Consider the following 113,770-nt stretch of genomic DNA (forward strand, 5'->3'; position numbering starts at 1 on the left):
GCCCAGGCTAGAGTGAGTGTCGTGGCGTCAGCCTGGCTCACAGCAGCCTCAAACTCCTGGGCTCAAGCCATCCTCCTGCCTCAGCCTCTACCCGAGTAGCTGGGACTACAGGCGTGTGCCACCATGCCCGGCTAATTTTTTCTATGTATATTAGTTGGCCAATTAATTTCTTTCTATTTATAGTAGAGACAAGGTCTTGCTCTCACTGGTTTCGAACTCCTGAGCTCAAAGGATCCGCCCACCTCGGCCTCCCAGAGTGCTAGGATTACAGGCGTGAGCCACCGCGCCCGGCCTATCAAATATTATTGACTTGACTTGCTAACTGTCTCTCGTATCTCTGTCCATTCCTTGTCATCCCCACTGCCACGGCTCTGGCACAGTTCTGAGATTCCCCGGTCTTCCACGTGCAGGGCAGCCACGGCCTCCGTGTTGGGCTCCCAGGCTGGACCCCTGAACTGCACCGGTCAGGTCCTGGCAGGAAGTAAACGGCACACTCCAACTTGAGCAGCAATTTGAAGAGAGTTTAAATGATAAAGAGATTTAGCAGAAAATGTGGTTCCTTAGAAAAAAAATTAAAAAAAAAAATGATAAAGAGATGACTTATAAAGCGTTGCTTAAAGGTGCAGGAAAACCACAAGGAATAGTGTGAAATACACGGGGGCCAGTAGCGAAGCAAAGTTTCCACCCCCAGGCCTGAAAAGTCAAAGGGAGGGAGTGATTATCTGAATCCAGAGAGAGGGAGAGAGAGAGGGAGAGGGAGAGAGAGAGGCAGAGGGAGGGAGATACAGAGAGAGAGACAGAGAGACAGAGAGAGAGAGAGAGGCAGAAGGAGGGAGAGACAGAGAGAGAGAGACAGAGAGAGAGAGAGGCAGAGGGAGGGAGAGACAGAGAGAGAGAGACAGAGAGACAGAGAGAGAGAGAGGCAGAGGGAGGGAGAGACAGAGAGAGAGAGACAGAGAGACAGAGAGAGAGAGGCAGAGGGAGGGAGAGACAGAGAGAGAGAGGCAGAGGGAGGGAGAGACAGAGAGAGAGAGAGGCAGAGGGAGGGAGAGACAGAGAGAGAGAGAGGCAGAGGGAGGGAGAGACAGAGAGAGAGAGAGGCAGAGGGAGGGAGAGACAGAGAGAGAGAGACAGAGAGAGAGAGAGGCAGAGGGAGGGAGAGACAGAGAGAGAGAGAGACAGAGAGAGAGAGAGGCAGAGGGAGGGAGGGGAGAGGAAGGAAGAAAGAACCACCCGGTGGAAGCTGTGGTCTTTGGTTGAGGGTGGCAGCCAGCCCAATGACCCCAACAGAGGGATCCTGAAGAATAAATGTCCAGGTCTCCCTGATCCCCCTACCCCTAATCTCCTGTCTTCAGCTGGTCACGGCCCCCATTGGCCAGCCACTACTAGGAAGCCAGAGGGCCAAGAAGATCTGGAGGGGCAGAGGGAAGACAAGCAGGCATCTTCTACATCCTCCTCTGTAATATTCCTAAAAGCTGGTTTTTTTTTTGTTTTGAGACAGACTCTCACTTTGTTGCCCAGGCTAGAGTGAGTGCTGTGGCGGCAGCCTAGCTCACAGCAGCCTCAAACTCCTGGGCTCAAGCAATCCTCCTGCCTCAGCCTCCCAAGTAGCTGGGACTATAGGCATGTGCCACCATGCCCGGCTAATTTTTTCTATATATATTAGTTGGCCAATGAATTTCTTTCTAATTTTATAGTAGAGACGGGGGTCTCGCTCTTGCTCAGGCTGGTTTCGAACTCCTGACCTCGAGCAATCCGCCCGGCTCGGCCTCCTAGAGTGCTAGGAATACAGGCATGAGCCACCTGAAAGCTGGTTTTGGTCACCTCCCTCTCCAGCTTCATTTGTGCACACCTCGGTTCTCTGTCACCTATATAATCAAAATGTTTTGCATTCCCCGGTTTCTCTTTCCCAGATTTTTCTCCTGACCAAAATGCATCCTAAAGCCTGGGATATCTATCCTGCACCCAGCTGCCCCAGCCTGTCTCCCGTCAGTTCTCTATTTGGGACCTTTCACTCCAGCCACCAGTGGCCCCTAGACCACTGTTCTCTCAGGCCTCTGGGCTTGACCTGTTGATAGACGCAGAGTAAGTGTCATAAATAGCTGCAGGAGAGCAAGTGGTGAATGAGTGAGTGGATGAAGGGGTGTTTTTTAACCCCTGCGGCTCCTGAGGATCAGGGAAAGCACCCTATCCATCGTGGTGGGTGTGCGGAGCAGGTGCCTCCCGTGAGTTTCCAAGGTGTTTCCCTGCGTTCTCCCCTTTCATCTTCACGACAGCCCTGAGTGACAGGCAAGGCCGATGTTATGATTGGTGCGCAGAGGGGGAAGTGGACTACCCAAGGTCACGTAGCAGCGGATCAGGAAGACAATGTAGAGGAGGAAAGAGGGTGATTCCCTTCCTTCCATCATAAGGTCACAGGAGACACTGCTGTGACAAAAGATAAGTTAACAGAACAGCATAAAAGATTTATTTATTTATTTTGAGACAGAGTCTCACTCTGTTGCCCAGGCTAGAGTGAGTGCCGTGGCGTCAGCCTAGCTCACAGCAACCTCAATCTCCTGGGCTCAAGCGATCCTTCTGCCTCAGCCCCCCGAGTAGCTGGGACTACAGGCATGCGCCACCATGCCCGGCTAATTTTTTATATATATATATATATATATATTTTAGTTGGTCGATTAATTTCTTTCTATTTTTGGTAGAGACAGGGTCTCACTCAGGCTGGTTTCGAACTCCAGACCTCGAGCGATCCACCCACCTCGGCCTCCCAGAGTGCTAGGATTACAGGCGTGAGCCACCGCGCCCGGCATAACAGATTTATATAATCATAGCTCTATGCGACATAGGAGCTTTCAGAATGAAGACCCAAAGATACAAGGAAAACGATCCGTTTTTATGTGTAGGTTCGGTGAAGAATGGACAGCCACGTATGGGGGACAAAGAGCATGAGCAAATGCCAGCAGGTGGAGCTGGGAAACCCGGCAAGCCCTGTCAGTTCAGATTCTTCTTGGCTTCTCGTAGCATTTCTTCCTCCCAGGTTTGGGGCAGGCCCCTTTCTGGAATGGGAGTCTTCTGACCTAAGGTAGGTGGGAGAATTTCTTTATGGCTAGCTCTTACACAGAAGGTAGGGGAATAGTAATATTTTTAGGTTTTTATGGCTGGCTTTGACAAGAAAGGCTTCTGGTTTCTATGGCTCACCTGGGGGAATTCTAATTTCTATGGCTTGTCTAGGGAGGAGAATGAGGGGCTGGAGACAGGAAGGCAGATCATAGAGAAACTTTACTTCTGAGACCTTCACTTTGGGGTACCATTTTCTGAGCCTCGACAAGATACACAAGCCTGGGTCTTCCCTTTCATGGCCTTCTCCTATTGTCGCTCACAGGGTTGTCTGTAATTCAGGGTCCTTTGTGCTTTCCCAGATTTCTTTTTTTTTTTTTTTTATTTCGGCGTATTATGGGGGTACAGATTTTAAGGTTTCAATAAATGCCCATCCCCCCCCCCAGATTTCTTATGTAAGAACAAAACAGGGCCGGGCGCGGTGGCTCACGCATGTAATCCTAGCACTCTGGGAGGCCGAGGCAGGCGGGCGGATTGCTCAAGGTCGGGAGTTCAAAACCAGCCTGAGGGAGACCCTGTCTCTACTAAAAATAGAAAGAAATTAATTGACCAACTAAAAATATATACACAAAAAATTAGCCGGGCATGGTGGTACATGCCTGTAGTCCCAGCTACTCGGGAGGCTGAGGCAGGAGGATCGCTTGAGCCCAGGAGGAGTTTGAGGTTGCTGTGAGTTAGGCTGACGCCACGGCACTCACTCTAGCCAGGGCAACAAAAGTGAGACTCTGCCTCAAAAAAAAAAAAAAAAAAAAGAAAGTAGAACAAAACAATATCCCAAGAAATCCTTCTGAACTGTGAAATCACTTTTTATATTGTTTTCTCCCCCATGTAGGACTTCCAGTAGTTATTCAAATTCCCTTCCCAATAAATAGTTATCTTTTATGGGGCTCTAGAGCCTCTTCCCATTTTGTCCTTCTATGGCTCTAGGGTGATTTATTTTGTTTAATTTTTTTAGAGACAGGGTCTGCCTCTGTTACTCAGACTGGAGTGCAGTAGTGTCATCATAGCTCACTGCAACCTAAAACTCCCAGGCTCAAGTGTTCCTCCTGCCTCAGCCTTCTGATTAGCTGGGGCTATAGACTCAAGCACTGCCATGCCTGGCTAATTCTTTTTTTTTTTTAGATTTAGAGACGGGGTCTGACTGTGCTCAGGCTGGTGTCGAACCCCTGAAGCAGCAGCTATCCGCCCGCCTCGGCCTCCCAGAATTCTTTTTTTTTTTTTTTTTTTTTTTTTTTTTTTTAGTTTAAGCTGTGAGCCAGAACAGAATTTTGTGTGTGGAGATGAGGTATTGTTATGTTTCTCAAGCTGGTCTCAAAGTTTTGGCCTCAAACCATCCTCCCACCTTGACCTCCCAAAGTGCTACGATTATGGGCATGAGCCACTACACGGGCCTAGGATGACTTTTAACCATTGTCTCCTGGAAAATTCTACTTGGGTTGATTGAAGAGTTTCACATTAATAAGGAAAATTTAAAAGGCCCACATGTTTTTACCATTAGGTAAGGGCTTATTAAAATTCTTTTTTTTTAATTTCAAAATTTTACAGGGATACAAAGGTTTTGTTTTGTTTTTTTCTTTTTTTTAAAACTCTAGTGAACTCAACACAGCCTGGAATAGTAGCATCCTAACAAATATTTCCTTGAGGCCAAGGAAGGGGAAGTTTGGCAGCTGTTTCCATGGGAACCCTGGCTGGGAGTCAGGGGCATCTGAGGGAGGCGGCGTCTGGAGACCCCGCATACCCGACAGGGAAGCAGAGGAGGGGGGCTAAGAACCAGGTGTTGATCTTCGCAGTCAGACTGGCAAGAAAGAAAGAAGAAAGGAGGGCGGTGGGGGAGAACAAGATTCACGTTCCGAGGACAATGTACTTTGAGATCAGAGATCACAGATATTATGCAAACCAAACGCAAACGAGGAGCTGGCCAACTATTGGTTTCTTTTGGGTGGAGCCTTTAGGAAAATTCTTGTAGAGACCACTGCTCAAAGAAAGGTACTTAAGAGTCTAATTTTAAAATATAACATATTGTATGAAAGTGTTTTTTTCCCCTATCCCTGTTGGGTTGGAGGATCCTCTGCGTCCCCTTTCCGCTCGCTTGCTCAGGTTGTCGACTGCTGTTTTCTCGGGGCTGCAGGTCGGAAGATCCCCGCACCCCCCCCACCCTGAGCAAACAGAAAAACGAACGAGACCGAGTGTGCAAAGCGTGGAGACGCTTCCCTCCACCCCCATCTCCACCCTCAAGACGGGGGTTCTTTCGGGCATCGCTGTCAGAATTGCGGGGTAAGTTCCTCACACCGGTAGCTGGACCTCAAGCCTCAGTCATTCCCAGCAGAAGGATCTGGCTCTCCTCCGGCGGAGGCCAGGGTTCCGGCGCGAGAGTGGCGGGCGCTCGCAGACCCCCACCCGCGCGGGGCGCGCAGAGCCGGCTCCCGGGCGTGCCGAGCACCGCCGCACGCCAGCGCCGCGCTGCCTCCCCGCGCACGGGCGCGGCGGGCGGGAGTCGCCGGGCCGGGAGGACGCGGAGGGGAGGCGGCGGGGAGGGCAGAGGCGGAGGGCGGCCGCGTTTCCAGCCGCCGCCCCGCCCTCGGCTCGCGGCGGATTCGGAGCGGCGGCTGCAGCCCGGGCCCGCGGCCGCCCGTGCGGCGGGGTCTGGCCGAGCCCCGCGTCGCCGTGCAGTGCGCCGGGCGTCCGGGAGACGGCTTCCCCGCGCTCGCCCGCGGCTCCCGCTATTGTCTCTCCCGGGGCGGCCTGACCGCCGGCTCGCGCACGCCCTCGGCGGAGAGCACGGCCTCCCCGCCCCCCGCCGGCGCCCGCGCCTCCGCCGCCTCCCCCTGCCCGTCCCGGGGACCCCGAGGCCGGCGCGCGGCCGGAGGGAGCGGCCGGCCGCACGGCGCGCGGGTGCGAGAGGCGCCGGGGGCCGCGGAGGCGCGGAGCGAGCAGCCCAGGTCGCCGGGCGCGCGACACGTCGGGTCTTGCGGCACGGCCGGCAGCGAGCGCAGGTAGGGCACGCACCGGGCCGGGTGCAGCGGCCCCGGGCTCCGCGCGGCGCCCCCGGAGCGGAGGCGCGGGGGTCGAGGGCTCTCGCTCCAACATGGCAACGGCGGAGGGGCAACAATGGCAGCGGCCGAGGGTCCCGGCGCGGCCGGGCGGCGGGCGCCGAGCGAGCCCGAGCTGCAGCCCGCGGCGCGGAGCAGGTTGCCCCCACCGCTCCCCGCCCCGGCGGCCGCGGGGCCTTTCGGGCTGCCGGCACCCCATCCCCACCCCCTTCTCTCCGAACACACTTCCTGGCTCCCGGCTGCGGGGCGACCTGAACCAACCGGTGGCTTTGGGTTTGCTTGTTTAAGATGAGAAATAAAAAGCAAAACCTGTGCCGAGGTGGGGATAGTGCCTTCCCTCCCGGGCGGCGGGTGAAAGGTCAGCATCTGGCCTGGGTAACATGCACATTCTTTAGCCGTGCACGGGGTAGACTGGCCTCTCCCTTATAAGGGTACTGCAGCGAAAGGAGACAGAAGCCGGGAAGAGGGAGAGGGACCCTCGGGCCGAGTCCCCCAGCGCTCGGGGAAGGCGCCGCTCTCCTGGCCTGTACTTGTCTCTCGTTTTGGGCTCCCGACCGCGGCGGCTTTGATGTTGGGGAGCAATCGCGGAAGGAAACCCAAGCCAGGCGGCCAAGCTGGTGTGGGGTGGGGTAGGGTGGGGAGCCCAGGGGCTTGGCAGGCTCCTGGCTCGTGGGAAGAGGTTACCAAATGCATGAGGTTAGTTAGTGCACACACCCTATGTTGGCTAAAGCTGGAAATTTGTGTGTGTGTGTGTGTGTGTGTGTCTGTGTGTGTGTGTGTGTGTGTGTGTGTCTGTGTGTGTGTGTGTGTCTGTGTGTGTGCGCGCGCGCGCGCGCTGTCTGCCATTGCTCTTGCTCCTTCGGGCCAGCCTTCTCTCCCTCCATCTCCCACCCCCTTTTGGGGTCTTTGTGGCTTCCCTGCCCCAGTCCTACCAGTCATGCCTCGGATGGAATCCCCATTGTCTCTGGCTGTCCTGATGTTTTTTCTCTACTCTGCTGGGGAGTTTTGTACACTGGGCTGGCTGGTCCCAGCATGGCATCGGATTCTTTAGCACGCAGCTACCCAGGCTCCCAGAAGCGGGCCAAGCCCACCCCTCCTCTCTCTAAACTACCTGACTCTCTGGGATGTGGCCAGGCAGATGTAAGCAATTTGCACTGAATTCCAACCCTGAATCCGTCCTGAATGAAAACTTGCTCTGTTATTGCGTTAGGCCTTGGAAAGATCTTAGGAAGACAGTTGGACTGGGTGTGGAAGCCTGACCCCCAGATACTCCCCCCGCCCCACGTTCCAGCTGTTAGATCCCAGAGCAGAGGGGCAGTGAGCCTTTGCAATCCATCGCAGCTCCTCTGGAGCCTGGCAGTCCCATCTGGGGTTGTGTCCATGGAAAAATTAAGTCGAGGCACATTTTATAGCCCTGCCTGGCAGCCAGCATCTGAGGAGACGGTGGCTCTGAGCTGCAGCCCTGGACCCAGGCTGTGGCTGCTTTTCCTTGGCCTTTGGGTGAGCCCAAGGTTTGATTTCCATGGCTCTGAGCTTGCTGCTGAGTGTGCATGGGTGTCTATGTCTGACCAAGCTGTCAGCCCTGATCAGAAGGCAGCTTGTCCATTTTAGTCTCCACTGGAAGCATGGTGCGGGAGGGCCAAGGGGGTGTGCTGGGTTAGGGAGGGTCAGTTTATCTGGGACCCTGGGCTTTTCCCTGGGGCGCTCCTCTGGGCTTGCCTGGTGGTCTGGAATGCTTGTGATCTTTGCCACCTCCTAGTAGCACTCTGGCAGATACTCCACTCCCTTGTGGGCCTTTGGTTGCCTCTCAGTGGTGTCTCCACCCTTCCCAGGCCTGGTGCTCTGCAGGCGTCTCATGTCTGTGGTCCTTCAGCCTGGACAACCCTGCCTGAGCCAGCAGGGAGAAAAATGAGGGGGGTCTTTGTTCTCTTTGGGGGTTTGTCACTGGCCGTTAACTTCAGGCTCCCGATGCTCCCAGGATGTGAACTTGGACATAATAATGTGAAATAGTAGAGAAACAGCGTCAGGAGGCCCAGCTTTGGGTCCTCATGTGAGCTGCTCCCCAGCTGTGTGAGCATGGGAATTTGTGAACCTGTCTGAGATTCAGTTTGCATATTTGTGGGGGGGGGGGGGGAGTCTCCATGGCCCACAGGATTGCTTTAAGGATGAAATACACTGCTTACCGTGAACTGCTTGCATGCTTTTGTCACGTAAGCAAAAGCCTCTGAAAACTGCAGAGTGCTGTACCAATGTTAGTTATTCATTCTGGGTGTAGCCTCCATCCTAAGGGAGGGAGAGCTGTCAGGGGTGGGGCTGGGGTGGGGTCTGCAGGGCATGGAGTAAGGAATGTTTTGGAACTCTTCCTTTCTGGCTAAGGGAAGAGTGATGCGAGGATACCAAGGTAACTCCTGTATTCCTTGGGTATTTCTCTTTAAATAGGTTTGGCAGAATGGGAACTGGGAGAGAAGGAAAGGCTGCTGGATGATCCTCGTAGGGAATTGGGGAGGGACAAACGCCTTCCCGAGGCTGGCGACTGCCAGTAGGCAGGGTGCTGCTGAGCTGGCACATAGTATAATAGCCAGCACTTCCTGATGTCAGCTAGTAAATGACAGAGGTGGGATTTGAAGCAGGCAGTTTCACTCCATGCCCTGCGCTCATAGCCTCGATGCCACTATCAGAGAGATATCGGGTCATGGGAGAACACAAAGGCGCAGCTGAGTTGCAGAATTCATTGTAGTAGATTCCTTGAATGGCCATAAAATGTCACCAGCCTGGGGTGTATGCCTTAGATAATAAACTTCCCCAGGATAGGGGCCCAAGAGGATAAATTTCCTCCACCCAACCCCAGGCCAGTCTAGTACCTTCTTTTTTTTTTTTTTTTTTTTTGAGACAGAGTCTCACTCTGTTGCCCTGGCTAGAGTGCTGTGGTGTCAGCCTCACTCACAGCAACCTCTGACTCCTTCTGCCTCAGCCTCCCGAGTAGCTGGGACTACAGGCATGCACCATCATGCCCGTCTAGTATTTTTCTATATATTTTTAGATGGCCAGTTAATGTCTTTCTATTTTTAGTAGAGACGGGGTCTCGCTCTTGCTCAGGCTGGTTTCAAACTCCTGACCTTGAGTGATCCTCCCACTTTGGCCTCCCAAAGTGCTAGGATTACAGGTATGGGCCGCCGAGCCCGGCCTGCCTAGTACCTTCTTAATTCCCATTTGTTTGGGGGTCAGGGCACATATGTGTGAATTCCTTGGGCTCCTGTCTTGCCTGCTTTTCTATGCTTTTTCATTTCTATCCCTACCTTCCAAGGAAGGAGAAGACGGGATAATCTTATCGTGTCATTTTGCCACCTTGTGAGCAACTCTAGTACAAGGTTTGGGATTTGGGGTGCCCTCGGGAAATTAAGGCAGATTTCTTGTTTTGGTATTTCTATATCCGCTTTATTTTGCATCTGTTTTATAAAACGAAACTTGAGGGACCATCCTTGCATTTCCTGTGATCACATAAAGCCTTAGAACTGAAAAGAACCTTCTCAGGGAGATCTCTTCCCAGAGAAGTGACTCTCCCAAGGTCCCACGGTCACTAGCGATGCTGGGACTGAATGCTCACCCACCGATCACAGGATGACTCATGAAAGGATCTACTCTTCAGCACCTTGGAGTCTTGTGTCCACCCTATTAGTAGCTTTGTTGTTGGGAAATTCTCTTCCCTCAGAACACGGGGCGATGGAATCCACCCACCCCACATCGCCACGCTGGTTCATGAGACTGCGGGGGCAGAAGGCTTTGTGCTGTGGGGAGCAGAGTCCCTCAGTGTAGAGAGAAGGGGGAGCAGAGAAGTTCTTAGCAGTCTTGAGGCAGAAATGAGAACCTGTGGCTGAAGGGATCTTCAGCAGTTCACGTCCCCTTCCCGATAGCGGAGGCTCCACAGAGTTTCAGAGAAGCCTCTTTGGAAAACTGTCATCCTTCCACCTTAATTGTATCACTCCTACCACTATTCCTTCTTCACAACATTTTTTTTTTTTTTTTTTTTTGAGACAGAGTCTCACTTTGTTGCCCAGGCTAGAGTGAGTGCCATGGCATCAGCCTAGCTCACAGCAACCTCAATCTCCTGGGCTCAAGCAATCCTGCTGCCTCAGCCTCGCAAGTGGCTGGGACTACAGGCATGCACCACCATGCCCGGCTAATTTTTTCTATATGTATTAGTTGGTCAATTAATTTCTTTCTATTTATAGTAGAGACGGGGACTCGCTCTTGCTCAGGCTGGTTTTGAACTCCTGACCTTGAGCAATCAGCCCGCCTCGGCTTCCCAGAGTGCTAGGATTACAGGCGCCCGGCCTTCTTCACAACATTGCTTACCTCCCTTCTTCCCAACCTTCCTCTTTTAACCCTGGCCGACTCTAGTCACTTGGAGACTAATCACTGTCACCCCCGCAGATTTCTCTCAGGCTCTGGTTTCTTTTCTTCTGGGCAGCTCTTCCCGCCATGCTTTGTGTCTGGGACTACATCTCCACCCCTGTGGGTCCTGTCCTGGAGGTACATCATCTCCTTCTCTCTTTTTTATTTCAGGATATTATGGGGGTGCTAACATTTTGGTTACATGTAATGCCTTTGCCTCGCCCAAGCCAGGGCCAGAAGCGTGCCTTCCCCCATGCAGTGCACACTGCATCCATTAGTTGGGAGTTTACGCCCCCCCCAGCCCCCTTCTCTTCTTGTAACCTCCCTGCAGCAGAGGCGGGTGCTCAGGGTGACAGCTGCTTCTTAATTAAGAAAGAAGATAGATGCCGCATAAAGATATACAATCAATTGACTTATCAACTAAAAATAATATTAATAAATAAAATTTAAAAATTTCAAAAATAAGTTAAATTCCATTAAAAAAAAGAGAGAGGCTAATCTGATTGCAATGGTGTGTTTACAACTGATTGGTGACTCGTTACAGATTTCTTTGTTCCTTCTCTACTCCCACTGCTTCACTTGACTAGCCTTAGAAAAAAAGAGAGAGAAGATACAGTCCCTTGATAAGAGACTTTGAAATATAGAGTGGTTCCGAAGAGTTGGCAGATCCTCAGAGTGTGCTTTTGACTATGCTGCTGCAGATGATTCCAACAAGCAAGGCAAAACAGGAGGCAGGTCGGGCGCGGTGGCTCACGCCTGTAATCCTAGCACTCTGGGAGGCCGAGGCGGGCGGATTGCTCGAGGTCAGGAGTTCGAAACCAGCCTGAGCAAGAGCGAGACCCCCGTCTCTACTATAAATAGAAAGAAATGAATTGGCCAACTAATATATATATAGAAAAAAGTAGCCGGGCATGGTGGCGCATGCCTGTAGTCCCAGCTACTCGGGAGGCTGAGGCAGGAGGATCGCTTGAGCCCAGGAGTTGGAGGTTGCTGTGAGCTAGGCTGACACCACGGCACTCGCTCTAGCCTGGGCAACAAAGTGAGAGTCTGTCTAAAAAAAAAAACAAAAAAAAAAACAGGAGGCAGTTAAGCAAAAGTTCAAGTAAGAGCACATGATAAAGACAGTCACCATCATTGAGTGTCTGTTCACCTACAGTATTTTGAACATAATCTTATAGTTTCTTGGAGGAAATGGACGATGATGAAGTTGTCTCTGCTCCCTTTACAGATGAGAGAACCGAGGGATAGCAAGATTAAGGAACATGCTCAGATCATACAATTAATTAGAGAGGAGCCAGAGCTTGAGTGTAGGTCAAAATACCTCCAGAACCTGTGTTCTTTCTGTGCTATGCTGAAGGGACCTGTGAGGAAAAAAAATGCCCACAAGGTCCAGGTCCTGAGTGACATGGTCCTTCCCTGAGAGCCAGGTAATGACAGAAAGGGCCCTTAAAGTCACCTGTGGCTGGGTATGGTGGTGTGCACCTGTAGTCCCAGCTACTTGGGAGGCTGAGGTGGGAGGATCGCTTGAGCCCAAAAGTTCAAGACCAGCCTGGCGTATGTGGTGACACCCTATCTCTAAGTAAAAATTGAGAAGTCCCTATCCTAGTGGAGTTTGTGTCTGAGAAATCTTAGTTCACTAGGAATAGTTAATAAATAACTAATCGTTCTTAGTTCACTAAGAATAGTTCACTAAGGAGTTAACTAAGCTTCTTTATTTTACTGACAGGAATTCTATACTGGTAGATCAGGGAATTACTTGGAGATATGCTCTGGCTGAATTCAAGGAGAGTTTGAGAAGGACTCTTGTGATATTCTAATATATAATATAACGTGGAGATGAAAGGTGGGTTAATTAATGGTTAATTATTCATTCAATAAAAACCAGGCTGGCTGGGCGTGGTGGCTCACGCCTGTAATCCTTGCACTCTTGGAGGCCGAGGAGGGAAGATCATTTGAACTCAGGAGTCTGAGACCAGCCTGAACAAGAGTGAGACCCCATCCCTACTAAAAATAGAAAGAAATAAACTGGACAACTAAAAATACATAGAAAAAATTAGCTGGGCATGGTGGCACGCGCCTGTAGTCCCAGCTACTCGAGGGAGGCTGAGGCAAAAGGATTGCTTGAGCCCAGGAGTTTGGGGTTGCTGTGAGCTAGGCTGACACCACAGCACTTTAGCCTGGGCAACAGAGTGAGACTTTGTCTCAAAAAAAAAAAAACAACCACAAAACAAAAACCAGGCTAAGTAAGGTAGCTCACACCTGTAATCCCAGCATTTTGGTACGCTGAGATGGGAGGATCGCATTAGGCCAGGAGTTGGAGACCTGTCTGAGCAACATAGTGAGACCCCATCTCTACAAAAAATAGAAAAATGAGCTGGGTATGGTGGCACACACCTATACTCCCAGCTACTCAGGAGGTTGAGGCAGAAGGATTGCTTGAGCCCAGGAGTTTGAGGTTGCTGTGAGCTAATATGATGCCACTGCACTCTAGCCTGGGCAACAGAGTTGAGCCCTCGTCCACACACACACACACACACACACACACACAAAATCTAGAATGCCCGTGCTCATTCATTCTTACATTCATTCATTCATCAAATGAGGGCAATGTAAGGTCAAGCAGAGAGGTAAGAGCATGGCTGTGGAGCCAGCTTGCTGGGGTCCAAAGTCCGGCTCCACCACTGACAAGCTGTGCAACCTTAGGAAAATTAATTTATCTGTGCTTTAGTTTCCTCATATATGAGGTGGGGGCAATAATAGTAACAGGAAAAAAAATTGTGAAAATGAAGAGTTAATTAATGAACTACTTAGAGCAATGCCCGATGCATGTAAATGGTGGCTTGGTAGCTAGCGGTTGTTAGAATTATATCATTCGTCAGTAGCAGCTGTGCTAAACCCTAGGGATACAACCTTGCATTCAACATGGTCCGTAACCTTGAGGGAACCACATTGCCCCTCCCCAAAATGCAGGGAAATGGATGCGTTTCTTCATGGAGTGGGGTAATCCTAAAGCTCAGTATGAGTCCATTGCGATACGGCTCTCAAGAGTTAGCATAATCTTAGGCAGCATTTCATAGAGGTATAGAAACTAGGACCAGAGTGCTTACCTATTTTGGAGGTCTCTAAACTCTGAGAATCTGATACGGGCAATGGAGTGTCTGCCTGGAAAAATACATGACAATTTTGCAGTCCTCATCCTGCCTTAGATCCTCTGATCCTACGACAGGGAGCTGTTAACTCTTCTCCTCTGGGTTGGTCCGACCACCCGGAGAACACGGTATTTAACAGTCCTGTACTGAGCACGTACCCTGTGTAAAATGTTGTGCTGAGCATCGTGGGGGAGACAAAGATAAATAAAAGGTAATCCATGCGGGTTAAAGGCTTAGTGGAAAAGAGCGTTTTGCATGTAGCGCGGTGTTTGTGGATGCGTGTTGAAATGATAAAACTAAGAATGTGGCTGGTCTAAAGGCAGGGCAGTGAGTTGTCTCACCTGATTGTTCACAGGCTGTTACAGATGGAACTCCTTGTTCTACTACTTTGCCCACTTCTCACCACTGCACTTGACTAGTCTTTAAAAAAAAAAAAAAAAAAGAATGTTACTTAAAAGATGTGTTGGGGTTAGATGTGGCGAGTCATGCCTGTAATCCCAGCACTTTGGGAGGTCAAGGTGGGAGGATCCCTCCAGGCCAGGAGTTCAAGAGCAGCCCTGGCAACATAGCAAGACCCCAAGCTCTACAAAAAAATCCAAAAACTAGCCAGTCATGGTGGCATGTGCCCAGCTACTGTACTCCAGCCTGGGCGATAAAGCTATACCCTGTCTCTAAAAACAACAACAAAAGAATATGTTGGTAACTGTGTTAATAAAAAAAAATAAGAGGTAATCTTTATGCCTAAGAGTCTAAGATTAGTGGGCTTATGTCTACAAAAGTGCTTTGTAACTACAAACATCTACACAAATAACAGTTATGAATAATAATTATTAGAATAAAAATAGTATTCTAATCACCAGTAGAAATAATCCAAAGCAGAATACACATAAATGCAGCAGGACACATTAAAAATCGCAGAGATGTTCGAAAGAGAGCAAAGTCACTTGCGGTCGTGGGAGAGGAGGGAAGACTCTGATATCTGAGCGGGCATTTGTAGGGAGCAGGCCGGGGTATTCCAGTGAAGGTTCTAGCATGAGCGGAGGTCTGTAGGAAAACTTGGGGCCTTGGAGAAGGGTTAGTAACCAGTTAGGTTAGTCAGCATTTAGGGGAGCAGGCAGGGGACTGGGCTGAGCACTCAATATGTGGAGCCTTGAGTGAGTGTCTGGTAAGGAGAGGAGAAACAGACGTTTTCATTGGAAGAATGAGCTGGTCTAAGAGCGGATACTTCAGGGGGTCGGCAAGGGAGACGGACTAGTTAGGGGGTTTTCTCAATCATTCAGGTGAGAGGAAGGAATAATAATTTTTGGGAGCCCAATAAAACAATTTTTCAGTTAAGAGAATAAACATTCAGGTAAGAGAAAGGAATAATAATTTTTTGGTGCCCAATGTGTGCTCTGTATAGGTTATTTCACTTAATTAATGAAAGTAATCAAAAGCTTAGAAAGGAATGAACCAATATAAGAGAGATTAGAACAGGAAGGCTGGGGGACTCCTTCCCCGAAGTATTTTAAGAATGGTAGAGGCCTGTCACAGTGGCTCACGCTGCCTGTAATCCTAGCCCTCTGGGGTTGAGCTCAGGAGTTTGAGACCAGCTTGAGCAAGAGCGAGACTCAGTCTCTACTAAAAATAGAAAAATTAGCCGGGCATGGTGGCGCATGCCTGCTGTCCCAGCTACTCGGGAGGCTGAGGCAGGAGGATCCACTGAGCCCAGAAATTTGAGGTTGCTGTGAGCTAGGCTGATGCCACTGCACTCTACCCAGGTAACAGAGTGAGACTCTGCCTCCAAAAAAAAAAAAAAAAGAAAGAAAGAAAAAAAAGGGAGGAATGGGGGAAATAGACTGGTTATGGTATGGTTTAGCAGTTGAGTCTAGAAAGAGCACTGGAGTGAGAGTCCAAAGACGTGGACTCCCACGTCTCTGGTCCCACCTCTGCCACTGAGTAGCTGTGTGACTTCACACTAGTCATTTCCCTCTTCTGGTCATTGGTTTTCTTATCTACAAAACTGGAAGATGGGTTGTTTGTGTTGCTTATTTGTTTATTTTATTTTATTTATTTTTTGCGTGGCCTGGGAGAGTGAAGTGTCCTGGGGCTTGGGGAAGAGTACGGGGGTGTGTTTCAGAACAGTCGCCAACATCAGCTTGAACGTTTGGTCGAATGTGGCGAGCCTGGGTTTCCACGGCAGGACGGGGAAAAGGCCGTGAACTTCGGGCTCACACAAGTTGCAGTTTAACTCTGTCATTTCCTACTCTATCGTTTACTGGTTCTATCATTTACAGGTTGCGTGACCTTGAGCAAATTACTCAATCCCTTTCCTGTTTTCTAGGAAACATCCATAAAATAAGGATAATACTATGCACATGTAAGGACTGTTATGAGGAATAAATAAGACAATACCTGGCACAAAATACCAGTGTGTGTGTGGGGGTCTGTTTCCTTCCTTATGTTTCTGGGATGCTCGTATTCATTTAGCCTCCCTTCCTCCTCCCCTCCTCTCTGACTCCCTTCTCTTTCCCTTTCACCAAAACAAAGTGGAATCCCTTGACTGCTGTCATACGACAGTGGCCGCACTCCTTGGATAGACCCCGAGGTGGCATTTACATTCCCTGGAAGGTATTTCACAGGGTCCCTATGGAATGCAGCGGGCCTGTACGCACAGCCATGCCCTGGCCACAAGCAAGGTCAGCTAAGGGCTGCTGGGGGTGGCCTCTGACTGTTGCTACCCTGGGAGGCCCTGGGTGAGGGTCACGCGGATAGGGGCCCCATGAAGAAGGGGCTGGCGCGATGAAAGTGTGCTGTGCTGTGTCAGGTGGGTCACCCTCTGCTGAGTGTCCCCTTGGCTGAGTGTAGGACTGGGCTATTTTTAAGGAGACCTCTGTCTCCCTTGGGACCTTTCTATGCAAATTTGGGGACAGGAGGTCAGGGAAAGGTGACAGGGCATGTACAAAGCAACACCAAAACTGATCGATTCCTTGCTCTAGCCCCTGCACCCAGCCAAAGTCACTCTGTTCTTTGAGGATCTTCATGACCCCGCCAGGCACAGAGATGCAAAGTGGTTAAGACCATCTGAGACAAAGGTGTTTGCTCTTGTCCCCAGACTCCAGGGCTTCCATGTCCACCTGTGTGACACACAGAGCGCCAGGGTGTTAAGTAGACAGTGAGCGTGGAAGAAGAGAGAGAGGAGAGGTTGGAACCGTTAACCAGGGAGGGCTTCTGAGCCTCCTAAGTTGGGGTGGAAACAGAAGGAGAGAGAGAAAGAAAGTAGGAGGAAGGGAGAGGGGCCTGCAGTGGCCGTGACCTTGAGGCCGCAGGACTCAGGTGTCAACCGGAGATAGGGCATGGGGAGTCCATACCAGGCCGCACATGCAGGTGAGCAGGGCTGAGGGGAAACCGACATGTCTAGGGGGTGGCCAGGCTGGCACGGGGTGTCCTGGCAGGGACTCCTGTGGTTTGGCACCCTCAGGACCACCACCTGCTGCCCCTCTCTGGGTGTACCCGTCCCGTCGTTGGGGACTCTGAGAGGCTATATCCGAGAGTATCTCATTTCCCAGTTTTCTCCCAGAGCCCTGCACCCGAGTGGGGGTTCTCCTTTGACCTGGGTAAAACAGAATCCTTGGTTTCCTGCCCGGTTCGGTGTCCTTGACTGACCCTGGCACAGGATATCTTCCCAGCCCGGGGCCAGGAAGAGCAGAGGCTCCCAGCTTGGAAGCTGCGTGACTACAGGGGAAGGCCTGGTGGCCACCTGCATCAGGCTGGGCTAAGAATAGCCAAGGCCAGGGGTTGGAGGGGTCAGTGCCTTAAAGGGACGGGCTGCCTGGTGGGCAGCGCTGGTGGCGATTGTGTTCCACACAGGGGCAAGCCATTCGGGGCTCAGGAGCTGAGATGGGGTGGGGGGCATGGAGAGGCTCGCCCTACACTAGAGATCCACCCCTACACTAGAGATCCACCCCTACACTAGAGATCCACCCCGCCTATCTTTTAATGGATTATTCCATCCCAGCAAAAAATAGAAATCTTACCATTTCCCCGGGCCTCTTGGGTTGGGCACTCCTTTCCTCAGACTGCTTTTTAAATGCAAATATCCCTGGGAGGGACTAACACCTTGGTCTCTAACACCCCTGTGTAAATTAGTACCAGAGGGTTGGTGTTTCATTTTTCTTCTTTTTTCTGCACTGAAAGATGGGGCCTGCTTGAGAGCCGGTGCCCTTTCCTTTCCCACTTTCCTGGGAGCCCCGCGGCCAGGTGGCGTTTGGGAAAAGGCCCTCTTGAGCTCTTCTGCCCCGGCTTCCTTCCCTGGTATTCTCTCCAGGGTGCTCCCGCCTGCTGCCAGGCCAGGCCTGCTGGAACGCGGAGAAGGAAGAGAGCTTGGGGACCCGCCAGCGCTGTGCCCTGGCTCCCAGAGGTCCTGTTTTCCTTTTTCTTCCGGGTTCAACCTTTTCTCAGCTTTCTTTGCCAATGACACTAAGAATGTGACCTCATGGGGTGCAGGCCAGCTTCCTCTCCTCTCTGAGAGCTGATGAGAGTGAATGAGTTGGAAGGGGGCGTGTAGGGTGTGTATGGGGAGGGTGTGGGGGTGTAGAGTGTGTATGGGGAGGGTGTGGGGGTGTAGGGTGTGTATGGGGAGGGTGTGGGGGTGTAGGGTGTGTATGGGAAGGGTGTGGGGAGGGGTGTAGGGTGTGTATGGGGAGGGTGTGGGGGTGTAGGGTGTGTATGGAGGGCTGTAGGGTATGTGGGGAGGGTGTGGGGGGTAGGATGTGTATGGAAGGGTGTAGAGTGTGTATGGGGAGGGTGTGCGGGTGTAGGGTGTGTATGGAGGGCTGTAGGGTATGTGGGGAGGGTGTGGGGGGTAGGATGTGTATGGAAGGGTGTAGAGTGTGTATGGGGAGGGTGTGCGGGTGTAGGGTGTGTATGGAGCGCTGTAGGGTATGTGGGGAGGGTGTGGGGTATGGAGAATAAGCACGGAGTGGCGGAGGGGTGGGGCACGTGTGTAATGTGGGGCGCAGTCTGGATGTGTGTGGGGTTGAGGGGAAGAGGCAGGGTGTCTGGCGCATGCGCAGATCGTGCGATCACCGGGGCTTTGGGCCCCTGGCCCTCCATCTGGGATTGTCCCGATGTGGCGGCTCGCACCAGTGACGACACTCTGCTCCATCAGACCGCGTGTCTGGCTTGCTGGTTAGGAAGCCGCGGCGGCCGAGGGACAGCGGTGGGGCTGTGGACGCGGGGTGCAGAGCCTCCTGTCCGGAGGAGGCAAAGCGCTTGCAGCGCGGTGCGGGGCGGGGCGCCCGAGCCGGTTCCCGGGGACGCTGGCTCGGCCTCTTTCTGCTTGACTTCCTTTGGCCCCGCTCGGAGCCGAGCAGGTGGCTGTCAGCTGCCGGCAGCCCACTGCCCACGCAGCCTGGCCCGGGCTCCTAGGCAGTCCCCCCACGTGGGGGCTGCCGGCCCTGCCTGCGGTGCCTGCGGTCGTCCTGGGTACCAGTACCTGGGTCCCTCTGAGGACAGAGCTCTGGCACATCCGTGCTGAGTGTGTAACGGTGGAGGGAGAGCAAGGGCTGGGCCAAGACTGTTTCTAAGTGTCGCCACCATGCTGGCCTCCCCGCATGGGGTCTGTGGCCCCTTCCCGGCTGTGCAGTGGCTCCAGCGAGAGACCCAGGGCAAAGCCACTTACCCTTAGTGGGCCTCCCTCCCCTCCTCCGTGACAGGACCGAGGAGCTTGTCATCGAGAAGAGGGAGAACCTTTCGGAAGTCTGAGAAAAGTGTGGCTGGGCATGGTGGTCACGGTTCTTGCCCGTCATCCGAGCACTTTGCGAGGCCCAGGTGGGAAGATCGCTTGAGGCCAGGAATTTGAGACCAGCCTGGGCAACATAGCAAGACCCTGTCTCTACAAAAAATAAAACAATTAGCAGGCATGGTGTTGCTTGCCTGTAGTCCCAGCTGCTTGGGAGGCTGAGGTGGGGGTCAGGGTCAGGGTGGGGGATCGCTGAGCCCAGGAGTTCAAGGCTGCAGTGAGCTAGGGTGGAGTCACTGCACTCTGGCCTGGGAGACAAAGCAAGACCCTGTCTCAAAAAAAAAAAAAAGTTTGAGAAAGGTGCTACCAGAAAATACCCAAAGAATTGTGATTGAATGAATTGGAGACCCTCGGTAAAAGCATTGGCCCCCAGCAAAGATATCGTCCTTCCAGAGGATGGTCTCGCTGGCATTATTTGGTGCCCTCTGGCCAGTCTGATGCCTTTGCAGGTGCCCTGACATACATCCCTGTCCCCTTGCCATGGGTTGGGCCCTCATCTGAAGTGCCCCTCGGCACTGCCTCCTTGTTCCTTGCAGACCCTGATGGGTGGGCCTAGCCCGGCTGGAAGACTTGGGGAGTCGGGACCCACTGTCCTCTCATCTCCTCTCTTCGGGGGACCCTCTAGGCAGAGCAGAGCCTTGCGGGTCTGTTCTGTCCTCACCTGGGTGCCCTGGCCAGATGGGAACAGCTGTGACCTGCTTTATGGACTCTGCCTAATGGGCCGGCGACTCACCCACGCAGGAATCCGGGAGAACTGGATTCCCGAGGGCATGAGACAGGGAAGCTGAACAGAGGCTGGAGGTGACAGGTGACAATCTGGGCCTGCAGGAAGCAGACTGTGTGTGTTGAAGCAAAGCTGAGCAGGAGGATGATGGGTGGGGGCGGGGCAAGGACTAAAGAGAGCCGCTGTGTCCCCAGCTCCCAGCTTCCTTTCTACTTCGTGGGGTCTGCAGTATCTGCAGAGCGTCCCGGGCGTCCTAGGTGTTGTTGATTGCAAATGTTGAGGCGGTTTTTCTGATTTGGGATGGGCTGGTGTGAAGAAGTTTCCTCCTCTCCGTTGGAGGCCGCGGTTGGCAAGGAGAAGGCATCCTGGGACCTGCCCTGTCCCCCACCACCATCCTGTCCCTCTGCCTTTCTCTGGGAGGCCGAGGAGGCTGGAGGAGTCCCTGGCAACTACCATGGCCCTGAGAGGGAGCCTGGGGTGAACCGGACAGACGGCCTGGTTCCCGGGCTGCAGCGGGAGGGAGGAGCGGGAGGAGGAAGTAGGAAGTGTGAGCCAGACAGTGAGATGTGGCTGCTCTGGCTCCTGGGCTGATTCCTGGGTTAGAAATCCGCACACTGCCAAGACTTCGCTTCCCTCTTTGCCAAACGTTCCATTCAGTGCGTTGCCAGCTCCCGGTCCCTGGCCCTGAGATCCGACTTGCCGGCTCTAGAGGAAGGAAAGTTTGTAGAGGAGCCGCAAGCCGCCTCACCTCTTCCATCCCTGTCTCTCCTCGTACTCAGAGCCCAGCATCTGCAAGGATTCAGCGTGTGCCTGTGATCAGAGCCAGCTGACCAAGTACGTTTCTCAGCTGGAATCGAGGACCCCGGGGCTCTGAATTAAAGGCAGCCGTGCATGCATGTGACTCTATCTAACCATGTCCTGGCAGGCTCCTAGCACCTGTCCCTCTGCTCGTCTAGGACCCAGAAAGACTTTTTATAAAACTCTTGTATCCACTTTGGCTTTGAATTAGTAGAGAGTCCAGGGTATGCCCAGGGAATAGAGGGATGGGGGTAAATCCTGGCAGGAAATGCTGAACCAGGTGGGGCTGCTGTAGTTTGGCTAAGAAGATGCTAGAGAGGGGATGGATGCCTGAGTGGGAAGAAAACCCAAGCAGTTGTTTCTCACCTAACGTTTGGAGCTAAAGGAGAGCTGCACAGAGGGGCTGGAACATAGGCTAGGTAAACTGAAGACCTTGTTGGTGGCCGGGTGCGGTGGCTCACGCCTGTAATCCTAGCACTCTGGGAGGCCGAGGCGGGCGGATTGCTCGAGGTCAGGAGTTGGAAACCAGCCTGAGCAAGAGCGAGACCCCGTCTCTACTATAAATAGAAAGAAATTAATTGGCCAACTAATATATATATAGAAAAAATTAGCCGGGCATGGTGGTGCATGCCTGTAGTCCCAGCTACTCGGGAGGCTGAGGCAGGAGAATTGCTTGAGCCCAGGAGTTTGAGGTTGCTGTTAGCTAGGCTGATGCCAGGGCACTGTAGCCTGGGCAACAAAGTGAGACTGTGTCTCAAAAAAAAAAAAGACCTCGTTGGTGCATGGGATTCAGTGATGGACATCAAAGACCCATATAGAGCTATATAAAACCTGTGCGCTTTAAATGAGGAAGCAGGGATCAGATGCACGTCTGTTGGAGGCAGGGAGCTGTCCTACTTGACCTTCTTGATATACCTTCCTGCCGGAGGAGTCAGATTCCTGGCAGGGCATGCTGGTGTCCCCTGTTAGGCCGGGCTGTGGGGGCTGGGGGCAGGTGGAACTGGCCCACAGGTATGGAGTGAGCTGTGGGACATGGGTCCCTGGCTGCAAAGCCAGTGGAATTTGGGGTATGGGTGAGTGTAGGTGCTGGGGGATGGACAGAGGCAGGGGTCCTCTCTGAAGAGAAAACTCTGGAAGCCAAAGGGGTTAAGTCCTTACGGCCTCCAACCCCTTGACCCTGTCTGCCCTGAGGGGAGGTGCTGAGGGTCCCTTCCTAGGGCAGTCCTAGAACTGAGCTCTCTGCTCTTAGGGAAAACTGCTGAGTATCAGTCAGGACACCCAAGGCTGAGACCCTCGGTATTTTTCACCACCTTGTCTGGTAGCTCTCCATTTTCCCTGCTCGGTGAATATGCTCCAAGACATGCAGTGCCTTTCCACAATTAAATCCTCCCCAAGGGGGGATTTAATTATTTATGCATATATCTATCATCTTTGAGAGATCATAAGCTCCCTGGAATTGTGCGATGGTCATTTGAATACTAGTCTTTGTGTGTACATGTGCCTGGCGTGGCATGTGGCTGGCACTCAGCACCCATTGGGAAACAAGTCTGTGGTTCAGGGTGCAGGGAGGAGATTACCCAGACTTATTTAGATTCTCCCAGTCCCAGGCAGAGCAACTCTGATATGGAGTCCTCCAGAAAGACAGCAGGAAGCCTTTCTAGCCACTAGCTTCAGTGCTGGCCCCTGGGGCCCCTCCTTCTCTGGCCTGGGGACTGAACAGAGCCAGCTCCTCTGGAGGGAGTGCCCTCTCCTCCCTCTCCACCCTTTGACTCTGGACGATTGTGTCACTCTGCCCTGATCCCATTTCCTCCCCTGCCAGCCGCCCCAGCCAGCTGCGGGCAGCCGTGTGGACTAAGCTCGGTGCCTGGTGCTGCTTAGACCCTGGCACCAATCTGCTTGGCCACAAGCATGCCTTCTTCCTTCATCAGCTGACTGCCTGGTGCTTTTTGGGGTCCCTTTACCCAGTTCCTTGTCTTTCTAAGAGTCCTGAAACCCTAGTCTGTGGGGTCAAACCCAGCGGCATGTGTGAATCACCTGAGGGGGTTCTGAAACTTGCTGAGTCCAGGGACTCACCCCACCGAACCAGAACCGCCAGGGAAGGGGCCAGGAGTTTCTGTGTTTAAAAAACTTCCCAGATGATAATCTCGGTCATTCAGATGTGGACTGGATATTAGATAATGTTATTGTGTCAACGCTAAATTTTGTGGGTGTGCTAATGGCATTGTGTTTATGTAAGAGGATTTCCTTGTTCCTAGGAGAGTCAAGCTGAAGTTTTTAATGATTAAGCAGAGAAAGAGAGAGAGCAAATGTGGGGAAATGTTAACAATTAGTGCATGCAGGTGGTGAAAGGAAACTGGCTGTCTTGGACCTTTCAGACGGTTTCCATCTGCTCCCTAAGAGATGGGCACCAGGAGAGGACCCAGCCAGGGTGAGCAAGTTGCACAACACCAGGAGGCGCCGTTCACGTGGTTTTCCTTGTTGTTTTCAGGGGGTGTTTACGCACGTAGAATACAATGTGTGGGGTGTTCCCTGGGGTTGAGCTGCATAGTAGTGGTGGCCCTAGTCACCTCCTGGATGGGCTGCAGATCTGCCCTTCTTCTTCCCTGGATTCTACGTGGCTGTTTGCTTTTTTTTTTTTTTTTTTTTTTTTTTTTTTGTGAGACAGAGTGTTGCTTTGTTGCCCAGGCTAGAGTGAGTGCCATGGCGTCAGCCTAGCTCACAGCAACCTCAAACTCCTGGGCTCAAGCGATCCTCCTGCCTCAGCCTCCCAAGTAGCTGGGACTACCGGCATGCACCACCATGCCCGGCTAATTTTTTCTATATATTTTTAGTTGGCCAATTAATTTCTTTCTATTTATAGTAGAGACGGGGTCTCGCTCTTGCTCAGGCTGGTTTCAAACCCCTGACGTCTAGCAATCCGCCCGCCTCGGCCTCCCAGAGTGCTAGGATTACAGGCGTGAGCCACCGCACCCAGCTGGCTTTTTGCTTTTTTTTTTTTTTTTTACGGAATCCCTAGTAGCCCTTGAGGACTAAGGGAATAGAGTGATTTCAACGCAGCAGAGGCTGAAAGGGAGGAGGGAGGCAGGAAACCTGAGACCCTGATTCCTAAAATACTTTGCGTGTGTCTCCTACCTCTGGAAAATGAAATCTGGGGCCCAAGTTCTTGGAGGAAGCCAGCCTCTTCCTGCTGCTCCTGCCTTTCTCCTTTGCCTCTCTGGACTCCCTGTGCCTGGCTGCTCTCTGAACCTCCGCTTCCCCTTGGGGGTGGCTCTCCTGGTCCTGCGGGGGGTGCTGTGTGACCCGCCACCATCTCTCAGCATCAGGCTGAGCTGACTGCTGGGCTTTCTGGAAGGAACAGCTGCCAGTGTGGCCCGGCATGAGATCTCTCCGCGGGCTGGGCTTCTTTCCCTGTGTGGCTGAGACAGTCTAGTGGTGTCCTGGCCCAGAGCCAGGGGGACGGTGGTCAGAAAGGGGTGGCTCGTCTTTCCTCCATCTGAACTGCAGTCTGGAAGGAGCCTCAGGAGCCGGGCCTGCGCGGATCACCCTTGGGCCTTTCCTTCTGTTTCCTGTGACTTTGGAGTCCTCTGAGACATTTGAATTAGCGGACCAGTAGGTCTGAGTCAAAGAACCCCAGAGCTGGAAGGCACTTTGTGTGGTTTCCTTGTCCATTGGTGCACCTGCCTTGCAGATGCCAAACCTGGCCTGATACTATTTGAACCCAGTCCTGTGTTACAAGGACCTTAAGATCTTGATCGCCCGTCTCCACTTCTAGCAACTCTTTACCACCGGAAAGTTCTGTATTCACAGTCTACTGAAAGTACATTTTTCTCAGAGGAGACAAGGTGAATTTGGAACTTGAGGAGCTCAGTAGGGGTTGACAGTTCCAGGAACATGTAATTTTGAATAAAACATTTTCAGACCATGTTTGATACACCGTTTGCTATTGGAAGCATAAAGAAGGGGTCCAATCTGGGGGTTCAGAGAAGGCTTCCTGCAGAACACGCTATCCGAGCAATGTCCCAGGAGGGCGAGTTAGAGTCACATGGGCACGCCCAGGAGAAGGAAGAACTTGACCCAAATCACAGCGGTATCAGACACATGGTGACGAATGGTTGATTTTGAGAGGGAGAGGGGGGCTGCGATGAAGGTCTTATAGAGGAATCAGAGAGCCTTTGGAGGTTTTTAAGCAAGGAGTAGGGTGATCAGATTTATATTTTAGGAAGAGCTCTCAGGCTGCTGTGTAGAAAAATCTTGGCCGGGAGTGGTGGCTCACCCCTGTAATCCTGGCACTCTGGGAGGCCAAGGCGGGCGGATTGCTCGAGGTCAGGAGTTCGAGACCAGCCTGAGCAAGGGTGAGACCCCATCTCTAGTAAAAATAGAAAGAAATTAATTGGCCAACTAAAAATGTATATATAGAAAAAATGAGCCAGGCATGGTGGCACATGCCTGTAGTCCCAGCTACTCAGGAGGCTGAGGCAGGAGGATCGCTTGAGCCCAGGAGTTTAAGGCTGCTGTGAGCTAGGCTGATGCCACAGCACTCTAGCCCAGGCAACAGAGTGAGACTCTGTCTCAAAACAAAAAATAAGGCCGGGCGCGGTGGCTCACGCCTGTAATCCCAGCACTCTGGGAGGCCAAGGCGGGCGGATTGCTAGACGTCAGGAGTTCAAAACAAGCCTGAGCAAGAGCGAGACCCCGTCTCTACTATAAATAGAAAGAAATTAATTGGCCAACTAATATATATAGAAAAAATTAGCCGGGCATGCTGGCGCATGTCTATAGTCCCAGCTACTCGGGAGGCTGAGGCAGGAGGATCACTTGAGCCCAGGGGTGTGAGGTTGCTGTGAGCTAGGCTGACGCCACGGCACTCACTCTAGCCTGGGCAACAAAGCGAGACTCTGTCTCAAAAAAAAGAAAAGGAAAAGAAAAACAAGAGAAAGTCTTGAAAAGGGAAAGCTTAGGAGGAGGAGGAACTGTTAGAAGGCCATTGTAATAGCCAAGTGAGAGAAGATAAAGGCGTGAATTAGGGCAGCCACAGTTAGGGTAGGAAGAAGAACCAGCTTAGGGAAGTCTTGCAAGGAAAAGTTGGCAGGCCTGGGCAATTGGATATGGGGAGAAAGGGAAGAGGCAGGTGTGTAGGGAGGCTGTAAGGTTTCTGGCTGGGGCCGCTGGGCGGTGCCAATGACTGCCTGGGGAACCAGAAGCAAGGAGCAGGTTGTAGGGAGGAGAGAAGACGATTATTCCACTTCGGACATTTGGATTTTGAGGCATGCGTGGGTGTATGAACTTGCAGGAGAGAGCCGCATTTGGGATCATCCACGTGTGAGTAGTATGAGTAGGAAACAAGAATAGATGGGGTTTCCCAAGCAGAAAGGGCAGAGAATTCACAGTGGGCTGAGGATGGAATCCTGAGCCAAGAGCAACATGTCAGGGTGGTCAAAGGAAAAGGGAGACAAAGAAGGAGGTGGAGAAAGAACAAGGGGAAATAGCATCATGAAAGCCAGAGGGGAGAGGGCTGAAGGAGGAAGGGAACGGCTGCAGGGTCAGATGCGGTGGCAGGCAGAGAGAAATGCCTGCTGGGCCGGGCAGCCTGGGTGTCGCTGCAGGAGCCGATTTAGTGGGGTGTTGGGGATGGACGCCAGATGACAGTGAGTTAAAGAGAAAGTGGGAAGGGAGACACTTGATATATCGGCTGTCGTCTGCTGTCTCGGGAAGCTTGGCTGAGAAGGGAAGGAAGAACAGAGAGGACAAAAAGTCAAGGGCGGCCGGGCGCGGTGGCTCACGCCTGTAACCCTAGCACTCTGGGAGGCCAAGGCAGGAGGATCGCTTGAGGTCAGGAGTTCAAGACCAGCCTGAGCAAGAGCGAGACCCCCGTCTCTACTAAAAATAGAAAAAATAGCCAGGCATGGTGGTGCACATGCCTGTAGTCCCAGCTACTTCGGGAGGCTGAGGCAGGAGGATCGCTTGAGCCCAGGAGTTTGAAGTTGCTGTGAGCTAGACTGACGCCAGGCCACTCTAGCACGGGCGATACAGAGCAAGACTCTGTCTCGAAAGGAAAAAAGTCAAGGGCAGGTGTTTAGGGTTTTTTCTTTTCTTTTTAAGGGTGGAAGAGGTGTGTTTATGTGTTGGGCAGAGAAGCCACATTGAGGAGAAGAGGCTGAGGGTACAGGAGAGGGAAGGGAAATCCACGCAGCTCTGTCCCGGAGAAGATCAAGTGGATGGAGCGAGAGGGTTGTGTCTCAGCAGGGGGCGGAACCTGCCTTCCCCTGAGACCAGAATGAGGAAAGTGATGCTGATGCAGGCGTGGATAAGCTAGAGTTGGAAGGGAGGCAGGAAGTTGAGAGACAGTTTTTCCGATGGCCTCGGTTTTCCTCCTCACGATGGTGCCTGGCTAAGGCAAATCTTAATATGCTGCTTGTCCCAGCTCAGGGCTGAAAATACACACTCATTCCTTGGATGCAAGGCTTAAGCTCAGTCCCACTCTGAGCACTGATCGAGCGTCTCCTACCTGTAAGGCACTGGGACTCCTTTTCCGGGGCCGATTGCCCAGCTCCAGGAAGCCAGGCTCTGGGTATGCCCGTCTGCTCATGCTGCTCCTTTGCGTTTCAGATAGCAAGACTCCCTCATGCCTCTGCAGATAAAAAGTCATCCACAGGGAGCTGTGGAAAGGCAGAGAAAGTCAACAGGCAGAGAAATGAGCAAACAGCTGCTTCGGCTACCCCGAGGCTGGGCTTGGGCTATTCCCTCTTTGGGGACTTACTTCCTGAGAACGATGGTTGTCAGCCGTGGCCAGCCATGGCCCTTCAGCTGCACCCGGGCCTGGGAGGGCACCCCAGGCTAAGGGATATCTTTGTCCTAATTTATTTAGAATCTATAGACACTTGCCACTCAAGAATCTATCTGAACCATTTTCCTATTGATGTTTTCAACTGTTTTTATTTTTATTAATTTTTCGAGATAGAGTCTCGCTTTGTTGCCCAGGCAACAAAGTGCCATGTTGCCTTTGTTGTGCCATGGCGTCAGCCTAGCTCACAGCAACCTCAAACTCCTGGGCTCAAGCGATCCTCCTGCCTCAGCCTCCCGAGTAGCTGGGACTACAGGCATGTGCCACCATGCCCGGCTAATTTTTTTTATATATATTAGTTGGCCAATTAATTTCTTTGTATGTTTAGTAGAGACGGGGTCTCGCTCTTGCTCAGGCTGGTTTTGAACTCCTGACCTCGACCAATCTGCCGGCCTCGGCCTCCCAGAGTGTGTCCTAATTTACTTAGAATCTAAAGACACTTGCCACTCAAGAATCTATCTGAACCATTTTCCTATTGATGTTTTCAACTTTTTAATCGCAAGGAATAACGTTTCCTACGTTCGTTACCTGTTGGGTGAAGCAATACAGTGGGATAAACAATTTTTGATAATTTTATGAAATTGTGAGCGTCTTGGCTGTTGGTGCCAAACATCAGAAGTGACTACTTCACACTTAGCCTCACCCAGCCTAATCACAAACCCACATATCCGTGGTTCTCAGCTTGGGACATAGGCGACAATCTCCTGGGGCCGTTTTGAAAATCCCATTGTCCTACCGCAGACCAGTGAAATCAGAATCTCTTGAGAGCCTCTGGGCATCTGCACTTTTGAGACGTCCCCAGAGCTGAGAACCGCGGGGCCAGGCTGCCCTTGCTGTTGCAACCATTGGTTCTGTGCTTCTCACGTTTTCATGTCAGCCTTCTAGAAAAAGGGGTACCAATGCTAGGAGGGGCTGCTGGTAGCCAGAGGCAGCAGCCCTGGGGGTCCTGTCGGGCTTTCTGAGCTCTGGGGGGAAAAAACATCAGCATTTTGGCACACCTGTAATCCATCAGGCATCCGGGTCTCACCTGTGGCTAAGCTTTGTTTCATTGCACATATGGTGTATTTTGGGAGGTTCCCAGTGTAAGCTGAGTAATCATACGGCGTGTTTAACAGGGCTCCACTGTACTCTTCATTGACAGTTTTATTGGGGCATAGTTGACATACGATAAACTAATACATATTTAAAGTGTACAATTTGATAAGTTTTGACATGGGAGTGGACCAGCGAAGTCATTACCACAGTCAAGATGATGACCGTACTCATCATCCCAAAAGTTCCCTTATGCCCCTTTGTAATCCACCCCTCTTTCTACTCCTTCTCCATGTCACTGTGGATCAGTTTGCATTTTCCAGAATTTTATGTAAGTGGAATCATACAGACTCATACTCTTTTGTCTCTGGTGTCTTGTACTCAGCATAGCTGTTTTTTTTTTTTTTTTTTTTTTTTTTGAGACAGAGTCTTACTTTGTTGGCGGGGCTAGAGTACTGTGGCGTCAGCCTCGCTCACAGCAACCTCAAACTCCTGGGCTCAAGTGATCCTCCTGCCTCAGCCTCCCAAGTAGCTGGGACTACAGGCACGTGCCACCATGCCCGGCTAATTTTTCCATATATTTTTAGTTGGCCAATTAATTTCTTTCTATTTATAGTAGAGACGAGGGTCTCGCTCAGGTTGGTTTCGAACTCCTGACCTCGAGCGATCCGCCCGCCTCGGCCTCCCAGAGTGCTAGGATTACAGGTGTGAGCCACCGTGCCCGGCCAGAGGACACCTGTATTAGATGGATGGGTAAAGTGATCTTGGTGTCTCTTTTGCCTTCCATCTGTTGTAAGTGCTAATAAAGAAACAGGCACTGGCTCCGATCATGTTACCTAAATCAGAGTGTGAATCCCTCTTTGTGGCCGAACGACTGATATTTCTACCTCTCCCTCGCAGGTGCCCAGACACCATGCCACAGCCCCCCGGACCTGACGTTGGCAGGAAGTAGAAGACTTCCTCGGCTCCTCTGTCCCCCGTCTTCACCATGTCTTCGACTCAGGGCAATGGGGAGCACTGGAAGTCCCTGGAGTCGGTGGGCATCAGCCGCAAAGAGCTGGCCATGGCCGAAGCCCTGCAGATGGAGTATGACGCTCTGTCCCGGCTCCGCCACGACAAGGAGGAGAGCAGAGCCAAGCAGAGCACGGGCCCCTCTCTCATCAGCTGGGACGAGCCTGCCTTGGACTTCTACAGCAAGCCCACAGGAAGGCGGGCCGACCTCAAGCTCTTACGCGGTCTCTCTGGCTCCGATCCTACCCTCAACTACAACTCGCTCTCCCCACAGGAAGGGCCGCCTGACCACTCTACCTCCCGGGGCCCCCAGCCTGGCCCAGATCCCTGGCCCAAAGGCTCCCTGCCTGGAGATTATCTCTACATTTTCGATGGTTCAGATGGGGGACCCTCCTTGTCCCCAGGACCCGGGGACACAGGTGACTCTCGCAAGAAACTGTCCCCACCTCCTCTGCCTCCCCGCGTCTCTATCTGGGACACTCCTCCCCTGCCTCCCAGAAAGGGGTCCCCCTCATCCTCTAAGATCTCCCAGCCCGAAGACATCAACACTTTTCCTCTGGGCGGATCGCCGCCAGACAAACTGCTCGGGCACGGGATCCTGGAAGAGGAGGAGTTGCCGGGAGGTGGGGGTCAGGGGCGCCTGCTGGGGTCTGTGGACTACGAGGGCATCAATGACGCCATCACGAGGCTCAACTTGAAGTCAACCTACGACGCAGAGATGGTGCGGGACGCCACCAGGAGCTGGAAGGAGGGCCGAGGGCCCTTGGACTTCGGCAAGGACACCTCTGGAAAGCCTGTGGCCCGGAGCAAGACCATGCCCCCGCAGGTGCCCCCCCGCACTTACGCCTCCCGCTATGCCAACCGGAAGAATGCGACACCTGGCAAGAACCACCGGATTTCCGCGGCTCCGGTGAGGGCCTTGTTGTTTCCTTTCCCTCCGTCCCTCCGTCCCTCCCTCCCTCCCTCCCTCCCTTCCTTCCTTCCTTCCTTCCTTTCTTCCTTCCTTCCTTCCTTCCTTCCTTCCTTCCTTCCTTCCTCACTCACAAACAAGGACTAGTCCCTTTTCTTTTTTTTTTTTGAGACAGAGTCTCACTCTGTTGCCCAGGCTAGAGTGAGTGCCGTGGCGTCAGCCTAGCTCACAGCAGCCTCAAACTCCTGGGCTCAAGCAATCCTCCTGCCTCAGCCTCCTGAGTAGCTGTGACTACAGGCATGCACCACCCTGCCCGGCTAATTTTTTCTATATATATTAGTTGGCCAATTAATTTCTTTCTATTTTATAGTAGAGACGGGGTCTTGCTCTTGCTCAGGCTGGTTTCGAACTCCTGACATCTAGCAATCCGCCCACCTTGGCCTCCCAGAGAGCTAGGATTACAGGCGTGAGCCACCGCGCCCGGCCCTAGTCCCTTTTCTTCTTTGCTGTTCTCAATCCAAATCTGCCAAGTCCCCACCCCTTCAGTCCGCTCCTCTTCTCTACTTCTGCCATCATGACCGGGCCCTGGTTGACCCATTGGAGGCTGGGTTGGGGGGATGCCCGTAGAGGTACGGCTCCCTTTCTCTCTCTTCCATGTATTTTGGCCAAAACGGCCCCTCTGCGGGCAGGCATTTGGGGATCCTGGTTCCTAGCGTGTGCCCGCTTCCTGATGAAAGGGCTGAATCGGGAGTTAGGGGATTCATTATTGACTCTGTGGCTGAAAGGGCCTGTGGACTCGAGCAAGTTGCTTCCGCTTTCTGAGGCCCTGCTCTGCCAAGAGTGCTGCGTAGCGGTGAAGATCTTTCACGACATTAGCCACTCGCTTAGCGCTCCCTGAATACCGGAGCCTGGTCCAGATCTCCACAACAACCCTTCCTGATAGTCCAAAGCCGCACAGCAAGAAGTGGCAGAGCGAGCGTTCGACCCTGGCCGCTCTCCTTCCAAAGCCTTGTCTCTCTTTCTCTCGCCCTCTCCCTGTCTCTTTCCCTCTCCCTCTGTTTTTTTTTTTGACAGAGTCTCACTCTGTCGCATGGGCTAGAGTGCCGTGGCGTCAGCCTAGCTCACAGCAACCTCAAACTCCTGGGCTCAAGCCATTCTCCTGCCTCAGCCCCCTGAGTAGCTGGGACTACAGGCATGCGCCACCATGCCCGGCTAATTTTTTCTATATATTTTTTAGTTGACCGATTAATTTCCTTCTATTTTTAGTAGAAACGGGGGTCTCGCTCTTGCTCAGGCTGGTTTCGAACTCCTGACCTCCAGCGATCCGCCCGCCTCGGCCTCCCAGAGTGCTAGGATTACAGGCGTGAGCCACCGCGCCTGGCCACAATGAAAGTATTTAGAAAAGATGTGCGATACGGCGATAATTTTCCTTTTATCAGTGCAGCGTGTGAAATAGCACAGCATCCTCACTGGAGCCCCAGGTGGTTCCAGGGCAGCTTTGGTCTTTTTTCTGGTTCGGAGGAGCATCAGCGGCATCCCCATGGGCGGGACCTGGAGGCCACTTTGTGTTTCCCCCTTGGCCCCTGGACACCGGGCTGCAGGGAGCCAGGGCGCAGCCCACGGCCGGCGACGTCTGTAGCAGCTCAGCATCCCGCTCGGTCCATCCCTGTTTCCTCCGCACCTATTGTTTAGGGGCTCCGGGGCTTTCCCAGCCTGTGTCCAGCCTTTGGGCTCCTTCCCAACTCTGAAGAGCTGCACAGTCCTTCCTTCCTCTGCCTCTGCTAAGAGAGTGCCCCAGAAGCAGAGTCGGCTCCTGAGCAAGCCACGTCCCTAGAGCTCAGGGCTTTTTAAAGGCTCTGCTGGGAGAGGTGGGGCCGGTCCCGCTATTTATAGGGCCTGGGAGATTCCTGTTCCCGGCTCCCAGCTTGCACAGAGCTGGGCCTGCTCACTGAGTCAGGGCACCCTGGTAGGTGGTCACCTCTGCCCTCCCGCTCCCTCTCTCTCCTGCCCCTCCCCCGCCCCCATCCCCCCAGTGCCATCGGAGTTCTGAGAAGGGAGCTCAGTGCAGCGTCTCCTTGAAGAAGTGACGGGAGCGCAAAGCGAAAGGCTCTTGCCTGTTCGCCCTTAGTGGGGAAATGCGGCCTGGGTCCGCCCCTCCTCGGCTTGGTGCAGGGACACAGCCTGCCGGGAGCCGGGGCCCCTCGGGCCCTCGGCCTGTCCCCCCGCCCCGCCTTCATCGGGCTGCCGGGCGGAGGGACCCTCCTTCTCCCAGGCCTGTGGAGCTAGTTCTGGAAACGGCTGGCTCCAGATGCCAGCCCGGTCCCCCCGCTGCCAGCCTCTGCCCCACAGACTCCCCCAGCCAGCATCGGGCCATGCCACCAGGGCCTGCCAGCCGGGCAAACGTAAGTGGCTTTTGTTTTCTTGCGGTGCCAGTGAGTGGTACTAAAAGGGCACGAAAAAGGCCTTCAGTAGCCACTCTGTTCTCTCCTTCTCCCTCTCTCACTCTCTTGCCTTCTCCCCCATCTGTCTCTGTCTCACTTTCTCTCTCCCCCACCACCTCTCTCTCTCTCTCTCTCTCTCTCTCTCGTTAATCGCTGACAGTGGTACTATTGTTTTGACTGGGACACAGGCACGAACTTGGCAGAGCCAGGGCCTCACATGCCAACTGCCCCCACTGCTGCCCTCCCTCCCCTGTGCGCCCCGCCCCCCACCGCCCTGCACTCCCAGGGGAGCGAGGCTAAGGAGAGAGGGTCACCCAGAGGAGACCCTGGGGATGTTCAAGTGGAAAGCTCGGTTCCTGCTGCTGCCGGTCCGCAGGGGCAGGGACGCCACGGGAGTAGCCAGCGGGTAGGAGGAGAGACACGAGGTGTTGCAAGCGCGCGGCTCAGGCCAGAGCCCGTGTGCACAGGCCGGGGCTGCAGGCTCCCCCGGAAGCAGCTGTTGGGACTGGATGCAGGCTGGGACTCCGTCTGAGCAGAAGCTCTGGCCCCATGTGGCCTCCCCAGCTGCCTGTCAGGCAGAAACCTGTCATGCACCAGCTCACCCTCCCCCTTACTTCCTCCTCCCCAGGACCGGGCTGCAGGCCCTGTGCAGGGCTTCTTTAGACCCCTCCTGGGTGACCGGAGGCAGATCTGGGTGGGAGACAGCTTGGGACCTGGTCTGAGAATTCCATGCCACATGCATGTTCCAGGAAAGGAAGTGGGGCCGAGGCCAGCTCCCCGACATTTCAGCTATTCACAACAGGCAGACCTGGGAGCCAGGAGCAGCCAAGCCTTCTATCAGGTTCTTTCCTGCCCAGGCCACTGCTTTGACGCTTTCTTCCTCAAATAGCGAGTACCGAGAAGGCACATGTGTCTGGGTCACTCCTCCATCTAAGGGCTCTTGGTCTCTCTCTGCTTGTAAGTCCCTGGGGCTTATTGTGGATGTTGAGGCTTTTGCCCAGAGCCAGCCTTCCCTGGGGACCATCTGGGCAGCCCGCCTGCCCTAGCTGCAGCAGCGGGGCTGGGAAACACAGCTGCCTGCCCGGCCCCTCTGGGAACACCCCTCAGCAAGGCCTCGTGCGGGAGGGGCCCGGCCGGCGCCGCTCTGCACTCTCTGACCAGCGAGCTCAGCAGACCCTTGGAGGGGCTTCGGCCACACTCTTGTGCATCCTGCTCACGCTTCCGTGCTCAGGGCTCCAGCTCCTTTTCCACCTTGGCTCTTGGTCTCCTGGGATTAGCAGATAAAAGTATTCCTGGCTACCCCATGTTTTCTTGTGCCCTTTTTGCTGACTGTTGAGTGAATGGAAGGTCTTTCCACCCAGCGTTTAAGAGGCTAGCCCTGGGCCGGGTGCGGTGGCTCACGCCTGTAATCCTAGCACTCTGGGAGGCCGAGGCGGGCGGATGGCTCGAGGTCAGGAGTTCGAAACCAGCCTGAGCAAGAGCGAGACCCCGTCTCTACTGTAAATAGAAAGAAATTAATTGCCCAACGAATATATATAGAAAAAATCAGCCAGGTATGGTGGCGCATGCCTGTAGTCCCAGCTACTCGGGAGGCTGAGGCAGGAGGATTGCTTGAGCCCAGGAGTTTGAGGTTGCTGTGAGCTAGGCTGACGCCACGGCACTCACTCTAGCCTGGGCAACAAAGTGAGATTGTGTCTCAAAAAAATAAATAAATAAAAGAGGCTAGCTCTGGGAGTGCCTGTGGGGAGGGGACTCGGGGAAAGGCCCTGAGTCGGCTGCTCTTCTCTTCAAGGTGGGCTCCCGGCCCCGCGCCGTCACCAACGGCCACGAGTTGTTTGAGGTCTCAGAGGAGAGAGATGAGGAGGTTGCTGCGTTTTGCCACATGCTGGATATGTAAGAGTTAAAGAAAAGAAAGGGGCAGGGGCGCTGGGAGGGCTGTGGGGGCTGGGAGGAGGGCCACCCATTTCAGAACTTAGTAGGCAAGAAGCGCTGTGTCAAATAAGTCTCAATCCATAGCTACGGGATGCTTCCTACAAGTGTCTGCAGGTTTTTTTTTGAAACCTTAGAAGTTTCACATATTTAACAACATTCATGAGACCTTGGTTGAAGAACAGTGACATTGTCCCGACCCCTTTAGACTCTGGCCCTTAGTTGCCGTTAGGAACAAATGAACCCAAGCTGGAGATAAGAGTGTTATCTGGAACTAAAAGAGAAAGGAAACGGATTCATAAAAATTTCCCATTAAACTTAGCATGGAAAGCTGTGTCGTTTTCAAACTATCCCCGCTGTTCAACTGTGGGAAACATTCTGTAACCGTAGCAGATGTGTCAGGAGCAGGTTTCCCAGGGCTGCTTGCCCAATGCCCCCCGTCCTGCTGGCCTGCAGACCCCGAGGGCTGGGCTGGGTGGGGACAGAGGGGCCTTGAGCCGCAGGGCACGAGGGTCCCAGCAGGCCTCTGCCGGCGGCTACTGTCTTCTGAAGACACAGGGAGGGCGTTCTTCCCTCTCTTCCCGTGCAGCCTTCGGTCTGGCTCTGACATCCAAGACTACTCTGTCACCGGGTATGTCTGGAGTGCCGTCACCCCTAGCCCAGAGCACCTGGGGGATGAGGTCAACCTGAAGGTGACTGTGTTGTGTGACAGCCTTCGAGAGCCGCTCACTTTTACCTGCAACTGTAAGTTCCTCGGGGGGCGGAGAGCATCCCTTGAGGGGGCGTGGGGGTGACCGTGTTCTGGACTGTGATGTCCTTTGGTCTCTACTCCCACCTCACCTTGTGGCCCAGATGAAGGGCGGTGGGAAAGCTCTGTTGGGGGACTGGCTCTCGGGCCAGCGTTCTATGCATGGTCACCTTCCCCAACCCCAGACTACCGGCCTGCCTCATCCAGCTGGCGGTGGTGCTGGCGCCGGGGTGACGGAGTGAGGGCGCTGTGCCCTGCCTGGCCGGCGCCCACCCTCGTTGCCCCCTCACCCCCCCGCAGGCTCCTCCACCGTAGACTTGCTCATCTACCAGACCCTGTGCTACACCCACGATGACCTGAGGGCCATAGACGTGGGCGACTTTGTGCTCAAGCCCTGTGGGCTGGAGGAGTTCCTGCAGAAGTGAGTGACCTGGTGGGGACAGGGCGGTGGGAGGCAGCGCCCGCCTTCTGGGCGGTCGGATGGTGGGGTGGTGCTGGGCTCGGGGCTGCGAGCTCTGCCCCAGCCCCACGGTCAGGATCCCTGCTTTCTGGGCACACTCTCAGCCACGTTGCACTTTCCCCAGGAGCCTGTCTTCCAGCGGGGTTGGCTGGTGTCCCGAGCCAGACCGGCTGTGGAAAGAGCTTGGAGCTGGGATTAGGCAGAGGCTGGGTCATATGTGCTTTCAGACTCCAGCTTGTGGCAAGATGTGTGTATTCGGGGGCAGGGATGGGGTCGGCGTGACTGTGTAGCGTTGTATCTCCTGCTCTCGACTGCGCGTGGTGGGGGCTGGATCCTGGGGGAGAGATGACAGTTGCTGTCTCTCCCCTTCTCCTGCCAACGTGCCTGTTCCCCTGCTGGCTCTGGAAGGCCTGCCTCCAGCCCCTCTCCTTCCAGTGCCCTCTGTGCAAAGCAGCCTCCCTGGAGAGTCTGATGTGGACCAGCTGAGGCCACCCCTCTCCCCTTCCCTGGGCTCTCTGGAGGGCTGGGGTGGAGGCCAGGCAGGGGCGGGGCCACCAGCCCTCAGGTGGGACAGCTGAGTGGCAGCACAGAGATGAGGAGATCTGCTTTCCTCCCCGAGCCTCAGGCCGGCTCCTGCCCGCCGCCTCTGGCACTGGGAGGAAGCGGACGCAGGGATGACTGAGCCACGCCGGAGCACAGCGTAGGCAGTCAGGACTGACGAGTCATTTCTCGGCTGATTTCTCCAACCTTGGGGATACGGTGGGGCCCACTCTGGCCTCTGTGTCCTCCTCTGGAAGCTCAGGAAGGGGAAAGGGGCAGGGCCCAGGGGCACCTTTCATGCGTGCCCCAGGCGGTACTTGCTCGGGCGCTCCTTCCCCAGAGGACCAGGAGAGTGCCAGGCAGCCTGCCCTCTCAGAAGGGAGCAAGGGACGCAGTGGGGAAGGCGGAGCCCCCCCTCTCACAGTTACGTGGGTTTGGATCGTGGCTTGCTGCTTACTAGCTGTGAAGCCTGCCCCTCAGTGTCCTCTGCAAGATGCGGCGAGGGTTAGATGCGGGAATGACCCAGTGAGCAATGGGCGACCGCTAGCAGGGAAGGTCGCCCACTCCGACTTGAATGCACGCAGAGGAAGGCCTTCCAGGGAGGAGGTCAAGCAAGCCCCCAGGGGACCTGTGTTCAGGACTCCAGGTCCAGAAGGTTCCCTCCCGCCCAACAGAAATGCACAGTGCAGGTTCCTGGCCCCTCCTCAAGCCTCTGGCGGGTGACAACTGCCCTAGGGCTTGGATGGAAAGGACCCTGGGTGGGGGGGGTGTCCAGAAAACTGCGAGTTCCCAAGGAAGCCCTCAGATTGGCAGGAGGGGCTGATATTGCAGGGGGGGTGTTGGTCCAGGATGCTGGCTGCTCTCAGATAAGAACCTTGAGACTGTCCCTGGGGAGGGCTGGGTTTCCTGCCACCTCCCCCACGGCAGCCACACTCTTCCTTCCTTCCAGACCCTCCCACCAGGCCCAGCCCCGCAGCCCAGGCCCTCCGCTGGGTTTTGGGTGTACTTCATTCTTAGCAGGTTGGGGCCTAGATGGAAGGCCTCACCCCCTCGGGGTGTAGAGAACCCCCGTAAGTCCTCAACTCAGGCCCTGCATCTCCCCCCGGCTTCTGCGCATGCCCCTCCCCTCTGCTCCTTCCTCTCCCCTCCATTTCTGGCCTAGAGCCCCAGCTCTGCCGCGGAAGGAAGTCCCTTTCCGGCTTCTGTTTCCCAGCTGCTGGGACCCGGTCCAGGCCTGCGGGGCTGGCCTGGAGGTGCTTCTCACTCTGCCCCTTCTCGTGGGTTTCCTTTCTGGTGAAGGTGTGATTTGGAGGAGAGGAAGAGGTTGGATTGCAAAGAGACTCCCTAGGCCTCCTTCTTTGAAACTAGGGGGGCGGGGCTCACCTGTGGGCGCTCAAGCAGTGGGAATGGTATGCAGGTGGGTGTTTTTCTGGAAGTCTAGAAGTTTGTGTGCTTATTCACCATCGGGCAGGACCCACAAAAGGAAGATAGAAATGGAATTTCGATGGGGACGACAGGTCTGGGATCTCGGTGGGTTTGCTCTGGTTGATCCCAGCACCCTAGGGGGTCACGTGGGAAGAAGGTGTCACTCACTGGGCTCCCACACTGGAGCCTGAGCGCAGGCTGGCTCCTAGCATGTCTCCTTCTGGTTGTCCAAAGCCAAGAGAATGGGGCTTAAATAACTGCCCCTTGAGGTGTCCCTCTGTTCCCCCCACTCTCCCCCACAGTTCCTACTCCTGGAGTGAATGAGTGATAACAACACAGGTAATAAATACCTGGAGAGTCAATATTTGGACAGACCAAGGGTTAAGTGTATTAGGTGGCTTTTGTTTAGACAGACCTCCTGTCCCCAAGCTCTACCATGACATGTTCCAGCAGCCAAGGTGGGGGTACCACACAGGTACCACCCCACACTTCCACCTTCTTCCTGTTTCTCTCCTCCCGAGCCTCAGGGATGCATCTGCCTTCCCACCGAGGCCCTAGGGTGCTAATGGTCTTCTCCCCCCACCCCGCCAGCAAGCACGCCCTGGGCAGCCATGAGTACATTCAGTACTGCCGGAAGTTCGACGTTGACATCCGGCTACAGCTGATGGAGCAGAAGGCTGTTCGCAGCGACCTGGCCAGGACGGTTCGTGTCGGGGGTGGTTGATGGTCGCACAGAGCTGGGGAGGTGGGATGGGCAGAGGGCGACATGGGACACATTAGGTGGGAGTGTTGGGCAGGAGAGAAAAGGGTCCCGCCCGTTTCTGAATAGGGCACTCCTTACACAGGCGAATGATGACCAGAGCCCCTCCACCCTCAACTACCTCGTGCATCTCCAAGAGAGGCCAGTCAAGCAGACCATCAGCAGGTGAGAGGCGCCGGCGGACTCGCTTGCCTGCCTTTCTGCCTGGGCTCAGGGATTCTCGCAGGTGTCAGGGGGTGGGGCCACGAGGCTTGTCAGGGAAGATCAGTACCCCAGGGCATGCCTCCTGTCTTCCCTCTGGTACTTTGCCGTCACTCTCTGGGCCAGACATAGGGGAGGAGAACGACTCTCCCTCCTTCAGTCTCCATGGCAGGTGGAAAGAGTGGGAACCCCTGCCAATCAGAGTCTGATCCCTGAGCTGAGAAGAGGGAGGGAGAAAACGGGGCTTCCAGGACCCTGGGTCTTTCGTGACCTCGTCTGTGATTTTTCCCTGCCCCCGACTCCCCAGGCAGGCCCTGAGTCTTCTGTTCGACACGTACCACAACGAGGTGGACACCTTCCTGCTGGCTGATGTGAGTACAAATCCAGGGGCTCCTCCCAGTCCTCCTGGGATCAGCCCGCGCCATGCGGCATCTGGGCAGACACTGAGAATCTGTGAGCCCAGCACTTCTCTCCATCGCGCGGCTCACGGGCAAACCCAGGCTGCTGGGTATCGGGCGGTGGCAGGTGTGTGCTCCTCTGTAGAAGAAGGAACCGTGCCCTAGTCCCCGTCTCTAGGATGTCCCCAAAGCTGGGGGACCTAGAGTTGTCGCCCCAGCTACTGCCCTTGATGTGCGTTGGCGTGTGCGTCCTATGAGCCGTGCTCAGGGGCCTCTGGTTTGAGAGGTCCTGTCGTGCTGGTGTCACAGGTAGAAAACCAGGGCGAGGGGGAGGGCTCCAAATGTGGGGAGGGGCCAGAGCTCTCCCCACATGAACTCATGTAGGGTCTTGAGCCTCAAAACCATGAGAATCCATATTTGCCCCAAATGTCATGAAGCTAAAGAAAATCTGACAGCTTCAAAAACAGCTCCTGTCTCATAGATCCAGTTAATAGTAATTGTAGACTATTCCCTCTTGGGGCATTCAGCACTGTGTCTGGTTCAGTTACCGTGTTTCCCCGTAAATAAGATCTACCCATAAAATAAGCCCTAGCAGGATTTCTAAGCATTTGCGCAATAGAAGCCCCACCCCGAAAATAAGACCTAGTGACGGGCGTGGCTGCGCAGCACATCTGCACAACCCACGCATTTCATTGTGGAGCGGGAAGGAACACGAGCAGTGCTTCTCCTCTGCCCCGTGAGAGCTCTATTGCTCAACACTAGAGATTGGGGCCAGTGGTTCTAAAGGAAATAGAGTCGCAAGACATTCAGGGTAGAATTCGGGGTTTGGAGAGTGATGATGATGTTCCAGAAGAAGATGACTTAACTATGTTTGAATAAATGTAGATTGTTGTACCGTAATTAAAAAAAATACCACATCCCCTGAAAATAAGCCTTAGGGTGTCTTCTTGAGGAAAAATAAATATAAGATCCTGTCTTATTTTCGGGGAAACACGGTAGTTCCTCACTGCCAGAACCCCTTCGCTGGCAGCCTCTGCTTGAGCACTCACAGGGATGAGGGGCAGCTCTCTGAACACCTGCACCGAGCTAGTCTGGCCCTTTGCTAGTGGCTGGTGGGGGCTGAGCAGTGCAAGAATTGTCTTAGCCTTTGGTGAGTTTGTGTTCTTGTTAGAAAAATGGAATCGTAACATAAAGCTATTAGGAGACAGAACAGGACAGTAATCAATGAATGCAGGGCTTCTGGGGTGTGGTAGAGAGGGGGACTGGCCAGAGACAGCTCTGTGAAGGAGGCAGGATTTTTAGCTGGTCCATGATTTAAATTTACATAGGTAGCCAGGGCCGGACAGGCGAGGGAGCTCCAAGGGAGAAAACTGCAGGAGCCCAAGTGCGGAGAGGAGGGGATGGGCGTGGTGTGTCTGCGCAACTGAGATGAGATGTGTCTGGAAACTCCGTGGTAGAAGTTATGAGACATAGGTCTGGGTGGGCAAGTGGGGCCTCAGTATGGTCTCTTTGACCTCCTTGCTACTCCCTGTGGGTCGATTTTCTTAAAACTGCAGGTCCGTGGGGGAGATTGTATATGCATTTATATAGCATAAGTGAACCGTAGCTGACCGAGGCTGGGAACGAGAGGAGGAATGGCTGAAGTAGTCGGGGAGCGTGGGCATGGCCCATTTATTTCAGCGGGAGAGATTGTTCTCGGATGCTGGATATTCAAAAATAAATTGTGGATTCCGCTGGCTGCCCTGAGGGTTATGAGCCCTTGCTCTCCCTGACCCGTTCCTTTAAAGACAAGGGGGTTGGAGGCCCAGCGCATGAGAGCAGAGCCTGCCAGCCTCCCTGTGCCGCCTCCCACAGGGGGACTTCCCACTGAAGGCTGACAGGGTGGTCCAGTCCGTCAAGGCCATCTGCAACGCCCTGGCCGCTGTGGAAACCCCTGAGATCACCAGCGCTCTCAACCAACTGCCCCCCTGCCCATCCCGCATGCAGCCTAAAATTCAGAAGGTAAAGGGGCCCGGGGCAGTAGCGTGGGGCAGGAGGAGAGGAAAATGCTCACAGGTAATGGAATTCCCAGGTGTTGGGGTGAGTAGGTATGCCCCCTCCACCTCCATCCTTCATGTTTAAGTGGTTCAGCCACAAGAGTTCTTGGAAAACGGATGCAGAAGGTGTCCCCTCTTTCTGAGATTGAGGGTGGGGTAGAGTCTGCCCCTTGGAACTGGTTGCTGGGAGCCCAGGCCAGTATTTATTCAGCATCCCCATAGTGTCACCTGATAGTTGCCGTACACATCAGGGTGCAGAACCAAACCAGGAAGAACCTCTCCTCCACAGTGGGGGCTGTGTGATCTGCAGACGGGGCCAGCACCGCGGGCTCTGTCATCCGCAGCAGAGCGGCCGGAGGCCTGGGATGTCTCATCTGGGTGGACACCATGATTCCTACCCTCCGTCAGCTCGCTCTGCCCATCGCAGAGGCCGGGGATAAACCATGACTCTGTCCTCCCTGGGGGATCTCTGCTCCTCGCATTTCAGCCCAGTCTGGGTCACACGAGCCAGCGCAGCTGTGAAAAGCCCTTCGTCCAGCTGTGTGGAGAAAGGCCATGGCCCTGAAGCCCCCTCCCTCTGCTTCTCCCCCACAGGATCCCAGCGTCCTGGCTGTGAGGGAAAACCGAGGTAAGGGAACCACTTACTCTTCGTCTCTACCCAGTGGGCAGTTGTGGACGGCGGGCTCTGCCCAGATTCCTCTTTCTCCCTGGCCCCTGGATTACGTGTCGGAGTTCGGCGGCTGTGTGTGTGTGTGTGTGTGTGTGTGTGTGTGTGTGTGTGTGTGTGCGCGTGCGCACGTTTTCCTATATGAGGTGTGGACACAGCTGGAGAGCACATTTCTTTCCATGGAGTGTTTTCTCGGGATTTTTACTAGCCAGTCCTCGTGGTGTCCCTGGAGATGGTGACGAGGTGGTGGGCGTGTGTGTGCCGGGAAGGGCTAGCCCCGCCGACCGGAGGGAAAGCTCCCACTTGGGTGGGTGGTGTTTGTCCTCCCCGGCTCGCAGCCCCTGCGTTTCCAGAATGGGCCTTGGGAGAGGGGGAGACAGAACTTTCCGCTGGGATTTCTCTAGGATTCCCCTGTTGAGCCCTTTGAGCAGAACTTTGCCCTAAAACCTGTTATCACTGGCTTCTCACAGAGATTCCCAGTCTTTTGGATTTTCCGGACCTATAACATGTCCCCAGAAATATTTTGGGGACCAATAGAGAACCGCCGGCTCTTTACTTGGCCAATGACTTTTTTGAAGTAACTGACAATTATTATTACCGTGGTTTCCTAAAAGAGAGGGCATCTTAATACTAAATAAATAGTAACATGTAAAAATAGGGACCATGTTTAAAATGGAATAACGATCCTTTTATGAAAAGCTCGTGACACGCATCTGCATTTTTCTCATTTCACCTCAGATGGGTAAGCTTTGTCACAGCTATTTACAGACCAGCTGGCGTCTGGGGACCACTGTCCCCGGCCATCCCATTCTACCCAGTGCCCTGCATGGCAACAAGGCGGGGCTTGTGCAGGCCTCGCCAGCTTCCCCTCTGACCCCTCCGTTCACAGAGAAGGTCGTGGAAGCACTGACTGCTGCCATCCTGGACCTGGTGGAGCTGTACTGCAGCACGTTCAACGCCGACTTCCAGACGGCCGTGCCCGGGAGCCGCAAGCACGACCTGGTCCAGGAGGCCTGCCATTTCTCCGGGGCCCTGGCCTTCACGGTCTATGCCACTCACCGCATTCCCATCACCTGGGTGACCAGGTGAGCCCGGGGCTGAGCAGCCTATAGGGATCCAGCTGAGTTTGACTGGGGCCTCTTCCCATCTGCACGTGACCCCACTGTCCTACCATGTCTTGGGCTGTGTTGTGGGATTGTGGCCCAACAGGCTGGGAGCCCGGCGCCTGAGGGAGACCTGGGCTGGGGTGCCCCAGAGGAGAGAGAAGGTCCCCAGGAGATGGAGAGGATCCTGCTATTCCCTTTCGCTGCCGGCTGCCTCATCCCTGCCCCCTCCAGCTCCAAGGCCAGCTGAGGGAGGCCGGGGACAGATGGCCGGTTCCCAGATAGAGTGCATGCCCCACGGCTGACGGCAGGGGTGGGGGAGGGGAAGGGGATGACCCTTTTGTCTTGGGTTCCCTAGGCCTGCAGGGGTGGGTGGAGGAGGACGTCTATTTGGTAATCCTCTGCTCCTCTGCTAGGTCCTCACATCCAGGGCCTGGGGGAATAGGCACTGGGCCCCACCCCCCTCCCCTGCCGCCCCTCCCCCCACCCCTCCCTTCCCCTTCTCTCTTTGTTCCTCACTTAATGTATTCCTCTGGGCGATTGGCAGAGAACAAAGGAGGCAGCCTGGGAAACCGGGGCCTTCTCTGACCTCTTCTGTCAGGCACCTGTCATGAGCCACGGGGACCCCCATGTGTTGGCATTCATGTCGGCATATGTCGTCTTCCTCCCCCACCCTTGTCGCCTGCGCGTGCGCGGATAGGGACGTAAACCGCACGGGGATACACGCGCGTGGACACCTGATGGCCCGAGCTTTCCGTGAGGAGGGGGCTGGATGGCCGGTTCCCATTCAACTATGAGAACCACGAGGCTCGGCGTGGAGCCCCGATCTGAGCAGGGGGACCCCGATGAGTTGCTTGCCCCCCAGCACACTTCCTGGCATCCGTCTCAGTCCCCTGATGGGGATGGGTTGGGGAGCTGGGAGTCCTGACCTGCGCCCTGCCCTTTCTTTCTCTCGTAGCTACGAAGACTTCTACCTCTCCTGCTCCCTCAGCCACGGCGGCAAGGAGCTGTGCAGCCCCCTGCAGACCCGAAGAGCTCACTTCTCCAAATTCCTCTTCCACCTCATCATCTGGGACCAGCAGTAAGCCCTTCCCCAGACCTGCGCGTCCTGGTCAATGTCCCTGGCGCCAGATAACCTTACCCAGACTGGGGATCTAGGGATTAAACCAGGCTCCCTCGCTAACCCTAACCAGACAGGTCATCCAGCCTCTTGAGTCTCCACTTCCTGACTCTTTCTTTTTTTATTTTTTTGAGACACAGTCTCGCTTTGTTGCCCAGGCTAGAGTGAGTGCCGTGGCGTCAGCCTAGCTCACAGCAACCTCAAACTCTGGGCTCAGGCGATCCTTCTGCCTCAGCCTCCCGAGTAGCTGGGACTACAGGCGTGCGCCACCATGCCCGGCTACTTTTTTCTATATATATTAGTTGGCCAATTAATTTCTTTCAATTTATAGTAGAAACGAGTCTTGCTCTTGCTCAGGCTGGTTTCGAACTCCTGACCCTAAGCAATCCGCCCACCTCGGCCTCCCAGAGAGCTAGGATTACAGGCGTGAGCCACCATGCCCGGCCCACTTCCTGACTCTTGAATGTGGGGAAGTATACCATAATTTTTACTTCTAAAGTTGTCATGAGGATGTAGTGAGAAGTATCCATAAAGGCTCTTTGTAAACCATAAAAATCCATATAAACATTAGTTGTTAATTTTTTTTTTTTTCTTTTAGAGACAGGGTCTGAGGCTGGAGTGCACAGTGGCATCATCACAGCTCACTGCAGCCTCAAACTCCTGGGCTCAAGTGATCCTCCTGTCTCGGCCTTCCAAAGTGCTGGGATTACAGGCATGAGCCACTGTGCTTGGCCCAGTTGTTAATTTTAATAATATTTTATTGGTTTGATCCTGTATCCCATAAACAGTTTAGTCTGAGGGATTCTCATCCTCTCCTTTCTGCCCAAAGTTTCTGTAGACTAGGGAGAAGAGATTGCTTTTCTCTTATAGAGAGAGAAGGGAAGGTCGTCTAGAGGAAAAAATAATGGACTTGGAGCCACAGAAGGAAGGCTCTCTTTCTAGCTCTGTCTCTAATCCTGTGTTTTCTCTAGCCACTCTGTGCCTCAGTTTCTGGAGCTGAGAAATGAGGACATTTGTTTAACTCAGAGGCAGTTGTAGCACTGAAATGAGATAGGCGGGTTATAAATATAAATATGAAACCACAAGCACAAGATAGAGCCAATCACCATTTGTTAATAATTTGGTGCCAGGAAGGCGGGCGTCGTCCAAGCGAAGCAGGAAGGAAATGGCGCAGAGGGTGCCTGGGCCGGTGCTGGTGCAGGTGTTTGCACCGTGTCTCCTCTGGGCTGTGCTCTCTCTTCCCTCCGGTCAGAAAATCCCTTGCGTGCTGCCCCAGCTTCACTTCCTCACTCTGGCTGTGTCTGAGCCCTCCTTTGCAGAGCATGGCTGCAGCTTAGGTATTTGGGCTGCAGATTAAAGAGCCCTGGCGGGGTGCCGGGAGGCTGAGGATGCTGAGACACGTAGACAAAGAGCCTGTGGAAATCCTGGAAGGGCTGGGTCATTTTATAGACGGACACCTGGGAAGCCACCCTTTGTCCCCTGTCCTTCACAATTAGAAAATTCTTAGAGCAATAAAGGTGTCCATAAAGGTCCTTAAGCAAACAACTGCCAGGGCAGGAGAAACTCCTGCGTTTCACCCTCCCCTTGGGAGTCTGTGGCCTTACTGGGTGCTGTACAGTGTTCTGGCCCAAGAGGACCCCCAAATTGGCCTGAGATCTTTTCCCATACAGTACTGGAGGTACGGGGGCAGCCCAGCCTGCCCAGCGGGTCTCACTGTGTGTCTGAGATCTCCACTTGCAATCCCGAAGGGCTGGTCCCCCGCCTAACAGGGCATCCTGTTAGCACAGCCCACCTGGGTGGCCCTTCATGGTCAAGACTACAGCATTTGGGAGAAAGTGCCACAGTGTGGGGTTCAGAGCTCAGGCTTCTGACCAGTCATTCTCTCCTTCTTACTGTGGGTGCAGCCTTGGGCAGGTCATTCAACCTAGAGCGGAGGTGATAATGGGGCCTGAGTGTTTGAGGAGCAGTTAGGACACTGTCAATAAAGGGCTGAGCACAGTGCCTAGTACATGGCAAATGTTTCCTTCTTCATCTTCTTTGCTCGGGAACCCTCTTGGTTCCGGTTTCTCTGTTCCAGGTGTAGTTAACACAGACAAGGTAATTAACACACGGGGATACTTGTGCATGAAAGTGCTGTTTGTATAAGGCAGTTTTAGTGCAGTAAGCACAGCGCCACAGAGCAAAAGGTATACAGACAGCGTGTACACACACCACACAAGTGAAGCTGTGTCCCCCTGAGGCCCAGGCGTGTGAGTTCAGTTGCCTGAGGTTGTGAGTGGAGGAATCAGGAAGGGAACCCAGTGCAGACCAGGAATCCTTCCTGGAGGAGGCAGCCTGCGATGTGATGTGGAACGGGTTGCAGGAAGCAGAGGGGTTTCTCAGGCAGGGAGGAGGTTCAGGACTGCAGCCCACGTGGTGCTTATCCTGACTGACTGCAAGCGCGGGTCTGCAGGAGAGGCTTTGGAATACCAGATATACTCGAGGACTCGGGAGACTCAGGAGACGGGGTCCTGGCTGGTTCTAGAGGTTCTGGTTTCAGTTAGACACGAACCTGGGTGAAAAGAGAGAGCTCAGGACCGGCTCGCTCTCCCGCTAGCTATGGGTCAGCTGATTCTCTCTCCACTGTAGCAGGACAGGGATCAGCTAACTCTCAAAATAGGCCGGGCAACCGTGCTTTGTCACCTCCAGCCAAGCCCAGGCCTGGCTGTCTGCTGGCTGCTGGAGGGGCCCTAATTATAGCTGCGGCCCCCCAGGGTACAGGCAGCTGGGACAGAGCAGGACTCTGCCAGTGCTGGGCAGCGGCGTGGGAGGGGTGCCTCCCTCGGTGGAGATTCCCCTGGAGCAGAGAGGGGCCGGGAGGGAGGCTGCTTTATCTTGACACTGGGAACCCTGGGGGTGGCCACCCTGCCTCTGTGCCTTCTGGCATAGAAGCTGCTGGGCTCTGGGCTGGCCCGGAGGGTGTGGCAGTGTGGACTTTGGCCCAGGGGCAGCTTCCCACAAGGTAATGTGTGTCCTCCCTCTCTTTCCACAGCTCCCCTCCCCTCCCGACCTCTCCCCCTCTCCCCACCCTGAACTCTCCTTGCCCTGAACTCGGAGGGTGTGGCTGGGTGTGGCTCAGCAGAGGAGCCTGGAGGGAGCATCTGGGCCCTTGCCTGCCTGCCGTGGGCTTCTGAGTCTCCATTCTCCTGGCCTGGCCAGTGGGCTTTCTCACCACTGGAGACTTTGAGAAGCCCCTTCTCTTTATCCCTTTGGCTTTGAGCGTGGTTGGATGAGGGTGTGAACAGCTCCCTGTGTGCCCCTGGGGTTAGGAGACTTGAGGAGGACTGGCAGGAGGGCTGTGGGGGAGGGTGAGCGGGGGACAGGGCACACGGTGCTTCTTCCTGGAGACTCTGGCAGCAGGAAGTGGGGGAGGGATGGGGACTGTGGACTGGAAGAGGAGGATAAAAGGAGCAGCCTTGGTGACCCCATATGGCTCCCAGGATGGGAGTGTCACGCCTCACCTGCACTCCGAGGTGGCTCTGGCTAAGCGAGTTCTGACCAGGCACCATGGGGTAGCCTCAGAACCCGGATGTTTGCCTCACTCCACTGCAGGGCTCCGGGGACACCCTACTGTGCCTCTGGGAGCAGCCAGGGGAGGCGTTGCCTAGTTCGGGGCCTGTCCTGGTTCTGCGGGAAGGCTTCTCCAGGGAGCATGTCTGACACCCCAAGAGGAAGGCGGAATCCTCAGCCTCATCTGGACTTCCTGGGCCACCTGTCCACGAAGCCGCAGGGCAGCCTCTCCTGATCTGGTTCCCTGTCCCCCGTAGGATCTGCTTCCCGGCGCAGGTGAACCGGCTTCCTCGGGAGACCCTGCTGTGTGCCACGCTCTATGCTCTGCCCGTCCCCCCGCCCGGGAGCTCCTCGGAGGCCAATAAGCAGCGGCGGGTACCTGAGGCCCTGGGCTGGGTCACTACCCCGCTCTTCAACTTCAGGCAGTATGTGAGCCCCAGGGGAGCAGCTCCTTGGCCTTGGGAGGGAGGGAGGGGGACAGAGAAATGGGCCTGGCTGCCGCACTGGCCAGTGTCCCTTGGGAGGGTTGGCCATGTGGGGCTCACCGGTGAAGTCCAGAGGCTCCCCAAGCCCAGAACTAGTGACCAGGACTGTTGATGTCACCAGGAGCCACTGGGCAGGACCGGAGGTATGAGACTGTCGTAGGGGCATGGGATAGCAATGCGTGGGTAGCACACGATCCGGTCTTGTTGTTGGAAGGACCTCAGAGGTCGTGTAGCCTGGCCTCTCGACCTCAGCGAGGCATCCCTGCCACCAGGTCACCCAGGCCAGGGTGTGTGAGCTCAGAAAGGCCTCTTGCAGCGGGCGGGCTGTTCTAGACTCGGGAGAAGGAAGAGGCCATGGTCTGCGGGGAGAATGAGAGAGGTGGGTTGGGTGGTGGCTTCCATTAGAAAAGGCAGATTTTTGGATTGGGGGAGCAGGAGGAAAGCCATTTGCTTAACCAGTGGGTTTGGTGGCTCATCCCACCCTCCTTCCTCCTCAGGGTCCTGACCTGCGGCCGGAAACTTCTGGGCTTGTGGCCAGCAACACAGGAAAGCCCCGGCGCCCGCTGGAGTGCCCCGAATTTCCACCAGCCGGACAGCGTCATCCTGCAGGTGAGGCCCGGCCCTGCCTGCCCGCCCGCCCGCAAGCCAGACCACCTCAGAGTCCGCTCCGGGTTTGCCCTCTTGAGGTTGGGGCTGGGACAGGAGGAGAAAGTGCTAGAACTTTGGGCATGGGCTGATGATGGGACTGAAGCAATGGGGTGATGTGCTCAGACCAGGAGTGGGAGGTGAGCTCTGTGGTGTCCAGCCCCCGTCTCCTGGAGGTTCAGTTTAATTTCAAGGAGCCTGAAGGTATGTGAGACCCTCCTCATCCTGGGCTCGGCTTCTCAGAGCCCCTTTTGTGGAACTCTCAGCTTCTAAGTTTGGTCAAATCTGAGCTGTCCGCTCTTGAGGCCTGAGAGGAGGCCCTTCCCCAGCCCGTCACTCAGGGCTTCCACGGGGTGGACTCATCCTTTGGGGAGAGGAAGAGGCTGGTGCCCAGGCCCAGGACCTAGTTCCCAGCTCCCAGCTCCCCCCTTCTTGTCCCGAGATGCTTTGGTGTGAAATACGGAATATTAAAGTTGATACCAGACGAAACAGAGTGGTGCAGAATGACAGCTCCATGAGGCAGCTCCCTGTTTTTGTCTGTCTCGTTCACTACTCTGTGCCCAGGGCCTAACGTGGGCTCGGGAGGCATTTGCCAAATGTAAGAAAGTAGCACTGCTTTGGAAAATTAGCTCACTTAGTTCTGACACCCGTTTTAGGAGGATGAACAGCTCGTGGCATAGAGCAAGGACTAGTGTCACAGGCCCTAGAGCTGGCAAGGCTCTCACCCAGCACTGTCCCACCTCCTGTCACCCAGCACTGCCCTCCGAGACCTCGCAGAACGCTCCCCAGCCTCAGCCTGGTGACCTTTCTGTCAAAGTTCTGGGCCGGGCTCGTCCCCTCCCCTAGATGCATCTCAGCTGAACCTCTTCCTCACTTGTTCATTCTCTTTTTCTCTGTTGCCTCTTTTCTTTTTTGCTGAAAGTTATAGCTGGAAGGGACTTTGGAGATCGCCGAGTCCAGCTGGGTTCTTTTGGAAAGAAGCTGAGGGAGCGAGGCAGGAACTCTGGGGTGGGAGAGAGAAGTTGGGGACCCGCCGGTGCCGCCTGCTCCCTGTCCTCACTGCCGATCCCATCCCCTAGATCGACTTCCCCACCTCGGCCTTTGACATCAAGTTCACCAGCCCCCCCGGAGACAAGTTCAGTCCCCGCTATGAGTTTGGCAGCCTCGGGGAGGAAGACCAGCGCGCGCTCAGAGGCATCATGCAGAAGGAGTCCCTGTACTGGTGAGGGCCGGGGCCTCCCCTCTTGTCACTCAGGCCCCCACCGTGTCTGTTGTGTTCCTTCTGACCTCCCACCTCCCAGCACTGGGTCCTTGTCCTCCTGCTTTGGGACAAGGTGGGACAGGGTGGGCATTGTCACCTAGGTAGGAGGTGGCGGGGGCAGCCCCCAGGCGTCTCTCCAGGTGCTGACACCAGGGAAAGTGGGGGGGCCCGGGTCAGGAAATTAGCTCCGAGAATGCCCACGCTGGGGACTGGGTCCAGACTCGGGTACCCAGGGAGACCAGAGCTTTGCCCCACACCCCCAGATACACTGTCTCCTGCTTGCTGTCCTCTGGGGCAGCTGGCCCCACCACCCTCCCCCACCTCCTGCCCCTTCCCCACCAACAGCTTTTGCATTTTTCTGGCTCTGTCACTTTCCAAAAAGGATCAGGTGTCAAAGCAAGCTGGCAGCTCTCAGGGGTAAGCGAGTCCAGGCTGAGCTCATCCTTGGGGCTGCTGCTTTCACCAGGACTGGAGAAGCTCCTCCCCTGCCCGCTCCCCCGTCGGCCTCTCTGAGCCCCGCGCACGTGCTGGTGGAGGGGAATGGGAGAGACTGCCCACCCGGGTAGCCAGAGTGGCTGAGTGACAGCCGGCCTCCCTGCCCCCACTCCTCTGCCGGCTCCACTTCATCAGCCCCGCGGCTCCCCTCGCCCATTAGACACCTGATCCCAGGCGAGGCCCAATGAGCTGCAGGTCCCCCAGCACCGGCAGCTGGCCCCAGGCCCCAGGAGGCCGCTCCGCTGCCCAGACGCGCGGTGAGGGGCCACTGCCCCCTGGCGGTTCTCCGTGGGAGCGGCCCCGGGGAGGGCGGCGTGCGCAGGGCCCTTGCATCCTGCTCAGTCCCTGAGGCCCCGAGCTGGGGTCCCAGGTACGAGTGGGGCCCCGGTCCCGGAGCTTAGCTTCACGTTGGAATCTTCTAGTGATCTTCAAAAAATACCGATGCCAGGCTTCCCCAGACATTCCGACTTGATGGGTGTCGGGTGTGACCTGGGCCCGGGAGGGAGTCGCCAAGCTGCGCAGGTGACGGCGATGCGCACCTGCAGCTTGGGAGCCCGGGAGCTGAGCGCGTGGCTTCCCCTCCTGCGTAAATACCCCGCGCGAGCGTGGCTGACTCCGCCTCTCCCCGCCCGCCCCGGCCCCCAGGCTCACCGACGCCGACAAGAAGCGCCTGTGGGAGAAGCGGTATTACTGCCACGCGGAGGTGAGCTCGCTGCCCCTGGTGCTCGCCAGCGCCCCCAGCTGGGAGTGGGCGTGCCTGCCCGACGTCTATGCGCTCCTGAAGCAGTGGACCCACATGAACCACCAGGATGCCCTGGGGCTCCTGCATGCCACGTGAGTTGTGACAGCCACCTCCCCTGGCCACGTGTCCTTGCAGGAGCCAGGCCTTGGCGCCGCCCATCACTGACCCGAGCCAGAACCAGCCCTGGGGAACATGATACAGTGGACATGGATGTTCAGGGCTTTTCCAGTTCTCCTTTTTGCTTTGTCTTTCTCATTTACCGCCCCCACCCCAATGTTGTATGATGGACATTTTCCAAACATACAACAAAATTGAAAATTGTGCAGTGAACTCCCCTATGGCCACCACCTAGATTCTATCATTAGCATTTGCTCAGTGTGCTTTATTGTGTGTCTGTACATCCATCCTTCTACGCATCCAGCGATCCATCTTATTTTTTTATGCATTTGGAAGTACACTGCAGACATCATTATACTCCCTCCTGAGTACTTCAGCATGCACATCATTAACGAGAGCTCAGTGTTTGCTGCCTTTTTTCCTTTGAGGCAAAATTTGCATATAAGGAAATGCCCAAACTTTACCCATATGTCAGCTGAGTTTTTTTTTTTTTTTTTGAGACAGAGTCTCGCTTTGTTGCCCAGGCTAGAGTGAGTGCTGTGGCGTCAGCCTAGCTCACAGCAACCTCAAACTCCTGGCTCAAGCAATCCTCCTGCCTCAGCCTCCCAAGTAGCTGGGACTACAGGCATTCGCCACCATGCCCGGCTAATTTTTTTATATATATTAGTTGGCCAATTAATTTCTTTATATTTATAGTAGAGACGGGGTCTCACTCTTGCTCAGGCTGGTTTCGAACTCCTGACCTCGAGCAATCCGCCCGCCTCGGCCTCCCAGAGTGCTAGGATTACAGGCGTGAGCCACCGCGCCCGGCCGTCAGCTGAGTTTTGACGGATACCTTCACCTGTGTAACCCAAACCCTTATCACTTAGTTCTACTTTTTTTTGTTTGTTTTTGACAGAGTCTCACTCTTTTGCCTAGGCTAGAGTGCTGTGGCGTCAGCCTAGCTCACAGCAACCTCTAACTCCTAGGCTCAAGTGATCCTCCTGCCTCAACCTCCCGAGTAGCTGAGACTACAGGCATGCACCACCATGCCCGGCTAATATTTTCTACATATTTTTAGTTGGCCAATTAATTTCTTTGTATTTTTAGTAGAGACGGAGGGGGGGGGATCTCGCTCTTGCTCCGGCTGGTCTCAAACTCCTGATCCTCCCGCCTTGGCCTCCCAGAGTGCTAGGATTACAGGCGTGAGCCACCACACCTGGCTTTAGTTCTCCTTTTTAACAGCCCTCTCTTCTCTCTTTCCCCTGAGGGTTCTCTGGGGACACAAGGCTCCCAATCTCAGGCTCCTGGGCTGCCTTTCCCAGATACCCAGGAGTCCCAGCTTATTTCTTGCCACTCTCAGTAATCAAAATATACATGTTCATGTGACCTCCCTTTAGGAGTTTTTAGGGCATTGGTTTTGCTAATCTCTGCTAAACTAATTGTGCCAGGGTATATTGCCTTTATATAAAATTCTGTGATTTGCTATTATTTGCTTGGTAACCCTTGCATTAAAGAATGTTAACATGCTGTCCCAGCCCACCTCCACTTACTTTTCAGATCCATTTTACAGATCCATTGTCTGCAGGTGTCATGTCAAACATAAACCATAATATGGCATTTTTAAGGCATGTTCCCAACACTTCCTTTTGAGTCAGACATTCTAATAAAATAACTTGTTGAAACCAAAAAAAAAAAAAATGTTAACAAGACAAAATAATGCTTTTTTTTTTTTTTTTTGAGACAGAGTCTCGCTTTGTTGCCCAGGCTAGAGTGAGTGCCGTGGCGTCAGCCTAGCTCACAGCAACCTCAAACTCCTGGGCTCAAGCGATTCTGCTGCCTCAGCCTCCCGAGTAGCTGGGACTACAGGCATGCGCCACCATGACCGGATGATTTTTTCTATATATATTAGTTAGCCAATTAATTTCTTTCTATTTATAGTAGAGACAGGGTCTCGCTCTTGCTCAGGCTGGTTTTGAACTCCTGACCTTGAGCAATCCGCCCGCCTCGGCCTCCCAGAGAGCTAGGATTACAGGCGTGAGCCACCACGCCCGGCTCAAAATAATGCTTTAATCCACATGAGGCCTGTTTGTTGGGATTTCTGGCACATTGGGAGTCAAGGAAGAAATCTTTGGGAGTAGGGTTGAGGACTTTGTCCTATTTCGTTTGAATCATCCAAGGATTGACAGTAGCCACCCATCGCTCCACCATGGCCTGAAGTAGACTTTGACCATGAAGGAGGGCCATTCCTAAGGGTTGCTGTCCAGAAAAGGTGCAAAGGATTCCTCCAGTGGCTTTGGCAGATGCTGGGGGACGTTGCCTTTTCTCCATCCGTGTCCCTGGAGCCCAGGTGCAAGGGTGCTTGGCTCCCACCTGTGCCGCAGAGCCCGCAGCTGGGAAGTCAGGGTACTGGGCTCTGTTTTGCAGTTTCCCGGACCAAGAGGTGCGTCGCATGGCTGTCCAGTGGATCGGCTCGCTCTCGGATGCTGAGCTTCTCGACTACCTGCCCCAGCTGGTACAGGTGGGTGGCTCGGCCTCCCTCCAGCTCTTGAGGGTCCCATATCCAAGACCCCGTGTCAGTCTGTATTCTGGCCTTAGAATACCATTAGAGCCCCTAATGGTACAGTCGTAGGTGTAGATTATAGATAGTTAACCAAGCCTCGTGTTCTCTTTCTCCCTTTCTCCTAAACAGGCCCTCAAGTATGAGTGCTACCTGGACAGCCCCTTGGTGCGCTTCCTCCTGAAACGAGCTGTCTCTGACTTGAGAGTGACTCACTACTTCTTCTGGTAAAACTGCGTGCAGAAAAGTGGGAGGTAGACAAGTGCTCTCCCCGTGGCAGTCCTTTAGTCCCGGGCGTGCAAGGCTGAGGAGCCGAGTTGTCCGGGTTCCGTCATGCGGCTGACTTACCACGTGGCCTTGGGACTAGCATCTGTTGGAGGAACCTCCTAACTCGGGGGGTCCTCAGTTCGCCCCATGTAACACAGTGAGGACCATCCCTGCCCGTCCTCTCCACCCCCCGGGGCAGAAATATAAAGGAGAAACGAGCTGCAGAGGGGCTTTGAGCTCCACTGAAAGACGGATTCTGAGAAGCACTAGAGATAGTAAAGAAAAGGAAAAAAGGCCAAGACAGTGGAGACGTACTAGGGCGTGGGCCCAGGTGAACAGCTCTGAATCAGCTATGCACAGAGGGGATATTTTCCCTCCCAAGTTCGGGTGTGTTTTGCAGTGAGCCGGCGCTGGGTCTGACCCCTTCTCCCTCCACACTCTTGCCCCTGATCCCTGGAGCGTCTCGACTCCCCTCTCCCTCTGCCTTGCAGGCTGCTGAAGGACGGCCTCAAGGACTCTCAGTTCAGCATCCGCTACCAGTATCTGCTGGCAGCCCTCTTGTGCTGCTGCGGCAAGGGGCTGAGAGAGGAGTTCAACCGCCAGTGCTGGCTTGTCAACTCCCTGGCCAAACTGGCCCAGCAGGTCCGAGAGGCAGCTCCGTCTGCACGCCAGGTGAGTGAGTGGGCTGAGGCTGCTTCCACCCTTTTCTCTTCCCGGGTTTCTGTAGCCAGTCATTCATTTCCTAGGCATCCTGAGCAGCAGAGTGGCACCTGACCATCTCTGATTTAGGAGGTTGGAGCAGATAACCCTGTCTGCAACCTGCAGGCCACAAACAGGCAGTCTGCTGGCTGGATACAGTCCTGGGTGTGTTTTGTTTGGCCTGCAAACTATTGAAATTTTTATCTACGCTGTTTGCCTTAAAGGCTAAGCACAGTTGTGTAAGTTGTTCACTGCACAAGAGCACTCGGCTAGAATGGGCAAATGAGGGCTGAAATCCAGCCATATTTTGTTCCCTGTGCTATGACCCATGGCTCAGGGTGGATGCCGCCCAGAGAGGGACATCAAACGTTTATCTGTTTGCACAGAGGCACTGTATTGGCCAGCAGTGTCCCTGGTTGTTGACATTTCAAAATCGGGAGCATTTATGTTAAAGTCTAGGTTGTTAGATTCTCTTGGCAAAACCCTGAGCAGCACTTGCCCCTCGAGAGCCAGCCTGCCCTCGCAGTTCTCTGTGGCACGCTTCGTGCCGTCGTGTCACCTGCCTGGCCTCTCCGGGTATTCGCTTCTGCTGCTCTTGCTGCTCTTGCGCTGGCCCAGGTAGGGGCCCAGGTGGGTGGTTTTCCTTCTCAAGGGTCTCCTGGAGGTTGTCCACACTGAAACTACTGAGAACCCGCCCCTGGGGGATGCCTGCTTCTGAGTGGAGCTCATGGGCCCCCCTCACCTCTCCCCTCCTTCCCAGGGAATCCTCCGCACAGGCCTGGAGGAGCTGAAGCAGTTCTTTACCCTCAACGGCTCCTGCCGCCTGCCACTCAGCCCCAGTCTGCTGGTTAAGGGAATTGTGCCCAGGGTGAGTGACTGGTGGGTTTGGGGTTCTCAGAGTGGGAGGGGAGGGCACAGTGGAGGCGCGGTCCTCACTGTCCTGGATACTGAGAGACAGGAGGAAGAAAGGCATACTTTTGGCTTCCTCCCATCCCTACCGTGTACAGACTTTTGCCTGACAGCTTGCGGGGTAGAGGAATTGGGTTGGAGGGTGAGCAGGTGTCTCTCCCTGGTGATGCTGGGGGTGAAGCCAGGGATGGTGCTGACGATGGCAGCTGTCACCTGTCATTTATTGAGCAGCCTCTGTGCTTGGCACCGTTGCAAGTGCTTTTACGTTAGTTGTTGGCATTTCGTTCTCACAACTCTTAGGGATTCGGTTGTGTTGTGAGCCCCATTTTACAGAGGAGCAAACTGAGGTATAGATGGGGGACATGTGGCTTCCTAGAGAGTTGTGTGCAGAATGAACGGAGTTGCGTGAGAGGTCAGGTGCTGGAGCTGAGGCCGTTATAAACCGAACCAGGATGGTGACTAGAGAGAAGGAAGGAATTCCTGGATTCCTGAGAAATCAGGAAGAAACAGTGAGCAGGCCTTGGGTGGCCTGGCAGGAGGGTAGGCAGCGCCTTGGTTCCAAGTGGAGAGGTCGTTTTCCTTCCTGGGCATCGCTCACCTGACCCTCTCCCCCGTGGCAGGACTGTTCCTATTTCAACTCCAATGCGGTCCCCCTCAAACTCTCCTTCCAAAACGTGGATCCGCTGGGTGAGAATATCCGTGTCATCTTCAAGGTGAGAATTGCTTGATGCGAGCCGGGTGAGATGAGGGTGGCAGAGGGAAGGAGGCAGCCCCAGGCTGGCAGAAGTAGCCCTGGGGTAGTTCCCTTTCCCTCATTCCTGCCTTTTTAACACATGAAGGACTATAAGGGGGAAAAAAAGGGTTTAGACTAATTCTGCATGGCCCCAGAGGACTGAGAACCGAGTGTTAGGTGCAGGGTAGCAACTGACGCTTCCGTATGCAGATGTGCGTTCCAGGAGGCAAAGCTACCCCAATGCTGGAATAGGTAAGGTAGTGATCTGCCTGTCCCCGGGAATATTCAAGCAGAGGCTGAATGATCATGTGGCAGGGATGTCGAAGAGGAATTTAATATATCAGGTGCAGGGTGGATTAGATGAACCCTAAACTTCCTCCTAACTCTGGTACATCCATGACTCTGAGAAGTTTAAATGGTAGTCTCGGAGCAGATAATGTAGCCGGGGAGACAAAATGCACACGCGGGACTTTGTAACTTACCTATTTGCCGGGCGTGAGTTCTAAATCGAAAGTTCAAGTTTAAAAAGAAGGGCCTGAGGGTCAGGAGGGCGGCGTGCAAGAGAGGAACGTGGATTCACTGCAGAGGGGATGTGGGATGGAGGGAGGAGCCAGGGCACCACCTGGGCACACTGGGAAGGTTCCCGACCCACGACCCACGTCTGACCTGGTGTGAGCTGAGTGCGCAGGTCTGAGGTGTGGGGCAGAACCGGGCGGTCCCTCCCTGTCACTGGAATTTGGGCCGAGGTTGCCCAGCAGGGGGAAGAGGGGGTCTGGGAGCTGAGGGAAGCGGTGGAGATCGGATCTGGTCACTCTCCTCCCCCGTCCAGTGCGGGGATGACCTTCGCCAGGACATGCTGACGCTGCAGATGATTCGCATCATGAGCAAGATCTGGGTCCAGGAGGGGCTGGACATGCGCATGGTCATTTTCCGCTGCTTCTCCACCGGCCGGGGAAGAGGTCAGTCGGGGGCGCGGGTGAGGGTGGTGAAGGGGGCACGGGCAGGCCGCGTACGTGGAGCTTAATGTGCGGGGAAGCTTCCAGCACAGCCCTGTAGTCCTCTCCCTACGGTCCCCTTCCTTCTGCTCTGGAGTGTGACCCCGACTCCTCCTCCCACAGGGATGGTTGAGATGATCCCCAACGCTGAGACTCTGCGCAAGATCCAGGTGGAGCACGGGGTGACCGGCTCCTTCAAGGACCGGCCGCTGGCCGACTGGCTGCAGAAGCATAACCCTGGGGAGGACGAGTACGAGAAGGTAGGTTGGGGCGGGCCATGCCGACTCTGTGACCGCAGGACCTGCACGTGCACACAGAAGACAGCTCAGCCTTGCTGGGGGGAGGGACGTGCTCTTTCTGGGTCGACTGGTGCTTCCAAATATCTAGGTGTGAGTCAAATGACTGTCGTCTGCTGACCGAGAAGGGCCCCTGGTACTGGACTGGGAAACCTTCTTGGAGTTCCCCTGGCAGATTGAGCGTGGGAGGAAGGGAGGGGACCAGCTTTTGGGAACCTGCCTGTGTCTCTCCTACTTGTGGATCTTGCCCAATTTCTCTTGTGTTCTCAGAGGGGTTCAGTGGTACTTTCTAGAACAAGAGTTGGTTGGAAGAGACTTGAGAGATCATTTTAATCCAGCCCCTTCTTTTTTATAGGTGTGAATCAAGATTCACTTGCTTGTTCTTAGTCTCGGAGCTGGCTTGTGGCCAGGCTGTGACTTGAAGCCAGGATCGAAGTTAGATATGGGCAGAGATGGTAGAAAAGAGGACGGACTGGTTCCTGATTGGATTAGATTAAAGAAGGTTGAGTTGGTAGTGGGTGGTAGGGAGGCCTGCTGTGGTCTGTGCCTGGTCCACAGCTTCTCCACTCGAGTCTCTGGGTCAATTAGGTTGGGTGGGAGGGAACAAGTCGCCCACCGAGGACATTTATCCGGCCCGTGGGGTGTTTTTGCCGCTGCTGCCTGTCCTGCTTAGCACCCGACTGGTCCCGGGCCCACAGTGCGCATGTGTGGAATGTGCACCGCACTCTCCAACAGCCTTCCAACGTGCTGAGGGACAGTGAACTGGCCCCCCTGCTTACAAAGTTTGAGGACCCCTGTATAAGAGAGTGGCTACACACCAGAATGCTCATTTATATAAATGTAACTTAAGGAGATCCAAATGTTATATGGATCAGTGCGTTTTATCCTCGAGGGGAAACTTGTATGGGCAGCCAAATTATAATCGAAACATTGTTTAGTGAATATGTAATTAAGTAGATAATCTTCAGTGGCCTTAAGTGTTTGTGTTTTCCAAGGTTTAATTCCTGGCCTGCTGTGTTCTCTCTGCACTTGTCTCGTGCCGGCTCAGCCTCTCTTGTTACTCCAACTACCACCCGTACACTGATGACCCCCCAGGCCACTCCTCTAGCCCTCTTCCCGCCCTCTAGCTTTATTTTTTTATTTTTTGAGACAGAGTCTCACTCTATCGCCCGGGCTAGAGTGAGTGCCGTGGCGTCAGCCTAGCTCACAGCAGCCTCAAACTCCTGGGCTCAAGTGATCCTCCTGCCTCAGCCTCCCGAGTAGCTGGGACTACAGGCACATGCCACCATGCCAGGCTAATTTTTTCTATATGTTTTTAGTTGGCCAGTTAATCTCTTTCTAGTCCTCTAGCTTTAGACTCGCTGGCCACCTGCTTGTTGTACTTCACTTGTGTTTCCCCCACACCTCAAACTCAGTGTAGGTAAAACCGAGCTGTCTCCTTTGCCTCTTGAAGCCTGCTTGTGCAGGCACCCAGGCCAGAGCCATAGTCTTCCCAATGCTTCCTTCTTCCTCGTTTCTGCTGCGCCACGTCCTGCTGATTCTTCTCCCCAGCTCTCTCTCAAATCTGTCCTCTTCTCTCCATTTTCTTACTGTCGCTTTTGGTCAGTTGTTTGCTGTCTGTCCCCTGAACCACTGGAATGCCTCTCCCCCATCTAGAGCCAGCCTCTGCTTGATTTCAGAGGTGGGCTTTTTTTTTAAGTATAGACCTGGTCGTGTCACTTTTTTGCTCTACGTTCTTCAAAGGCTCCCTGTGTCCTGACGGGTAAGTGCAGCATCCAGAGCATCGCGCACGAAGCCTTTTGTAAGCAGCCCTGCCCACCCCTGTAGTCTCATCCACTGCATCCCATCTTCTGGGTTGTTTTTTTTTTTTTTAGACAGATTCTTGCTTTGTTGCCCAGGGTAGAGTGCAGTGGAATCATCGTAGCTCACAGCAACCTCAAACTCCTGGGCTTAAAGGATCCTCCTGCCTCAGCCTTCCTTATAACTGGGACTATAGGTGCATGCCACCATGCCTAACTAGTTTTTAAATTTTTTGTAGAGACAGGTTCTCACTTTGTTGCCCAGGCTGGTCTCCGATTCCTGGGCTCAAGCAACCATCTTGCCTCAGCCTCCCAGAGTGCTGAGATTATAGGTGTGAGCCACTGTGCCCAGCCCCCATCTTATGTTTACTCATGTTCCAGCTTAGGGGGCTACTACTTGCATTTCCTCAGTACCTTAGACAATAGTATTTCCTTTGCCTAGAAAGCCATTCCTTCCCTTCCTTATCCCACAAAACCTACCCACTCTATGCTGTAAATTTCAAGGCTTTCTTCCCTTGGAGAGGGGCAATACTGATTCTTTCCTCCCCACTCCCGCTCTGTATACTCTTTATACTAATATGTACTTTCAGGCATTAAACACCTACCAGTGCTGGAGTTATGATTACTCCCTGCCAGTGTAATAAAGAGTCATCATAAGGCCGGGCGTGGTGGCTCACGCCTGTAATCCTAGCACTTTGGGAGGCCGAGGCGGGCGGATTGCTCAAGGTCAGGAGTTCGAAACCAGCCTGAGCGAGACCCCGTCTCTACCAAAAATAGAAAGAAATTAATTGACCAACTAAAATATATATATACAAAAAATTAGCCGGGCATGGTGGTGCATGCCTGTAGTCCCAGCTACTCGGGAGGCTGAGGCAGTAGGATCGCTGAGCCCCGGAGATTGAGGTTGCTGTGAGCTAGGCTGACGCCACGGCACTCACTCTAGCCTGGGCAACAAAGTGAGACTCTGTCTCAAAAAAAAAAAAAAAAAAAAGAGTCATCATAAATGTGATGGAAGTATGTACAACAAGAATATACACACAGGGATGCTAACTCTGCATGATGATGTTAGTCTCAGTCTTTCAAAGGTAGATTCTTGGCTCTTCTAGACTCTCTGCCAGAATAATGCTCGTTGTTTTCTATGGTGACTTCCAGAAGAAAAGAACTAGAGATATTTCTCTCTTGGCCACCTACTCATAAGAGAGCACCCCACATCCTACAAGTGAAACCCCTTGTAGGAGAGCACCCCTTTATTTTTTTATTTATTTTTTATTTTTTTTGTGAACGAGGTTCTGGGGCCCCAAGATGGGGGGGGGGCCCAGAAGTCGCCCTAGAGAGCACCCCTTTAGACTGTGAGATTTCTTGTCAGTAAACAGCTAACACCTTGTACAACATACGGAGGTGACAAGAGTTGAGTCATTTATCCACAGGCAGACAGCTATTTTCTTTTTTGAGACAGAGTCTCACTTTGTTGCCCAGGCTAGAGCGAGTGCTGTGGCGTCAGCCTAGCTCACAGCAACCTCAAACTCCTGGGCTCAAGCGATCCTCCTGCCTCAGCCTCCGAGTAGCTGGGACTACAGGCATGCGCCACCATGCCCGGCTAATTTTTTCTATATTTATTAGTTGGTCAATTAAGTTCTTTCTATTTATAGTTAGAGACGGGGTCTCTCTCTTGCTCAGGCTGGTTTCGAACTTCTGACCTCGAGCCATCTGCCTGCCTCGGCCTCCCAGAGTGCTAGGATTACAGGCGTGAGCCACCGCGCCCGGCCAAGACAGCTATTTTCTGAGCCAAAAGAGGATTCATTGGCAGTAGAAAGAGTACCTGTCTGTGGCAGGGAGAGGATCTGATGAGGGTGACGATCAAGACTGGGAGTCGATGGGTTATACTCCTTATTGAGTGGTTTCATTCATCTATCTTTCTTAGAAATAGTCTTTTTCTTCCAGAAGGTGCATTCTGTGATTTTTTTTTTCCTTTTTATTATTTCATTCTCTACTTACTTACAAACTTTCTATTCCCAGTTTCCAGTGGATTAGTCATCGGGTTGTAACTTGACAAGTAGCTGGGGCTGGGTGGGGGGGCATGTGTGTAGCTAAGTCTGCAATAGGTCTTGTGGAACAGCCAAGAAGCTGTTGGGAGAGGAGATCCCTAAACCCTGTGGGACTGAAAAGACCAAGGAAGCACTGAGTGAACCGGGAAGGTCTGGAAAGATGTGGGATCAAGGAAGGTCCTTGAAGGATGGTGGAAATTTGGGGAGAGAGGCAGGGAGGATTGGCGTTCTAGATCTGGCAGTCTTTCTCTCGTTCCCTGTTTTGTGCATTCCCAGTTGGCTGTGATGCTATTGCCCTCTGCTCATAAGTCTTTCTTGAGTTCTTGGGAATTCTCCTGACCTCATGAAGAGGATTTTAGAAGGCAAGCAGTGTCCATCTGCTGATCCCACGTATTTTTGCGTCCTGGAAAGATAAAAGGGCAGATGTTGACCAGACAGAATAAAATGGATCCAACCCCTCACTCCTCCCCTTCCTGCTTTAAACTCAAAAATATCTCTAACACATCTTACCAACTAGAGATGTCTGATTTTCAAGTGTAAAACACTCTCTAGAAGTGTTAAGCTGCCTCAGCTCTTCTTCAGGGTGCAGTGGCTTTAATTAGACTAGCATTTAGCTGTTACCAAGAGCTCTGGGAATGGGAGTTTTATTTTGGGTCAGGAAGAAGGAGAATAGAGGCCGAGCGGGGTGGCTCATGCCTATAATCCTAGCACTCTGGGAGGCCGAGGTGGGAGGATTGCTCGAGGTCAGGAGTTCGAGACCAGCCTGAGCAAGAGTGAGACCCCGTCTCTACTAAAAATAGAAAAAAAAAATTAGCCAGGCAACTAAAAATAGAGAAAATTAGCTGGGCGTGGTGGCACGTGCCTGTAGTCCCAGCTACTCAGGAGGCTGAGGCAGGAGGATCACTTGAGCTCAGGAGTTTGAGGTTGCTGTGATTACGAGCTAGGTTGACGCCATGGCACTCTAGCCCAGGGAACAGAGCAAGACTGTGTCTCAAAAAGAAAAAAAAAGAAGGAGAATATAATTCTGAGCAGGGTCAGGAAGGAATCCTTAAATTGGCTGCCCCAGTGGCTGTCGTTGGGTTAAGGTCATCACAGCCTGTTGGGAAAGTTGTAAATGTCAGTCTTCCTGTCTGTTAAGGTCTCCCGAGTTTGGACTGGTCAGGTCTGGGTGCTCGGACCAGCCCGCTGTGTTTCCAATCAATTTCCCTAGAAGAAAGAAGGTACAGGAGAAGATGACATGCAGATGAAGTGGTGGAGACACACATAAAAAACCTTCCCTTCCCTTCTATTCCATAAGATAGGGGAGGCATTGCTGTGTGTGTAAGTGTGTACGTTATTGTGTGCTGAAGGATGAACAGGGAGGTGGGGGTGCTGTCGGGGGTCACAACAGAGAGAGACGCCAGGACTGGCTCAGTCCTGTCTGGCTGTGGCCCCTGGAGTCCCTCTAAAGCCAGCTTTGTGTCCCCTCCTCCCATCTGCCCTGACCCCTCCCCCAGGCCGTGGAGAACTTCATCTACTCCTGTGCCGGCTGCTGCGTGGCCACCTATGTCCTGGGCATCTGTGACCGGCATAATGACAACATCATGCTGAAGACCACCGGTCACATGTTCCACATCGATTTTGGCCGCTTCCTGGGTCACGCCCAGATGTTTGGCAACATCAAGCGGTAATGATTCCCCCGAAGCCAGGATGTGCGTGGAGGGCAGGGAGGGGAGCAGAAATGGTTCAGAGCTGGGGCCCACGCCCAGGACGGAAAGAGCTGGGCCTCGGGGCATGGTCCCTGGGCCGAGCAGCTGTGGAGGAGAGAAGACCGATAAAGAGAGCAAGTCCTTGCAAAAGAAGGTGGAGACCAGCCGTTCTCCTTCCCTGCTGAGGACCGACTGAAGGGACATGAGCCCAAACTGCAGCAAAGGGAACGCAGTTGGATAGCCAGGAAAACATATTGCTAGCTCACAGATAAGGAACCAGGGAAGGATGTGGGGTATCTGTCTCTGGGGATCTTTTAAGATTAAGGTAGGAGAAAAGGAAAAGCAAACAGTTAGAGCCCCATCTATCCAGGTCCATACACAGGCTGAGGGATGCGGGAAGCCACCCCCAGGGCAGCCCACCAGGGGGACTTCCTCCTGCAGCTGACCTTTACCTGTACGTTCCCCTTGGCCCAGGGACCGTGCCCCCTTCGTCTTCACCTCGGACATGGCGTATGTCATCAACGGGGGTGACAAGCCTTCCAGCCGCTTCCATGATTTTGTTGACCTTTGCTGCCAAGCCTACAACCTCATTCGCAAGCACACTCACCTCTTCCTCAACCTTCTGGGCCTGGTGAGGAGCCCCATCCCCCTCGGAACCCCTCCTTCTTACTGTCTGACACCACCTCTAAGACTCGCTTCAAAGGGTTTCTGGAGATTTGCTTCCGGGAGCCGCAGCGGAGTACCTGCCTGCCCTAGATAAAGGCAGGGCCCCAGTATCCCTGGGGCCGCTGGTGTCTGTGCAGGTATCTGACTCCCTACCGGCCCCTCGATTCCTGTGGCCTTGCAGCCACTCCCCACGTCTGGCCAATTCCTGTGGCCCATCCAGCCACTCCCGCCACCTGTCTGTCACCCTCTAGAAGGGTCAGGGAGCCTAGCTGTAGAAAATCTTGCCTGAGGGTGGAGAAGAAGCAAGACTTCCCTGTTGTTACGAGCACCCTCTCCCCTTCCTTCCACTCCTTCCAGATGTTGTCCTGTGGGATCCCCGAGCTCTCAGACCTGGAGGACCTCAAGTACGTGTACGATGCCCTGAGGCCTCAGGACACAGAAGCCAACGCCACCACCTACTTCACCAGGTAGCGCCCTGTGCAAAACGGCACTGCTCAGCCCGGGCAGTCCCCAGGCTGCCTGATGGGCAGGAGCGGGGCTGGGGAAAGAGGGAAGGCTTAGTTCAGGTGGTGGAACCTAGAGTTGACAACATGGATCTGTGTCCTAACGTCACCACTGGTTTAGGTACATCATTTTGCTTTTCTCAGCTTCAGTTTCCCGTCTGCATGTTGGTGCTACCCTTTATGTATAGGGATGTTGCCACCTTTCTCACCTATGTTCTCAGCAGGTCTCAGTCAAAAACCGTCCGGGCTGAGTATAATTTTGTAATAGTTTTTAGCTCTCTTGCTCAGGCCCTTCCCCCTTGCCAAAACATAGAAGTCCATGATTCAGTTTCCCCTTGTTTGACCCAGTTTTTAGGTATGAAAGCAAGGACTCGTCTATGTACTAATTCCCATACTTTCTTCCATGGATATGATGTCTCCATTATATTTTTGCACTCTTTTTGGAACTTAGAGAACTAAATTTTCTCCGTTGGGTCTAACACTGGCCCTCTCCTTTTGAATTGAAATCTCTAGAGTAGAAAGTACTTGGTGAGGTCTCATCGTACTGTACCTTCAAATTCAGTTTGACAGCATTTCTACAGAGCCCCTACTTCCTTCCTACCTTGGTTGGACTATCTTTGGCTCAGGTGGGCAGCAGCAGGAGGAGATGAGACCCTAGGATTCACACGAGTACATTGCGTGATAATTGTGTACCAACCGTGTACTCTATGCGGATATGTACTCTATGAGGGAAAATGGTTTGATCTGAGCTGACTGTTAGTCTCAGGAATCAGGGAATACTCCTTTGGATACCCCTGTCAAGGCAGTGGGAATTTGGGTTCATGGTTACGTCCTTTCCTTCTCATCCTTCCGTACCAAACAGGTTGATTGAGTCCAGCCTGGGCAGTGTAGCCACAAAGCTCAATTTTTTCATCCATAACCTGGCTCAGATGAAGTTCACGGGCTCAGATGACCGGCTGACCCTTTCCTTTGCCCCCCGAACGCACACGCTCAAGAGCTCTGGCCGCATCAGCGATGTTTTTCTCTTCCGCCACGAGAAGATCTTCCACCCCAACAAGGGCTATGTAAGTGTCTTCTCCAGTCCGACCTCCTCTCTTGCTCCCCACTGACCCCAGCCCACTGGGGTCCTGGCTGTGTTTTCAGACTCTCACGGTGGGCACTGGGGTTGACTGAGCCTCCCATGCGGGAGCAGTCCCGGACCACTTCCCTCACCCTTGCTCGAGTGACCTGCCTGGAGTCAGGGAGCTGAATAGGGTGTTTATTCCCGCTGAGTCAAGGGTCCTGTGGAACAGATGCAGGGAACCTTTGCTTTTAGCTTCCTGCATATGTGCTAGCGATCATCATGGTCCCCACTGACTGGAGAGACTCTTGCCCTCTTCCTTCTGGAAAGTGCCCCTGCCCCCAACGCACATGCACTTCTGCTCCCTCACCTGCCCCCTCCATGGGGTGCGGAGGGCTAAGATTTGGGCCTTTGCAGATCTACCTGGTAAAGGTGATACGTGAGAACGCTCACGAGGCCACTTACATCCAGCGGACGTTTGAGGAGTTCCAGGAATTGCACAATAAGCTGCGGCTGCTCTTCCCGTCCTCACTCTTGCCCAGGTAGCTGCCGCCTTTCCCCTCTGCACAGAGGGATCAGGGGGAGGGAGAAGGAGTTAGTGATGGGGGGTGGACAGGACTGCAGGGGCGGAAAGGACTCTTAGGCCGAAGGTCTGCCTGCTTTACTGGGCCTGGCACTGCGTTTGAGAACAAGCGCTCCCCCTGCCGGCCAGCCTGTCCGGACACCCACGTGCTCAGACTCCCGCCGGGACGCTAGGTCTGGGCCCACCTGCCGGAAGGCAGGTACACTGGGTCTAAAGGCAGGGGCAGCGACTGCATCTGTAGGTGTTTCAGGGCGAGTTACACCGTTTTTCAAACGGATAAGCAAAATGTGGTATATGCGTACAATGGAGTATTATCCAGCATTAAAATGGAAGGAAATTCTGACACATGCTACATACCGCATGGATAAACCTTGAGGACGTTATGCTAAATGAACTATGCTAGTCACCAAAAGACAAAAACTGCACGAATTCACTCATCTGAGTTATCCTGTGTAACTCTATCAGATTCATGGAGACCGAAAGTGGAGCAGTGGAGGCCGGGGCGTGCAGGAAGGGAGGCGTCGTTGTGTAAAGGGTGCAGAGTTTCAGTTTTGCAAGGTGCAAAGAGTTCCGGACATGGGCAGTGCCGGCATGTAATAGTGTGAATGTAGTTGACGCCACAGAACTGCACACTTAAAAGTGGTTAAGGTGGTAATGTTTATATTTTGGGTATTTTTGCACATTTTTTTTTTTTTGAGACAGAGCTTGTTGCCCGAGCTAGAGTGGCGTGGCGTCAGCCTAGCTCACAGCAGCTTCCAAATGCTGGGCTCAAGCGATCCTCCTGCCCCAGCCTCCTGAGTAGCTGGGACTACAGGCATGTGCCACCATGCCTGGCTAATTTTTTCTATATATTTTTAGTTAGCCAATTAATTTCTTTATATTTTTAGTAGAGACGGGACTCTCTCCTGGTCAGGCTGGTTTTGAACTCCTGACCATGAGCGATCCTCCCGCCTTGGCCTCCCAGAGTGCTAGGATTACAGGCATGAGCCACTGCGCTGGTCTTTAGCACAATTTTTTTAAGAATGATTTTTCCATGAATGTTGACATCAGGTGAGAGCAACTGGGTGCTCTAAAGCTCCTTGCCGCCCAGCAGGTGGGGTCTCCCGTCTGGGGTCGGTGGAACTGGGTGGGGAGAGGTGCCAAGCGCGGTCAGACCTGGGCACCGGCTGGGGAGCTGGGGGGAATGGGGGGGCGGTGTGAGGGTCCTGGGGAAGGGTGGCTGAAGGGGGTCAGGTGGCTGGGAATGCAAAGGACACATGACAAAGTCTGTGGCCTCTATTTTCTGTCCCCATCTTCCCTCCCGTGTGCCGCTGCCCACCTGCCGCGCCAGCTTTCCCAGTCGCTTTGTGATCGGCCGCTCCCGGGGAGAGGCGGTGGCCGAGCGGAGGAGGGACGAGTTGAACGGCTACATCTGGCACTTGGTCCACGCAGCCCCCGAGGTGGCCGAGGTGGGTGGGCTCTTCTCTGCTCCTGGTTGTCCCAGCTGGCCGCTGGTGGGGGGTGGGGGAGGGGAGGCAGGGGGGTCGGGGGGAGGACTTGGCTCCCCCAGGTCTGCTGGCGTAATGACCAGCACTCTGGTGTGCAGAGGACAGGAGGAGGTGGCGCCAAAGTGGTTCGGCCTCTAGGGTCGTGCACTGAAACACAACCAAACAGAAATGCGAATGTGCCCACAGGGTCACACAGAGAGACACTGACCAGTGAGATGTGCCCCCAGAGTGATTAGGGTGACCGGAACCTGACAGGGGAAGGGGTTTCTGCTTGAGGAAAAGGAGTTTTTTGAGCAGGTTCGATGTGTGTATCCACCTAGATTTCTTTAAAAAACATACTGTGATATAATGGCCTTACTATAGTCATAGGTAATCCTAACACAAATCACCTGCCTCCATTTTCCATGGTCCCTTCCTATTTGTTCAGATACAAGCATGATTTTTATGGTTTTAGAGTGGTCATAGTTTAAATGCAATTCTGTACTCTGACTTTTTCCCCTTTAACGTTTGTAGTAAGCATACGCCACAACTTTCAATATCTGCACCAAAGTAGTCCATTGCCGTGCGGTGCCAGAATCTCCCTAACCACTTGCTTTTGGAAAGCTATTTAGGGTCTGTTCATTTTTTTCGCTATTAATGTTCAAGTGGGTATTTTCACACATTTAGGTTTTTTGTTTTATTTTGTTTCCTTTCCCCCTATTTAGTTAGGAAATGTTCTCAAGAATGGAATTCAAGCTCTTTGTCCAAGGCTGGCTCATGCATTTCTCAGTGTTTGAGTAGTGTATGTGTGTGAGTGTGTGTGTGTGTGTGTGTGTGTGTGTGTGTGTACTTATAGGGGAGGCAGTTGTGGGAAAGAACAGACTGATATGACCTCGTTTTGGTTTTTCTTTTTATAAAACCTTTTAGTATGAAAACTTTTAAACAGAAAAGCAGACAAACAATATTATTATTAGTGCCTATATACACATCCATCACCTAAATGATTCATGTTTTGCCATATTTGCTTCATCTATTTTTTATGAAGTGTTTCAAAGTAAATTACAGTCATCATGCTATTCGTACCCCTAAATACTATGCATCTCGAAAAATAAGGACATATTCTTTTGTAACTGCAGTGTTACTATATCGTTCGGTCCACAGGCCAAATTCAAAATTATCCTATCATCCCCCAAATTCTTTTTATAGTTGGTTTGTTGGAGCCATGATCCAAACAAGAGCATATTTTATCTGGTTGTTATATTTCTTTCTTATTTTTTTTTTTTTTTTTTTTTTTTTTGTGAGACAGTCTCGCTTTGTTGCCTAGGCTAGAGTGAGTGCCGTGGCGTCAGCCTAGCTCACAGCAACCTCACACTCCTGGGCTCAAGTGATCCTCCTACCTCAGTCTCCCTAGTAGCTGGGACTACAGGCATGCACCACATGCCCCACTAATTTTTTCTATATATATTAGTTGGCCAATTAATTTCTTTTTTTTTTTTTTTTTTTTTGAGACAGAGTCTCACTTTGTTGCCCAGGCTAGAGTGAGTGCCTTGGCGTCAGCCTAGCTCACAGCAACCTCAATCACCTGGGCTCAAGCGATCCTTCTGCCTCAGCCTCCCAAGTAGCTGGGACTACAGGCATGTGCCACCATGCCCAGCTAATTTTTTCTATATATATTAGTTGGCCAATTAATTTCTTTCTATTTAGAGACGGGGTCTCGCTCTTGCTAAGGCTGGTTTCGAACTCCTGACCTTGAGCAATCTGCCCGCCTCAACCTCCCAGAGTGCTAGGATTACAGGCATGAGCCACTGCACCCGGCCTGGTTGTTGTATTTCATAAGTCTCTTTTAATCTAGAATTGTCCCTTTCCTTTTTGTATCAGTCCATTGTCTTATTGAAGAATGGCCCTGTTTTCTGATTCCATTCCAGTGTGACTTGGTGTACACCTTCTTCCACCCTCTGCCTCGGGATGAGAAGGCTGCGGGCACCAGTCCAGCTCCTAAATCCTTAGGTACAGTACCCTCTCTGGGACAGTCCTGCCAACCCCTCTCAACTACCCCAAGGCCAGTTTCCTGCTCCTACCAGTTTCAGTTCTTTACTTGTCTCCTCTTCCTTTTCTTACTGTCCAGGGAATCTGGTTTCCCACTCAGACTGTGGGGTCTATGGCTCCTTACCTGGCTTCCCCACAGGGTGGATATCCAGGTGGTGATTTTACTGTGAGATTGTGTAGACCACCCAAACCCAATTCTAAATCACATTCCAGACCCCTCTTGTGTAGGTCCCCTGAATGTCCGGAACCTGACATGGAGAGATTGGGCTAAGGGGGTTCGGAAAGAAATGAAAAACAGCTGCCTGACACCAGACAGGGGCGTGGCTGGCCTCTTCACCTTTCTTGGTTTTCTTTGTCCCTACAGATGGCACATGGGCCCGGCCTGTTGGGAAGGTGGGAGGGGAGGTGAAGCTGTCCATCTCCTACAAAAACAATAAACTCTTCATCATGGTGATGCACATTCGGGGCTTGGTAAGTGTGTGCCTTCGTTTGGTTTTTTATCTTTCTTGTGCTACTTTCTGATTGCTCACATCTTCCCTGCCCCATGTCATGAGAGTAACCACAAAGATTTACAGGGCATCTGCCATGGACCCACTACCATGCCAGGCCTATAGTATGACCGGGCTGTACAAGACACAGCTTCTTACTAGCTGTGGCCTTAGGCAAGTAACTTAATTGCTCTGAGCCTCAGTATGATACAGACAATGTCAGTGCCTACCTCATAGGGTTGTTATGGGGGTTAAATGAGATAATGCATGCAGATCGCTTAACACCATGCCTGGTATTTTTATTATTATGATAATACTAATTATTATGTAATACTAATAAGGGAGAGGCTCACAGGGCTTATTACCTGGATATATATAATTAGATGGCAGCCACATGACATTCTTTAAGCATGATCAAGGCAGTATATCATTACTAAATTTTTGGTATAGATTCTCAGAACATGGTAAACGGAAGGAGAAGGGGACTTTTATTGAATACTCGCCCTGTGTTAGTGTAGGCTGGGGCAGAGGGACATAGCAAGAGGAGTAGGAGCTTTGGAGTCAGAGAGACTTTGATTTCACTCTCACGCCATCATTCATTCATTCAACAAATGTTCATCATCAAGTACCTACCTTATGCCAGGTACTGATACATTAGCTCTGGATACAGGAGAAAACAAAACCAATTCCTGCCCTCAGGGAGCTTACATTCTAGCTGGAAAAGGCAGACAGAGAAATTGATAAAATAGAGCACGTAAGATGGTGCTGAGAATCACGGCACGAGATCAAGCAGAGGAGAGGTTTGGCAGTTTGCGGGGAGTGGTCAGGGAAGGCCTCGCTGATGAGGAGGTGTCTTAGCGAAGGTGGAGAGAGGCGGTAGTGGGCGTGGGGGAGCCATGTATGTGCATCTGAGGGCGGATTGTTCCGGGCAGAGGGAGCAGTTAGATCCCAAAGCCTGGAGTTGGGGGCCTGCCTGGGTGTGTGTCAGAAACTGCAAGGGACCAATGGCTGAAGCCGATGGGGTACAGGCGAGAGGAGCAGGCGATGAAGTCGGAGAGGGTGTGGTAGGTGAGAGCCTGCACACCCAGTGAGGACTCTGCTTTTTCCCTCAACGAGACGGGTTTTGAGCAGAGGTGTGACGTGACTTGAGTTTTTTGGGTGTTTTTGTTATTGTTGTTGTTGTTGTTTTTGAGACAGAGTCTCACTTTGTTGCCCAGGCTACAGTGAGTGCCGTGGCGTTAGCCTAGCTCACAGCAACCTCCAACTCCTGAGCTCAAGCAATCCTGCTGCCTCAGCCTCCCGAGTAGCTGGGACTACAGGCATGTGCCACCATGCTCGGCTAATTTTTCTATATATATTAGTTGGCCAATTAATTTCTTTCTATTTATAGTAGAGACGGGGTCTCGCTCTTGCTCAGGCTGGTTTCGAACTCCTGACCTCGAGCGATCTGCCCACCTCGGCCTCCCAGAGTGCTAGGATTACAGGCGTGAGCCACCGCGCCCGCCCCTGAGTTAAGTTTTAAAAGGATCAGGCTGGGTGAATCACTAGTTGGCTGACCTTGAGCCAGCAGCTTCATCTCTCTGACTCAGGGCTCCACCTCTTAGGGGTTCAGGGGACCGAATGACAAAGCAGGCACAGACAGTGGGCGTGGCGGGAGGGTGCCTGGGGACGAGAGGGTTCACTCAAGACAGACCACATATGGGATGCCCTGAGCATTCGGATAAGGAGTATAGACCTGATGTAACAGGCAGGCCAGTCGCTGTTTTTGGAGGACACTAACGTTATCGTGGTAGAGGTTTCTATCAGAATGGGGCGAGCTGGGAGGCAGACAGGTAGACGAGGTGTGCGTTGCAGAAAGCCGGGTGTGGGAGATGAGCGTGTGGCTCAGGGTGTGATCACGGGGATGGTGGTAGACAGACAGATAGAAGGAGCTTCATCTTTTCTGGGTTTTACTCTGTCGTAGCAACTGCTGCAGGATGGGAACGACCCTGACCCCTACGTGAAGATTTACCTCCTTCCTGACCCTCAGAAAACCACTAAGAGGAAAACCAAAGTGGCCCGGAAAACCTGCAACCCTACCTACAACGAGATGGTGTGTGGGCAAACGGTGGGGTAGAGCAGGGGTGGGCAGACGGTGTTTTAGCAGATAAAGTTGTATTGCAACGTGGCCATACTCAGGTGTTGTCTGTGGCTGCTTTCAGGTTGCAATGGCAGAGTTGAGTAGTTGTGACATAGTAAAAATTGTTAGGCTTTCTAAGCCACATAGACTATCCGTCCCTTTAACATAAAAAGGTTTGCCAGCACCTAGGGTTGGGATTCCCCAGCTGGGGCCCGGGCCCTGTCCTGTGGGAAGGAGGAGCCCACTGTCCTGTGCTGAACGTGAGCAGTGGCCGCACTACAAGGCCACACCTGCTTGCACTCTGGGCAGAGAACAGAGTTCACGGACGCTGGCCTTGGATTCTCTTTACCCTCTGTGTCCCTTGGACTCTGTAGGGGCCGGGAGATAAAACGGCGATGGCCCCGGCCAGATCAAGCCACCCCAGACTTGTTTAGCATCTCCCCCTTTCACGTTCCTTCCGGCTCTCACCGCCCCCCTCTCTTTCCGGTGTCCGCGTGCGCAGCTGGTGTACGACGGGGTCCCCAGGGGGGACCTGCAGCAGCGGGAGCTGCAGCTCAGCGTGCTGAGCGAGCAGGGCTTCTGGGAGAACGTCCTGCTCGGCGAGGTGCTCATCCGCCTGCGGGAGCTGGACCTGGCCCAGGAGAAGACCGGCTGGTTCGCGCTGGGGTCTCGAAGCCACGCCACCTTGTGAGCCCTGCGGAGCCACTGCCTAAGGACCCCAGGCTGGTGGTGGCGGGGCTGGGGGGAAGACGCCCCCTTTCCTTGGGAAAGGGCAGGGCCCTCGGAGGGCCTCCCCCTTGGTCCAGATGCACCTGGCCTCCGAGGCAGGAGGCAGGAGAGCAAGACGCTCCCGCTGTCCCTTCGTCTGCAGACCGGACGCGATGGGGCGCTGGCCTGGCCGCGAGCAGCCCCTGGGGGCTGCGAGGTCGCAGCCACGTTTTACGTTCACCTTGTGTCAAGGGAGCAACGCCTGGTGTGGGGCGCGTGGGGGGCTGTGTGAAGTGGCGCTGCGGGGGAGGGCCGGTGGATATCTTTATTTTTATTTTTAAAAAATGAAATAGTAATGTTGTCCTAACTGGGACAGGGAGCCTTGCGAGAAGGGACAGCCCTCTGCCTCAGAAGGCAGGAGAGGATGACTGTTGGGACGTTTTTTGTATGATTAAGGTTCTTATGGGACTTTTCCCTAGGTGTGTTTGGTTGTTTGCTTTCTAGCTATAGGAATTATCTGGGGAGGGGCCCGGGGAGCCCTCGGTCAGAGCCCCCCCTCTCTAAGGGCAGGTGGAGGAGGGGCGGGGAGGGCCGCCCGGCCAGACTGGCCAGACTGGGGCCTGCGCCTGGCTGGGCCTTTCTGAGTTTGCCTCCAAAGGAGGGCGACGTGATACCTGTGATACCTACGTGTGTAAGGAAGGGCCTTCCGTGTGTGCGGGGCTCTGCCCAGGACCTGTGTTCAGGGCCCTGTGCTCTTTTGGGGGGAGTTTTCCTCTTGTCTTCCCCGACTTTATTAGGACTTGCCCTGAATACCGCCTTCCACCCCGTCCCCCCTCCCCATTCTCCGGTCCTTCTGGGGCTCATCTGGCCCCAGTGAATACGCTGGGGTGCTCCCCCACAGCCCCCTCCCTGCGTTTTTCTCTGGCAGGACAAAATGCTGCCTCCGTCCTTAGATCTAGTTTCACCCAAGGGCATCTCGCCTTTGGGAAGGGGGCCCAGGCTGCACGTGCCAGTGTGGCTGCGGGCCCTGTAGTTTCTGGAAAGTGTTCCCCACCACCCCCACTTCTTTTGTGCTGCTTCTCTCCCAAACTCCATTGCTGTCACAGTTTTTATAAGACTTTCCCTCATTCTGTGGGGCCATAAACCTACTTAGTGTGGAGCCAAAGGGATGCCCTGTCTGAAGGAAAGGGGCCTGGGGTGGGAGAATCCATCAGAACTATTGCTTTTTCCAGTGATTCTCTCTGGTCAGGAGGAGGGCGTTCCCCTAGAGCTGAGCTCAGGAGCCGGGAAGGAGAGACTGAGTCTCTTATCTCTTAATACTCTTTATTCCCTACCAGGTGGATTTTAAATTTGCTATGTTGTGTTCTACTCCAAAGGGTTGTCTTCCTTGAAGAAAAAAAAAAAAGAGAGAGAAAGACTTTCAATTTATATTAACTTTTTTAAAACCAGAATTGGCTGGACGTGTCCATGATTGGGGAAAGGAATAAAACAAGAATGTTTTGTAAACTTTCCCCCACCACCCCCAGCTCCCTCCCCAGTTCCAAGGATCAGAAACCCCCTTTTTTGCTAACTCATTCCATAACTGGAGAAAGAAGCTCTATTGATTGACGCTACAGGGCATCAAGGAAGTTTAAATTTTTCTTTTAAGTTAAAAATGCCAAGGATAAGGCTGGCTGCTGTGGGTAGGGGTTGGGGGAGTGGGGGACGGGTGGTGAGACTTTTCCAGATGGTTGGACCATAGATGGGTTACTGGCTTTTTGCCTGTAGCTCGTTTCATTTTGACCCCTCTACGCTCCTGATTTAAAGAGATCTGTGTACTGTTTACTTCCCAACGTCCCAGACTTGTGTCTCCTACTTTCTCTGCAATTGTATTTTCTAATAAATGACATTTGAGAAAAAAAGGAATCTGTCATTTTATTTTTTAAAAACTTTCTTTTATTTCAAAATATTAATGGGGTACAAATGGTTTTTGTTACATGGACACACTGTATACTGCTGCGGTTGGGGCTCTCAGTATGCCCGTCACCTGGACAGTGTTCATGGTACCCGAGAGGTAAGTTTTTATCCCTCACCCCCCTCCCATCCTCCTCCCTTCTTAGTTTCCAATGTCCTGTTTGTCTCTCTGTGCCTGTGCCATCGTTTAGCTCCCACCTATTAGTGAGAACGTGTGGTGTTTGTTTTTCCATTCCTGAGACACTTCACTTAGGATCACAGTCTCCAGTTCCATCCAAGTTGCTGCAGAAACTGTCATTTTAAAGTCGGTTGAGCTTTGCGCAGTAGCACCGCCGTAGCCAATGAGGTTTATCCAAGGCGAGATTATTGCTGATTGAAAGATTGGCTGATGTTTAAACGTATAGAGGAAGGCCGGGCGCGGTGGCTCACTCCTGTAATCCTAGCACTCTGGGAGGCTGAGGCAGGAGGATCGCTCAAGTTCAGGAGTTCGAAACCAGCCTGAGCAACAGCGAGACCCTCGTCTCTACTATAAATGGAAAGAAATTAATTGGCCAACTAAAAATATATACAAAAAATTAGCCGGGCATGGTGGCGCATGCCTGTAGTCCCAGCTACTCGGGAGGCTGAGGCAGGAGGATCGCTTGAGCCCAGGAGTTTGAGGTTGCTGTGAGCTAGGCTGACGCCACGGCACTCACTGTAGCCTGGGCAACAAAGCGAGACTCTGTCTCAAAAAAAAATAATAATAATATAATCCCTTAAGTTAGTATAATATTTGATAGTTTTTAGAGTGCTTCCTATATATGATGTCATTTTTCATTACAACTACCCTGAAAGTAGGTATGGTTCATTCATGAATTCTGTCGACAAGCATTTAACAGTGCTACCCAGTGGCATGCCCCCATTCTCAAAGGATACAGTGTAGGGGATGCGTCCCAGGCAGTGCACCAGGCCCTGTACTAGGCACTGTATTGGGGAGGGGAAGTTACAAAAATAAATGAAGGCAATTTCTGCATTTAAGAAGTTTGGGGGCCAGGCATGGTGGCTCACAGCTGTAATCCTAGCACTTTGAGAGGCTGAGGCAGGAGGATCGCTTGAGCCCAGGAGTTTGAGGTTGCTGTGAGCTAGGCTGACGCCACTGCACTCTACCCAGGGCAACAGAGTAAGAGCCTGTCTCCAAAAAAAAAGTTTGCTACCTAGTGATATTTAACCAACAACATTTTATAAGAGAAAAACCGAAACTCTTGGGGCATACACAACTATCAAGCCATCAGAGCATAACCGTAGCCCAGAAGTAACCTCCCCCCCCCACAAATGGAAGGTGGAAGCAATGTGACCTTCATTCAAACATTTTACCCACAAGTTTTCAAAACTCTCCAGTGGGGAGTCAGATTTCATGCTAGGGAGTTTTGTAGTGCTTTCAAGGGACTTTTCAGTAGTAAACAGTAGGAAATGTTATCCGCTGTATTTCTAAGTGGTTTTGAGGTGTCATTGCAATTCTGGACAAGTCCCCGTGGACTTTTTAAAAGTTGGAACTTGAATCTGGCAAGAGCCTTAGTTAAGGAGATTTCTCGGCCAAATGGGGTAGAAATCCGAAGCCCCCTGAGGGAGTGGGAAGGAGAGAGCTGGGGCACGGGGAAGAGAGGGGTTGCCTGGGGAGAAGGGAAACAAAAGAAGCCCAGGAGGCCTGGTTCTCTGAGTTCAAAGAGAGGTGGCAAAAATGAAGTAGCCAACTTGCTGGGATTTGGGGAGCCAAGATGAGATTGTATTTGAAAGGTGAAAAGTGAGGCAGCATTTTACGTTGGGAGGGTATGGTCTGGTGGCTGGGACTTGTCTGAGGGGTCTGATCAATTCGACACTAGTGGCCAACTGTGGGTTAGGCCCTGTGGCTACTCAGATAACAGAGGCGTGGATCCTGTCTTCAAGGAACTCACAGTCTAGCCAGGCAGACATGGCAACGAAACACAGTGGTGCAGAGTGGCATGGACAGGTGGCAGAGTGGAAGGGAGGGGCGGGCAGGGTGGGTTTCAGAGGAGGTATTGGAAGTGGGTTTTGAAGTCAATCAGAATTGCAGATTTTATCCTTAATGTCATGGGGACACCATTAGAGGGTCATGGGAAAGAACTGCAATGCTCCAATTTTGTTTTAAGAGATCATTCTGGCTTCTATTTGAAGCAGAAGAGAAGGCTATTGCAGTAGTCTAGGAGGGAAATGAGTCTAGGTGGTTGGGGATGGTGGAGGTGGTCAAATTCTGGGTAGAGCTGACAGAATTTGCTGATGGATTGCATATGGATGGCATTGAGGGAAAGCAGAGCTGAGGATGACTCCTAAGTCTGGGGCCTCAGCAGTGGGTGAAGAGTACTATGGAGGCCAGTTGCGGTGGCTCACGCCTGCGATCCTAGCACTCTGGGAGGCCGAGGTGGGAGGATTACTTGAGCTCAGGAGTTCGAGACCAGTCTGAGCAAGAGCGAGACCCCATCTCTACTGTAAATAGAAAGGAATTAGCCAAACAACTAAAAATTAAAAAAAAAATTAGTCGGACATGGTGGCGCATGCCTGTAGTCCCAGCTACTTGGGAGGCTGAGGCAGGAGGATTGCTTTGAGCCCAGGAATCTGAGGTTGCTGTGAGCTAGGCTGATGCCACGGCACTCTAGCTCAGCCAACACAGTGAGACACTGTCTCAAAAAAAAAAAAAAAAAAAAAGTACCCTGGAGGTATTACTGGGATGGGGAAGGTGGGTTCAGGGGATGTGAATCAAAACTTCTGTTTTGGTCATGATAAGTTTGAGATGTCTGATAGACTCCCACATGGAGAAGTAGTAGAATGGAATCTGAAGCCCAAGGGAGAGGTCAGTCTAGAAGATTAGATATGGAAGTCATCAGCATTTAGGTGGCATTTAATTCCATGGAACTGGATGAGATCACCTAGGTTAGAGAGGCTAGAAAAACAGATGTGGTGCATTGAGGCCAACATTTAGAGGAGGAGCAGCCGCTGAAATTACTATAGGAGAAGCAGATGAATGTGTCTTGGGGACCTAAAGAAAAGAAGTATGGTCAGTTTCCTAGGGCTGCCATGACAAAGTATCACAGATCCAGTAGCTTAAACAACGGATACTTAACTTTCTCACAGTTGTGGAGGTTGGAAGCCCAAGATCAAGGGGCCAGTAGGGCTGGTTCCTACTGGGGGCTGTTCCGTGTTTCCTCCTAGCTTCCAGGCTTACTGGCAATCTTTTTTTTTTTTTTTTTTGAGACAGAGTCTCACTTTGTTGCCCAGGCTAGAGTGAGTGCCATGGCGTCAACCTCGCTCACAGTAACCTCAATCTCCTGGGCTCAAGTGATCCTACTGTCTCAGCCTCCCGAGTAGCTGGGACTGCAGGCATGCGCCACCACGCCCGGCTAATTTTTTGTATATATATATATTTTAGTTGGTCAATTAATTTATTGCTATTTATAGTAGAGACGGGGTCTCGCTCTTGCTCAGGCTGGTTTCGAACTCCTGACCTTGAGCAATCTGCCCACCTTGGCCTCCCAGAGTGCTAGGATTACAGGTGTGAGCCACCATGACCGGCCTAGGTGTTGTTAAACTGTGTTAATGTGAATGCTCTGTGAGAGAGAAACTAGTATGTTAGTGGAAAGAATGGATAAGAGAGGCCAGAATTCTATGAGTAGAAATGAAGGCATAGGATCTAGGAAGCTTCTTGGCTCATAATGGGATTGAAGGTAGAGTGCCTGTAGCCCCAGCCACTCGGGAGGCTGAGGCAGGAGGATGGCTTGAGCCCAGGAGTCTGAGGTTGCTGTGAGCTAGGCTGACGCCACAGCACTCTAGCCTGGGCAACAAAGTGAGACTCTATCTCAGAAAAAAGCTATATTATATATCCTTTACCTCAGGCCTGGCAAAATCTTTAATAGATATATTAATAAATATATTTTTAATATATATTTTTTAATATATTTTTATTGCCAGTCAAACTTAGCAGTGGGGGGTTGTATACCAACTTTAATGACACTACCATTAATAAGTTGTGATATGGCAATGTCTTTTAAAATAAACATAATAATTTAGGTTTTAATTCTCTTCTGCCAAAGTGCCAGTCAGCTTGCCAGCTGAAGGACTTTTGTCTTCCCCAGATTGCAGGCAGCCATGGCAACGAGTTATCACTGTGTACAGAGCTGCCCTTCCCCCACCCTCTAGCTGCTAGCAGGCTTGGGAAGGCTGATTCATGCTCTAGTTTCCAGCCGAAACTGACAAGGCAAAGTCACATGTTCTCAGAACTGGCTTCCAAATACTCTATGATTGCATTTTTTTTGTCTCTAGAACAGCTTCCAAGATAAGCAAGAATAAAAATTACATATCCAATGACTAGATAGGGAATAGGAGACTCATTCAGGAAAGTTTTAATAAATTGTTTTCAGGGGTATGTGGCGTCAGTGACAAAGGTGAGAGTAGAATGCAAGAGGCTTGGTTTTAAGGAAGATGCTATTATTTTAAAGTATTATTTCTCTTCCATTCATTCAACAAACATTTAATGGGCACCTATTATGTGCCAGTCAATATATTATGCCAGTAGTTCTTACTTTTTGGTCTCAGGACCCCATTACACTCTTTTTTTTTTTTTGTAAGTGAGCTAATTCTTCATCTATGAAAGCAGGAAGTCAATAGATAATGTTTAAAATGAAAATAAGCAGTCATGTTATTTAGAGATACCCATTACACTCTTAAAAATTATTGGGGACCCCAAAGAACTTTTGTTTATGTGGGTTATATCTATTCATATTTACTGTTTTAGAATTTTCTTGAGCCCAAAGAGTTTGAGGCTGTAGTGCACTGTGATTGCATCTGTGAATAGCCACTGCACTCCAGCCTGGGCAACATAGTAGCGAGACCCCATCTCTAAAAAATTAATTAATTAAGGCCGGGCGCTGTGGCTCACGCCTGTAATCCTAGCTCTTGGGAGGCCGAGGCGGGCGGATTGCTCAAGGTCAGGAGTTCAAAACCAGCCTGAGCAAGAGCGAGACCCCGTCTCTACTATAAATAGAAAGAAATTAATTGGCCAACTGATATATATATAAAAAAAAAAAAAATTAGCCGGGCATGGTGGCGCATGCCTGTAGTCCCAGCTACTCGGGAGGCTGAGGCAGAAGGATCACTCGAGCCCAGGAGTTGGAGGTTGCTGTGAGCTAGGCTGACGCCACGGCACTCACTCTAGCCTGGACAACAAAGTGAGACTCTGTCTCAAAAAAAAAAAAAAAAAAAATTAATTAATTAGATTTATTTAAAAATAATAAACCCATGACATGTTAACATAAGTAATATTTTTTAATGAAAAATTGCTTTTCAAAACAAAAGCTTAGTGACAAGAGTGGCATTGCCTTGCTTTTTTTTTTCCAAAAGTCTTTAGTGTCTGGCTTAATATAAAACAGCTGGAATCACATATCTATCTGCTTTTGCATTAATTCTGTTGCCAGATCACACACCACGTACCTTCTAGAAGACTTCACTGTACACTCATGAGAAAATGAGTTCGAAAGGAGAATAAAAACTTAGACTCATTGTGAAAATGTTTTTGACTTTTAAGGAACCTCTGAAAAAGGTTTCAAAAACAGGATCCTCAGGGGTTCTCAGACTATACTTTGGGAACCACTACACTAGGTGTTGGGATACAGACCTCAAGGAGCTCAGGGACCAGCAGGAGAGAACATTTACAGGTATATGTAGTGCAATGTGTTAAGTGCTCTCATAGAGTATTACAATGTAAGTGCTGGGAGGGATCCATTAATCTTGACTGGGAAGGTCAGCAAAGGCTTCAGGGAGAAATTGACATTTGAGTTGGACCTTGAAGCATGAGAAGATACATACATATAGGAAAGGTGAGGGTTTTCCTGGCCCAGAAACAGCATCGGTAAAGGCATGAAACAAGGAGCACTGATAAATCCAATGTTCCTAAAGTATAACACGCATGAAGAGAAGTGACGGAAGAAGAGGCCGGACAAGTATAATGGGAGGACAGACTGAATAAAGCCTTTATGCTGCAGACAATGAGAAACAATTGGAGATTGTAAAGTAGAACAACACAAGAATATTAGCTAATCTTTGTGCCCCTGCTATGTCTAGGGGAGGCACTTTATTAGGAATTTTAGTTCTCTTACCATTGAAAGAGGAAGTATTAGCCTCACTTTACAAATGAAGAAACTCAGGCTTCCAGTAATTAATTTGCATACTTGGATCTCTTTTCTATTATGAAACTGACTCCTATTATTAATGCATTTTTCTGAAGTTCTTAGGATTGAGAAATAAGATATTTCCAGAGATGCGGATAATAAGATAATAAAGGGTAAACAACAGAAACTGAGGATCTCTTGGCTTCTTAGAAAGAAGTGGCTTGCCTGGCATGGTGTCAGGTGCATGTAGTCCCAGCTACTTGGGAGGCTGAGACAGAGGATCACTTTGTGGGGGCGCCTCGATGGAGCCTTGGCGGAGTCTCAGTGGCACAACAAGAAAAGAGTTTTCCCCCCCCCTTCGTGTGAAGCAGGGTGAGGCAATTAGCGAACAGCACACATCTGTTTATACTCATACCTCCGGTTATCTCTTGGGTTGTGAAGAAAGGCAAAAGGGAGGTGGGATGCGCAGGGATCGCTCAGAATACAAAGAAAATTAATCACTTCAAAGGTCAGCTCATGACCAGCGCATGATTAGTTTGTGCGTTGCTAGGGCCCTTTGGGGGGGGATAAAAGGCACCCCGCAATTCAGGTCGGGGTCCTTGCCTGTGAGAGTGGCCACTGTGTTGGTGCTCTAGGGCTTGGACCCTGGCTAGCCAGAAAATAAACCTCCTCTTGTGTGATTACATCCTCGATGTCTCTGCTTTTCTGTCAGGTGGGGCTGTGGAAGGTCGGTCCCTAACAACTTGGGGACAGGGGTTGGAAGCCAGCCTGGGCAAGATAGTCAGACCCTGTCTTGGTAAAAAAAAAAGAAGCAGCTATTCCTTGAACAGGCCTAATAAAGCAGGAAGAGCAGCTGGGGTCCCCAAAGATCTTTTTTTTTTTTTGAGACAGAGTCTTGCTTTCTTGCCTAGGCTAGAGTGAGTGCCGTGGCATCAGCCTAGCTCACAGCAACCTCAAACTCCTGGGCTCAAGCAATCCTCCTGCCTCAGCCTCCCGAGTAGCTGGGACTACAGGCACGAGCCACCATGCCCGGCTGATTTTTATATTATATATATTAGTTGGCCAATTAATTTCTTTCTATTTTTATGGTAGAGACGGGGTCTCGCTCAGGCTGGTTTTGAACTCCTGACCTTGAGCAATCCGCCCGCCTCGGCCTCCCAGAGTGCTAGGATTACAGGCGTGAGCCACCGCGCCCGGCCCCAAAGATCTTTCTGCTGTCCCTCATGCTCGAAACTGCTACCCTCCAAATGTAACACATACTTGACTTCAGAAGTATCGATTAAAAAGTTTTAGTATGGCTGGGCGAGGTGGCTCACGCCTGTAATCCTAGCACTCTGGGAGGCTGAGGCGGGAGGATTGCTCAAGGTCAAGAGTTCAAAACCAGCCTGAGCAAGAGCGAGACCCATCTCTACTATAAATAAAAAGAAATTCATTGGCCAACTAATATATATAGAAAAATTTAGCCGGGCATGGTGGCGCATGCCTGTAGTCCCAGCTACTCTGGAGGCTGAGGCAGGAAGATCACTTGAGCCCAGGAGTTTGAGGTTGCTGTGAGCTAGGCTGACACCATGGCACTCACTCTAGCCTGGGCAACAAAGCAAGACTCTGTCTCAAAAAAAAAAAAAAAAGTTTTAGCAGAAATAAGGAAATAGGGACTGGTGGTGCAATGGATAAAGCGTCTGACTATGGACCGGAAATAAGGAAATGAACTACGACCAAGCTCACAAGAGAGAATCAAACGCAGCAATTAAAATTACCAGCCAATTTTTTTTTTCAAAGAATAATAGTCTGTGCTTCCTTCTTGGGTGTTGTACCCTGTTGTTCTGTTTGCTCAGGAAGCAAATATGAATTGAATGTGTTGCCTGCTGGGAAGCATAAAAGAGAGTAAACAGTTCTGGGGACTTTTCTCCTCTGTGACTTAGGCTTGCCCCACAGTGACAGTCTAACAGGGAGGCACCGCTGTGGGGTATGTATGTCAATTGAATGTTGTAAGACCTCAAACCTAGATCCCAGGCAACTCTAAATACTGATTTAGAAACTCTAAAGCAGAGAGGGTGGGAATGGATAAGAATGACTCATTTTTCACTAAAGATTTTTTCATTCAGGGGCTGGACGCCTGTAATCCTAGCACTCTGAGAGGCTAAGCGGGGAGGATTGCTTGAGCTCACGCGTTCAAGACCAGCCTGAGCAAGAGCGAGACTCCCTCCCTACTAAAAAAATAGAAAAATTAGCCAGGTGTGGTGGCCATCGCTTGTGGTTCCAGCTTCTCCGGAGGCTGAGGTAGGAGGATCACTTGACCCCAGGAGTTTGAGGTTGCAGTGAGCTATGATGACACCTCTGCACTCTAGCCGGGGAGACTGGAGAGATTTCTTTTTCTGTCTCAAAAAAAAGAAAAAAAATTTTTTTTCATTCCTATTGTTATTCACTCCAGACGATTTGTCTTAACACCAGGCCTGTATTTGCACCACATTTCGCAATTCTTATCAGCTAAGATCTCAGGTTTATGGTCTACTCAGCGCTCGACAATACCAGAACCCTGACCTATGTAAGTCTAAGGTAGGTGTACAGTGGACTCTATCCCCGAGTTCGCATCCGGGGGGGACTCAACCAACCACGCATCGAAAATGTTCAGGAAAAAATAACAGTAAGTAATACAAACTAAAAAATACAATATAACAACTATGTACATAGCACTTGCATTAGGTATTATAAGTAATCTAGGGATAATTTTATTAAAATATCCGGGAGTATGTGCGTAGGTTATATGCAAATACTACGCCATTTTCTATCAGGGGTTTGAGCAATCCCGGATTTTGGTATCGGGGGTCCTGGAACTAATCCTCTGTGGATAAGGGACGACGGTATACACCTCCGTGTGTATGAGGCCATTAAAAGGGCTACGGGGAATTTCCTGGTTCTCCTGAAACCCTCTCCCCACCCTAAACCTTTAACTCAGAAGCCGGTGAAGGCGGTCTCCTAGGAGACCGTGGAGCAACGAGCACGCATGCGCACAGCCCGCGCCGGCTGATGCAACCTCCCGCGCGCGAGCGCTCTGCCTAGAGTAAGGAAGCCGACAGGGACATGTGGGGCGACCAATCGGCTTCCACACGGAAGTGTGCGGAAAGGTCCGCCCCCGGGGCTCTGCGAAAGACGTCGGGCGGCGCGGGGCTGGTGGCGTAGACGCCCGCCGTCCTTCGTGTCATCCAGCGGCCCCGGGTGCTCTGCCTGTGTGCTGGCCCCGCGGCCATTTTGGCTTTCGCTTCCACCCGCGTCCTCCCGCCCGCCTGCCCTGCCTTTCCGGTGTCGCGCTGCTCGGGGGCTTTTTAACGGTCTGTCTCTCCGGAAGGGTCGCCGCCGTCGCCGCGGAAGGGGTCCTATCTATGGTGCTGAGGGGCCTCTAGCGGACTAGGACACGTCCTTCCCTGCCAGGATGGATGTCGCCTCAGCCGCCGCCTCCCGCGCCTGCCTTCCCGCGCCGTGGTCTGCCGCCCGCTGCCCTCTGTGGCTTTTCTGCTGGCCCGGGGACCGGCCTGGAGCCCCGACTCCGCCGCTGGGCAAGGCGGAGAGCGCGTAGGCCTCCGAATCCCGTCGACCTCCCACCTACGCGAGAGACTGCCGAGAGAAGGGAGATGGAGCCGGGGACAGGCGGATCGCGGAAACGGCCCCCGCCTCGGGCGGGCTCCCGCTTCTGGCTGCCCTCCTCCTTCTTTCGGCGACCGCAGCCAGGCTCGGCCAAGCTCCCCGCGCCTCCTGAGCCCACACGGCTTTCCCGTGCCCAGCCCAAGGCCCGGGCCAGCTCCTGGACGAAGCTGCTTTCCCAGCTCCTCGCGCCGCTCCCCGGCTTGCTTCAGAAGCTGCTGGTTTGGAGCCAGATCCAAATCAGTGCGGTGATTCCGACCAGATGGCTGGATTTTGCTGGAGGCCTCGGCGCGCTGAAAGCCCTGAAGGGACGGGAGGACGCGGCCGGCCCCGCGGCGCAGAAGTCTTTGAGTTCGCGGCGGCTCGATTCCTCGGACTGCTCGGTTGCCAGTCCCCTGGACTGGCTAGAGGAGGGGATCCGCTGGCACTGCTCGTCCTCGGACCTAGAATTGGAGCTTAAAGCCAAGGGAAGTGCTTTGGACCCTGCCGCTCCTGTGTTTCTCTTAGAGCAGCAGCTGTGGCAGGTGGAGCTGCTGCCGAGTAGCCTTCACTCCCGTCTGTACTCTGACCGGGAGCTTGGCTTTTCGCTCTCCGGGCCTCTAAGCATTCAGCGCTTAGGCAATTTCAACGTAGTCTCCTATTTGCCGAACTCCACCTACCTGGACTGCCTGCCCCAGCCAGAGCCCAGCTACCAGAACAGCGCTGGAAATGGCGAGCCAGTCGATTGCCGGGCGCTGGCCCCGGAGAGCAGCTGCCAGGCCGAGGACGATTGCCAGCCCCAGCCACTGAGTGCAGAGATCTCTCCAGCCTCGTGGCAGGGGTGCCCACCTCTTTCTAGAGAAGGCCTGCCAGAAATTCACCACCTTCGCATGAAACGGCTGGAATTCCTTCAGCAGGCCGGCAAGGGGCAAGAGTTGCCCACCCCTGACCAAGATCATGGCTACCACAGCCTGGAGGAGGAGCACAACCTTCTCCGGATGGACCTGAGACACTGCGGAGATGACCCAACACAGTTTGTTCCCGCTGCTGGAGCCATTCCTGGAAGCACCCAGGAACTCACTGAAGAAAAATTAGAATTGTTGACTAAAGAGATTCCACTGGCCTTGGGAAAACAGGGCCCTTCGGAGAGCTGTCCGTCTTCTGAGGTACCTGTGGAAAAAGAGCCTAGAGAGGACCAAATAAGCGTAGTTGAAGACCTTCCCCTTTCTGCCAGACCAGCTTGTAATAACAGATTGATAGATTATATTTTGGGGGGTGCATCTAGTGACTTGGAAACAAGTTCTGATTCCGAAGGTGAGGATTGGGATGAGGAAGCTGCTGAGGATGATGGTTTTGATAGTGATAACTCACTGTCAGAATCAGACCTTGAACAAGACTCTGAAGGGCTTCACCTTTGGAACTCTTTCTACAGTGTAGATCCTTATAATCCCCAAAACTTTACGGCAACAATTCAGACTGCTGCCAGAATTGTTCCTGAAGACGCTTCTGAGTCAGAGAAGGATTTGTCTGATGAGTCTGATTTAGAGAATTCCTCCCAGACTGCATGCCTTTCTGAGACCTCTCACCCTAGCTCTGAGGAGGAAGATGAAGATGATTGGGAATCTAGTGCAGATGAAGCAGAGAGCCTCAAACTGTGGAACTCTTTCTGTAATTCTGATGACCCCTACAACCTTTTAAATTTTAAGGCTCCTTTTCAAACATCAGGGAAAAACTGGAAAGGCTGTCATGACTCAAAGAGACCGTCTGAGTCCATTGTGGCCATTTCTGAGTGTCACACCTTACTTTCTTGTAAGGTGCAACTCTTAGGGAGCCAAGAAAGTGGATGTCCAGACTTGGTACAGCGTGAGGTTCTTTCTGGAGAAAGACACACGCATATCAAAAGAAAAAAGGTTTGTTTCTTTTAACCTGTGTGATAATCCTGACTTTTTGTAGTTAAATATAGCAGCATGACTTTTTTTTGGAGGCATAATAGTACATATTTTTGAGGAAGGCCTCTAAGTTAATATGCTTGGATAGAGAAATGTTTACTGTTTAGATGATCCTTCCTCTTCCTTCCTCTTCACCACCACTACACCCCCCCACCCCCCACCCCACCCCCAGCAAATACATAGTTCCTGTCTAAAATGAAAATGCCAGTGTATAGGTGTTACCAGGAAAGTGAGTTTTTATTTGGGTTGGTAGCTCTGGGCTGTTTCCCTACAAGCTTCAACTTTTCACATTTTTTAAAGGAACAAGAAATATTAAACCTGTGTATACACCATTTAATTTTTGTAGAGACTGGGGGCCAGGGATTAGGGCTCACATCTGTAATCCTAGCACTTTGGGAGCTGAGGCTTGAGGCCAGACGATTGCTTAAGGCCAGGAGTTTGAGACCAGCCTGGGCAATATCTCCTTCTCTACAGAAAATACAAAAATTAAAAATTAGCTGGGCATGGTGGTGTGCACCTGTAGTCCCAGCTGCTCAGGAGGCTGAGCCAGGAGGATTGCTTCAGCCCAGGAGTTGATGATGCCACTGGCACTCTTGTCTCAGAGGAAAAAAAAACTTTTTTCTAGAGATTGAGAAAGTCCTGTTATAGCCATAGAGTTTTAAAACAGTTTTAAATAGGTTATTTGCAAACACATAATATTTTATTTAGGCCAGGCACAGTGGCTCACGCCTGTAATCCTAGCACTCTGGGAGGCTGAGGCGGGAGGATTGCTTGAGCTCAGGAGCTTGAGACCAGCCTGAGCAAGATTGAGACCCCGGGTCTACTATAAATAGAAAGAAATTAGCCAAACAAAAATAAAAAAAAATTAGCTGGGCACGGTGGCGTGTGCCTATGGTCTCCGCTAGTCTGGAGGCTGAGGCAGGAAGATTGCTTGAGCCCAGGAGTTTGAGGTTGCTGTGAGCTAGGCTGAAGCCATGGCACTCTAGCCCAGGCAACAGATTGAAACTTTGTCTCAAAAAATACATATATATATTATATTTGCATGGTAACAGTGTCTTCATTCCTGTCCTTTAGAACTTAAGGGGATGATGATACCATGTAGGAAGTCAGATTTATATGGTTGTTTGCCATGAAAGAAAATGCTAATTTTAGTATGAAAAACTTTGACATTACCTGGTTTTGAGTCAAGAACAACACAGAAAATGGTATTGCCTTTTCTTAGGAATGCAATGTTAGTTTTCAGTGGCCAGCTACAGGTTAGTAATTGTAATAAACAATGATGGCTACTTAGTTGGTTTACCTTGAGTAGTTGCTTCCTATTCCCAGGCTAGTCTTAACTTCATGGGGTATTTTACTCTTTCATTACATAATAATAAGGTTAACCTTATTTTGAGAGTCTTTTGAATTGCTTTATTTTTCTTTGTTATTTATTGAGTTAAAGTAAGTTATTAATTGAAAAGAAATTCCCCCAAACTCAAAGGTGTCTTTTTTTTTTTTTTTGAGACAGAGTCTCGCTGTGTTGCCAGGCTAGATAGAGTGAGTGCCATGGCGTCAGCCTAGCTCACAGCAACCTCAAACTCCTGGGCTCAAGCAATCTTCCTGCCTCAGCCTCCCAAGTAGCTGGGACTACAAGCATGCACCACCATGCCTGGCTAATTTTTTCTATATATACTAGTTGGCCAATTAATTTCTTTCTATTTGTAGTAGAGACGGGGTCTCGCTCTTGCTCGGGCTGGTTTTGAAATCCTGACCTCGAGCAATCCGCCTGCCTTGGCCTCCTAGAGTGCTAGGATTACAGGCGAGAGCCACCGCGCCCTGCCCAAAGGTGTCTTTTATTGTACAGGGAAAGTTTCTTTATTTTCCTATACTTTCATTTGGAAAGAGAAGGAAGTGAGTTATGGTTGACCTCAGATTCTGTAGCATCAGGGAGTTTCAAGTGGACAGTACCATAATATATTGGCTCTAAATGGCCAGCTTAATACTTTGAAACTATCCCTAGGGTAGAAAATATCTCCAAATGGTAGTAATCTTGTGTATTACCTGTAAGATGCAGAGTAAGTCATGATAAAAATTAAATTTTAGTTCACACTTTATAAATGCCATGATAAAAGAGCTTTTCTCTGTCCTTTTAAGAGGCCTCTTACAAAGTGACCTATTTAGAGTGAATAGGTAAGAAACAAAGTGGGGCAATGGAATGAGCACTTGGCATCTGGAGACTTGTGTTCTTTACTCCTGAGTGGTTAAGGCTGAGGGATTTGGAACCCAGCCAGACTTCCAAATCTGGCTGGGAAGTTACTTGACTTTCATGGCCTTGAATCACTGATTTATCTGATGGGAATAACAGTATCTGTTGACAAGTTAATGCAAGATTTAAATGAGATGAGTAAGTATAACTCATAATTCAGTGTCTTACTTTTAAACAATAGCGCTTATTGTTCAGGGACTTCAAGCCAGTCTCACGTATCCTTTTAGCTTGCTCATTGAGTAAAATGAAGTGAGCGGGATAGATGAGACTGTTGACTATGAGCTAGAAGCAAAACTTATAAAAGGTTATGTCTAAATATGATAGAGTTTTTTGAGAGCCTTTGACTAACTTGCCATTCTTTAGGTATGTGGGCATAATGGGTAGTGCCTAATTCTTAGAACGAGGCTTTCAGCTCTAGGAGTTAAAATACTTTGTGTCATGGCATAACAGTGTGGACTGTGGAGCCAGTCTTGGTATTTGAATCCAGATTACATCACTAAACACTGTGATTTGGACAAGTCAGTTAACTTTTCTTCCTCTGTTTTCTTATCTGTGTAATGGGGATGATGATAATTCATACCCCATGGGTTTTTTGTTTGTTTGTTTGTTTTTTTATTTCGGCATATTTGGGGGTACAGATTTTAAGGTTTCAATAAATGCCCTTTCCCTCACTCCCCCCACAAGTCTGAGTTTCCAGCATGACCATCCCCCAGATGGTGCACATCTCACTCATTATGTATGTATATACCTGCCACCTCATGGGGTTGATGTGAGCATTAAGTGAGGTAAGAATTCTAAAGCTCTTTGAAAAGAGCCTGGCATATGGTAAACACTATATGAATTTTTATTATTTGTCTTAATGATACAATGAATAAGGAATATTCAAGACTAGAATGCAATATCTAGTAAGGTGTTACATACCTGCTAATTGTCCTCAGGGGCATTCTTTGGCCTGATGTAAAGGGAATGAAAGTGGTAGGCCACGGTGGGATTAGCTGATGTAACTACTGAACATACTGTAAAGCAAGTATTTGCTTTTGGAGTTTGATATCTTAGAAAGAAACTTCTGTATTAGAAATTAAGTAGGGACTAAGTAGTAATAAATAGAAATTGTCACTCATTACATGTCATGTATATTTTAATGTATATATAGTGTGTATATAATGTATATATATGTATATAATGTATAATACATAATGTGTTATATATACATAATAATATATAATACATAATGTGTGTATATAATGTATGTATATATAGTAATAGCATCTTGAATACAGAGGTTTTTTTTATCTTAACTACAAAGTCTCTTATAGTAACAGCCTAAAGATACTAATTTTGCTGTACTTTGTTTACTAAGTTACTTTCTCATCTCTATTCTAATTATCAAAGTAATAATAAAAAATAGTACTGTGTGTTTATATATATGCTTCAAAAATTGGAAATCACTGAAAAGTGAAAAATTTTTTTAAAAGGAAGAATAGAAATAAATATTGTAAAAGCGTTTGTGCTATGATAAAAACATTGACTTCCAGGGATATATTGGTTATTTCCTGAAATATTTTGTTTTGTCATTTTATGGGAAGAATATTATAGAACTATAGTTCCCTAAGGATTAAAAAGTAGCAGGAATTAATAATAGCAAGAAAATTTCAGTTCATCTGGATTAATTTTATTAACACCAAAAGGCCTAGAGCTGGGGCGAGGGGACTGTGTGTATGTGTGTGTATAGACACATGACAAATATATCTACACATATATAAGAGCTATATCTACATATACATAAATGAAAGATTCAAGTGGCATTTTTTCACTGTTTTATTCAAATGCCATCTAGTCAGGATTTTTTCTTTTTCTTATTTTTAACTTCAGATATAGTTGAGACCAAATATTCCTGTAAGACTATATTTTTAATTTCTGAAAGAATTAGTAGCATAAGGGTTATTGACCTCAATGCTAATTCTAAAATCCTAGAGAATTACTAAAATTAGTCTTTGTCTTTATAGGTAACCTTCCTTGAAGAAGTTACTGAGTATTATATAAGTGGTGATGAGGATCGCAAAGGACCATGGGAAGAATTTGCAAGGGATGGATGCAGGTTCCAAAAACGAATTCAAGAAACAGAAGATGCTATTGGATATTGCTTGACATTTGAGCACAGAGAGAGAATGTTTAATAGACTCCAGGAAACATGCTTCAAAGGACTTCATGTTTTCCAGCAATGTTAAGATGACAGCCTGTAGCCCTAGCATACACTACCTCTTATTTGAGAGGTGTCTTTTAAAAACAAATATTGGCAGCTGTCCTTTGACCTTTTCTTAGAGGAAATGTAACCTGGAACCAGTGGTCTAGTTTAATTTTTTTTTTTTTTTTTGTAACCTATCCCACTTAGAAATAAATATTCAGATTTGAAGCCAGGCCTGATAATGAAGGAAGAGATAGTATGGCTTCTAATCCTCCCTTTATTGATTTAGTTGGATGCATTTTTAAATGACCTTTGCTCTCTTGAGGTAAAAATGGGACCTTTTGGAGTTGTTGTTCATTTTGCACTTTCAAAACTCATTTTCTTGGGAAACAATATTTATAGGGCTTAAAGCCCATTTTCAGTCCTAATTTAAATTATGTATGCCTGTCTAGAAACTTTGGGCTCTTTCTTGTTTCTTTCCCAACATTGTAAAATTAAAGGGCTTCTATATTTTTTAATTTCAGTGATTTGGCCTGTCTACCTTAAGGCTAAAAAAAAGTCTTGTGTATGCTACCAACTTAAAGTACTTTATCTTGTGTCACTATTTTTTTCTTGTAAAAATGATTTTGGTTGAAAATGTGTGGTAGATTTTTATTACTTTTTAGATTCTACCTAAGATATTTCCAAGGACTGCCACAAAATCTGCATGTGCAGTACTCCGGGCTACTTTGGGAAAACTGCATCTTTCTGCCAAATTATAACATCTAATATATTTAATTTCTGTGTAAGCCGTTCTTTGGAGAAGGTTCTGTATATGTTACTGTAGTTGCCAGTTGAATGTATTTCCTTGTATCTTATAACAGGTAGAAATTGTAAAACACTCTAGAAAGTAATGATTGGATCATAGACATTTATTTTTTAAACTTAAAAGCCTAGTATTTTCCTAGGAAGATGATAGGAGACATCTCAGAGCAATTTGGTTTTGTTGTGTGTGCTCTCAACAGAAAACCAGTGTTATTAATATCATGCCTCAGCACTGTCACTTTTAAAACCTGTCAGGATGACATTGTAAACTTGGAAATGGGCAGTTCTGAATTTTCAAGTTTGAAATGTAAAATACAAACTTAAGTCAATATCTGGGTTTATTGTGTTCTACTATTTTAATAATGACAGAAGTAATGGCAAGGTGTATACTTTCAGGAAAGGATAGAATTATAGGTTTAACAATTAGGAAGTCTTAATAACTTTAGCCCAAAGTTTTACTTTTGAATCAAAGTCTTTGCATTGACTAGTTGCATTTGGTTTATTTAAGTAGCTTTACATGATGTGCATCTGTTAGGTTGAAGGATTGTCAACCAACTCTTTCATGGTCTTTTTATTCCATGTGTCTCCTGTCACAGATAATGGAAAACATAAGTAAAATAGATGACCTCTTCATTTTGAGTTTTTCACTGTGGGGATGAATTTTTCCATAGAAGTGCTTGTAGGGTTACTACCTCAGTTTGTGATCTACCTGGTCATTATTTTATTTCTATCTGGTTTGCTCTAAGAACTGCTTTCAGTGTTTATATATTCATACATAAGCGTACTGAGAGTGCAACTCGTAAATGTTGGTCAAACTTTTGTAGAACCCTTATTCTATGTGCTTTGTGTACTTCCACTTTTGATATCACAGGGAATGTATTTACAGAGTGGTGTAATACCATGAAAACAGGCTAGTTTCAAAGCACCAGCTATGTCAGGTGGAAAGCAAGCATCATTTGCCTTGAAAAAAAAAAAAGGCTTTTGTTTTGAGACTGAGTCTTACCCTGTTACCCTGGCTAGAGTGCAGTGATATTATAGCTCACAGCAACCTTAAACCCCTGGGCTCAAGCAATCCTGCCTCAGCTTCCCGAGTAGCTGGGACTACAGGCTTGTGCCAACACACCTGGCTAATTTTTAAATTTTTTGGAGAGATGGGGTCTTGAGCTCAGGATGGTCATGAACTCCTGGTCTCAAGTGATCTTCCCACCTTGGCCTCCCAGAGTGCTATGATTACAGGTGTGAGCCTGGCCAAAAAAAAAGTTTTTTGAAAACATAGGCATTCTTTTAAAACCAGGTTGGAAGTATACTGTTTTATTTCAGAGACTTAGATTGTGTTTTGTGTTTCTGAAATCTAGCACCTGTGTATTTGAAAATAATGGGACATCTTTCATTGGATTTTGGAAAATTTGTACCCCATGGTATTCTAACCTCACCACCAAATAAGTAAAAGCTTAGTTAAGAATTCTTCCATATATTGCCCTCCTTTAGAAGAAGTGATCAGATGGTAATGAGAAAGACAGAAAGGACTATTTTAAAATTAGATTGAAGGATACAAACAAAATTCTTATTAGTTTCATCCCAATCCTAGTTGTTAGAACAAATTAAACCCCTCCAGTCTTACAAAGAAAATCCTTGGAGGTTTTAATCAAACATTTTACACGTTTAAAGTCCTGTAATGGTGCTTTCAGTGTCCATGTAGCATGTGAAAGGCTTTGTACAGACAGGTAAAGTTTCCATTTCTCAGTGGTGAACTGTGACAACACCTCTTCATCTTTAACTTAAAACTATCAGATTTTATTTTTTTATAATTTAAGGGAGGTGACATTAGGGCACAAGACTTCTAAATTGGCTTCTACAGATCCAGTGATTTCAATAGTTTGAGGTTTTATAGCTAAAATTATATTTGTGTATATAACTGTTAACCTGTAAATTGTAATAAACATTTGCAATTATTAAATGTTATGTGATACTTTGGTTCAATTTTATATTGCGTTTCATAGTATTTTACATTGGTTTTGGAATTACTGAACAGGATTTCCAGAATTAGACCAGGTAACTTAGAGGTGCTGGACAAATTTCTGTGGTTTAAAAAGGTTATGTTACATATAAATTGTACCTCAGCTAATTGAGGGGAAAGAATGGTAGGGAGATAAATATTGTAATTATAAACCACATTTTAGAAATAAAAAAACTAGGTTCTTGGAGTAGAAAAGGCCCTTTTAAGAGACTGAGAAATGGATTCTAAAATTGGCCCCAGCCATCAGTTCTGCTGTGAAGCAAACAGAAAAATACACAGTGTTCATAGAAGCAGTAAAATTCATACGCTGGGCTTAGCCTAGTGTTTCACCTAAGTAGCAAAGAAATCTCTTTTGTGCATTATTATTGATGAAGATAATCATGGTTTTGTAAATCGTGATGTTCTCCCATTTACAAAATTGAGTTAATGCGATGGTAACATCAGAGCAAAACACTTTTTACCTTGGAGAAAAGGCAAACATTTGAGATACGGTCTATGAATGGATTAAGGAATAAATAGCATTTTATTTTTCTTTATTTTTATTTTTTTATTTTTTTGAACCACCTGAAGGAAAGCAGCAGGTATAAATAGCATTTTAAATTCAGGCATTTGGATCCTCACAGCTAACAAATAAAAGTTATTAAAGATATATTTCTGAACTGAAAGAAGCTAACATTTTATTTGCAGTTAATGTTTAGTACAAATTGATAATCCCAGGTTATAATTTTATTTCTATCTTGGGGTTAATTGAAGCATTTTTAGTATTCTCTTCCAAGAATACATGAAAATAACATTCATATTAAGCCAGATTTATTGCCATGCTTACCCTGATATCCTATAGAAATTGTGCTATTTTTCTTTTCTACTTTCATAGAAAGTTTAAAGCAAATATTTAATTGCTGACCTCAAATTTTGATAATTTGGGAATTTGGTGGTCTTGGGCAGACTTCCTTTGGACTCTGCACCTTTGAGACAGTCTGACTGTGTTGCCCAGGCTAGAGTGCCATGGCATCAGCCTTGATCACAGCAACCTGGAACTCCTGGGCTCAAGCAATCCTCCTGCCTCAACCTCCTGAGTAGCTGGGACTACAGGCATGCGCCACCATGCCTGGATAATTTTTTTTTCTATTTTTAGTTGTTTGGCTAATTTCTTTCTATTTATAGTAGAGACAGGGTCTTGCTCTTGCTCAGTCTGGTCTTGAACTCCTGAGTTCCAGCAATTCTCCCGCCTCAGCTTCCCAGAGTGCTGGGATTATTACAGGCGTGAGCCACTGCGCCCAGCCAGTATTTTTTTTATTTAACTGATTATTGCACAAATGTTAGCTGTTTGGAATCTTTCTACATTGGTAATTTGGAGTCTTTCCTTATGAACTTAGTTAAATGTTTTGTGATCAATACAAAACAGTCTTTTTTTTTTTTTTTTTTTTTTTTTTTTGAGACAGAGTCTCACTTTGTTGCCCAGGCTAGAGTGAGTGCCATGGCATCAGCCTCGCTCACAGCAACCTCAAACTCCTGGGCTCAAGCGATCCTCCTGCCTCAGCCTCCAGAGTAGCTGGGACTACAGGCATGCACCACCATGTCCGGCTAATTTTTTCTCTATATATTAGTTGGCCAATTTCTTTTCATTTATAGTGGAGACGGGGTCTCGCTCATGCTCAGGCTGGTTTCGAACTCCTGACCTCGAGCAATCCGCCCGCCTCGGCCTCCCAGAGTGCTGGGATTACAGGCGTGAGCCACCGCGCCCGGCTAAAACAGTCTTTTCCTTCCTGGATTTGCTCCAGCGAGACTTAAGTTTTTGTTGGTCAGTTATGACCATGAAATACAAAGGCAGCATGATACTGAGAGGTCGATAACATAATAGGATACATAGAACTCTTCTGGCCCTGCTCACTTTGAGTATTCATCAAGCAAGAGCTATGACGCTTTCAACTAATGTGTCTCAGTGAGAGGTTTAACAACAGGGACTTCTAAGAGAAGTCATTCTGCACGTGGGATGGAGCAAGCGGTTGAGGGCAGGGCGGTTATGTATTACCATGGACGCAATTTCAGTTACATCAGTGTCTACCGCTCACAGACTCCTTCACCTCGCCGGGGAAAGAGGGGAACCCAGGTTCGCGGGAAGTAGGTTGCCTGACCCATGGGGACGATACCCTAGAGGTTTAATGAGACTAAGAATCTATTTACCATAAGACCTAGAAAACTACAGTAAGGGAAACAGCTTTGGGGCAATTTTTCAAGTTTTGTTCTTTTAATCTCTTACTCTTCCCTTCATCTCAGTACTATCCTTTTCTTCCAGTTGCCTCCTGCCTTTATTTGATGAATATTTTATTTTCACTCCTGCTTTATATTTTATTTATTTATTTATTTATTTTTTGAGACAGAGTCTCACTTTGTTGCCCAGGCTAGAGTGAGTGTTGTGGCATCAGCCTAGCTCACAGCAACCTCAAACTCCTGGGCTCAAGCGATCCTCCTGCCTCAGCCTCCCGAGTAGCTGGGACTACAGGCATGCGCCACCACGCCCGGCTAATTTTTTTTTAGATATATTTTCAGTTGGTCAATTAATTTCTTTCTATTTTTAGTAGAGATGGGGTCTCGCTCTTGCTCAGGCTGGTTTCGAACTCCTGACCTTGAGCGATCCACCCGCCTCGGCCTCCCAAAGTGCTAGGATTACAGGCGTGAGCCACCTCCGGCCCATATAACTTCTTAAAGACACCTCTCATGTAACCTTTATTGAAGTTTCATCAGCACAGCCGTGTCTGATCAGAAAATGTGCCACAATCATAGATGATGTAGAATCACAGAACTCGAAAGTCCTCAGAGAGCTGCGGTAAGCTCTAACTAAATTTGTAGAAAATAATTACAACTTTCAATTTGGCTGGGGATGCCACATCAATTAATTTGAGTGTCATTAATCAGGTGCATGTTAATTTATGAATTTAATATGTGAGCAAATCAGCTGAGACCCTTCTTTTCCAGAATTAACACACTGCATCGAAGTACCGCGGTATTCTTCCCACCTCACCAAGGTTCAAGTTCTACTCTTCTGCAAAAGACTGGCTTTGGGTTTCCGGCGATGCTGCGTTATTCCACCAGATGGCGTTACTTGCCATCTTGGAACGCCTGCCGGATGCCTGTCACTGCTAATCCGATGGCTCTTGCTCCCTTGGAGGCGGTTGCCTCTGTGTATAAACAAGCTGGAAAACCGCCCTGCCCTGCTTATTCCAGGCCTGCCAGGCCCAGTGTGACTCCACTTTTTTCTGTGCTCACTACCCAGAAGTGGGGGCTACCTTCCTTATGGGAGAACCACGATTTGTATTTGAACACAAATGAACTGATTTCCTTCTTCCTGGTCTACCCAGAGGGAGAATAAGATGAGTATGGTGATTTAGGACAGCAGTCCCCAACCTTTTCGGGACCAGGGTCAGCCTTCACGGAAGACAGTTTTGCTACGGACCAGGGGTGGGGATGGTTTCGGGATGATTCCAGCACATCACATTCATCGTGCAGTCAAACCTCTCTGCTAACGATGGTCTGTATTTGCAGCCGCTGCCCAGCGCTAGCATCTCCATCTGTTTTTTTTTTTTTTTTTTTTTTTTTTTTGAGACAGAGTCTCACTTTGTTGCCCAGGCTAGAGTGAGTGCCGTGGCGTCAGCCTAGCTCACAGCAACCTCCAACTCCTGGGCTCAAGCAATCCTCCTGCCTCAGCCTCCCGAGTAGCTGGGACTACAGGCATGCGCCACCATACCCGGCTCATTTTTTCTATATATATCAGTTGGCCAATTAATTTCTTTCTATTTATAGTAGAGGTGGGGGTCTCGCTCTTCCTCAGGCTGGTTTCGAACTCCTGACCTCCAGCGATCCGCCCGCCTCGGCCTCCCAGAGTGCTAGGATTACAGGCGTGAGCCACTGCACCCGGCCCTAGCATCTCCATCTTGGCTCCACCGCAGATCATCAGGCGTGAGATTCTCATAAGGAGCACAAAACCTAGACCCCTCGCATGTGCAGCTTACAGCAGGGTTCGTGCTGCTATGGGAACCCAGTGCCGCCGCTGATCTGACAGGGGCGGAGCTTCTGCAGTGATGCAGGCCATGGGGAGCAGCTGTAAATGCAGAAGAAGCTTCACTTGCTTGCCCGCTGCTCGGCTCCTGCTGTGCGGCCCCGCTCCTAACAGGCCTTGGGCCCCGCCCGTACCAGTCCATAGCCCGGGGCTTGGGGACCACACACTTAGGAGGTTGGAAATGAGATCTAGGAGGCTGCCATTTGACATTTGCTGAGTTCTGTGTGTGAGGGCTTTTCCAGTTAGCACTTTATCTCACTTGAGTGTTTGCTCAGAGTTCAGTTTCCTGTTGCATTCCTGTGCTTCAGGGCAGTGGTTCTCAATGGGAGGAGGGAGAGAGCACTGCATTGCTGTCAGCCTGGAGAACCACCGTGTCTGATGACAGCTGTACATGTGACTGGGCTGAAGGGAGGGAAAAAGCCTCAAGAATTAGTGGTGTCGTGCTAGTACTGCCTGTTTGTCTCTTGGAGCTAGTAGCCAAGTCCAGGACTGCTCTTTGGTAGGTTGGTATTGGCTCTGTATGAGCTCAAATCAACAAACCTAGGTGAGGGGCTGTCCCTGAGCCACTTCCGGGTGTGCAGAATGGAAGGCCCTTGTGTTTGCATGTAATTTCCCTGTTCCTGCGGTGACTGAGGCAACCTTCCACCGCGTTATCGCGGCGCTTTCCCCTTCTTTTGTTTCTGCTTGATTTGGCTGAGTAGGGAGGACAGAGGTTTCTTTTTTGTACCTCTAGGAATTACATAGGAGGGTTTTTTTTTAAAAAAAAAACTTCTGATTGCCACGTTTTCTAGATATCCACCTCTGAACAGATTTCTTTCCCCAGGACAATTTTGCTGCTGAAAGTCACAGCTCCGTTGGCCTGGGTGTAACCCAGTGTCATCTGAGGGAAGGTGTCATTTTAGAGGAATATCGAATCACAGAAGAAAGATCCTGCTGGGAAGCCAAAGGGTGGAAGCAGGTGCATGTTCTTGCAATTAATTTCCTAGGTTATTTCAAATGGATGACAAATTATGCTACCACGATGCCCCTTCTTATACCCCCTGCTCAGCACAGCCCCCTCTGGGTTCTTTGGGAATATTTACCTCCATTGATCAGGTTTCATGTCCTCTCTGAAGGCTTTCCTGATGATGATTCCATCTCTGTGTCTGCAGGGCTCTTCGTCTTATTTTCAGTATTGCAGCACCCTGTATACCTTTTTATCACTGTTCGAATCACACTGAATTGTAGTTGTGGTTTGCGCTTCCATTTTATCCTGTGGCCCCTTAGAATATCTTAGGTGAAGGTATATGTTTTTTTTTTTTAAACTCATGACAATTTCCACAGCCTCTTTCTCCCCAAAAACCAATTGAGTAATTTATTGATTCATTTCTTTTATTTATTTATTTTTAAATATAATTATTATATCTTTATAATTTTCAATTAAATCTTTTTTATCTGTAAACCTCAAACTTGTGTTCTATGATTCATTTCTTTTAAAGAAGCAATTAAGGCCGGGCGCGGTGGCTCACGCCTGTAATCTTAGCACTCTTGGAGGCTGAGGCGGGCGGATTGCTCGAGGTCAGGAGTTCGAAACCAGCCTGAGCAAGAGCGAGACCCCCTCTCTACTATAAATAGAAAGAAATTAATTGGCCAACTAATACATATATAGAAAAAGTTAGCCGGGCATGGTGGCGCATGCCTGTAGCCCCAGCTACTCGGGAGGCTGAGGCAGGAGGATCGCTTGAGCCCAGGAGTTGGAGGTTGCTGTGAGCTAGGCTGACGCCACGGCACTCACTCTAGCCTGGACAACAAAGTAAGACTCTGTCTCAAAAAAAAAAAAAAAAAGAAGAAGAAGCAATTAAATGGTAAAAGGTCTGTCTTCAGTGTATACATTATTTTTATTTATCGTATTTGAGATATTTTTGAAAAGCTAGCATCATTAGTGATGACTTTCAATCGGTGGATGTGACGTCTTCCTTACTGATCTCACAAGTGAGAGCCTGAGGTTCATGGATACGTGATCCGTGTTATGAAAGGCACTTTTTTCATGAGGCAGGATGTCATTCCTGTCCAGTTTTCCAGGATGGTTAAGGACATTGGTTTTAAAATTTTTTTCTATTGTTTTAATCGACACGTAAAAATTATATACATTTATTATCTACAATATGATGATTTAAAATATGGATACATTGTGGAATGACTAAGTCAAGCTAATGAACATATGCATTACCTCACATACTTACTGTTTTTTGTGGTAAGAACACTTAAAACCTATTCTCTTAGCAATTTTCAAGAATATAATACATTGTTATTAACTATAAGCCCCCATGTTGCATTGTAGATCTCTTAAACTTATTCCCCCCAACTATGATTTTGTATCCTTTGACCAATATCTCCCTAGCCCCCTCCCCATTTTTTCCCTTAGCTTATTGAGGTATAATTTACATATAATAAATTTCACCAATTTTAAGTGTAAAATTCAGTAAGTTTTGATGAACATGTACAGCTAAGTAAACATCACCACAACCAAAATATAGAGCATTTCCATCACCCAGAAGGCTCCCTCGTGGTCTTGCATATTCAGTCCCCTTCCTAACCTCCAGCTTTTAGCAACCATTGCTCTGCTTTTTAGCACCATATTAGCTTTCCTGGAATTTGGTAAAAATGGTATGATGCATATAGTACGCACCCTTCTGTGTTGGGCTTGTTTGATCTAGTGTAATGCTTTTGCTTTTTTTTTTTTTTTTTTTTTTGAGACAGAGTCTCGCTTTGTTGCCCAGGCTAGAGTGAGTGCCGTGGCGTCAGCCTGGCTCACAGCAACCTCCAACTCCTGGGCTCAAGTGATCCTCCTGCCTCAGCCTCCTGAGTAGCTGGGACTACAGGCATGCGCCACCATGCCCGGCTAATTTTTTGTATATATATTAGTTGGCCGATTAATTTCTTTCTATTTATAGTAGAGATGGGGTCTTGCTCTTGCTCAGGCTGGTTTCGAACTCCTGACCTCTAGCAATCCTCCCGCCTCGGCCTCCCAGAGTGCTAGGATTACAGGCGTGAGCCACCCTGCCCGGCCCTAGTGTAATGCTTTTGGGAGTCATCTGTGCCGTGGAGTGTATCAGTCAGTAGTCCCTTCTTTTTCATTGCTGAGTAATATTCCATTGTATGATACCACAATTTGCTTATTCATTCACTGCACAACGGACAGTTGCTTTGTTTACAGTTTGTGGCTGCTATGAAATAAAGCTGCTATGAACAGTTGCATAAAAGTGTTTGTGTGGACATTTGTTTCTGTTCTTTTTTGATAAACCTAGGGGTGAGATTGCTAGATCATATGGTAAGTATATGTTTAACTTTGTAAGAAACCTCCCAGTTTTCCCAGGTGGCTGTACCACTTGGCTGCAGTGTATGAGAACTCCAGTTGCCCACAGCCCTGCCAACGCTTGATATTTGAAGTCTTTTTAAGTTTAGCTATTCTACCGAATTTGTAGAATCATCTTATTTTGGCATAAGTTTGCATTTCCTTAATGTTTAATGACATGGAGTGTCTTTCCATATGTTTATTAGCATTGACAAATATCTTCTTTGGTGAAATGTCTGTTTAATTTTTTTGTCCATTTTTAAAGCCAAGTTATCTGTATTTATATGGGTTTGCATGTATACATATGGTTTTTAAAAATATTTTCTAGATAAAAGTCCCTTATTATATATATGTTTTACAAATATTTTCTCCCAGTCTATGGCTTGCCTTTTCAGTTTTTAAACAGTGTCGTTTGAAGAGCAATATTTTTCAGTTTTACAGAAGTTCAGTCTATCAATTTTTTTCTTCTGTGGTCCATGCTTTTCCAAAGATCTCAGAAATCTTTCCCTAACCAAGATCACAAATATTTTTGCTTATGTTTTCTTCTAGAAATTTTATAGCTTTAGCTCTGACATTTAAGTCTATGATTCACTTTGAGTTAACCTTTGTATATTATATGAAGGGTAAGGGTTGAGCTTCATGTTTTTTTGTTTTTTTTTTTTTTTACTCCCCCCCCCCACCCCCTCGAGCTTCATGTTTTTGCATATGGATATTCAGTTGTTGGGAAGACTATCCTTTCTCCATTAAATAACCTTGGCACATTTGTCAAAAATCAACTGGCCATGAGGGGGATCTATTTCTGGGCCCTCTATTTTGTTTCATTGATCTGTATCTCTGTTCTTACAAAAATATCACACGGTCTTGATTACTGTAAACTTTATAGTAAATCTTGAAATCACTTTGGTCTTTTGCAAAATTGTTATGGCTATTATAGGCCCTTTGCATTTCTATTTGAATTTTAGAACCAGCTTATTCTTACCAAAAACAAAAACAAAAAAGGGCCGGGCACGGTGGCTCACGCCTATAATCCTAGCTCTCTGGGAGGCCTAGGCGGGCGGATTGCTCAAGGTCAGGAGTTCAAAACCAGCCTGAGCAAGAGCGAGACCCCGTCTCTACTATAAATAGAAAGAAATTAATTGGCCAACTGATATATATATATAAAATTAGCCGGGCATGGTGGCACACGCCTGTAGTCCCAGCTACTCGGAAGGCTGAGGCAATAGGATCACTTGAGCGTAGGAGTTGGAGGTTGCTGTGAGCCAGGCTGACGCCACGGCACTCACTCTAGCCTGGGCAACAAAGTGAGACTCTGTCTCAAAAAACAAAAAAACAAAAAACAAAAAAACAAAAAAGAAAGCCTGATGGGGCATTGAATAAGATTACATTGACTCTATAGATTGATTTAGGGAGAGTTGACATGTTAACAATATTGAGTCTTTTTTTTTTTTTTATTTTTTTTTTACTTTTTTTTTTTTTTCTTTTTTTTTTTTAGAGACGGGGTCTCGCTATGTTGCCCAGGCTGGAGTGCAGTGGCTATTCACAGGCGCGATCCCACTACTGATCAGCACGGGAGTTTTGACCTGCTCCGTTTCCGACCTGGGCCGGTTCACCCCTCCTTAGGCAACCTGGTGGTCCCCCGCTCCCGGGAGGTCACCATATTGATGCCGAACTTAGTGCGGACACCCGATCGGCATAGCGCACTACAGCCCAGAACTCCTGGGCTCAAGCGATCCTCCCATCTCAGCCTCCCGAGTAGCTGGGACTACAGGCGCGCGCCACCGCGTCCGGCAATATTGAGTCTTGATCCATAATTGTATTATATCTTTCTCCGTGTATTTGAATTTTCTTTAATTTCTCTTGCATTTTCTAATTTGCTTTTTTTTTTTTTTTTTTTTTTTTTGAGACAGAGTCTCCTCACTCTGTTGCCCAGGCTAGTGTGAGTGCCGTGGCGTCAGCCTAGCTCACAGCAACCTCAATCTCCTGAGTTCAAGCAATCCTGCCTCAGCCTCCCAAGTAGCTGGGACTACAGGCATGAGCCACCATGCCCGGCTAATTTTTTCTATATATTTTTAGCTGTCCAATTAATTTCTTTCTATTTTTAGTACAGACGGGGGTCTTGCTCTTGCTCAGGCTGGTTTTGAACTCCTGACCTTGAGCGATCCTCCTGCCTCGGCCTCCTAGAGTGCTAGGATTACAGGTGTGAGCCACCGCGCCTGGCCTGTAATTTTTGATATATTGATTTTGTATATATTTTGTTACCTTATCCCTAAATATTTTCTGTTTCTTGATGCTATTTTAAATTGTACTTTTTTCATTTCAGTTTCTACTTTTTTCTGCTAATAGAGAAATACAATTTAGTTTTGCATATTTTATATCCTGTGATGTTAAGAATTTTTACATAGATGATCACATCTTAGAATAGAAGTATTTTGCTTCTTTCTTTCTAATCTGTATGCCTTTTATTTCTTTTTTCTTGCTGTATAGTACAGGCTAGGATACCTGGTAAAAAGTTAAATAGAAGTGGTGGGGGCAGGCATCCTTGGCTTGTCTATAAGATCAATGACGTCTTCTCTTTCATTCTTGTTCTTGGTAACTTATGTCTTCTATGTTTTTCCTTATCAGTCTAGCTAGAGGTTTATCAATTTTATTGATCTTTTCAAAGAACTGGCTTTTGGATTCATTGATTTTTCTCTCTGTTTTGCTTTGTTTTATGTTCTGGTCCATTAATTTCTTTTTTTGTTTGTTTCTTTTTTTTTTTTTTTTTTTTGAGACAGAGTCTTACTTTGTTGCCCAGGCTAGAGTGAGTGCCGTGGCATCAGCCTAGCTCACAGCAACCTCAAACTCCTGGCTCAAGCAATCCTCCTGCCTCAGCCTCCCGAGTAGCTGGGACTACAGGCACGCGCCACCATGCCCGGCTAATTTTTTCTATATATATATTAGTTGGCCAATTAATTTATTTCTATTTATAGTAGAGACGGGGTCTCACTCTTGCTCAGGCTGGTTTCGAACTCCTGACCTGGAGCAATCCGCCCGCCTCGGCCTTCCAGAGAGCTAGGATTACAGCGTGAGCCACAGCGTGAGCCACAGCGCCCGGCCTTTAATTTCTGATTTGTAGTCCATTTTCTTCCTTCTAATTTCTGTGGGTTTAATTTGATCTTCTTCTTTTTTTTTTTTCTATTCCTCTAGTCTATACCAATCTAATTTCTTAAGATGGATTTTAGACCACTGACTCAAGACCTTTTTTTCCTCCTAATATAAATATTTAATGCTACAAATTTTCTTATAAGCACTGTGTTAGCTGTTTTATTTTCATTCAGTTCAAGATATTTTCTAATTTCCTCTGAGCTTTCTTCTTTGACCCACGGCAATTTAGAAGTATGTTGTTTAATTTCCAAGTTAAACATTTGGGATTTCCCAAATTTCTTGTTGACTTCCAATTTAATTTCATTGTGGTTAGGGAACATACTTTTTCATCCTTTTAAATGTATTGAAACTTGTTTTATGCCCTAGCATATGTCTATCATGTATGTTTCAAAAAAATATATATATGTATTCTGTTGTTGCTTGGTGACATGTTTTCTATATGTTGGTGAGATCCAGTTGGTTGATAGTTTCTGGTCAAGTCCTTTACATACCTTCTGATTTTCTATCTAGTTATTTTTGTCAGTTGATACTCCAAGAGAAGAGTATCAAGACACCAATTATATTTGTTGAACCAAATTGTTTATTTCTACATTCACTATTGTCGGTTTTTGCTTTATGTGTTTTGGGGCTCTTTGCTAGGTGCCTATAGATTTATAATTGTTTTCCTTCCTGATTTTGCCCCCCCCCCCAGGGACATTTGGAAAAGTTTGGAGACATTTGTGGTGGTTGCAACGAGGGGAATGCTACTGGCATCTAGTGGGTAGAATCCAGAGATGCCAGACATTCTACAATGCCCAGACAGCCCCACCATACAGAATTATTCAGCTCAAAATGTAAGGACTGATGTTGAGAAACTCAATTTCTTTATTTCTTTCTTTATTTTTTTTTTTGAGACAGAGTCTCGCTTTGTTGCCCAGGCTAGAGTGAGTGCCGTGGCGTCAGCCTAGCTCACAGCAGCCTCAAACTCCTGGCTCAAGCAATCCTCCTGCCTCAGCCTCCCGAGTAGCTGGGACTACAGGCATGCGCCACCATGCCCGGCTAATTTTTTATATATATATTATATATTATAATATAATTATATATTATTAATATATATTTATATATATATTAGTTGGCCAATTAATTTCTTTCTATTTTTTTATAGTAGAGATGGGGTCTCGCTCAGGCTGGTTTTGAACTCCTGACCTTGAGCAATCCGCCCGCCTCCGCCTCCCAGAGTGCCAGGATTACAAGCGTGAGCCACCGCACCCGGCAAGAAACTCAATTTCTTTAATACTTCATACCTAAAGCTCTAGCGATTTTTTTAAGAATAAACAAACATTTTTCATTTTTTGGTCTGCCTTTGGTTTATTTCCAGATCCCTGAAATGTTTCTTTTTGGCAAATTTATCCAGTTTTATATTTGCTTTTTTGTTTGTTTTGTTTTATATTTTTGAGACAGAGTTTCACTCTGTTGCCCAGGCTAGAGTGAGTGCCGTGGCGTCAGCCTAGCTCACAGCAACCTCAAACTCCTGGGGTCAAGCGATCCTCCTGCTTCAACCTCCCCAGTAGCTGGGACTACAGGCATGCGCCACCATGCCCGGCTCATTTTTTCTATTTTTAGTAGAAATAGGGTCTTGCTCTTGCTCAGTCTGATATTACACTCCTGACCTCAAGCAGTCGTCCCCCCTCGGCCTCCCAGAGTGCTAGGATTACAGGCGTGAGCCACCTTGCCTGGCCCCTGCCTTCTTTTTGACTAATTTTTATCTTCACTTATTGGCTTATCAGCTATACTTCTTTATTTGATTTGATTTTTAGTGGCTCTTTTAATGTTTTAAATATATAGCTTTAACTCATCACAGTATACCTTCAAATAATATACCACTTCATGTATAGTACCTTCTGTGTATATATGTGTATGTATGTGTATATATGTTTTTATATATATACATTTTATATATATATATATGCATCTTACAATGGTATGCCTCCGTTTCCCCCTCTTGTCCCTTGTGGCCAGAGCTGTCTCTGAGGGCCAGAGCTGTCAAATTCGACAGAGAAGTCTAAGATGAGAACTGAAAAGTTGTTAGATTTAGCAACCTGGAAGTCAGTGCTTATCTTTGCCAGAATAGTTTTAGCCATTTTCAAGGAACTGCAGGGACAGACACCAGATTAGGGTTAACTAGGAGGGGAGGAGTAATATGATCCAATCTCATGGGTGACTCCTTTAAGAAACCTGAAGTGAAAGGAAGGTCGTATAGTCAGCGGGGAGTCGTGGAGTGGGGCGGGATGGGGTTGGGTTTTACAGGCTTTTTTTCCTTATGTTGGAAATCTTGAGCTTAGTTATAAGCTTGAGGGAAAGAACTAGAAGGGGCGGGGGAGAGCTTGGAAATAGAAGGGAGAGGAGATAATGGATGGGGCAGGATTTCTGAGAAGATGGAAAGCGATAGGCACTTGCAGGGCTGGGAACATGTAGGAAGTTGAGCTTTGGCTAGGAGGAGAGAGAGACATGGGTAGAAATATAGATGAGCTCCTGACGGTGGGCACAGGGAGACTGAAGTGGAGGTGGTCTTTTCTGCTTAAAGTCAAGGCTGCTCCTTTCTGATTGCCCTTATTTTCCTCTGGAATATTGATGAAGGCCACTGCGGAGAGGGACTGTAGACACAGCAAGGGGCATGTGGAAGGCTAGAAAGTGAATTTATAGGGGCATCAATTTAATTCCCCCAATGGCTTGGTGTGATTTTGCAGGGCAGGGCAGGGCAGAGCAGGGCGGGGGGTGGGTGAGCAGGCACAGGAGCAGAAAAGTGGACAAATTAATCCAGAGCAGAGTGTTGCAATGTGGTTATAGCTGAGAGCAAGCAGACAAGGGCATTGGCAAGTGAGGGAATGAGGTGACAGCCCATGAGTTCGCACTGAATCATGCAGGAAGAAAAACAAAGCTTTGGCTGATAGGTTAGGAGGAAATATACTGTAGGAAGAAGGCAAGGAGCAGGTGTAAAGGGAAGAAAGGAATGAGAGTGTTAGAAGGACCAAAGTTATAGTCAGAAAGGATGTTAGGGCCGGGCGCGGTGGCTCACACCTGTAATCCCAGCACTCTGAGAGGCCGAGGCGGGCGGATTGCTCGAGGTCAGGAGTTCGAAACCAGCCTGAGCAAGAGTGAGACCCCGTCTCTACTATAAATAGAAAGAAATTAATTGGCCAACTAATATATATAGAAAAAATTAGCCGAGCATGGTGGCGCGTGCCTGTAGTCCCAGCTACTCGGGAGGCTGAGGCAGGAGGATCGCTTGAGCCCAGGAGTTTGAGGTTGCTGTGAGCGAGGTTGACGCCATGGCACTCACTCTAGCCTGGACAACAAAGTGAGACTCTGTCTCAAAAAAAAAGATAGAGTTTTATATTTTCCACGTTGGAGCAAATTGGAATGATGAGAAAGTCAAAGGTGTGAGTAGCTTATTGCAGGAAAGGTGGATATCCTTGGGGTTGAGGGTATCCAGGTACTGTGAGGTTAGGACTTCGGATGGTTTGTTCCTATTAGCGCTGAAATCACCCGGGATGACAGGGGGAGATGGGGGCGGGGGGAGAGGAAGATGCCGACCCGGAGCCGGGGCTTTGGCGAGTGCAGAGGACTGACCGGCGGATTGGTGGGTGGCAGAGACAAGAGGGGAAGAGGCTGGTTGGCTGAAGGCAGGAAGAGTTTTTACATAGGATTGGAGGCATAATGGTACCTTATTAATTTATCGGACTAAACTAAACCACAGTGCTGTGTTAGTTCCAGGAAATGCCAAAGTCAGCACCAGCTGCCATTTTCTAGAAAACCCCAGGACCGACGTGAGAGCCAGCACAGAGGGAGCATTACCCGCCCGAGCTGTTGAGCCAAGACGAGACCCACAGGGGAGATACCAGCAGGTTGCCGGCCGGGCGTTCCTGTGGGCTCCACCAGCCCACATCTCTTGCCTTGAGAGTTGCGACCCGCCCCTCCCCCTCCGGGGAGCCGCCGGTGCCAGCTCTGTGCTCCATGGCACAGTCCTGGCAGGAGAGACCGTCCAGCCATCTTGGGCTGGCGCCGTTCCCGGGAGAGGCCGGAGCAGAGGCTTTGAAAGACGGAGCTGAAGGAAGCACGTTTCGGGCACACTTGTCTGCAGCGAGCGAGCAAGGGCTCATTAGCCGAAATGAGCATCTTCCCGGGCCCTGCTCAGACCCACTTAAAGACAACCTGAGCTGTCTCTCCACCCTTTCGTGCGGGAGTGCAAGTCGTTTCCTGCTCAGACAGAATCCTCCCTGACCTCAGCCCTTCCAGACACGGGCATCACTGGCCGAACACCCCGTCTCCGTGTGAGTGACGAGCGTGCTCGCAAGGCGCACTCCAGGCCGTGGGCCCTCTTGCTCCCCTCCTACTTCACCAGGCCCTTTCTAGTAAGTCTCCTTTGCAGGCTCCTTCTCATCACCTTGACCTCTAAAAGTTGGATAGCCCAGTTCTCAGCCCTTGATCTCCACCTCCTCCCTCCCTACGCTCGTGTCCTTTGTGATCTGAACCAGCCTCATGGCCGTAATACCATCCAGTCACCCAAAAAACAACCAAATGCGTGTCTCTGCTCCAGAGGGACTCCAGTCTTGTGTACCCAGTCGCCTCCTTGGCGTCTCTACTTGGATATCTCACAGGCATCTCCAACCTAACATGCTCGAGATTGAACTTGTGCTTCCCCCACCCCCTGCCACACCTGTCCTTCCCGCAGCCTACCCCATCTCCGTCAATGGCAGCTCTGTCCTTCCAGTTGCTTGGGCCAAATACCCTGGAGTCACCCTGACTCATCTCTTTCTCTCACACCCTGATGAGAGCAGATCAGCAAATCTTATCGGTTCTACCTTCAGAAGGTACCCAGAGTCTACCCATTGCTCACTGCGTCTACCTCCAACACCCTGAACCAGGTTCCCATGATGTCTTGTTGGGATTATTGAAATAGCCTCCCAGCTGGAATCTGCTTCTACCTTGTCCCAAACAGCAGCCAGAGTGATCCTCTAAAAAACACAAAGGCAAGCAGAGCATGTCACTTCTACACCCACCAGGGTGCTCAACTTTTTAAACAGGGGGCCAGTTCACTGTCCCTCAGACCGTTGGAGGGCTGGACTATAGTTTAAAAAAAAAAAACTGAAGAAATTCCTATGCACACAGCACATATCTTTTTTTTTGGGGGGGGGGCAGAGTCTCGCTTTGTTGCCCAGGCTAGAGTGAGTGCCGTGGCGTCAGCCTAGCTCACAGCAACCTCAAACTCCTGGGCTCAAGCAATCTTCCTGCCTCAGCCTCCCGAGTAGCTGGGACTACAGGCATGCGCCACCATGCCTGGCTAATTTTTTCTATATATATTAGTTGACCAATTAATTTCTTTTTATTTATAGTAGAGACGGGGTCTCGCTCTCTTGCTCAGGCTGGTTTCGAACTCCTGACCTCTAGCAATCCGCCTGCCTCCGCCTCCCAGAGTGCTAGGATTACAGGCGTGAGCCACTGCGCCCGGCCCTGAGACCTTTTCTTAATCTATAATTGTGGTTTTCTTGAAAGCAAAGAGTTCCCATTCCTGAGTCATTATCTCATTGGCTTTCCTAGTATATGAAAGCAACTTTTTTTTTTTTTTGGTGACCTTTGTATTGGTCGGTACTTTTTAAGTTGTCAGGACCTTTTCGGTTGTTAGGGGCAGAAACCTAACTCAAACCGGCTAAAGGAAATAAGGGTGTTTATTGGCACCTGTGACTGGAAATTCCAGGGGAAGAGACTCTTCTGGCAAGCTGGGTCCCAGGGCTTATGGGGTATAAGGAGGACCCAGTCTCTCTCTTTTTTTTTTTCTTTGAGACAGAGTCTCACTCTTGCCCGGGCTAGAGTGTTGTGGCGTCAGCCTAGCTCACAGCAACCTCAAACTCCTGGGCTCAAGCGATCCTCCTGCCTCAGCCTCCCGAGTAGCTGGGACTACAAGCATGTGCCACCATGCCCAGCTAATTTTTTTCTATATATTTTTAATTGGCCAATTAATTTCTTCCTATTTTTTTAGTAGAGACGGGGTCTTGCTCTTGCTCAGGCTGGTCTCAAACTCTTTTTTTTTTTTTTTTTTTTTTGAGACAGAGTCTCGCTTTGTTGTCCAGGCTAGAGTGAGTGCCGTGGCATCAGCCTAGCTCACAGCAACCTCAAACTCCTGGGCTCAAGTGATCCTCCTGCCTCAGCCTCCCGAGTAGCTGGGACTACAGGCATGCGCCACCATGCCCAGCTAATTTTATATATATATATCAGTTGGCCAATTAATTTCTTTCTATTTATAGTAGAGACAGGGTCTCGCTCTTGCTCAGGCTGGTTTTGAACTCCTGACCTTGAGCAATCCGCCCGCCTCGGCCTCCCAAGAGCTAGGATTACAGGCGTGAGCCATAGCGCCCGGCCTCTTTTTTTTTTTTTTTTTTAAATCTTAAAATGGTTTTTATTTAGGAATGGGAATTACTAACTTAAAAAAAATTCTCATTGGATTTATATCACATTTTAAAACAAAATTTAGTTTGCTTAAAAAAAAAAGTTGATTCTGAAGATTCCATCAACTAAGGGATGACTATGAAGTTCTTCTATCAAAATGAGAGAATATGCCCACCAGACGACTGCCTTTCAAAGCAATCCCTGTGGATGTTTGTCCATTTATTTCACAGTAGCTCCCACTGCCCATGCTGCTTTAGAAGCCTCTTGAACTCTTAACCTTGAGCAATCCACTTGCCTCGGCCACCCAGAGTGCTAGGATTACAGGTGTGAGCCACAAGGCCGGCCCCAGTCTCCCTTTATCTTCTAGCTCCACTTTCTCCGTGCTGGCTTCGCTTTTAGCCAGGCCCTCCCCATCCAAGGACCCCGGCAGCCGGAAACCAACACCTGCCAGCTTCCTCGAGTCCAGGAGGAAAGGGCTTCTTCCCAAGAATTCTGGGGTCTGCTAAATGCTGAGTCTCATTGGTCTGTTCTGAGTCATGTGTCCTTTCCTGAACCAAGGGGATGGACAGTCAAATTGGCCCGATCTGTGTCACTCCACCCCACCCCCATCTCATGGAGCCAGCCCACTCAACCCACAAAGTGGCAGAGGGGAGATGTCAAAAGGAAACTCAGGGCCAGGGGCGGTTGGCTCATGCCTGTAATCCTAGCACTCTGGGAGGCCGAGGCGGGCGGATTGCTCAAGGTCAGGAGTTCGAAACCAGCCTGAGTAAGAGAGAGACCCCCGTCTCTACTAAAAAATAGAAAGAAATTCATTGGCCGACTAAAAATATATAGAAAAAATTAGCCAGGCATGGTAGCACATGCCTATAGTCCCAGCTACTCGGGAGGCTGAGGCAGGAGGACGGCTTGAGCCCAGGAGTTTGAGGTTGATGTGAGCTAGGCTGATGCGACGACACTCTAGCCCAGGTGACAGAGTGAGACTCTGTCTCAAAAAAAAAAAGGAAACTCAGGGGGATAATTAACAGTAGAGGAGAGAATGGGTACTGGAAAAGTAGAAATAATGGGCATTTATTTCAGTCCTCATTAAACTATGATATTTTTTTTTTTTTTTTCTGAGACAGAGTCTCGCTTTGTTGTCCAGGCTAGAGTGAGTGCCGTGGCGTCAGCCTAGCTCACAGCAACCTCAGACTCCTGGGCTCGAGTGATCCTTCTGTCTCAGCCTCCCGAGTAGCTGGGACTACAGGCATGCGCCACCATACTTGGCTAATTTTTTATATATATATCAGTTGGCCAATTAATTTCTTTCTATTTATAGTAGAGACGGGGTCTCGCTCTTGCTCAGGCTGGTTTTGAACTCCTGACCTTGAGCAATCCGCCCGCCTCGGCCTCCCAAGAGCTAGGATTACAGGCGTGAGCCACAGTGCCCGGCCTAAACTATGATATTATTATAGGTATGTGTTAATTTTTCGTGGCTGCTGTAAAAAATTACTGCAAACCGGGTGGTTTAAAATAACAGAAATGTATACTCTCACAGTTTTGGAGGCTGGAGGTCTGAAATAAAGGTGCTGGCAGGGCTGTGCTCTCTCTGGAAGCTCTAGGGGAAAATACTCTGTTTTTTAGAGATAGGGTCTCACTCTGTCACCTAGTCTGCAGTACAGTGGCACAATCAGAGCTGACTGCAGCCTTGAACTCCTGGGCTCAAGCGATCCTCCTGCCTCAGCCTCTGAAGTAGCTGGGACTACAGGCATGCGCCATCACACCTGGTTAACTTTTTATTTTTTTGTAGAGCTGGAGTCTCTTTCTTTTGCCCAAGCTGGTCTCAAGCGATCCTCCTGCCTGAGCTTCCCAAAGTGCTGGGATTACAGGCGTGAGCCACCTTGCCTGGCCAGGAAAATACATTCTTTGCCTCTTCCAGCTTTCGGTGGTTGCCAGCATTCCCTGACCTGTGGCCATATCATCCCAATCTCTGTCTCCATGGTCACATTATTTCCTCCTCTTATGTCTGTTAAATCTCCCCTGTGTGTCTCTTACAAGAACACTTGTCATTTGATTTAGGGCCTACCCCAGTAATCCGGTATACTTTTCTCATCTCAAGATCCTTAATTACATCTGCAGAGACCTTTTTCCAAATAAGGTGACATTCATAGGTTCTAGGGATTTGACATGAATAACTTTGGGGCGGGTATTTTTCAGCCTATCCCAGGTACCAAACCAGAAACATAACAAAATTGAAGTGATTAAGATCTCAAAATGCACAAGCCAATCAGAATAATTTCTAAATATTATTGATACATTCTGTCCACATGCTTTGTTGTGTTTTAAAGAGATAAAAGACATTTGCCGTGGGAGGAA

General features: G+C 50.3%; 2 protein-coding genes across 3 annotated transcripts; both read left to right on the forward strand.

Annotated features, from left to right (window-relative positions):
• The first annotated feature begins 5,162 nt into the window (after positions 1 to 5,162).
• PIK3C2B (phosphatidylinositol-4-phosphate 3-kinase catalytic subunit type 2 beta) lies at positions 5,163 to 75,435 on the forward strand. 2 transcript variants are annotated; one of them, XM_075996927.1, is made up of 33 exons: positions 5,163 to 5,388; positions 29,783 to 30,803; positions 35,037 to 35,137; positions 35,763 to 35,917; positions 36,222 to 36,342; positions 38,938 to 39,049; positions 39,192 to 39,271; positions 39,615 to 39,678; positions 41,560 to 41,706; positions 42,336 to 42,369; positions 43,298 to 43,493; positions 44,470 to 44,592; positions 48,438 to 48,605; positions 49,163 to 49,274; positions 50,390 to 50,532; positions 51,712 to 51,900; positions 54,332 to 54,425; positions 54,597 to 54,691; positions 55,223 to 55,403; positions 56,191 to 56,298; positions 56,960 to 57,052; positions 57,902 to 58,031; positions 58,191 to 58,327; positions 63,704 to 63,873; positions 64,370 to 64,526; positions 64,919 to 65,028; positions 65,927 to 66,128; positions 66,542 to 66,666; positions 68,038 to 68,155; positions 70,099 to 70,180; positions 70,584 to 70,690; positions 72,671 to 72,799; positions 73,329 to 75,435. In XM_075996927.1, exons 2-33 carry the CDS (start codon positions 29,871 to 29,873, stop codon positions 73,515 to 73,517), a joined length of 4,905 nt encoding a protein of 1,634 aa, XP_075853042.1. In that variant the 5' UTR covers positions 5,163 to 5,388; positions 29,783 to 29,870; the 3' UTR covers positions 73,518 to 75,435. The 2 variants fall into 2 exon arrangements, with proteins under 2 accessions (XP_075853042.1, XP_075853041.1); XM_075996926.1 differs by lacking the exon at positions 5,163 to 5,388 and adding an exon at positions 6,030 to 6,107.
• A 9,388-nt stretch (positions 75,436 to 84,823) lies between these two features.
• On the forward strand, positions 84,824 to 94,400 carry PPP1R15B (protein phosphatase 1 regulatory subunit 15B). The gene is made up of 2 exons (XM_012759191.3): positions 84,824 to 87,170; positions 91,461 to 94,400. The coding sequence occupies exons 1-2, from the start codon at positions 85,077 to 85,079 to the stop codon at positions 91,680 to 91,682; spliced, it is 2,316 nt and encodes a 771-aa protein (XP_012614645.2). The 5' UTR covers positions 84,824 to 85,076; the 3' UTR covers positions 91,683 to 94,400.
• The last annotated feature ends 19,370 nt before the right edge of the window (positions 94,401 to 113,770 follow it).

Source organism: Microcebus murinus, chromosome 23 (genome assembly GCF_040939455.1).
Source record: "Microcebus murinus isolate Inina chromosome 23, M.murinus_Inina_mat1.0, whole genome shotgun sequence".
Taxonomy (NCBI): domain Eukaryota; kingdom Metazoa; phylum Chordata; class Mammalia; order Primates; family Cheirogaleidae; genus Microcebus; species Microcebus murinus.

Bases quoted from the DNA above. Each gene is read 5' to 3' on its own strand.
- PIK3C2B (XM_075996927.1), top strand. From the start codon at position 29,871: ATGTCTTCGACTCAGGGCAATGGGGAGCACTGGAAGTCCCTGGAGTCG. The intron at 36,343-38,937 runs GTGAGTGACCTG...CCACCCCGCCAG, and splicing joins CTGGAGGAGTTCCTGCAGAA to CAAGCACGCCCTGGGCAGCC. The intron at 39,272-39,614 runs GTGAGAGGCGCC...CCGACTCCCCAG, and splicing joins GTCAAGCAGACCATCAGCAG to GCAGGCCCTGAGTCTTCTGT.
- PPP1R15B (XM_012759191.3), top strand. From the start codon at position 85,077: ATGTCGCCTCAGCCGCCGCCTCCCGCGCCTGCCTTCCCGCGCCGTGGT. The intron at 87,171-91,460 runs GTTTGTTTCTTT...TTGTCTTTATAG, and splicing joins CGCATATCAAAAGAAAAAAG to GTAACCTTCCTTGAAGAAGT.